Source organism: Peromyscus eremicus, chromosome 1, assembly GCF_949786415.1.
Source record: "Peromyscus eremicus chromosome 1, PerEre_H2_v1, whole genome shotgun sequence".
Lineage (NCBI taxonomy): Eukaryota > Metazoa > Chordata > Mammalia > Rodentia > Cricetidae > Peromyscus > Peromyscus eremicus.
In genome coordinates, this window is record NC_081416.1 from 49,653,678 (window position 1) to 49,776,857 (window position 123,180).

Consider the following 123,180-nt stretch of genomic DNA (forward strand, 5'->3'; position numbering starts at 1 on the left):
TTGTCCTCACTATCCATCTCTTCATGTCATCTGTATCATTTTCTTGTTTGTCACCCTGATATCTGCTCTGCAAAGGGAGGCACAATCTTCCACCACCCTCCTGCAAGAATGCATGCCGGGCGGTGGTGGCGCACGCCTTTAATCCCAGCACTCGGGAGGCAGAGCCAGGCGGATCTCTGTAAGTTCGAGGCCAGCCTGGGCTACCAAGTGAGTTCCAGGAAAGGCGCAAAACTACACAGAGAAACCCTGTCTCGAAAAAGAGCCAGATGATTTCTGTGGTTTACACATTTATCACCCCTCTGCTGAATCCCCTGATCTACAGCTCGAAAAACAGAGATTGAGAATGCTTTTGGGAAAGAAAGAAATTGCAAGATTCTTTTGCTTTTTTAAGATTTATTTATTTTTATTTGAAGTGTATAGGTAATTTGTCTGAGTGTATGTATGTGTACATCATGTGTGATTGGTGCTTGTAGAGGCCAGAGCTGGTAACAGTTCCTTTGGAACTGGAGTGACAGATCACTGTGAGCCATCATGTGGCAACTGGACCAGGTTCTCCGAAAGAGTAGTAAATGCTCTTAAGTGCTGAGTCACCTGTTTAACCTCAAATTGCAAGATTCTTGCTGCTCAGAACACAATGAGTCTTTCTGTATGGAGTCAATCAAGAGTTATTTTTACTCACGTGAACTGTACAGAAGGTGAGGATCTAAGTTTCAGGAACTGTTGGAAATTCTATTGCTATTCTTCATTGTTCTATGTTTCTTTTTTGCTTTAAAGCAAAAAAAATCATTCTTTTAAAGTGATCTGTTTGTGAGGTCAGCAGAAAGGATAACCAAGTGATATTATAGATAGCAAAGATCTTTCATTGCAGAATCTGATCTCAGGCAATCAGGGGATCCTTTGGTTCTTTTTTCCCCTATAAATGAGATCCTGTACTTGATTTTCCAAAAACTTATTTACATTTTTCCAAGACAGGACTCATAGATCTTAGACTGTCATCTAACTCTCCAGGTAGCTGAACACTTGGAACTTGGAACTGAGAACCTGAACTTCTGAACTTCCTTGGTGGAGTCCTGGGATTACAGACATGAGCCAGTTAATGTGATGCTGGGGATTGAACCCAGGGTTTAGGGCACACTAGGCAAGCATTCTACCAAAGGAAATATATATATATATATCCTCAGCCTTCATTTTTAAAGATGGATTAAAGTTAAAGTGGCCATTCTGCCATGTTCCAGTGCCACTAAGACTTCAGAATTCTCAAATGTTGCTGAGATACCATGAGGAATTGCATTGTATATTCTCTGATTACAGTGCAAATGAACATTTCTTAAGATCCTAGATAAGGTAACTTCCTTTATTTGACATGGAAAAATGAATTCCATGGCCAAGATCGGAAAATGACTAATTCACTTTTTTTTTCTAATTTAAAGCTTACAACACATACTTTAGAAGTTCCAGAAAGGAATTTCTTAGAATATTTGGTTATAAGAAAATTTTCTTTCTTTATCACATGTTATCTTAACACAAAATGTTTTTCTCAGATACTCAGAGAAAAGGTTATATGATAATAAACAAATGAGACTTGGAAAATGGCAGCATATAGAATGATACATTGGTTTGATTGGTTCCCAAGTTTCCTCTGAGAACTAAAAAGTTTGAAAAGAGAATGGCATGTACCAATAAGATGGCTGAACCAGTAAAGCGCTTGCAGAGCCAGCCTGATGATCTCAGTTAGATCCCCGAAACCCACAGTGGAAGGAGAGAACTGACTCCCAAAGTTGTCTTCTGATGTCTACATATGCACCATGGCATTTGTGTTTGCACACACACACACACACACACACACACACACACACTCACTCACACATACTGATAATAATGATAATAATAAGGCAAAAATAACAAAAATCCAATAATAAAATCAATTGTTTTTGTTGTGAAATTTGGTGCTCACTAGTCTTTTAACATATTTTATCAATTATTATTGTTATCATCTCTGTGTGTGTGACTTGTGTCTATAAAAGCAGGTAAGTATTCATGCCATGGTGTGCATGTGGAAGTCAAAGGACAACTTTTGGAAGTCCATATCTTTTTGCACCTTGTCAAGGCAGAATATCTTTTGCTTCTATTGCTCTGCACACTCCAGATTGCTTCTGGGTGATTTTCCTATCTCTGTCCCTCATCTCCCTGTAGGAGGGCTTGGATTTTAGATGCAAGTCACTGTGTTTATATTTTTGTAGCTTGCAGGCATCAAAGTCAGGTTGTTGGCTTCTAACCACTGAGCTATCCCATGGGCCTTCAGTGCTCACAAGTCTCTCTCTGTTCTTAGCAAGGAAACTGATCTTTGGACCACACAGCAGGTACTGGAGCATCTTGACTTATTCTTCCTAAATATGTGAGATGTGGGTTTTAATCAAGGTCTTAAGGATTGACAGAAATACAGGCTAGCCCCTATCAGGTTACAGAGACATAACAGCTACTTTGCATACTGTGTTCACTGTGGTTTGACGTTCATTTTGGGAAAAGAAGGTTGCAATGGTGGGGTGATCCAGAATCACACAGTGAACCAGTGGAGAATTTGAAGAGTACCCTGGGTGAAAATAGTACATTGGTCACTGTCACTTCGGAATTCCTTGGAGTCTGACTCTAGAAGATAGGCCAGAAGATGACTGAAGGGTGGTATTACCTGCCAAGGAATGAATGGATTTTTCTCCATGAAGCTTTTAAAAATGGGCATTTTCTTAGTACACATAACCTAAAACATTAAATTCAGCAAACATAACATGATAGAGCTGTAGGAAAAATAATAGAGAACTAGAGGGAGTAGGTGGAGGAGCACCAGATTCTGCCTTCTGTGTAATTCAGAGATGATTTGACCACCTTGCCTGTTTCTGTCACACATGGAGAATAAAAACAAGTCCATGACTAAGATATAGTCAAATCTAGTAACAATTAAACCAGTTTACAAGATCGTATCCCCAAGCAATTTCTATTTGTGCTCAAAGACCTACTGGGGCTGGTCCAGTAGAAAGCCAAGTCAGCCTCCTGGGGCTTGGTGGAATCAAACAGGGCAGGGAATTCTCCAGAAGTGAGATGAAGAGTGAGAACAGAGAAACAACCCAGAGTTCCAACTCCACAAATTCCCCAAATCCCATGTTCCTCCCTGGTGAAGGGGCAGTGGAGGAAGAGCTGGCATATGGAAATGTGTGCTGTCCTCAAAGGATGAAGGATTCTCAGAGGTTCAGCTCTGTGGTTGCCAAGCCATTAGGAGGACCACAGCTTGAGTTTCAGTCAGCTCTGGGTTGAGGATGTGGGGCCAGGTCCTCCAGGCAGAAGAAAGGAAGGAGACAGAGGAGACCTGTCTGAGCTGCTGTGTGTTCTAGACCCTGGGAGTGAGCCAATGAATGCTCCTGACCTTGGCATCTCCTGAGAGGGGTTTTCTGGTGTTGAACACAGATAAGTCCGAGTGTAGTTTAACCTCCTATAGCTAACAAGGGGTCTCCAGTTTTGTCACTGTGAATGTGGGGAGATTTTTTTTTTCACTCATCAGTGCCTTGGATGAAGACAAAACCCACAAGAGTAAGTCTTTTATTTTTATTCATTTCTTTGTATTTGTGGAATGCAGACAGGAATGATAATGACCAGCTATGCTTCTGGGCTTTGTTGGGTAGCAGCCATTATAGGAGCAAGCACAAAGTATTAAAGAGAAATAGCATCCTCAGATGCCTGCAGCTAGAAACAGTAAGATTTATTTCTTAATTTATCACAACTCAAATGTTTTAAAAATAGAATATTTGAAATAAAACCTCAAAAATAATTAAAATAAACTGTATACGATAAAACTAAAGAGAATAGAAATATCTAATTAATGACAACTTTGAGCTAAGCCAATGGTTCTCAATCTTCCTAATGCCGCGACTCTTTAATGCAGTTCCTCATGTTGTGGTGACCCCAACAATAAAATTATTTTCTTTGCTACTTTATAACTGTAATTTTGCTACTATTATGAATTGTAATGTAAATATCTGTGTTTTCCAATCATCTTAGGTGACCCCTGTGAAAGGGTCATTTGACCGACCCCCAAGAGGTTGCAACACACAGGTTGAGAATCTCTGGGCTGAGGACTGTTCAATAATTGAGTATACAGCTTATTTTGAGCATCCTAGCAGCTAACCCAAAAGGGAAAAGACAAATTACATAGCAATCATGGTTAAGTAGGATGTTATATGTATATCCATTCATATAAATATGCTGTAACTCCAGAAGTGTGATACATGCATGTAATCTCAGCAAGCAATAAGAAATTAAGAATCTTGAGTTCAAGACCAGCTTCAGTTACATGATTGGTATATGTCTTCCTCATTCTCCTTGTTCTTGTTCTTCCTCCCTCCCCTTACTTCCCCACTTGCTCTTTCTTCTTTTCTTCTTCTTCTTCTTCTTCTTCTTCTTCTTCTTCTTCTTCTTCTTCTTCTTCTTCTTCTTCTTCTTCTTCTTCTTTTGTGACAGGATCTCTAAATAACCTGATTGTCCTGGAGCTTGTTCTGTAAACCAGGTTGGCCTTAGAACTCACAGATATCCTCCTGCCTCTGCCTCCGAAGTGCTGTGATTAAATATATGCACCATCATACCCTGGAGTCAGTACATGTCTTAAAACACAATAATCTGGGTGTAGTACTTTGTCCCTGTAATACCAGCACTTGGGAGGCTGAGGATCTCCACAAAATTGAAGCGATCCTGGGATACATATTGAGTTACTGGCTAGTTTGTGCTTTATTTCCTGTCTAACACAAAACAAAGCAACAACAACCCAAACAAATAAACAAATAAAAGCCTCAACATGAAAACTATAACAAAAACAAGCCAAACCACTCTAATAAAAAAAAAAAGAAATATGTGTGTTGGTAGAGACATGTTTACAATAGAAACGAAGGCAAGCATCCCTTCTGTGACAGATGAAACTCACTGAGAATTTGAGTCTTAGGCAACTTAAATGGGAATTTAAGTCAATATTTTTATATTTAAAATACATAGAATAAAAAATAAAGAAAAGCAGGAAGAAATAGCAATGTCCCAATTCTCTCAAAAACACCATTGGGGCTGGGCGGCGGTGGCACACACCTTTAATCCCAGTGGTCAGGAGGTGGAGCCAGGTGGATCTCTGCATGTTTGAGGCCAGCCTGGCTACAGAGTGAGATCCAGGACAGGAACAAAACTACACAGAGAAACCCTGTCTCGAAAAACCAACCAACCAACCAACCAAACAAACAAACAAAAAACAAAAACAAACAAATAAAAAAACAAACCACCATTGAGAGTTTGTAGTTTGCTTTTAGAGTGGTAATGTGATGGATGCAGGCTAGGTAATGTAACTCATATAACTTTCTTTTCTCAGCCAGCATTATATAGTAAGGACTCCTTCTGCTTCTGAAGCATGAAGATTGTCATAGTGATATAATGGTTGGTAACACCCATGTCCAACAAAATGCCTGTGATGTTACCTTGTGTTAGTGCTTATTCTGTTTTGATTTTAAGAAAGAAGTCACTGGATCTCTTGGTTCATCAGTTAAAGGTGGTTACCACTCTTGCAGAGAAGCCAGGTTTGATTCCCAGCCAACACATGGTAGGTAACAATTGCCCACAATTCTAGTTCCAGAGGATCTAATGCCCTCTTCTAACCTCCATAGGCTTTGCTTGTGTGTGTGTGTGTGTGTGTGTGTGTGTGTATACATATATACATATGTATATATATATATATAATATGTATGCTCAGGCACAGACATACACATAATACACACCCACACCACACACACATATTACAAATATTACACACAGAAAGAAACCACACTGCATATGTATGCACCTGGCTTCATGCTTAGATTGCTTCGTTAGGGTATCTTCTTTAGCACAGAGTTTTCATTCAATGTGTTTAACACTTTAAAACACTTGTGGAGAATAGATCGTGGTTTTTTTTTTCCCCACAAAAGGAGCATCCTAATAGAATCGGGTGCTGAAATGAAGGTGATCTTTTTCATAGACATTGGACATCACTGCCCCTATACATCTCACTCAAAAAATATTTTTGTTCATTTATTTGCTTATTGTGTATGTGTACACATGTGAGTCTGCACCTTGTGGGAGTTGGTTTTCTCCTTCCACCATGTGGGACATGGGGATTAAACTCAGGTCATGAGTCTTGATGGCAAGTGCCTTTACCTGCAGAGTCCTCTCACTAGCTGTCATTCAGTAAGTCTTCAGTGTATGAATGGGCACGTGTTTATAGAGTACCAGACACTGGTTTCAGTTGTGGGCATGAGTAAAACTCGAAGTCAATTGCTGCCCTTAGGGATCTTAGAGCCATGGAGAAATGGGTACAAGTGAACACAGAAGTGAATATATCACCAAAGTTGAGACTCCTGTTACGTACAACAATTCCCTTTTTGGTCACTGACTGTCCCCTTTGTGTTTAACCATGAAGACCAAATGCCTGATGCAAACAGTGTGCTAGTTATCATCCTATATGTTGCCCAGAGTGGACGGGGAATGTGTTTTCCCACTGCTGCTCACAGGAACGACATTTCAGCACTCACAAAATAGCATGCTCTTGGAAAGTGTGGAGGAAGACTGGTCTGCCATTATGCCTGTCGTATTCTAACCCTGTCCAGAGGTAAGGCATCATCAGATGACAGACAGTACAGAGATGAAAGTCTTCAGAAAGAAAGAACAGCATTACTTGAAATGTAGGCATGGAGTCATACTATAAGAGGACTGGCTTGTTGAATGCTGAAATATAGTAAATACTTAAAGGAAAAGCTGCAATCAGTAGGAAAACTGTTTGCCCTATTCTCCATGATGGAAAGGAACAGTGGCCTTCCATGATTGGCACATGTGCAAAGGTCATGGCATGCCTTCAGACAGGAGTGCAGCAAATATAGGTAAAGACACGTTCTTCTGGAGATGCCCCTGACACTTTGCAGGTCTGCACTGTTAACCAGGGAACAAAGCACACAGTAGTATTTTTCTGTCTGCCATGGCAGGTTAGATGCTTTTGACCTGAGTGTCTGCATCTGGCCCTGTCCAAATGCCAGTGTTAAATTCTGTAATGTGGTGGTATTAGTTAGTGGGGCCTGAGGAGGAAGTAGGTTTAGATGAGGACATGGCATGAAAGCCCTGTGAAGGGATTAGTGCTCCTGTAGAGGAGGAAGTGGGTACAGTTTCTTCTCTGCTATGTGAGGCTACAGAAGAAGGAGGCAGCAACCTGCCATCCAGAACAAGGGCCCTCACTGTGACCCAACCTATGGCTACCTTGAACTTGGGATTCCTGGCCTTGAGGATTGTGAGCAATAGAAATCTATGGTCTAAGATACTTAGTCAATGATGTTTAAAAAATATCCTGAACTAAAACAAGGGTTGATTCATTAGAGAAAGAACAATGTCCTTGCTCACTTCTGCAGGAAATAGGGTAGTGATGTTGTGTGATTATATGCATATTTACTTGGTTGTTTATGTTTGTGTGTGTATTTCTGTAGGTCTAATTTATTAACTATGCAAACTTGCAGTGAAATTCATTTTTATTGTTACAGTCACTGGAAAAAAATTCAATAAATAAGAAAGCTTAAAATATAGGACCTTTGCCCCTTTAAGAATTCTTTAGTTGTGCATTACAATCTGCTGTAATTCTCTGAGTACAGGAATTAGTGTTGGGTTCATTTACAGAGGCAAGGGTAGAATTCAAGGAACCCATGGGAGATGATGATGCACTCAGGACCCATGATTATGGAAAGCTTTTTCTACCCTTGAGCCTCAAGTAACAGGGAAGAGAAACATGTCATTGAAACCTAGGCACACCCAGCCATGGCAGATAGCCTACTCACTCAGAGCTGTGGTCACAGAACCAAGGGGAAGAGGGAGACACGAGAGTGGCTTTACTGAGAAACGCCTCCTGTAGCTTACCTCTGCAAATCAGACTTCACCCCAACTGGGGCCAAGTTAACAGTATGCTTTCAGATCATTTAGAACTATGGACTCATTCTGCTCATATATTATATACTCAACCTGTTTAGAATTGACTGACCTTGAAAAACATGTAATCAACCTTAACTATGCTTTGGGCTCCCAGTGAATTAACATTTACAAGCTAAGATGAATGTGTTCTGTGTTTAGTATGGTGTTCCCCATTTCTCCTGTGTGACTCATTCATGCCCCTAACTCAGAACAATGTACACGTAAGATGTGGCAGTTTGACCTAAGTCCACCTACCACTGAAAATGCCTACTACAAAAATGTTGAAAGCAACATGTGGGCATAAGCTGACAACATCTGTTTATGGCTTTGTGTGCTAATCTGTGTCAGTCGGGTCAGAAAACAACAATTTCTTCTCTCATGAGACTCCTGTAAAGGATTAAGACTAGAGTTTCTCATTCCCTTTCCATTTGCTCTGCTGTTCAATAAACAGAGAGGAGGGATCAGAACTGCAGGACTGGTCAGGCTCACTCTTGCTTTAGGTGACGCTAAGAGTTAGACTGCGGTTCTGCAGCAGCAGCCCAGGGGAGGGTGTGGCAGCCTGTGTGCGGATGGGTGCTCTGTCTCTCTTTGTGCTCCTTTTCATTCTCCAGCCCATTCCTCTCTTTGATCCAATACACTAAGAAGCCAGAGTGTGAGAGACCCATCTGAGGCCGTCCTTAGAGACTTCTGCAGGGTATGGGAAGGTAGAGCATGGATCTGAGGCCACCTGGTGAGTAGCCAAAAAAGCCTTGCCTGAGTCATGTCCAGAGAAGTGAGAGGATGGGCCAGTGTCACTGCAACCAGAAGGGAGGAATTTCCAACAGATTTGGATGCAATATAGATGCCAAAGCTATCTGTTTGGTTGAGAAATTGGGAGGTCCTTGATGACTTTCAGTAGGATGGTCTCAAGGAGCAGAGAAATTTAATATAATAAGACTGTTTGAGATAAAGAATAGGAAATGGGCCGGTGGTGGTGGTAGTGCAGGCATGTAATCCCTGCATTCAGGTAGTAGAGGCAGGTGGATCTCTGTGAGTTTGAAGCCAGCCTGGTCTACAGAGTGAGTTCCAGGTCAGACAGGGCCTCACAGAGAAACCCTATCTCCAAAAACCAAAAACTAAAACCCAAAATCAAAACTAAAACCAAACTAAACCAACCAACCAACAAACCAACCAACCAAACAAACAAAAAGGAAACAGCATTTCATTTAGCCCAGGCTGGCCTTAAACTTACTTTGTAGCTGAACATGAGCTTAAATTCCTGACTCTCTTCTTTCTGCTTCCTAAATGCTGGGATTACAGGCATAGGCCATCATGCATAGCAAGAGGTGTTGAAGGATGATACAACATTGATATAGTTGATTTATATTGTGGGAAGTAATGTTGTCCTAGAATGGAAAACAGCACTAGATATTGGAGGCTGAGCAAATACCTTATGAAACAGGATCCCAGCCAGAACAAGAGGGACTGAGAATGTTATCTGTGCAGAAGAAAAGAAAGAGTAAAACCTAGGCATGTGAGAAAATGTGATGGCCTTAAGGGTCAGCAGAAATTGCTGTGTTTAGAGCTCAGAAGAATAATGACACCTTTTTCTTTATTTTTTCGTTTTTCGAGACAGAGTTTTTCTGTGTAGCTTTGCGCCTTTCCTGGGACTCACTTGGTAGCCCAGGCTGGCCTCAAACTCACAGAGATACGCCTTGGCTCTGCCTCCCGAGTGCTGGGATTAAAGGCGTGCGCCACCGCTGCTTTTTGTGGTTCCTTAAAAAGGTTACATATGACCAGGAGTGGTGACGCAGAGGCAGGTGGATCTCTGTGAGTTGGAGGCCAGCCTGGTCTACAGAGCGAGTTCCAGGACAGATAATACTACACAGAGAGAGCAGGGCAGTGGTGGCGCATGCCTTTAATCCCAGCACTTGGGAGGCAGAGGCAGGAGCATCTCTGTGAGTTTGAGGCCAGCCTGGACTACAGAGCGAGATCCAGGACAGGCGCAAAGCTTACACAGAGAAACCCTGTCTCGAAAAACCAAAAACCAAAAACCAACCAACCAACCAAACAAACAAACAAAAAAAAACCACGCAGAGAGTCCCTGTCTCAAGAAAAGAAAAAAGTTTACACATGATCTAGTAATTCCACTCCTACATGTCACTCTGAGAGAAATGAAAACACAAAACAAAAAAGAATGCTTACTGGTCTCTTATAATGTGTATATATACATGTGCACATATATTTATATATAATGTACTATATTTCTTTCCCTCATCCCATCAATAAAATCATATAGGGCCCAGTACTAAATAACAATTTCTTCCTTAGTTTATTGAGCGTAAGCCAAGACAGAAAAGATTCCTATATGTTAATTTATTTGTATCAAATTACAGAGTACCATCAGTAAGCACAAGGCTATGATTCGGACAACATAATGCAAATATTGGGGGAATCAGTTGTCCCAAGTCCATCATATGTCTGAAGCACACTGAAGAGCTTAATGCGGAATAATTTGGTGTGATAAACATTTCTATACCTTATTTGACCAGTTATCAGGTATGCATACATATATATGTATGTGTGTGCATACACACTTCCAAATTAAATATATTCATATAAAAAGCTCAAAAAAAGAATGACAAGTGTCCTCCAGGTGTGTTCTCTCTATCCTCAGGGGTGTCACCTGTGCCAGTAGCAGACCCAATGCACTAAGTACATGGAAGAAGGAAACCAGACTGGGATGGTCCTCTTCCACTTCCGCCCCTTCTCCAAACTCCCCGAGCTGCAGATGCTGATCTTTGTGGTCTTTCTCACAATGTACCTGGTCAGCATCGGAGGAAACATGTCCATCGTCCTCACCATCTGGATCAATCGGTGTCTCCACACCCCTATGTACTTCTTCCTGGCAAACCTGGCCAGCCTGGAGATCTTCTATTCTTCTACCATAGCTCCTCTGACTCTGGCCAGCGTCCTGTCCACAGAGAGAACTGTGGTCTCCCTGGCAGGCTGTGGTACCCAGATGTTCTTCTTCATCTTCCTGGGCAGTGCTGACTGTATTCTGCTGGCCATCATGGCCTATGACCGGTTTGTGGCCATCTGTCACCCTCTGCGCTACAGCCTCATCATGAGCTGGCACTTGTGTGTCCAGCTGGCCCTGGGGTCCCTGTTGCTGGGTTTCATCTTGGCCATGCAGTTGACTGTGCTCATCTTTCGACTGCCTTTCTGTAGCAGTAAGGAAATCAGCCTGTTCTACTGTGATGTCCTCCCTGTCATGAGACTGGCGTGTGCAGACACCCGTGTCCACGAGGCCACTCTGTTTGTGGTCAGTGTCATTGTCCTCACCATCCCTTTCCTCCTCATCACTCTGTCCTATGTCTTCATTGTAGATGCCATCCTGAAGATCCGCTCAGCTGAGGGAAGGCACAAAGCCTTCTCTACCTGTTCTTCCCACCTGACTGTGGTCCTCTTACAGTATGGATGTGGAAGTCTCATCTACTTATGTCCCAGCTCCAGTTACTCTCCTGAGCGGGGCCAAGTAGTATCTGTGGTTTACACATTCATCACCCCTGTGCTGAACCCCTTGATCTACAGCATGAGGAACAGAGAACTCAAGGATGCTTTGAGGAGAGTGATAATGAAGTTGCTTTTGGTCCAAACACATGAAACAGTCTAAATTATCCTTTACAACTTGCTGGGTAGAGATCCTGAGTTGAACAAATGCAGTATGAGGAAATGGGGGCTGATTTGCCATTGGTTGCTACATGTTTTATACTGTTAGTTTTATTTTAAAGGCTAGTTTCCTTTCCTCAGCCTCAGGTTAGTAATTTTGGAAAATGGAGAAGAAAATACTTCCAGTATTTAAATTCTGAATTAGTCATGAGAGTCAAGAAATACACTAAGAGAAAACAGTGGTCTCTCTCTCTCTTTCTCTGAAGCAGAGTTGGAATTTATTAAATATAGAGAGAAGAGCACACAGAGAAAGATTAAGGCACATCTGAAGGAGGGATGTGGGCTTTTCTTTCTTTCTTTTTTTTTTGGTTTCTCTGTGTAGCTTTGAGCCTTTCCTGGAACTCACTTGGTAGCCCAGGCTGGCCTCAAACTCACAGAGATCTGCCTGGCTCTGCCTCCCGAGTGCTGGGATTAAAGGCATGCACCACCACCGCTCGGCTGGATGTGGGCTTTTCTAAAGAGAGTTTCCAATGTGCTACTTACCATTTTAAATATTTATTTATTTGATGTGTATGGGTGTTTTGTTTGCATAAAAATTTGTGTACAACACATGCGCTTGGTGCCCTGGAGGCCTTGGGACTGGTGTTATAGACAGTTATGAGCTACCATGTGGATGCTGAGAATTGAATTTTGGTCCTCTGGAAGACCAGCTAATGCCCTTAACCGCTGAGCCATCTCTCCAGACCTTAAAAATATTTTAAATTATTTTTTAATAATTTTATACATGCCTATAGTGTATTTTGATCATATTCACTCACATTTCTCTCTTTTATTCTTCCACTCTCTTTGAACCCCTTCTTTCTAACAAATTGCTTTCCTTCTTTCACTATGTGCCTGTGTGTGAGCACGTGCAAGAGTGCAAGCTCATGCTATATTAATTTTACTTAATGTTGCCTGCAGGAATGTGGGAAACTTACCAGTGGCTACACTACTCAAGAAAAATGCCCGTCTCTGCCCTAGGAATCATAAGTGACAATAACTTCTTAGCTAGAAGTGGGGCCTCTTGAGACCTCCCTCTACATACTGGACTTCTGGCAGGTTTGATCTTGTGCAGGTAACCACAGCTCTCTGAGTTCATGAGAGCAGTAATCATGCCATGTCCAGTAGACAAGTGTTTCACAGCACTCCTCCTCATCCTGTCGTTTTTATGTTCTTTCTGCCCATTCTTCCAGGGTGTTCCCTGAGCAGTGGAGTTAAATAGAGATAGTAAAATAGACTTTTTAAAAATCATTTTATTTGGAGACTACATACACTCATCTCAATTCATCTCTAAAATCATGAATGCTGTTCTTTAAGTTAGTTTCTCCCTCTCTTTCTCTTTCTCTTTTTCCCCATCCCTCCCTCCAACCCCTGCCTCCTCCTCTTCTTTCTCCTCATCCTCTCCTGTTTATAACTTGCTGTATCTACACAATATGGAAAACCTTCTTTATTACTTGAACTTCTCTGGAGTTGGAGAGAGGAAATACTGATTCAAATTTGGAGCCACATAAAACAAATCTAATCCATAACGACAGACATAGAATGGACACTGTGAAGGAAAGGTCTCATTGTTATGATTCTTAGTAGGAGTTGTGTGACAAAATTTTACCAGAGGAGACACAACACACATGTCTACTCATCCCAGATAGAAAATCCACAACAGATGGAAATATGGATACCACCAAAGTCCAACTGGGTGAACCAATGGGTTTTATTGAGGTTACTTACAGGAATACTGGTGAAAGATTAATTACTGGAGGAGAAATGACTCCAAGATAGCTACATCACCAAAGCCCACCCCACCATGGGGTGGGAGCTTACAGAAGCTGGGAACCTGGAGCACACTGCACAACCTACAGGTAGCTCAATAGTTTGAGGAGTGTCCTTTCCAAGGGATTCCATTGTTCTAAACCTCTTCTGGGCAGCCTGCCTAGTTTTTGTTTCTTTTAGGCAGATGGTCTAGCCTCAGAGTCTTCTTTGCAGCTTGCCTTGTCTAAGCTTCTTTGTAGCTTAGCTTGTCTGAGAGTGACTGTCAGTAGTGTTCTTACTAGGGAAGAGAAGGGCCTAGTGAATCTGATCAGTTTCAGGAACTTCCTGAAACAAATTTTGAGTTATATACCTTTCTGCTTAAGGAGATTCCTGCAAGATGGAATGTTTCAATTCTGGGGAAAAAAAAACCTGTTACACAACAGTGGGATGATAATCGTTTTCCTGATTATCATTTCTCTCAAGGCAATGATATCAGAACATAGATGGATTAACATTTTTATAAGGGACGGAGTACATGTTAGTTTTACTATTCTCTAGTTATTTAATGATATACCTACTTAATGACATAAAAAACCTAGCAGTAAGCAACTACTTATTGTGCTCTATCTACTGTGTACTATGTATCCATTTGCTTTAAGTAGAAAGGAAGCAGAAAAGAGCCAGTAGGAAGTAGTTCCTGCGTTGAAGGAAAAATTCAATGAGATTTAACAACTAAACTGTAATTATATCAAGGGCTGACAGATAACAGTTTTATGAGGTAATGACCATGATGGGTAAAAATGATCAGGGTGCATGGGGAGTTGTTGGTGTTTGAACAGGAAGGATATTTCTGAAGGAGGGAACTGTGTTGTGGAATATTAGTGTAAGCTGTGTTACATTTGTTTATGCTGTGGAATATTTGTTTAATGATGCAAAGATATGCTGCATTCTTTTATGTTGCATTTGTTTAACTCTGTAAAGCTGTGTTACTTTGTCTGTCTAAAACACCTGATTGGTCTAATAAAGAACTGAATGGCCAGTAGCTGGGCAGGAATAGGCAGGGATAGCATATAGAGAGAATGAATAGAAGAAGAGGGAGGACAGAGAAAAGGAAGAGAGGAGGATGCCAGGGACCAGCCACCCAGTCACCCAGCCAGCTACCAAGTAAGAAGGAAAGAAAGATATGTAGAATAAAGAAAGGTAAAATCCCAGAGGCAAATGTAGTTAAAGGAAAATGGGATAATTTAAGTTAGAAAATCTGGCTAGAAACAAGTAAGTTCATAAGTAAGAATAAGTCTCTGTGTATTTATTTGCGAGCTGGGTGGCAGGCCCCCAAAGAGTAAAAAAACAAATAACTACAGAACTGTAAAGACACATGACCCAGAAATCCTCCCCGCTGGGTCTCTGCATTCTGAGTTTGAAACTATACAAAGCATGATGCATTTTTTATTGTATTGTTTGAAAGAGTTACACAGACCAGAAAGACAAAACTCATGATCAAAATTCATCTTCTATTTAACTGAAGATTTGTCTTCACTTTTGGAAAGATAATAACCAAAAAAGGATCTTTGGGTCCCTCAGAGACATTTGCTGGTCACATCTATTCCAGAATGTGGTCTGTGCTGTCTGTGAGACACTGCTCTGGATACTATGTGATTAGATGGAATAACTACAGCATGTTCCACTCCATGTCAAGAGTATGGTGCTCAAAGTCCTGCCAGCTGGTGATTGCAAGGGTATCAGTGCTTATAGCACACAGAGGTACAGTCATGATGATGTACAAAGGATGCATCTCGTCATCCTTTCCAACATTTTTTGTCCTTTGAGTCATGCTGGAAGTGTTTAGTCCTGTTGAGTTTCTTCTGAAAAATGCATCAGTAGCTGATATTGATATTGGATGCTGTTATTTCATAGTAGATTGCAATGTTTAGCTATTTCTCAATTCCAGATGTTCTTTAAAAGACAGTGCAGTTAGTTATCTTGGGTTAGTAGTTGGCCTCCCAAGGGCTTGTGTAAGGGGATTGATAATTTCCACCTAACTCATTTAGTTATAACTCATTTACCTTCAACAAAACCCATGAGATGTGTTTTTACTTCTGTGGACAGATAAGGAGATGGAAGCACCCGGCGATTAAATTAAGCCAAGATCATGAACAGCTAATACTAGAATTGAGGTTAGACATAGGCAGTTTGGTTCAGCATCAGTATTCAAACACCCAAGTGGGGAAGAGCCACACTGCATGGCTTACTTCATTAATTACTAAGTGTTCTGAGCCACTGTGAGTCCAACGAGTCTCACTGTGCTGCTCCTCAAAATGTATTCAAATATATTTCAAGAAACAGCCTTGTTTTCTGCAAGTCTGAAATGATAGAAGGCTTCTTGGTAAGAGAGTTCCTCTCTGTTGATGTTTTTTTTTTTAACCAGGATGTTTCACCTTTTCTTTATGTTTTACACATACAAGGATTGAGAGTTTGCATGAAAATTCAAAGCACACTGTGGTGTAAAGAATTTAACCTAAAAGTCATAGGCAAAATTCACAGTATATGAAGACTGGTATAAGGAAAGAAAACCCCAAACAACATAATACCAAATTTTGTAATAAAACATACTCGTTTAAATATAGTACACAATTTAGTTACATAAAGTTAACCACTGAAGACATATGGACTTGCAATTGCATTTAATTTAACAGTGTGGATCTAGGAGAGATTGTCTTCATACCTTAGTAAGACAGAGAAGGATCTTTAGTCTATGTTTATGTTAGTATCTAGCTATTCATTCTTCACATATTTATAGCAGAGCTACTTTATAATAGCCATGAAGGCTGAACAACACGCAGCTGGTATTCTGAAGCAGTTCATAATCTTGGCAGGAAGACAGTTGTGCAAGCAGTTGGGTATAAGATTAACATAGAGTAGGTGACCTCAAGAAGTTGGTGGACTAAGCAGTAGACCACTGGGATGTACTTCAGAAGACATTCCTGTTGAAGGAGGAGTAGGAATTGGACAGACATAACACAGAGAGGGACATATGAGGCAGAGGGCAAGAGACACGAAAGGATGAGTTAGGTTCAGAGATGATGTGGTTGTTTTGTTGATGGTGGAGCTGTGTGCCTTGGGGTGACAGAGTACAAGGCTGGGTAGGTCCAGCTAGGCAGGACCTTGACTGCTATTCTAAGAGTCTGGACTCTGTCTCCTTTGTAACAAGAGTCACTGATGAGTTTTAACAAGAAGCAAGACATAAATTCCATATTTTGAGAAGACTCATTTAATAAATTATGTGAACGTTTACTTTGTAGTTTTGTACTTTATATTTTTGGTCCTTTGCTCATGTCTGGGTATCACAAGACAAGGCTGATGCCTTCACAAGGCTTACAGAAGGTTTTGGAGGCAGACCAATGACTAGGTAATTATGTAACTGTAATGGGGATGTGTAGGGTATTAAGCGTATTAGAACATACTTACAGCAATCTTGGAAGATAAAATGCTTTTCCTCAAAGCAGCTCCTCTTAGGCCAAGAAAAGGAGTTGCTATCTATGTTGCATATGGAGGAGAGGAGAGCTGTAAGAAGGTGAATTTGCATAACCTTTCATTAATTTGGGATTTGAGTTATGTGCTTGGTAGCCACTGGACTGGCTTCTGGTCTTCATGCCCGTGTGCAGTTCCCTTGCCTTGAGTCTGTGTCAAGCCTCATTATCCAGTTCTAATAACAGAAACTAGCAAACATGACCAACTGTCACATCTGAGATTGTTAAAGAACCACATTGTCCTTGCTGCATGCTCTTCTTCCAGCTGAGTGCTCTCTGTCTCTGCCTCTCTCTTCCTTTCTCTCTCTCCTCCCCTCCCTGTCCCCATCTTGTTCTAGAAGTTAGCTGCCATGCTATGAGCTTTCCTATGGAGAGGACAACAGGGCAAGGGACAGAGGGACGCTTCCAGCTGTGACCAGAGAGGAACCCACCTCAGTAGCCCCAGAGAAACTAAATAGTGACAACAACCACATGAGACCTTGGAAGCAGATCCTTCCTCACGGAGGTTTGAGGTGGGATCACAGGGTCAGGCTGTGGCTGACACCTTAATTGTCATCTTATAGGAGACCTTGAGATTGAGGCAACCAGTTGAGCTACATACACCACCTATAAGATAACAAATGCTTGTGCTTCAAACTTTGTGTGTGTGTGTGTGTGTGTGTGTGTGTGTGTGTGTGTATTTACTTGAGGTGTGCAAGGCTGGGCTGGGGGCGGAAGAGAACGTAAAAGATCTTCCTCTTCAAGTTTGTGGCATGCTTCATTTGTTTTTCCTCCACACCACACCCGTGAGACACTGCCTCAAGCTATCCCAGTGCAGGCCCTGGCCATCAATATGAGGTAAGAGTCTGCCCACCTTTCTAGTGGGAGGTAAGCAGGTTCAGAGGGAGGAGAGAGGAGATCCTTCTGTCTTGGTTTGCTTGTTGTTAGAATTCCTAGCTACTCCCCCAGCCACATGACCACATGTGCACTGGCAAGATGCTTGGTTATCCCAGAGCCTTATGTCCTATGTAATCCGTGTGCTGCGTGATCATGTAATTTGCATGCAGCGTGATCACACAATCTACATATCATGCGTGGTGTAGCTATATAAACCCATATGCGCACGTGGGCCGGAGAACCTATAAAAGCGGGTTCCACTTATTCCTCCCTTCTCTTCCTGCACAGTCATTCCATAGGCCTATGCACATCTTTCCTATTTCCTTCTCTTAATAAACTCTTATAGTGGGTTTTGTTGTACCTCGTGGCTTTTCTCACACAGTAAACAGCGCCGCTTAATGAATAACATTGCACCGCTTAATAAATAACACTTGTAAAGGTGAAATGAATGTTGCAGGTTTATAAATAACTGAAACACAAATACTTGAGTTAATCCAACCCTTGTTTACTGGGAAAACAGCTGCATAGAGACTTAGTATGTGGAAAAGGAAGTGCCTTTGAGGGGGTATAAAAGTAACAAGTGGAGCCAGGAAGCTCCACTGATCTCCAAACCTCAGACCAGTCTTCCTCTCCTGCCATGGATGTTCCATCCTAGGTCCTTTTTCCCATAGTCATTTGTATTTTTTTCAGCTTTGTGTACATGACTAGCAGATAAAATTCCAATTTCTGCCTGTCCTGGAAGAACAAATATCATAAAATTAACAAGTTTAGATCCCTATCTGGTAGGAAGGTTAAAGAACTTTGCATTCTACAATAACTACCTTCTAATAGATGACAATAATAACAATAATTATAGTAATAATGCACTTCTGGATTTCAGTTGCAGTTATGTGGGCTCTTTATACTGTTTTTTAATGCTTAAAATGTTAACAAGGATGATAATAATAGACATGCTGAAGTGGATGGGGGTGGGGTGGGGTGTAGGTGGAGCCCACAAAGCCTCAACCCTACACAATGAACTACAGGCAACTAAGAAATACTAGAGAGTGGGAGAAATAGTCGGCCCTATGGAAGAGCACAATTGATTACCCAATACTACATTGTCAGCCCAAGTAACATTATATAGTGTTTTAGTTAGGGTTACTATTGCTGTGAAGAGACACTATGACCACAGCAACTCTTATAAATTTAATTGGGTGGCTTACAGTTCAGAGGTTCAGACCATTATCATCATAGTGGGACATGGCAGCATGCAGGCAGACATGGCGCTGGAGAAGGAGCTGAGAATTCTACATTTTTGATTCAAAGGCAATTGGAAGTGAACTGAGACACTGGACATGGCTTGAGCATATGTAAGACCTCAAAGCCCACCCCTACAGTGACACACTTCCTCCAATAAGACCATACCTACCTGCTCCAACAATGCCCCTGCTGGCCTCTTGAAGTCCCTTTTAGAGGAGAGATAAGGAGTTCACAGGGGTGAGAGAGTTGGCTGTTAAACATAGTTAGAAAGATACAATGAAGGGGAAGGAGTAAGGGTAAGGATATACATCATGTGAATGGGGTTGCGGGCAGTTTACATCAGATCTAAGAAACAGGAACTTACTCTTAGCTACAAATAGAAACCTTAATTTACAAGGACTTAACACAGGACAACCAAGAACTCATTACTTAACTACAAATAGAAACCTTAACCTGCACAGGACCAACAGAAACTTCTTAATTACAAACAGAAACTGTAACTTGCAAGGACTTAACATAGGACAAATGGATTTATTAACTATCTTAACTGCAAACAGAACCCTTAATCTGCAAGGTATATTGTTCCTGTTTTAGTCTCATAGTTATATTTAAGAGAACACACACACACACACACACACACACACACACACACACACACATGCAATAACAGCTAATAGAAAAAGAAGCCATGAATTTGAAAGATCAAGGAGGAGAATATGGGAGGATTTGGAGGGATTAAAGACTTTGGAGAGATTAAAGGTAAGGGGAAAATGATATATTAATCTCAAAAAGAAAAAAAAAAGGAGAGCTGTTAAGGCAGATCATACAGTCTTTTCTATTACAGCCACAGATTAACCAAAGATAATTTTGTTTTCTGCACCAAAACATCTTGTTAAACCAGGTGTGGTAGCTCATGCCTTTAATCCCAGCACTCAGGAGGCAGAGGCAGGTTCTTATTCACAAAAGAAAAGAAGGCATCTTGTTATATGCAATGAAATTTATTATCTAGCAAATATTATATAGGATTATTTGATATAAGAGACCCATGAAGAAAAACAATGAATAGTGACAGCCAGCTCTAAGCTGAGGCCACTGTGTTATTGCATGCCCAGAAATAAACTGCTCTAACCCAGTCATTAGAGACTTCCCCCAGAGTCTCAGACCTGTGTAATAACTTACACACAATTCACCTGTGATGGCTAATATGGTACCAGGCATTCCTTTTTTTTTTTTTTTTAATGAAAGATTTATTTATTTATTAGGTATACAGCATGTATGACTGCAGGCCAGAAGAGGGCACCAGATCTCATTACAGATGGTTGTGAGCCCCCATGTGGTTGCTGGGAATTGAACTCAGGACCTCTGGAAGAGCAGTCAGCGCTCTTAACCTCTGAGCCATCTCTCCAGCCCCCAGGCATTCCTTAAGGGCCTTTGACTTTGGTTCTGGAATGCCTGTGAGATCCTAGTGGCCCACAAGTGAGATAAGAATAGGAAAATGGTGTTGAAGCTGTGAGATATTTCATCACTTACTTTGGCTTTTGTAAACTTGCTTATCGCTGTAGGATTGGGAGGAAGTGGTCTTTTTACTACTATGTAACAGGAAAGAAAAACAACTGGGGGAAGTAAAACAATTATCTTGCAGACTGTGGACTCCATAGATAGTGGAATGCACACCTTTGATACCCTCCTTTATAGACCCTTCCTTCAGCCCCCTTCAGCACGGCATGCCATTTGACTCTTAACTATGCTGTCCTTCTGCTAGCAGTAAGAATAAGTTCATCAAATCTAAATTTGAATTGAGTCTAAGTCTTCAGTTTTTCCCAGTGGATGTGAAAGACACAGCAAATTACATTCTTTTTAAAAACTTTTTTTATTATTTAAAATTATGTGCATGTGTGTATACCTGTGTGTGGGAATTTTTATGTGAGTGTGGGCGTCCCCCAGAGGCCAGAGGCATCGGATCTCCTGGAGGTGGAGTTACAGCCAATCATAAGCCGCCTGATGGACTTGGGTTCTGGGGACCAAACTGGAGTCCTCTGCAAAGCAGCGTATGCTCTTAACTACTGAGCCATCTCCCAGGCTCCATATGCGATATCCTTGACTTTGGTAATTTTGAGAATTATTAATTGTTATCAGTCCTCTGATTTGATAGGAGAAAAAGTAAAGTGTGCGATGTCAGAGTGTGTCCCATGTTACATTGAGGAATGAAGAAAGAGACTTCCTGTTGGAGTAGTTTAGATCAAGAGCAACCCAAATTAGGATTCTCCATTTTTTTTCCTGTGTATTTTATGGTTTGTGCTCTGTGTTCTCTCTGTTGTGTGTCTCTCCCTGATGCCTATCTATAACAAAGGGCTTTTTTCTCTATTTATTGAACAGCACAAAAAGCTTGTTTTGGAAAAGGGATGAAAAATTCTTTTTAAAAAAGAACCCCCCGCCCCAAGACAGAGTTTCTTTGTATAGCCCTGACTGTCCTGGAACTCACTCTGTAGACCAGACTGGCCTTGAACTCACAGAGATCCACCTACCTCTGCTTCCCAAATACTGGTATTAAAGGTGTGCGCTGCCACCACCCTGCTAAAAAGGAAATCTTTAACAGAGCTTTACAGGGGAAGAAGCTACTTACTGACATCAACTGACCCAGAATAACACTCAAAACTGCATACCGATTTCATCAACCTATGACCATAGGTTCCTTCCAGCATTTATGGGATATTTATTTTTGAAGATTTCTCTCAACCTGTTGACTGCTATCAGCAAATAATTACCACAATGTACACATATCCACGTACATTATTCTAGGTCAGGGGCATGGAAGAGTACATAGGTTAAGACTAATGCTATAAATTTAGCTTATTTTGTAAAAGTTGATTGCATGATGTGTTGGTTTGAATGAGAATGGCTCCCATAGGCTCATACATTTGAATATTTGATCCCCAGTTAGTGGAACTGTCTGAGAAGGATTGAGAGGTGTGGACTTGTTGGAGGAGGTGTGTCACTTGGGGGTGGGCTCTGAAGTTTCAAAAGTCTATGCCAGGCCCAGTGTCTCTCTCTGCCTGCTGCCTGTGGATCAGGATGTAAAGCTCCTTGCTACTGCATCAACACAATGCCTGTCTGCTCCCTACCATGATGGCCATGGACTAACCCTCTAAAACTGTAAGTGGGCATCCAAATAAATGCTTTCTTTTATAAGAGTTGCCTTGGTCATAATGTTTCTTCATAGCAATAGAACAGTAACTAAGACACAGAAGAAATCCTAGGCATAGTAAGATTGGTTGGTTATATTGATTTTCTTTATTTCTTTGCTTTTTCTTTTTCTTTTTTTCTTTTTTTGGTTTTTTGAGACAGAGTTGCTCTGTGTGAGAGCTCTGGCTGTCCTGGAACTCACTTTGTAGACCAGGTTGGCTTTGAATTCACAGAGATCTGCCTGCCTTTGCCTCCTAAGTGCTGGGATTAAAGGCATACGCCACCACTGCCTGGTGATTTTTTTTTTTTCGAGACAGGGTTTCTCTGTGTAGCTTTGCGCCTCTCCTGGAATTCACTTGGTAGCCCAGGCTGGCCTCGAACTCACAGAGATCTGCCTGGCTCTGCCTCCCGAGTGCTGGGATTAAAGGCGTGCGCCACCAACGCCCGGCCTGGTGATTTTTTTTTTTAAAGGCGGGTTTTAAAACATAAACAGGCTGAGTACACAGTAGGATAACAATTTAGAGTATATAGTTTAAATGGCCTCAGGGCACATTATTAACTTGGTTGCAAGGTCCGGTAAAAGTTCAGTCTCTTTGAAGACAAAAGCTACTTTTAGAAAAAGATATCACCACATCAGAGGAACAAGAAGATTTGGTGGTTGCTGTTGGAATTCTTTCTGTATGTTGCAAATATGTGTTGCTCCCATTGCTTAATAAATAAAGCTGCATTGGCCTATGGCAGGGCAAAATGGAGCCAGGCGGGAAATCCAAGAGAGATAGAGAGAGAAGAAAGATAGAGTCGGAACAGAAGCTGTGGTTACCGCCATGAGAAGCAAGATGTAAGAGAACAGGTAATGCCACAAAGCCACGTGGCAAAACATAGATTAATAGAAATGGGTTGAGTTAAGTTATAAGAGCTGTCTAATAATGAGCCTGAGCCATTATTAGACATACAGTTTATAATTAATATAAGCCTCTGTGTGTTTACTTGGGACAAAGTGGCTGTGGGACTGTGTGGGACACAGGAAAACTTCTGTCTACAGGTGGTAAAGTCTATATTCAGGTCTTCTAGTTATATGTTCAACCATTGTCCTATTGCCTGATAGTGACATATCCTTCATGGAAAAATAAAGTACCGTGAGGGAAATATCAAGTCAATTAACAGTTTAGATGATGGCAAGGAGCAAGAAATAATTATGGAAGTTATAGGCAGGAAAATTTTCATTCTATATTAAGGAAACATTTTTTTTCTCATGTATAGCTTTTATTATGTTGAAGTATGTTCCATTTAGTCCTACAGTCTCTAGGACCTCTTTTTTATATTTAACATAATTTCTTTATTGAATATTTGGGAGTTTCACATCATGCACCCCAATTCTTCTCACCTCCTAGTCCCTCCATATCCTCTCCCCTCGCAGAGGCTCCCCAAACAAAAATAAAAAAAAAAATCAAAACAAGCAAACAAACAAAAATGAAAAGAAAAATAAAAAAAACCCCAAAACAAAAACAAAACAAAACAAGAACAGCAACAAAAACCCTTCTTTGCTCTTCCATCTTTCCCACCTCTTCAACACTTCTTCATTCGTCCTGGTGGCATTGGGAGTCACAGTGTGTCATACAGTATACCCTTTTGTCCAATCAGCTTTACTTGCAGATGTTCATTACAATGAGTCATTGGTCTGGTTCAAGGCCTCTGGTTTCTGGTACACTATCATCATTGGATCCTCACTGATACTCCTCTCCCATATTCCCTGACAGCTTTGAGTCATGGAGATACTGTGGTTCAGGTCCTAGGTGGGGTAGATGTGAGGGTGGGCCAACCCCATGCCCAACTGTGGGCCTCGGTGGTAGTTGAGCTGGTCAGTTCGGGCCACTGGGGCTGTTTCCCTTATATTAAGGGAAATTTTAATACATTTGTTATCATTGAAGTATGAAAGGTGGCTAAAACCACAAACCAGGAATAACAACAATACACCCCACAAAGCAAGATTATTGAGTATTCTATGACATGTATCATGTGGTCTTATTGAATGCACCTTTCTGGTTATCTGATGATATGATGGTCTCTGCTTACCTTTTTTGTCTTGTAGCTATTGTCAACCTCTGTCAGCTGGAGACAGTTGACAGTAACACAAGAGCTTATGTCCACAAAGACCAAGTGAAGCTTGCCTGTAAGAAACACCTCACCTTCCACCTCCCTAGTCTTGTACTCGGTAACCCACTCATGCCGGAATTCCTGCTGCTCATGTGTGTATCTGCTACTTAGAATATCAATTAATGAGTTAAATACAACTTGTGATGGGTGTTCATTTTATAATGATATGAGAGCTATGGTTTCTCCTTTTTCTTTTTTGGTTTTTTGAGACAAGTTTTTTCTGTGTAACCCTGTCTGCCTAGAACTCACTTTGTAGACCAGGCTGGCCTCGAACTCAGAGATCTGCCTGCCTCAGTCTCCCATTGCTGGGATGAAAGGCATGCACCACCACATCTGGCATATCCTATCTTTTATAGTAAGGGATGCCAGCTAATTCTTCTACTACTGAGACCAATTTTATCCTTTGAAACCAAAGAAGCCCAGTGCTTATTAAATCTTGATCTCCGCTCTTAGCAAGGAAGCTGATCTTTGGAGAACTTTAGTGACTGGAACATCTCATCTTAGGTGAGATTTGAGTTTTGATCAAGATCTCAAAGTGTGTGTGTGTAGCAGGCTTTTCTTTTGGGCCACCATCCAGCTCCCAAATCATGACACAAGACTTCTTATTAATTATGAATGCTCGGCCTAGCTTAGGCTCATTTCTTGCTAGCTCTTTTAACTTAAATTAATCCGTTTTCTTTACCTACCATCTACCTAGACCAATCAGGTACCTTAGGCAGGCAAGGTGAAACAAATGCAACACATCTTTAGATAACTAAACAAATGCAGCATAAACGAAAGTAACACACCTTTACACAGTTAAAGTAATACTCCACAGCATAAATAAATGTAACGCATCTTTATATAGTTAAAATAACATTCTACAGTGTGTGTGTGTGTGTGTGTGTGTGTGTGTGTGTGTGTGTGTGTGTGCATACTTGCCTACTATGCCCATTGTATTTTGCAGTTGAATTTGGGAAAAGATTATAATAGTGGGTGAATGTAGAGAAAACATCCTGGGAGAAAATGATGTGTTGGTCACTGTCACTTATGAATTCCTTGGAGCCTGTTCCTCAAAGATAGGCCAGAATGCGACAAGCACTTAAAAGTAACTTTTCTTAAAAGCACTGACTCCTCACTTTGGGCCCATGGGGTGACTGAAGCAGGATGAGAGCCAGGCATCTCTGCCTTCAGTTTGTGTTTGTCTGTCTCCTTTAATTTTACTAAGGCACAGAGATATTGTGTTCTTTAGCCTTTCTCTTGGGTCACAGAGGATTCCCAGAGCAGCAGAACCTCACTCACAGCACAGCATACCACCAGGGCAGGGGTCATTATCCTTGAAGGGAGGCCTCCATCCAGAGCAGAAGTGAGCATCTTGTAGAAACTAGATTGGTCTCTGCCAGCTTAAAAGTGACAAGGACTTCTTAGAGCAAACATTCTTGTAGAACCAGAAAGAGACAATGATCAACCAAACCACACCTTGAAAAGACTGCTTCTGTACACATAGTTTTCCTGTCCCAGCTCTTCCCCAATTTAAATGTAAACCGAATATCAGCAAGGACTTTGTGCCATTGGACTCCTTTGTTTCTCTCCCCAGTGGGGCCATACAGGATAAATGTCTTCTCTGCTTTGCCCTTTGTTGATCCCTTTCATTGGTGTATTGAGCTTGGCTTGTAGATGTGGCCTAAAACCAAGCTCTCCTTCTACATACTCCCGTAATAAGAAAACAACTCACTATAGGACCGTACTCCTGCTAAGGAGTGAGTAGATTTTTCTTTCTGAGACTATACAAAGATAGCTCTTTTCTTAGCTTCTATATGATCAAAGGCACATTAAATCGAGAAATTACAAAATGATAAGGGAATAGGAAAAAAGGGGAAGAAATAGGAGAGAGAGAGAGAGAGAGAGAGAGAGAGAGAGAGAGAGAGAGAGAGAGAGAGAGAACATTAAGAGAAGGAAAACGGGGAACCTAAAAATAGAAGAGAAGGGTTGAAATGTCTCTGTATGTTGTGTGGCTGGAATCGGTGAGGTAAATTATGCCTTCTGTGTCTCACACAGATGATTGTGATCTTCCCCAACTACCTTAAGAGTAAAGAATAAAAATTGAAACAATGATTAAAACATAGCCAAATAGTAGCAATTAAGTCAGTTTATGAGACCATATCCCCAAGCAATTTCTATTTGTGCTCAAAGACCTACTGGGGCTGGTCCAGTAGAAAGCCAAGTCAGCCTCCTGGGGCTTGGTGGAATCAAACAGGGCAGGGAATTCTCCAGAAGTGAGATGAAGAGTGAGAACAGAGAAACAACCCAGAGTTCCAACTCCACAAACTCCCCAAGTCCCATGTTCTTCCCTGGTGAAGGGGCAGTGGGGGAAGAGCTGGCATATGGAAATGTGTGCTGTCCTCAGAGGAAGGGGGATTCTCAGAGGTTCAGCTCTGTGGTTGCCAAGCCATTAGGAGGACCACAGCTTGGGTTTCAGTCAGCTCTGGGTTGAGGATGTGGGGCCAGGTCCTCCAGGCAGAAGAAAGGAAGGAGACAGAGGAGACCTGTCTGAGCTGTTGTGTGTTCTAGACCCTGGGAGTGAGCCAATGAATGCTCCTGACCTTGGCATCTCCTGAGAGGGGTTTTCTGGTGTTGAATCACAGGTAAGTTGGAGTGTAGTTTAATCTCCTACAGCTAACAAGGAGTCAGTTTTTCTTGGTACAGTTAATAACCTTCACAAACCTGTCTTTAGAGCAAACATCCTCCCTGCAAAGGACCAGAGGAGGGATCCATTTCCCTAGAAATGTGGTTAGCTCTTTCTGTTGGTAGTCAGAAATCTACTCTCCCTTGAGGAATGAATGCTTGGTTGCACAGCCCCAAAATATACTGCAATCCACACAGCTTCTAAGTTACACAGTCAAAATTGAACTTCTGGAGAAGGAGAGATTTGTGGGTGACAGTTTTGGAGACTGTACTGGTACTGTAAAGAGACACATCAGAGGATGACACATTACTAAGGCAATGTGAGAAGACACCCAGAGTTTACCAATCCAACCTTCAAGTGGTAGGGAATTGTACAGTCACAAAGGAAGCTTGGGATCACAAAAGAAGAGCGCCATTACCTACAGAAGAAGCCCACAGTATTTCACTTTTATTGTTTTCCAAAGTTATCAGAAGAGGAGTGAATGGAGACATGGAGCTTTCTCACTTATTCATCAATGCCTTGGATAAAAATCACAGCAGGCAAGAGTAAGTTTCTATTTTGATATTTCTTATACTTTGGATGCTCTTAAAAATAAATTAACTCATAATCAAACCTCAAGCTCAAAATAAAATGCATAAGATGGAAGTAAAAATAGAAATAGAAATGTTAATTTAATTTTAATTTGGGCCAAAGAGTGTTCAACAGCTGGATACCAAGCTTAGTTTCGGTTTCCCAGCAACTACCACAAAAAAGGAAACATAGTATTTATGGCCAAATTGGGTTACACACATATGTTTGTCTACTCCAGGAAATATGTGCACACCTGTAATACCAGCCCTTGAGAGGCAAGGTGTGGGAATCATGAGTTCAAAACCAGCATTGGCTATATAGTCAATGTTTGTCTCAAAGCAACACAACTCTGTGTGGTGGCTCATGCCTGTAATAACCACCACTTGGGAGGCTGAGGCAATATGTTCTCCATGAGATTGAGGTCAGCCTGGGCTACATAGGTAATTTCAGCTAGTCTGAGCTATATATTACAGAGTAAGAGCCTGACTCAAGAAAAAACAAAAAAACAAAAAACAAAAAAACCAAAAGACCCCAAACAAAAAACAAAAAAACAAAAGACCCCAAACAAACAAAAAATTTAAATATAATACAAAATAAAGCAACAAAACCCCCACCTAACAACAACAACAATAAAAATAAAAATTAAAAAATTAAAGGAGCTGGGTGGTGTTGGTGGTGGTGGTGGTGGCGGCGGCGGCGGCGGCGGCGGCGGTGGCACACGCCTTTGAATCCCAGCACTCGGGAGGCAGAGCCAGGCAGATCTCTGTGAGTCTGAGGCCAGCCTGGCCTACAGATCAAGATCCAGGACAGGTTCCAAAACTACACAGAGAAATCCTGTCTTGAAAAACCAAAAACCAAAAACCAAAAACCAAAAGGAACAAAAGGGGGGTGTGGTGTGTGTTAATGGAAGTCCTGGCACTCATCCTCTTAGTAAACGGTATTTATTTACAGACATGAAACTCACTGAGGGTTTGAGTCCTAGTCCTAGTCTACACTATGATCCTTTTCCTCTTTGCTCTTCTGATTTTTGAACTTTCTTGAATCGTGCTGAACATGAGTGAGGGATGCAGCTTCCTGGAGTTGAGATTCAGTGAGCAGACTTAGCTTTGGGGCACAAGTTCCCTGTAATTGCAGATGCTAGTGGGGAGAACTTGGCTACATATTGAGTCAAAAATTGGAAGTTTTCCCAGGATTTCAAAAGTCTGGAATGGTGAATTAAACTTTATGAGACTCTTTTAAGTATTAGTTTTTCTTTATATATATAATGTAACAGGTCATGGCATCCCCTAAATCCTCTTTAACATGGACCCCTAAACTTTATGTCCTCTTTTAAAAATATAACTCAGTGAATCCTGTTAGTGCAGCCCATATATTACGTGGGTATTGGGATAGCTACTGGAGCATGAGAAATCTACCAGTGGTCACACATTAAAAAACCAAAAACAAAACAAAAAACAAAACTCCTCCGGCAGCTGTCAACTGTCAGTACCTCCTCAGTAAGAGATAGATTGTGGCTGGGCGGTGGTGGTGCATGCCTTTAATCCCAGCACTCTGGAGGCAGAGGCAGGCGAATCTCTGAGTTTGTGGCCAGCCTGGTCTACAGTGAGTTCCAAGACAGCCAGGACTACACAGAGAAACACTGTTTCAAAAAAGCAAAAATCAAGCAAAACAACAACAAAACCGAGAGAGAGAGAGAGAGAGAGAGAGAGAGAGAGAGAGAGAGAGAGAGAGAGAGAGAGAGAGAGAGAGGGGTTGTGGAGGGGACCTTCCATATCTGTGCTAGGAGCTTGGCTGGATTGATCTTGTGTAGGCAGCCATAGCTGCTGTGAGTCAGAAGCCATGCCAAGTCCAGAAGTTCTCATTTCACAGCACTCCTGGGTTAAGTTTTTAAAATCACATTGGCTCTGTGTGTGTGTGTGTGTGTGTGTGTGTGTGTGTGTGTATGCATGTGTGTGTGTGTATGCATGTGTGTGTGTGTATGCATGTGTGTGTGTGTATGCATGTGTGTGTGTGTATGCATGTGTGTGTGTGTGCATGTGTGTGTGTATGCATGTGTGTGTGTGTGCATGTGTGTGTGTATGCATGTGTGTGTGTGTGTGTGTGTGTGTGTGTGTGTGTGCTATGTCATGAGTGTGGAGATGTGGAGACAGAGGACAGCTTGGGGCTTCGGTTGTCTCCCACCAGTGGGTACTGGGAATCAAATTTCTGTTCCAGCCCTGGTGGCTGCACAGTCATCTCACCAGCCTTCCTTTCTTTAGTGCAGAGTGTTGATTCAGGGCACACAGAACAGTCAAACTCTACTACAGAATTGCTGACTTTTCCAGCCAGAAATGGAGTCCTGCAAGGGCTTTTCAAACCAGAAAGGGAGTATTCAAGTGCCAAAATGAAGATTGTCTTTTTCATTGACCCTAAATCTAAAAAAATCTCTTACGTTCTGTCTCTGCCTCTGGCTCTCCCTCTCCTCCCAACCCCCATGTGTATGTGTGCATGTGTGCATGTGTGCATGTGTGTGTGTTACATGCTCATGAGTCTGCTGGTATACCAGTGTAGGTACCCTTGTGTGCCCATGATGAGGCCAGAGCAGCACATTTCGTGTTTTCCGTTATTACTACCTGCCTCAGTGCCTTGTGATAGGATCTCTCACCTAACTGAAAGCTTGCTGTTTTGGCTACACTGTTCGGCCAACAACCTCTTAAGTTAGCAGAGCAAGCCCTTTTACGTACTGAGCTATCTTCCCAAGACCCCACCCCATAAATCTCACTTGGGAAGTCTTCAATATATTGGTCATTGCATGATTTTAGAGTGCTAGGCACTGGTTTAGGCTCTAAGCATCACTGAGTGTCAAGCAAAGTCATTAAGGCTGTTAGGGAGCTTGGAGCCATAGAGGTGTGGCTGTAAACACATGAACCCAGAAGGAAATATGTCACTAAAGGGAAGAGAGAACGGTTATGGTCAATACCATTCTCTTTGTGTTTAATCACAGAGACCAGACGCCAGGTGTGGAAGGAAGGTCTGCTAGTTATCCTCAGTGCCCTGCACACACAGAGAAGTTGGGGAGTATGTACCCCAGTTCTGCTCACAGCTGAGGAATTTCAATACTTGGAAAACTCCTAGACAAAACCTACCCATCCATGTGCTATCTTGTATCCTTTTCTCTAAAAGCTAATTTAAGTATTCATACAAGCATATATTGTATGTTGAACATGTCACCCCACTTTCCACCTTCCCCTTCCTTACGATTTTCCCTCCCAACAGTCGCCTTTTCTCCCTAGACAGTTTTGCTTCTACTTTCCTGTCCTGTATTCCCATAATTTTATGTATCTCTATGGAGTCAAGTAACGACAATGGGAGAAAGCAGGGCATTTATCTTTCTGAGGCTGGCTTAATTACTTTAGTGTGTTTGACTTCTGTTGCACCTACTTTCCTGCAAGACGACAGAACTGCATTCCTTTTTGTGGCCAAAAATCTTGTGTTGTGTTTTCTTTACCTATTCTGCTGTTGTTGGGCACCTAGGTTGGTTCAATAACTTAGCTATTGTGAATGGTGCTACAGTAAACATTGATGTGCAATTATCGATACCATATGTTGGCTTGGAGTCCTTTAGATAAGTACCCAAAAGTGATGCAGCTAGTTCATATGGGAGGTTTAGGTTTGTGAAGAAGCACCGTTCAGATTTCCACAGTGGCTGCATTCATTTACATTCCCACCAGCAGTGTGTAAGGGTTCCCTTCATTTCAGATACCGAGAGCATTTGTTTTCCTGACAACTCGCATTGTGACTAGAGTGACATGGAATCCATGTAGTGTTGGTTTGCTTTTCTCTGATGACTAGTGTGGTTGAACATTAAAATTATTTCAAATTCATTTTTATGAATTGTCTGTGTTGTCTGTGTGTAGTATATAATATGTTCACATGCGTGTGGGTGTCTACAGGGGCAAGAAGAGGGTGTCAGATTGCATGGAGCTGGGGTTACAGATGCGTGGGTGCTGGAAGCCAAACTTAAGTCCTCTGCAAGAGCGGCAAGTGCTGTTAACTGCTGAGCCGTCTCCCACCTCCTGAACATTTTTTCACATGCTCATTTTATCTTTTCTAAATTGTTTCCTTCAATAGCCCATTTATTGATTGGGTTGTTTGATTTCCTATTGTTTAATTTTTTTTCCATTTTCTAACTGCCCTACCCAGGTATTGGCTGTTCCAAATGTTTCTGCAGCATTAGATGACAGCACAGAGCTAAAAGAGCAACATGGGCATGAAGTCATGTTTTAAAAGGTATGGTTATTCCAAAATATAGAAAAAAGCTGCAAGGGAAAGCTGCAATCAGTAGGAAAACTATGTAGTTGGAAGTTTTCCTATGTCCTGCCTAGTCCGCAGCCTCTCAGACCCAAGTAAACACACAGAGGCTTATATTAATTAAAACTGGTGTCACTGAGACCAGAAACAAGGAATTTCCAGAAAACGGGAGTAACCAATGCGTTTGAACGTAACATAGATGGACTCAAAACTGCCTATTTGATTCAGAAACTGGAAGGTCCTTGGTGACCTTCATTAAGATGGTCTCAAGGAGGAGAGGGATTAAATATAACCAGGCTGCTTAGCTGCTTGTAATAAAGAACAGATAATGTCTATTGTGGGAAAGAGACAGAGGATTTTTGTTTGCTCCACCTCTTTTTCTCCCCCTCCTTCCCATCTTTTTCTTTCACTTTGGAGACCCAGTCTCACAATCTAATACAGCCCAGGCTGGTCTCAGATCCTACTATGTGGCTAAGAATGACCTTGAACTCCTCTTCCTCCTGCCTCCACCTCCCAAGCAGTGGGGTTATAAACAAGTCTACCAAACCTGGCAAGACATCTTGAAGGGTAACACTGCTTTCAACTGCTTTATACCATGGGAGGTAAAGTTGCTGTAGAGTGGGGAACAGTGGTATAGATATTGGATTGAGCAAATTCCTCATGGAGGAAATTCCCAGAGGAAACAGCAAGGTCTGAGAAATTAGTTTGGCAGTAGATAAAGAGTCCATATACCAAGGTGTGTGATAATGTGTGATGCCCTCAAAGGTCAGCAGAGAATGTTATATATCTAAAGCTGATGAGAATGATACTAAGGGTCCTCCAGGTAGCTTTTTATGACACTGGAGGCTGGATCATCAGTTGTGGTGGCTTGAATGAGAATAGCCCCCATAGGCTCAAAGGCTCATATGTTTGAATACATGATCCTAGTTGGTGGATCTGTTTGGGAAGGATTGGAGGGAGTAGCTTTGTTGGAGGAGGTGAGTTATTGGGGGTGGGCTTGAGGTTTCAAAAGCCCACATCATTTCCAATTCTCTCTCTCTCTCTCTCTCTCTCTCTCTCTCTCTCTCTCTTTCTCCTTCACGCTTCGGTATCATATGTAAGCTCTCAGCTACTGCTGCAGTACCATGCCTGCCTGTTTGTTGCCATGCTCCCTTTCATTATGATCATGGAATCACCCTCTGAAACTGTATGCTAGTCCCCAATAAACTCTTTTTTTCTATAAACTGCCTTGGTCATGGTGTCTTATCACAGGAATAAAAAATTAACTAAGGTATTAGTGAAGGAGGTGGAATGGAACATTTGAAGACACCAGGGAATTATAAATTAATCTTAGAGGAACAAAACAGGAGTTGACTCAGAAGATAGAATTGTTGGAGTTGATAATACCACTCAATCTCTGGTGTCCCCAGCCACAGGATGTTGTGATGTTGTCATGTCTAGCCTATATTAGGGATGTTGGACGTTATAGAACATAACAGGATTACAGAAAGTCAAGGAGCTTAGGATGGCGTGAATTGGCAGAAGACTAAGAAGAGATATGATATCTTGATTGAATGGGACCAGGAGAAACTCAAAGGAGGCTTTTGGGGGGAAGCTGGAGGCATCAACGAGATCTTGAAGAGACAGAAAAAAAAAACTAGAGATAGAAGAAAACATTTTTGTTTTCAGGTTTTATTTATTTTTGTTCTCTATGTATATGTTTTCTGCATGTATGTCTGTGTACCAGACATACATGTACCACATGTGTACAATGCCCACAGAGGCCAGAAGAGGGTGTTGGATCCCCTGGGACTGGAGTTACAGACGGTTATTAGCTACCATGTTACATATGGTGTTTGAACCCAGATTCTGTGGAAGAGCAGTCAGTACTCTTGACAGCTTAACCATTGTTTCAGTCCCCCCAAAGAACAACAGTTTCAGTGATTATTGCTAATGTTTACAGAGATCTTACTAGGGCCCAGGCAGATTTATCCTCCTAATGTTTCTAAGAGTAGAGTCTCACTGTTCTTTTCATGGATGAACAAATTAAAGCAGAAAGCTCCCACAGATTGCATAAAGTCACGTGGCTGATTTGTGCATCCTAACACTATCACCTATACAATTTAACTCTGGAGACACTTTTGACTACTAGCAAAAGGATCATGAAAGTAGAAGGGTTTGTAGTTTGAGAGTGGTGTACTCTGGTTTAAGGTTTCTGTGCTGACTTGAAAAGTTATTGGTATGCTGAATTATTCCAACATTATTCTCAAAAGCCAAAAAAGGGAGAAATGGTGCATTGTTGATGAACTCATGAATGGATAAAAACAACCATGTAACATGTACGTACAATAGAATGTTATTCAGTCATGAAAGTAATGTAATTTAAAAGTCTGGGACAAGTTCACGCTTGTATACAATGTGTTGTGATCATATTCACCCCTATTATCATCTCTTATGTCCCTTTCACTTAAGATGGTCTCCTTTCTAACTTTTCTCCTACTTAATCCTCTCTTTCTCTCTGCAATGAGTTTAATTAGAGTTACTTTTATGAACACGAGTAGGGACTATTTACTGGAGCATAGGCAAATTGCTGGTGGCTATACCACTGAAGAAAATGACTCCAGCTCCCCTGGCAACCTGCCTACAGCTCTTAATGGAGGAGTGCACCTCACAAAGCTCCTTCCCATTCACAATGGGATGTTAAATGGCTTTATCTTGTGCAGGTAGCCGCAGCAGCTGTTAAGTTGGTGGTGCAGTAGTCATGTTACATCCAGAAGACAGCATTTCATAGCACTCCTCCTTATCCTCTGGCTCTTATGATCTTTACGCCCCCTTTTCTGTAATGTTCCTTGGGCCTCTAAAGTGGTCACAGAGATGTTTGGTTTAGGGTTGAGCACTCAACAGTCATTTGTTCTCAGCACTTTGACTAGTTATGAGTCTCTGCATTAGCTGTTTCCCTCTGCAAAAGAATTTTATTTTGAGCAAGGTTGAGAACAGAACTTGTCTATGGATAGAAATATAAATATTTATAACGCACTTTTACCGTATGCCCATTTAGGGAAACATCAGTAGTAAATTACACCCCCAGCCCCCACCTCCCACCTAAAGAGTCTTTGACCATCCCAACCACAGGCTTTTGACTTTCTGGAACTATGAACTCTAGCTAGTAGGGAGGAAGCTTTCAGTGAAGTTCCAGCTTGATTTCTCTGTGTCTTGCAACCAAAGGATGTGGTGTGTCTTCAGCAACAGGGTCTTCCTCTATCTCTTTCTGGTAGGCTACCAAGAACCTGTATTGTTTTGAGAGCTTCTGGAGCCTCTCTAACCAACAACTCATAGGGAGTTATTCCTCACCTGGTATTGTGATTTTCATTTAAATGTCTATGGCTTTGTGAAGCAGCACTAACTGCTCATAAAAGGTACGTCAGTTCAAACTTTTAAAAAAATGTATTTTGACATGGATAGCTCTTGAAAGATTATGTTTAATAAATTGAATAATTTCATGTGCATTGAGGTACCTAGAATAGGCAAATTCATAGAGACAATGAAAAGCAGAGGTACTAGGACTGTAGAGGACAATGGAGAGTTATTGTATAATCAGACTTTTGGGAGAAGGACAGGATAGACAGAGGTACAGTTATAAAATGAGAACGTACTTAATGTTCTATTCCAACAAAAGCTTTCAGTAGTCAACTGTTATTCTTTGATTAGAACAGTCATGGAAGTAAGCTGCTCAGTGTAAAAACAGTTGGATTTGAGGTGACAAGGGTGGGTGAGGGTGGGATTCTAGCATGTCACCCACCAGAAGCATCAGGTCCTTCCTAACATCTGTCTATCCTCAGGGGTGTCACCTGTGCCAGTAGCAGACCCAATGCACTAAGTACATGGAAGAAGGAAACCAGACTGGGATGGTCCTCTTCCACTTCCGCCCCTTCTCCAAACTCCCCGAGCTGCAGATGCTGATCTTTGTGGTCTTTCTCACAATGTACCTGGTCAGCATCGGAGGAAACATGTCCATCGTCCTCACCATCTGGATCAATCGGTGTCTCCACACCCCTATGTACTTCTTCCTGGCAAACCTGGCCAGCCTGGAGATCTTCTATTCTTCTACCATAGCTCCTCTGACTCTGGCCAGCGTCCTGTCCACAGAGAGAACTGTGGTCTCCCTGGCAGGCTGTGGTACCCAGATGTTCTTCTTCATCTTCCTGGGCAGTGCTGACTGTATTCTGCTGGCCATCATGGCCTATGACCGGTTTGTGGCCATCTGTCACCCTCTGCGCTACAGCCTCATCATGAGCTGGCACTTGTGTGTCCAGCTGGCCCTGGGGTCCCTGTTGCTGGGTTTCATCTTGGCCATGCAGTTGACTGTGCTCATCTTTCGACTGCCTTTCTGTAGCAGTAAGGAAATCAGCCTGTTCTACTGTGATGTCCTCCCTGTCATGAGACTGGCGTGTGCAGACACCCGTGTCCACGAGGCCACTCTGTTTGTGGTCAGTGTCATTGTCCTCACCATCCCTTTTCTCTTCATCACTCTGTCCTATGTCTTCATTGTAGATGCCATCCTGAAGATCCACTCAGCTGAGGGAAGGCACAAAGCCTTCTCTACCTGTTCCTCCCACCTGACTGTGGTCCTCCTGCAGTATGGATGCACAAGTCTCATCTACTTATGTCCCAGCTCCAGTTACTCTCCTGAGCGGGGCCAAGTAGTATCTGTGGTTTACACATTCATCACCCCTGTGCTGAACCCCTTGATCTACAGCATGAGGAACAGAGAACTCAAGGATGCTTTGAGGAAGGTGGTCATGAGGTTCCTCCTGCTTGAAAAACAATGAGTACTCTGAATGATCCTCTCCAACACTGGGGAGTAAAGATGCTGAGTTGACTGTTGATGAGATGAGGAGGTGGGGTTTGCAGGCTACAGGTTTGATACAGTTAGATTTCCCAATCACATTACTATTCAATAGTTGTATTTCTTTTCTCAGCTTCAGGTTAGTCATTATTCAACATAGGGATGAAGAATTCCTGCAAAATCTAAGTGTTGAGGGCTATGAAGATTAGCAGACATGAGTGAAACAACCTGTCACTTTTAAACTGAAACATAGAAGTGAACATAGTTGTCCTTTCCTAGCTGTCATATATAACATCTTCTCACCTTGCATGTTTCTCCAGATACAGGTCTTAGGTTGATGGCAGTTCTCAACACTGAACATGGGAAAGGTCAAAACTACCAGCAAGACAAGCATTAGGCCTGGAACATTCTGCTCTGACCTCTTTTGTTCCCATTGCATAAATACTGACTTTCTTTTTTTGAGTACTGTACTTACATCATTTCCATATATCCCTCTGTCCACTCCAACTCCTCCCATATCCTGCCTAACTCCCTCTCAAATTCATGAACTATTCTTTAAATACTGTTACATATATACATATATGTCAGTGGTTCTCAACCTATGGGTTGTTACCCTTTGTGGGTTGAACAACCCTTTCACAAGGCTTGTCTAAGAGCAGTGGAAAACACAGGTTCATAACAGTAGCAAAATTACAGTTATGAAGGAGCAACAAAAATAATTTTATGGTTGGAGATCATCACAACATGAGGAACTGTATTAAAGTGTCACAGCATTAGGAAGGCTGAGAACCACTAACATATCTATCTATCTATCTATCTATCTATCTATCTATCTATCTATCTATCTATCTACATATATAAAAACATTGTCCAATAAGTCCATTTAATTTTGCTCATATGTTTTATTATGTAGCCCTAGAGTAGGGATAGTAGAGGGAATGGGGATGTGTGTAATGGTGGGTTTGGCATAGAAAGCACATTTCTTCAGCAGAGAACTGGAAGGAAATAAGAATTGGAAATCTCCTCCTCAGGCCTTTGCTTCCTTATCTAGAAAACTACAAGACATGTGTTGCAAAACTCCAGTTCTTTGAAAGAGTTCTATAGGGCGGAAAAGTAAAATCATGACTAGGATTCACATCTTATAGAACTGAAAATTTGTATTCTTTGTTTGAAAGATAAGAACAAAAAGGATGCTGGTCATAGGGGTACATGCCTATAATTCCAGCACTGGGGAGGTAGAGGCAACAGAATCAAGAGTTAAAGGTCATCTTTAGTGATGTGTTTATCTAACTATTCTTTATCAATAAAAAATTGTGAGTCAGATATTGGGGTAAGAACCTGAATGATCGGAGGAGTGGCAGAGAAGCCATAATGACCTCCTATCTCTTCGGTTCCTCCATCCTCTCTCAGCCCAGCCTTACTACTTCTTGTCTCCTATCTGTCCTCAGTCCTCCAAAACCTCTGTGGTTAATTTTGGTCAGCTAGTGGCTAGCTCTGCCCTCTGACTCAAAGCCGAGTCAGAATGTGGTCAAAATACCACGCACCTTAGCTACATAGCAGGTTATGGTTGGCCTGGGTTACCTGACACCCTATTTCCAGAAAAAATAAATAAGTAAGATGTATCTTTGGTTCAGTCCCTTCCACTTTTGGCTCCATATCTTACTGCAATATGCTACTAGGTACACACTGTCTGTGGAAAATTAGGCTTCCAGACATTAGGTTGTTTAGGTGGAACAAATATTGTGTGGTCAGACAATCGTGAACAGCACCATACTGACCAAAGTCAAACCTGCTTACCACAGGATTGCTCACAGCCTGCAAATGCCAATGTGTTAGTTATGATATATATGAAGAATGTAACCTCCTTTTTTGCATGTATATATACATGTGCTTTGTGTGTATGTAAATGTGTGTTTTCATGTGTGCAGGAGCACATTTGTAGGTGTCTTAGCTACTATTCTGTTACTGTGAAGAGACACCATGACCAAGGTAACTCCTTTAAAAGAAAGCATTTAATTGGGGTCTTGCTTACAGTTTCAGAGGATTAGTCCATTATCATGGCAGGAAGCAGACAGGCATGGCTTTGGTGCAGTAACTGAGAGCTTTACATTTTGACCCATAGGTAGCAAGTGAGAGACAAACACTGGGCCTGGCTCTGGGATTTGAAACCTCAAAACCTCGTTTGCACACTCAGGGATACCATAAATACACTAAACTGGGAGCCATAATCTATATGCAAAGGGCCTGTAGGGTAAAAAGAAAAAAGATATAATAAAATAAAATAAAAATAAAAGTAAGATAGATAGATAGAGAGATGAGAGAGAGAGAGAGAGAGAGAGAGAGAGAGAGAGAGAGAGAGAGAGAGAGATGAGAGGAGGGGGAAAGCCTTGGCATGACATTGTAAGACAAGGAACTTTCAAAGACGCTATTGAGTTCATTTTCTGTGGCCATCTACTGCTGAGCATGCAGACTACCCTCAAGAGTAGTTTATTTCCCCAGCGAGACTCCTTTGGAGAAAATTAAACTTTCATTTGCAAGTTGTTTTGAAATAGGAAACTGGAAGGACACAAGAATTGGAAATCTTCTCCTCAGGATTTGCTGATCTGGAAAACTACAAGATATATATTGCAAAACTAAGAAAGAAATTAGGGCCAGGCGGTGGTGGCGCACGCCTTTAATCCCAGCACTCGGGAGGCAGAGCCAGGCGGATCTCTGTGAGTTCGAGGCCGGCCTGGGCTACCAAGTGAGTTCCAGGAAAGGCGGAAAGCTACACAGAGAAACCCTGTCTCGAAAAACCAAAAAAAAAAAAAAAAAAAAAAAAAAAAAAAAAAAAAAAAAAAAGAAAAAAGAAATTAGGGATCAACACTCAGTTCATATGTATACTATCATAGTATCTGTAAGTAAAGATAGTTGGACTTCTTCCTTTCCAACCACTGCCCATCTGGTGCAGACCCATGCAAGCCCTGTGCACATGCCTCAGTCTTTGCCTTTAGATTTTGAGGTCCAGGATGGTGATATTTCCAGCAGTTCTTTTATTATTCAGGATTGTTCTTGTAATCATGGACATTTTGTGTTTCCTTAATAAAGCTGAAAATTGTCCTTTCAAGATCTGTGAAGAATTGTGTTGGAATTTTGATGGGGATTGCATTGAATCTGTAAATTGTTTCTGGCAGGATGGCCATTTTTACTGTATTAACCCTACTGATCCGTGAGCACGGGAGATCTTTCCGTCTTCTGATATTTTCTTCAATGTCTTACAGTAGTGGTTCTCAACCTGTGGGTTATGACTCTTTGGGAATCAAAAAACCTTCACAGGGTCACCTAGGACCATTGGAAAACACAGATATTTATATTATGATCCACAACAGTAGCAAAATTACAGTTGTGAAGTATTAACAAATGTAATTTTATGGTTGGGATGTCACCACAACATGAGGAACTGTATTGAAGAGTTGCAGAATTAGGAATGTTGAGAACCACTGTCTTAAAGTTTATCATACAAGTCTTTCACTTGCTTGGTTAGAGTTACTCCAAGATATTTTATATTATTTGAGACTATTGTGTAAGGTGTTGTTTCCCTGGTTGCTTACTAAGTCCATTTGTCATTTATATATAGGAGGAATACTGATCTTTGTGAGTTAATTTTGTATCCAGCTACTTTTCTGAAAGTGTTTATTAGTTGCAGGAGTGTCCCTGTAGAATTTTTAGGGTCACTTAAGTATACTATCATATCATGTGCAAATAAAGATATTTTTGACTTCTTCCTTTCCAACTTATGTACCCTTGATCTCCTTCAGTTGTCTTATTGCTCTAGCTCAGACTTCAAGTACTATATTGAATAGGTATGAAGAGAGTGGACAGCCTTGCTTTGGTCCCGATTTTAGTGGGATTGATTTGAGTTTCTTTTCATTTAATCTGATGTTGGCTATGGGTTTGCTGTATATTGCCTTTATTATATTTGCTTATGTCCCTTATATCCCTAATCACTCCAATTCTTTTATCATGAAGGGGTGTTGGATTTTGTCAAAGGCCTTTTCTGCATCTAATGAGATGATCATGTGGTTTTTGACATTAGTTTGTTTACATGGTGGATTGTATTTATTGATTTTTGTATATTGAATCATCTCTGCATCTTGGAGATCAAGTCTACTTAATTATGGCGGATTACTTTTGGATGTGTTCTTGGATTCAGTTTGCAAGTATTTCATTGAGAAATTTTGCATCTATGCTCATAAGAGAAATTGGTCTGTAATTCTCTTTGTTATATCTTTATGGGTAACTGTGGCCTCATAAAACAAATTGGGCAATGTTTCTTCTGTTTCTGTTTTTAGAATAATTTGAGGGGTATTGGCATTAACTCTTCTTTGAAAGTGTTAGAATTCTACACTCAAACCATCTGGCCCTGGGCTTGTTTTTTGGTTTGGAGACTTTTAATTAATGCTTCTGTTTCATTAGGGGTTATAGGTCTGTTTAAATCATTGATCTGATCATGATTTAAGTTGGCATATGGTACCTACTGAGGAAATTATCTATTTCTTTTAGAATTTCCAATTTGGTGGAGTGCAGGTTTTTAAAGTATGTCCTTATGAGTCCCTAGATTTCCTCAGTGCCTGTTGTTATGTTTCCCTTTTCATTTCAAATGTTGTTAATTTGAACATTTTCTTTCTTCCTTTTATTTAATTTAGACAAGAGTTTGTCAATTTATTGATTTTTCTCAAAGAACTAATTCTTTGTTTCATTTATTCTCTGTATTTTTTGTTTATTTCTGTTGTATTGATTTCATTCCTGACTTTGATTATTTCTTGCCACCTACTCCTTTTGGGTGTATGTTCTGGAGTTTTCAGGTATGCTGCTAAGTAACTAGTTTGAGATTACTCCATTTTTTAAAATGCACTTAGTGCTACGTGTTGAAAAGATTACCTGAGTTCTAAGAACAGAATATTGCAAGGGTGATGGAATTGTCAGGGGGTCCAGTTGCAAAAACACCTCAGGTTTGATCTTCCCCCCTCTGCCATCCTCTCCTTTTTCTTGTGATAGAAGTCAGCTGCCATGCTGTGAGCTTTCTTATAAAACAAGGACAACATGGAAGAGGACAGAGGGACACCTCCAGACAAGACCAGCAAGAAACTGTTGTCCTCAGCTCAATAAGCACAAGAGAATCAAAATCCTCACACCAACCAATTTTTTATTATCTAGCAAATATATATCTATATTAAAAATTAATTAACTCTGTGTGTGTGTGTGTGTGTGTGTGTGTGTGTGTGTGTGTGTGTGTGTTTGTGCGTATGTGTGGTGTATTCATGCCACTGCTTGAGGGTGGAGGTCAGAGGATGACTTCGGGAGTCACTTTCCTGCTGTGGGATGGTCTGTAAGTCAAATTGCTCTGATTGGTCAATAAATAAAACACTGATTGGCCAGTGGCTAGGCAGGAAGTATAGGCGGGACTAACAGGAGAAAAGAAAGAACAGAAGGGAGAAGGAGTCACTGCCAGCCGCCGCCATAACAAACAGCATATGAAGATGCCGGTAAGCCATGAGCCACGTGGCAAGGTATAGATTTATGGAAATGAATTAATTTAAGCTATAAGAACAGTTAGCAAGAAGCCTGCCACAGCCATACAGTTTGTAAGCAATATAAGTCTCTGTGTTTACTTGGTTGGGTCTGAGTGGCTGTGCGACTGGCGGGTGACAGAGATTTGTCCTGACTGTGGGCAAGGCAGGAAAACTCTAGCTACATTTTTCCCCTTCCACCAACAGGGACGCTGGAGACTAAATTTAGATCATCAGGCTTGGTAGAAAGTGCCTTAACCTGATGAGTCACCTTGCTGGCCCTCTAGCAAATATACTGTGTAGGGATATGGGATCTTTTGAAAGAAGAGACCCATGAATAACAATAACAAACATGATATTTTGACTTTGTAAAGTTTGAGAATCACTAGTTTTGGTCATATTTGATTGATAGAAAAAAACTAAATTGTAATTACAGGTGATACACATTTTGTGGTAGAATCACTTTTTAAAAAAAAACATTTAATTGATTCTCTGTGGATTTCATATCATGCATCCCGATCCCATTCATCCTCCTGGCCCTTCACATCCACCCTCTACCCTTTGAACTTCCCCCCAAAATCAAATAAAATTTAAAAGAAAACTAAAAACCCCAAGCCAAAACCAAAACCAACCAACCAACCAACCAATAAATAAATAAATAAATAAAGATTTGGCATGAAAGGTGTAGTGTGACGCAGTGAGTCAGTCACACAGTATACCCTTTAGTGCATAGATCTTTACTTCCAAGTGTTCGTTACTTTGATTTGAGGCCTCTGGCTTCTTCTATACCCTTGATACTGGGCCCTCACTGGGACTCCTCTTGGATATCTTGTTGCGTTGTGTCATGAGGATCCTGCAGTTTTGGATCTGCAGGTCTGGCCCCTTCACATGCTCCAGCAGTTCATTGTTGAGGTGGATGTTGGGGTGGGCTAACTCATAGCCCTGGTTCTGTACCTGGGTGTTAGCTGGGCTGGTCAGCCTGCCAGCTTTCCCTCATTGTCACCACCAGGGTTGGCTCTCCAGCACTGCCCTGGCTAGCTCACCCACTGCAGCAAGGAGCGGGTCCAGTTTTCCTGATCTCATGCCTTTGGACCAGCTCACCTGCACCTATATGGCCAGGACCAGCTCTACTGTTTTGCCCAGGTGAGGTATAGGGCACGTTCTCCTGAGTGTTGCAGTTGGTGAGGTGCAGGGCCAGCTCTCCAGCCTACAGTCGATGGCAAGAGGAGGGTGGGGATGAGTGAGCAGGGAGGGCATCTTTCTCTCACTCCTGCTTTCCCACTCATGCCTATTGGGGGGGGGTTGGGTCAGATCTCTTGCTCTCACACCCTCAGAGCCTGGTCACCTGCACCCTGCCGACAGTGTCAGCTCTACTGTGTTGCCCAGGCAAAGTGCACGGCCTGCTCTCCAGAGTGCTGCAGCTGGTAAGGGGCAGGATCAGCTTTCCCACTCTCATGACCTCAGAGCCAGCTCTCCCACCCATCACAGGCAGTGAGGGGAAGGAGATGCAGGAGGGCATCTCTCCTTGCCCACTCCACCATATGGTAGATGAGGGGTGGGACCAGATCACCTGTGCCCCTCCCCCTAACATGGTCAGCACTGTTGTGCTGCCCAGGCAAAGTGCAAGGATCACTGTCCTGAGTGCTGCAGCCAGTGAGGAGCAGGGTCAGCTCTCCACTCTCGTGACCCCCAGGACCAGCTTCCTGCCTACAGTAGGTGGCAAGGGGTGAGGGGGAGTCATATTTTTTTAATTGAAAATTTTTTTCACACAATATATTTTGATCACGATTTCCCTCCCCCAACTCCTCTCCATCCTTCCTACCTCCCCACCTCCCCAACTCCATGCCATTTCTTTCTTTCTCTTTTTAGAAAACAACCAGGCAAACAACAAACAGACCAGAATTTTAAAAAAGGAAAAAAGAAAAAAACACAAGAAATATACACACACACACACCCGTAAAAACACAAAATTAGAAACCATAATATACAAGCAAAAGACCAGGAAGACAAAAATGTTTAAACAAAGCAATGAGACACAAAGTCTACAAAAAATACCATATATCATTGAGTGTGTTTTGTATTGGCAGTCTACTGCCAGACATGGGGCCTATCCATAAGTGTGGTTAATATACCCAGTGAATAGAGTCATTTAAATTCAGACCTCTTAGCTATGTGTCCAACAATTGTTCTGTTAGTTTATAACAATGGCCCCACCAATGAAAAACTATTATGTGAAGGAGAGACTGACTTTCTTGTGCTGGGGATGTAGCTCAGTTGATAGAATGCTTGCCTAGCATGCCTGAAGTCCTGGGTTTAAGCCACAGACTGGCATAAACAGGGATTAGTAGCATGTGTCTATAATCCTAGCACTGGGGAGTTGGGTGCAGAAGGATCAGAAATCTAAGGTCATGTTTGGTTACACAGAATGTTTGAGATCAAATGAGGTACATGAGTTCCTGTGTAAGGAAAAAAAAAGCAAGAGTAATGTATAAAGAAGCACACTGGCACTGGAAATCACGCTTGACAAATAAAGACAGCAATGATAAAATTGTGTGTGAGTGTAAAGGTGTGTGCAGGTTGGGAGACAACCTTGATCGTCATTCCTAAGGAGCTGTCCATGTTGCTTTTTGAGACAGGCTCTTTCACTGACCTGGAGCTCACCAAGTAGGTAAGTCTGGCTGGCCAGTGGACCCAAGGATCTGCCTGTCTCTACCACACAGTGACAGTATATGTCACTGTACTTGATTTAAAAAAAAAAAAAAGTGGTTCAGAGGATTGAACCCAAGTTCTTCTTACATTTGTGTAGCAAGCACTTTTCTCTTTCTTCCTTTCTTCCTTCCTTCCTTCCTTTCTTTCTTTCTTTCTTTCTTTCTTTCTTTCTTTCTTTCTTTCTTTCTTTCTTTCTTTCTTTCTTTCTTTCCCTTCCTTCCTTCCTTCCTTCCTTCCTTCCTTCCTTCCTTCCTTTCTTTCTTTACTGACTGAGAGATATTTCATAAGATCTGATTTTTTTTAAGTGTCTGGATACAGGCAAGAATAATGGTGGACATTATAGGGAAGAAAACGTTTGTTTTGTATGATAACTTTTTAACAGTACCATCCAGTCATTGAAGGTGCTACCTTGGGAGCATACAGAAAAATTGAGCAAATTAAAATGACCAATGACCGCCACCACCAACCAAAAGCTGTCCCATGCTATGTGTCCTATGGTGGCCTTGTCTAATGCACTCTTCTGACTATAGAATGGTCGGTGCTTTTCATCGTCTTACAGTTATTGTCCAACTGTGTAAATTAGAGACAATGGGTAGTAACGAAAGTGCTCCTCTCCATGGAGAGGAAAAGAACTTTGTCTGCAGGAGAAGCGCAGGCTCTCCCACCTCCCCAAAGCTAGTTTTGCACAGGCTCTCCTACCCTCGCCCCTAAGCCAGTTTTGCACTGAGTAACCTATTCATTACCAGCATTCCTGCTGTTTGTCTGTGGATCTGACAAACTCCTTACTGGTTGCTTTATTAGTAAGCTAAAAAATTGAAATATATTCATTTTATATTTTCATGAGAGTCACAATTTTACCCTGTTAAAATCAATTATGTTTTTAAAAATAATTTTTTGAGACTTTAAAAAAATGTTACTTGTATGAGTGTTTTTTGCCTACATCTATCTGTACACCACGTGTGCAGTGCCTGTAGAGGCCAGAAGAGGGCGTTGCATCCCGTAGAACTGGAGTTACAGGCTGTTGAGAGTCATGCGGATGCTGGGAATTGAATCCAGATCCTCCAGTCAGTGCTCTTAACCGCTGAGCCATCTCTGCAGTCTGAAAGCAATTACGTCTTAGCAGGAATCCTTGGTAAACTCTTCAAAATGAATCCTTATTCCTTCCTCACCGCTACACTTCTGCCCAGACTTCAGATGTCTACACTTTAAGAGTGTTTCAGTGTAATCCCTCTTACTGGAGAGGTTGAAACAGGAGAATGGCAAGTTCAAAGCTTGCCTGGCCAATTTAGGGAGATTCTGTTTGAAAGTAAAACAAAAGAGCCAGTGCTAGAGAATGAGCTCAGAGGTGGAATGTTTAGCAAGTGTACGCCAGCCTTAGGGTTTACGACCACCAGGGGGCGTGGAGGTCTTCGCAGTCCGCGTGTGGCACTGTGGCTGGAGGTGAGAAAAGGGATCAGAGCTGAGAACCACAGGGCTGGCTCATACAGCCCAAGCCCTGCCTTGCTTGACGACCTTTATGGCAGCGGAGGAAGTCAGTAGGAGAGAGTGCACATCGCAGTGGGCAAAGTCCGGTTGGAATTAAGAAAATATCTAGGACCTTTAAAACGGAACGCAAAGCGCAAGATCCTTTCCAAACTTGAGACCTAAGTCTTCGCTGGCTCCATTTGTTGACCACCACCCCGCTTGAAATGCCATTTGTTACCCACAACCAAATAGGGAGGACACGGGGGTAGGGGCACGGTTGAAGAGGGAAGGACAGTGAGAGGAACCACATTTTTCCAAAAATTCTTCAAATGCCGAGGCTCTTTAACAGCTAGGGGATGTGTGGGGCTTAACTTTTCCAAGCCAAACGTCTTTATCCTACAACCCTGCCCTGTAGTTACAAGTCAGTGGCTTCTTTCCTCACACAGGCTTCGCAGCAAACTGCTAAGTGGTTTCTGATTTATGGCTACGGAAACGGAATCCTCTAGAGGAACAGGATTTTCCTAACAGTTATTCCAATTGGAATAGGAAAAAAAGTGACCAATCGCCTACACGTCTCCGAGAGGCACCGTGGCCACCAGCTGCATAACCCCCCAAATTCCTCGCCGCAGCCGAATCCACTGCGTCTCTTCTCCAGTTATGTTCTCTGGAACAGGTCTCTAAGAACCGCGTAGTTCTGTACGTCGTAGATTCCTTCTTTGAGGCGGAATATCTCTTGGGCATCATCAGAACATTACCCCCAACCCCCAATCAAAGGGAGCAGGAACCAGCTTGTCTTTAACAGGACGAGTCCGCGGAGGGCAGTACGGAAAATATGGAGTCGAAGCCAGGCAGATCTCTTTTTCTCTGCCCTGCGGGGCTGGGGACCCCCGAAGGCTTCTGCTTCTTGGGATGCCGGGACGCACCGGGTGGCGCTGGAGCGCGTGCGCGGGCCCTTTAAGCAGGAGCGCGGGGCGCGGCCCAGGTACGGGGCGGGTCGAGGGGCGGGCGGGCGCTGAGCCGGCGCTCGTCCGGGAGCCGGATTTGGAGCGCGGCGCCGGCGGGGGCCGGAGGGGGCGGCGCGGCGGACCTCGGTGGCCTCGGACGCTCCTCCTCGTGAGCGGCCGCCGCCCGCCTCCGCCTGCGCTAGCAGCTCCCTCGCCCCGGCCGGCACCCGCTGCCGCTGCAGGCAGCTCACCTGGGACGCGCTCACCTGGGACGCGGTGCTCGCCGCCGCCGCCCGCACTTGGGCCAGGATGAAGGACCGGCTGGAGCAGCTGAAGGCCGTGAGTGTGCAGAACCTGGGGATCTGGCGGGCCGGGGGCTGCCGGGATCAGCCGCCGGGAGGAGTGGTGTGGGAGAGGGGCTTCCCTTAGCTCCCCTAACCCAGGCCGCCCCGGTGCTCTGCGAGCTAGGCCTCACTCCTTAAGCCCCCGCCTCATCCCGCTGAGCTCTGTACCCTCCCCTGCAGGGTCATGTGCTTGGTGATTCATCACCTAGCAGCGATTTCCCTGAACGCCCGCCCGTAACCCTCTCATCCCTGTTCCCCCCACAAGCTGGACGGGGTTCCTCAGAGCTGGACCCACCCCGGTACTTGAAATCAGTGGAGCTTATGGTGAGGTCAGGAGACTCAACCTCACCAGCTGCCTTCTGCCGCCTGGCATTATGCCCCAAATCGGCTTCCTCTTCTCTTCCTTATTTCCCTCCTGGGGCGCCGGCAGGGCTTCCCCATCCCCGGAGTTCCGGGTGACCTCTGGAGCTGTGAGCTTGTCAGGTGCTGGGATGGGCTCTCCTCCTACCATCCGGTGGTCTCTATTTTTCCTTGCATCCCCCGAGACAGCTGTGGTCGTGTCTGCCGCACAGAAGATGAAAAGCTTAGGTCACTTACTCTTTTGAGCCCATTTCCTTGTCTGTCAAGTGAGAATCACCCTCCCTTATAGGTCTGTTATGAAGACGGAATGACATAATGCGACTTGATATAGGGAAGTGCTGAAGTATGAAACTTTGAGATATAGATTCGTTTAATAAGTCATTAAGTACGTTCTACGGGGCAAGGCTAGTGTGAAACTTTGGGGACCCACCCAGTGGTGATACAGGCTGCCCCTTAATGGAATATAAAGCCCAGCCTTGGATACTCACAGGCGAATCCATCTACCTGCCAGCCTAGACGTGCATCAGTTTAGGGCTCAGTCAAGACCTAGTGAAGGTCTCACTGAATCCTCCCAGGTGATTACTGAGCTCCTTAGAGTTGGGAAGTATTAGCGCTGAGGCTTTGTCCTGCCTGGCCCCCGCTGCTTACTGGTTACCCTTTAAACTCCAAGCTTAAGTTTTGTTATCTGTAAAATGAGTAGCTGTGCAAGCTAAAAGCAAGTGAGCCTGTAGAAGAGCCCTGTGTATGGCACATAGGACTTAATACATAGTAAGTGTTATGCTCATAACTTTTTTTAAAAAATAGAAATGTTGGTGGCCAGTGGTTGGTATTGTAATTGTTTTACTTTCTCCTCCCTTACTAGGGTGAGATCTTCCCAATGCGTTCACATGCTCTGGGTACTGGGCTGCAGTGTAGGCTTAGGAGAAGCCAGAGAAGGAAGGGGCAGTTGCTTACTTAGTGGGAGTGAGCCTCTGCCCCCAATTTGCTCTTTTACATTTGAGCCTCAGGGCATCCTGTTAACTAAAGTGCAAAATTTACTTGTCTCTGTTTTAGAGGTGGGGAAGCTGGAGCTCACTCTGGGGGTAGGGAGGATGCCCCCTCTCAAAGAGCTCAAAGCTGAACAGCAGTCAGAGGCAGCTCCCTTCCTTTAGTTAGGGAATCTGCTTCTGGACTAAGGTACTCCCTGGCTCTTTTCAACAGGGTAGTCTTAAGGGAGCTTTGAGTTCCAAGAATCGGGCATTTTCCAGGGAACGGGAGCAAACCCCTGTGCCTTTGAGTCCTTCAGGGTCAACCTCTGTAAAACAGGGCTAATGACTAATGATGCGTTTCTTCCCTTCACTCTTTGGAATGTAGTGAAAGTGATGCTATGTGGTGGTGCTGTTATTATGGTAGTGTTCTGAAACCACAGGGAGGCTGCTGTCCTGTTTTGGAGGCCTGCCATGCACAGAGGACTGGGCTGAGGTTCAAAGACTTCTCTAATTGAGGCCCTGACACCGAACAGCTGGGATCCTTTTGCAGCTTCACCCTGTGCTGCTGCCACCCTTCTGCTGCTTCTTGATTGTGTTTATTTACTCATCAGCAATTTCATACACGTATACGACGTATCTTGATCACATTGGACCCAAATCCTCCCTCCTCTATTCTCCAATAACTTCCAATAATACTCCCCCTTTTGTACCTTCATGTCTTCTTTTTTCTTTTATTTTCTTCTTAAAATTTTTTTTTATAAAGCCGACTGAGTCCAGTAAAGGGTTGCCTGCATGCAAATGAGTATGGGGCCATCTACCAGAGCCTGGGCAGCCTACCAGGTCCAGAAGGAAGAAAAGAGATTCCCGCTTTCCTACAAGCCATCAGCTGCCAATAGCTCCTCCCCTGGTGGTGGAGCCTCATGAACCCACCCCCGTTGGTAGGTGATGGAATGTTGACTGACTAGATTTTGTGCGGGCCATCACAACTTCTGTCTATGGGTTCCTGAGTGCTACAGTCCTGTCATGTCCAGAAGACAGCATCTCATCGCAGTTCTCTCCAGCCTGGCTCTTACATCTTTTCTGCTTCCCCTTCCACTCTATCCCATGAGTCTGGATGGTGGTGATATGAAATGTCCCAGCTAGGGCTGAGTGCCCAGCTGTCACTCACTCCCAGCATCGACTAGTTAGGAGTCTCTGCATTGACTGCTGCCCACTGCACCAAGGAGCATCTCTGATCAAGATTGGGAGCAGCACTAATCTATGGGCATAAACACAAATATTTAGAAGGCGCTCTGACGGCGTGGTCATTATCAAAGCGTCAAAAGGAGGTACTCTCACCTCTGAGCTTCTCGATGCTTCCTTTGTAAAACAAAAATTGGTTGGTCTCAGAAGATGCTTCTGCCCTTATTAATGGTTTCCGTGAAGAATGTTAAACTTTCTGTGCATTATCAACCATTTTGTGGTGTATCATCCCTTTCTTCCTGCCCCTTATCCCAGGAACCTCCTTTTTGGCAACAAGATAGGGCCTGGTCTCTCTCTGATTCCTGTTATCTACAAAAAACATTTGCTAACCTGAATGCAATACATTTCCCATTGAGCAGCCTGTGCAATGTCTTTCTAAACCCCAGGGGGGAGAGGGTGACAGCTGCCTTCAGAAAGCGGGGGCTGTGTCATGTGCTTGAGACTAGTTTGGCCGTGAGTAGATAGGAGGGAAAGATGTGGGGTTGATGGGTAGAAATCAGAAATCTTTAAGAAAGTAAGTTAAAAAAAACCAAAAATAAAAACCAACTAAACAAAAAAACCAAAACGTAATTAGCAGCCAGGTGTGGTGGCGCATGCCTTTAATCCCAGCACTCGGGAGGCAGAGGTAGGAGGATCTCTGTGAGTTTGAGGCCAACCTGATCTACAAAGTGAGTTCCAGGGCAGCCAGGGCTGTTACACAGAGAAGCCCTGTCTCAGAAAAAAAAGAAATGCAATTGGTTGCTTAAGAATTGGGCAGGCCAGCTGAACAGGTACTGAGTCCTCTAGCATGAGAGGCAAGCAGGAAGACTGTTGAGGTGTTGAGTGCTGTAGGACTTTGAGCGTCTCTTGAGGGAGGGAAGAAGTGTGAGATTGAAGACCTCCATGAACCCCGAGAGTGTGTGGTTTTGTGAAATGCTTTTTGTCTTACTGTTCTGGAGTCCCCAAGGATTGAGGCACCAGAGTCACACCTGTCAAGGTGATCACCAGTCTTTCCCCCAGGGGCACTGGACAGGTGAAAAGAGATAATCTGTGACAATCAGTGATGGTTATCTACTATAGTACATGTGAGCTGTCCATAATTAGCTCCCTGGGAGCAATGTCCTCCCTAAACCTAAGCGTCTAAGGCTGTAGTCACGGGACCTGGCTTACCTTATCTCCCGACTGCTCCTCCTCAGGGGCTCCCATCAGCGTTTTCTTGTTGATCTAGAAGTTTGCTGGGAACGTGCCGTGACTACACTCAGCCCTTCTGTTCTTCTCACGCGCTTTTTACTAGCTGAACTTTGAATCTGCTGGACAATTCCTGGCCCAGAAACCTCTTGTGTGCTCCTGTTTATATTCAGTAAACATTTACTAAGTGCCTATTGTGTGCCAGGCCCTACAGTCGATGCTGGGATGTAGTATCGAGCAACATTTGTTTCTGGCACTTAGGAAGTTCACAGTTGGGTAGAGAGAACAGAGGACTAGACGGTGTGATGTGTAATTCTTGTGACAGAAGCAACAGTAGGAAGACCCTGCTGACTGGCCTCTGGGAGACAGGAGATGAGTCTGGGGGTGCTATTCCCAGCAGTAGTTTTTCAATAGAGGCCCCTCTTCAAATCTAATGTAGTCTCTTCAAATAGAATTTATTTGGAAGAAGGTGTGGATCCTAGATTTTCTCTGTCTTTGGTGAGTGCTTCATATATAAAGCATTAAGAACATAAAAACATGCATGCCAACACCAAAAGAGGTGTGTGGTATGGTGTGTGTGTGTGTGTGTGTGTGTGTGTGTGTGTGTGTGTGTGTGTGTGTGTGTATGTATGTGTGTTTACAGTATATCCTGGCCAGCATAATCAGGACTTTCAGCATCGTATTTAGCTTGTATCCTGCTGCATAAGAGGTTTGGCAGAATTATTGTACAAAGTCTTTAACCTTAAAGAGTAATTGGTCAAGGAGGGAAAACAAATGATGTATTTCATGGAAGAGAAACAAAGTAAAACCTCATAATGAAAACTGAGTAGCCAGTGATGTTTAGAATCAAGGTCAAGACTTTGGCTTCCCCCTAGAGACCTACAAACAAAACTAAATGACTTGGATATATGGGACCATTTAAGACCAGAACTATTAGGGGACAGTAATGAATCAGCCACTCTACAGCATAGGCTTAACCTTTCACTCTGCCTGTCTTGGTCTTGCTGCTACCTAAAGGCCTGCCCATGTCCTTCCCCACCAGAAGTTCCGGATCTCTGTGGGAGCAGAGTTCCTTAGGGTAATGTGCGGTAATCCTGTCAGAAATAAGGGGCTATACTTCTGCTTTAAAGTTGAGTTTAGTCAGTAGGTGAGTGTTTGCCTATCCCTGCTCTGTGCCTTGGATCATAATAAATCTTAGCATACCAACTTGCCTTTCGTTGAGATTCTGTCTTTCTTTAGTAATAGGATTTCTGACCAGTCTGGATTCCCTCCTCACCTCCTCCCTGTACCAGGGAGGATTCATTTCCTGCAAGGGCTGTTTTTCTGTGAGTAGACAGGAGCAGAGATGAGAGTGATAGGGATTGAGTAGGGATTATAGACCCATCAGCTGGAGGCCAGAGAGAAAATGCTTGGATGAGAGAAGGGGATTAATTTTATTTTTATTCCTGTGAGCTTGGGGGGAGGTTAGGGGACTGGCAGGAGCGTGTCCATACTGTCCTCTCTCCCTCCCAGTGCTTCCTCCCTACCGCTGTTATTCCTGCCCTGCTCCCCAGCTTCATTCTTTACAGGATTCGTTCGTTCGTTCGTTCGTTCGTTCGTTCGTTTGTTCGTCCCTAACTGCAGCCCAGAGTACTCTGTCCAGTCCAGCCACTTGCATTAATTAGCTCTATGTTGTTTTGAAACTAAGTAGGTTAGTGTTTTTTAAAATACTTATTACCACGGAGTAGGTTTGAAACCACCGTCCACTAACTTCATTGTCTTTTTTTTTTTTTTTTTAAAGACAAGGTCTTACAATATAGTCCTGTCTGTCCTGGAACTCACTGTGTAGACCAAGCTGGTCTTGAACTCAAAGAGACCTGCCTGCCTTTGCCTTCTAACAGCTGGTATTAAAGTTGTGAGCCACTGTGCCCAGCTTCACTAGTTTCTTCATGAATTACTCTTTGTATTCTGTATCTTCTGTTTAAGACTTGTTGTCCTGTGAACTACAGCAAGCATCACTTATTGAGCGGATTATTATTGGGCAGGGTTTTGGTTTGATGCCCGGCACGCCTTCTCTCCAGTCCTCTCAATTCTATAAGGTGAGGTGGTGATGTATGCCATTTCTCCTTTCCAGGTGAAGGATGTGAGGCTTAGATTTGATTGAGATCCACCCTCAGCTGGGAAGTGGTGGGATCAAGAATGAGCACGTTTGTTTTGCCTCTTTGAATTATTTTCCACACTGTATCAGACCACCTCCCACTGCACTGTGTACCCTCTCCCCCACAAGCAATAGGAGATGGTAAAAGGCCCCTGGGGCCCCAGTCCCCAGCATTCTGCATGGTAGTCACATGTTAAACCTTCTCTGCCTGCTTGGCTCTTATACATCCCTTACACATTTTAAATATTATTCATTTCTTCTTATTTAATGGATAAACAATACATTCATTATTATGATTGACATTTCTTGCTCTACTCCCTGTGGTTGGTGAAACTTTACCTGGTTGGAGTAGAACATTGACTCAGGGAATCCATGACTTTGCTAATGAAGCCAAAAGTCACTGGTTCATCCCCAGGGTAGATGAATTCCAAGGCTCTTCCCTTTACCAAAACTCCAGGTCAGGATGTCATGGAGGCTGTATTTGATCAGAAAGACAATGACGGATATGTGGATACCTAAGTGAAAACGTAGCTACCTCATTTTTCCCCTGGTAAAATCCCTCTCATCCCCTAAGGCTAGTCTCTGGTGTTATCACATGGGAAAGCTTCCCAGGTTAAGTACATAACTGTGCCTTCCCTGACTCCCACAGATTCTTTATTTTGTTGATACAAACATAGCCATATGTTGTGAGTATTGCAGTTTCAGGAGCTTCCAGTCCTGTCAGGTCTGGGCCCTGGAAGAAAGCAGACCACACACACATCATTTATTTCTTTCCCAGTTGAAGTGTAAAAAGCTGAATACTAAACCATTCAGTAAGTTACGCTGTTGATGGATTTACCTCCACGCAGGTTTTGTAGTCCCAGATAAACCTTGTCTTTAGCCTCCTCTGTGTATGGCCCCACTTCAGTTTTCTCCCACCACTGTCTTTCCTGTTAGGTCACCCTGCTTTGTGGCCTTTGGCTGTTTCTATGGCAACATTTCCCAGTGTGTGTGTTTGGAGACAGAGTGAAGTTCAGCTCCCACCTAAAGAGATTAGTAGAGCGTGTACTGTCTGGGTATGCCAGCTGTCTGGGTTAGTGCAGCTTGGTATGGCATGAGGTTTGTTTAGCTCTTTAAATAATTTCTTTTTTAGAAAATACTTTCAGATTTATCAAAGATAGTACAGAGAGATCCTTTCTTCTCATCCAGTTTCACCATTGTTAACATCTCATTTTTCAATGTACATTCATCAAAGAGAGAAAGTGATACTGGTACCAGATTCCTCACTGAACACCAGGCTTTATCTGGGTGTTTTTGTTATCCCACTAAAATCCCTTTTCTGTTCTAGGATTTAAGCCAGGACACCACATTGTGTCTACTTCTCATGCTTCCTTAGCTTCCTCTGTCTCCAGACAGTTTCTTCGTCTTTCCTGGTTTTTCATGACTTTGTTGGCATGGCATCCGCTTTGCAGTGCTTTGGAAATGCATGTCCCTGGGCCAGGGCTACATGTTGCAGCTGGAGTGGGGATGGGGCTAGGGAATCTCTCCAAGGTGGTTGAGAACAGGCTCCCCTAGCTCAGGCACACACTGTTGGCAGGGTAGCTGGCTGGCATCTTTCGCCACTAGTACCTGGAAAATCGGTGCAGGGATTAAATGCCGCGATAAATAGAAAGTGCATACCTTGGAAATGCCTTCTTCTCCAGTGTTCAGTCAGTGCTACCTGCTGTAGCTGTGATTTGAGTATTGTAGAAGGATCATGCTGGGAAAGAGGTTAGGGATAGGCTGAAAGGAAGGATCCAGCAGAGAGCCGAGGAGGGAATAAGACATTGTCAGCTCTTTGCTCCTCTCTGTATCCTTGAAAGATATTCAGGGGCCAGGACTGGAGGGAGAGGAGGAGGAGAAAGTCAGGGATAGGAGACTGGGACAGGGGCTGAAAGCTAAAGGGAAGCTCAGCTCAGAAGGAGGAAGAAGAAAGTATTTTGTGAGTTTTTTCTCCTGGCTTCAAGGATGAGAGTGAATGCAGGGGGTGGTGTTCTCACTCAGACTGGTCTTGCTGGAAATTTCCTCTGAGTAAATCCACTCAGTTTTCACAGGGTTTTCAAAATGTTGCTCTGCATACAGTCTCCTATAAGTTTCTGTCTCTGAAAGGCTTTCTATGTTCGGGTGAGGTTGGGCACCCTGTCTTCTGTGTATAGTTTCTCGTTACGATTGCTGTCCCCTTCCTCATAGTATTGGAGTCACCTATTTGCCCAGCTGTCTCCCAATTTAGCTGGAGAGAACTTGGAGCCAGGGATGCTGAGTTTGCCCTGTGAGTCTCCAACACTTGGACTATTGGCAAACGTTAGATGTTCTTCCTGTTGGATGAATGCAGGAACACATAAGCCCTTAGGGGAGAAGGAGAGTATTTTGGGTGTGGTGGTTGGTTATGAAACTTGGAGATCCTCCTCCAAGGTAACGTAGTAGTAAAGCTTAGATCATATCAAAGAGAAGTCCAGAATGACCATTGTTCCGTATTAGCCTTTCTAACTACTTGCAGCTGTAACATCTACCCATAAGGCCTCCCTTCACCTCCTTCCTCCTTCTCTCATGAGAATGTTCACTGTTCTACTCTGGATCTAGCTTAGGTCTTGAGACCCAAAACCAGGTAGGCAGTAACTCAGCAAGTGGGGATGGGATTTCAGTGTTTGTTTTCACAAGCTGAATGGAAGGTATTTTGAAACATATATAGAAGATGAAGAAATATTGACCCTATACTAAGACATAAGAAAACGTTCAATTCCACAAGATATGAGTCAGTGATAGTCTTAGAATAATGATACAGTAACAGTTTCCCAGTTTTCCCATGTTGGAATTTCCATAAGTTCTTTCAAAATAACACAATAAAAACCAAAATAGAAAGGACAAAGTATTGAATGAATGAAAATAAGAACAGTGAATTTGTGAGAGTGTGGCTGGAGCACAAATCAGAGGTTTTTTTTTTTTTTTTTTTTAAATCATATAGCAGAAAGACGAAAGGCTTAAATGAAATAAATTCTGATTGTGTGAGTTTCCCTCCTCATCCGTCGTCTCTGAGAACTGGCATTGGAGTCACATGCAATGTGTGCCCCGTGTTGCTCTAAATGTTTTGTATGTAATGGCTGCTTTGATCCTCACAAGAATATTGTGAGTGGAGTGTCCTGGTCATGTTACACTGAGGAAACTGAGGCAGAGGGAAGTAACCTGTTCAGGAGGGTAGCTCATAGCTGTGAAGGGCCATGCTGGGTCTTCACCACGGAAGTCAGACGTACCTGTGTGTCTCCATATTCATGAACAGAGGTAGGAATACATGCAGGATATCTCTTTCATTTGAGGGTATAGGTTCATCCAGCTTAGACTTATGGATGTTGTAGCATCCTCTAAAATAAATGAAGATGTGTCACTGAGACTGTAGAGAGGCACTTTCAGGCATTACAGCGGGTACAGGCTGAGGCTCCCATAGCTCTGCTAGCATAGAGTCCTGTTTAGCCATTTAATGGCTAAATTGCTTTGGATGAATTAATTAACCTAATTAGCAGTTACCACATCTGTAAGTGAGGAAAGTAATATTGTCCCTCAGAGGGTTGATGTGTGACTTAAATAACATTTGAAGTCATGGAAGTGCCTGTGACAATAGACATACATATTATCTGCTGTCATGGTTGTGACAAAGTAGGAGGCGTCCTCGGGGACTTTGGCTCTTGACATCTGGCTTGCTGGTCTTGACCTAATCTGATAATGACTTTATTCCTCAGTGTCACCTCCTTTCAGGTAGGGCCAATGTTTTGCCTTCAATTGCTCAGCTAGAACAAGATGCTGAAAGGAAAAGCAGGAGGCTTACCTAGGGTGTCATTATCTGCCGATTTCCTCTTTATTCATATGATAAGAGTGTTGCAGAAGATGAAATTCAGTGAAAAGAGGAAGTGTTCTCTCAGGGACGGTTTTGCTGATAAAGAACATTGTCCTTGGGAGAACTGGGCATTGGAAAAGGCTCATCTGACTTTTCATTGGAGGAACAGAGAGCACTGGATACCCACTGAGAGCCCACATACTCACTTAGAATTTCTGGCTCCTTAAATCAAAGAAAAGGGACAGGGTATAGGTGGAGTTTTCCTGTCCTAACTGCCTGTTCCCAAATAACTGGTAGCTGCTTCCCAAATAACTGACACGGAGACTTAATATAAATTATAAATATTCGGCCAATAGCTCAGGCTTTTTACTGAGTTAGAGTAAGGCTAACTCTTACATTTGAATTAACCCACATTTCTTATCTATGCTTTGCCAGATGGGTTGGTACCTTTCTCAGTGTGACATGTCCATCTCTCTTCTTTGGTCTCCTTGCAATTCTCCTGACTCTGCCCTTCTTCATCCCAGCATCCTCAGTTTGATTGTCCCACCTATAATTCCTGCCTGGCTACCGGCCAATCAGCTTTTTATTAAATCTTCACAGTGTACAAAAGGATTATTCCACAGCAATAGAGTACTCAGATTGGACCACTGTATGCATGTGTGTGTCTATGTGTCTGGGGCCCCGTGAATAGTGAGTGGTATCTGTCTTTGGGAGTCCACAGACCCTGGTCCTAGAGGAGACAACCTTAGAGGAGTGGCCAGCTGGGGTAAGAAAAAGAAGATGTAATCGTCCCTCTGAATCAAACGGGTCAGGAGAAAACTGAGTTTATAATGAAGAGTCTGTGTCTGGAGTAAAGAACTATTTCAATCAGGGGAAAAGACAGAAAGATCTGTGTTCTTCTGTGCTGGTCAGGAGGGCTCCTTCCCACAAGCCACAGTCCTTTACTAGCCCTCTAAGGGGGATATGGTGACCAGATGTCTCCTCTCCTCTATTGATTCATCTCCCTTCCTCCTTCTTAGCTGCTGTCTACTTTAGTGGTTTTCTGCCTCCCTCCCTCCCTTACTCTCTCCCAAGTCCCAGTGAAGGAAAAGCTCGGACACACCGAAGAGGGAGGTGGGGCCCTGGAGCCTACCTTCTGGGCTCCCCTTCCTTGACTATGCTGGGTGGTTTCTGAGGCACATTTGAGGTATCCTGGGGGTTCCCCCCAGACCACAGTGGAGAGCCCAGCTTCTTACTTGGTGAGAAAAACCAATGTTTAACAAAGACATGTATTGTGGCCAAGGCCTATAGCTCCAAAGTACAGGGTACTTTCTGCATGCCTGGGCTGCCAATTTCATGTTCCAAGCTGCTGCTGGCGGTAGCCTTTGAGCAGGGAGCACTGGAGTAAGAAAGGTTTAGGGCAGAGGCCCAATGCCCAAGCTGTGGCTTCTGCAACCAGTAGCTGTAAGACCTTGACTAACTTAACTTCAGACCTCCAGTTTCTTAGCTACAGCATGTAGATGGGATTTGTTGACATGATGTGCAAAAAATAGGGTGTTATGGCCAAGTACCTAGTAGTGGCTATAGGGGGCAATGTATATTTATTTATTATATGAGCTGATGAAGAGCCACCTGTGGTCAGACAGACAGGATGGTAGAGAAGGCCTCTGAGGAAAAGGCAATCCCAAGAATTACAGGTTAAGTTGCTTGAGGTTGCATTCTGGGCTCCTCAACACTCGCTAGTCTGTGCAGAAGGAGTCAGCCTTTACCGTTGTCTTTGACATTTGGAGTACATTGTAGTCTTGAGAAGGAGCTAAAGCCTTGGGTAGCTTGCTGTTGCCTGAGTCGTTGGTGGAATCTTTCATCTCCTCACAGGAGAGGCATCAGGAGGAAGTGGGTGGCCGGGCTGTGGTTCTCCTGCACATTTTTTTTCCCTCCCTGTGGCTGAACTTTCAGCTACTGTAACATCCTCATTACCACATGTCTTGATTCTTTGATGTTGATGCTGATATTCTCTTGGTTAAGCTCAGTCATGTGAGCTGAGGATAAAGGGCAGAGTGTGTTTTCCTTGCCCCCACCCCAGCGGGGGACAGACTCTGAGGAACCTGGATCTACCACAGCCACCTGTATCAGAAGGAAAGGAGCCCCGCCCGCTTCCTGGGATACTTTGTAGAGAAGCCAGAGGGTGATTCTGGGCCCAGTGATGTCAGGTGACACATGACCATGGCCTTGTCCTTGCGTTTTCTGATGTGGGTTAAATTTTGTTGTTACTTTATGTATTGAGAAGCTATACATGGGAAGAACTCAGCCTGAGAAGATGGACATCCAGAATCCAGAGTAATTTCATTAGGGTCAGGCACCCTTAAGGTTGCATTCAGCTCCCAAAGTCCTATTTTACCTTAAAGACCCTTAGACTCACAATAAGGCTGGTGAGAAGTAGTGTTCATTTACAGTGCTTCATTGAGCTCATATATATGTATCTTAGTTAGGGTTTCTATTGCTGTGAAGAGACACCGTGACCACAGCAACTCTTATAAAGGAAAACATTTAATTGGGGTGGCTTACAGTTTCAGAGATTTAGTCCATTATCATCATGGCGGGATGTGGCTGCATGCAGGCAGACATGGTGCTGAGAGTCCTACATCTTGATCTGCAGGCAGCCGAAGCCACTGCCACACTGAGCAGTATATATGAGACCTCAAAGCCTGCTTGCACAGTGACACACTTCCTCCAACAAGGCCACACCTACTCCAACAAGGCCATACCTCCTAATAGTGCCGTTCCCTATGGGCCAAGCATTCAAACACATGAGTCTATGGGGACCATACCTATTCAAACCACCACCACACACACACACACACACACACACACACACACACACACACACACACACACGGGCTACATGAAGGACCATGGTACCAGTAGAAAGCCCAGGAACAGAAGTAAGCATGACATGTTGGATCAGGTTGGTGGGGACAGAAAGTGCTTGGTGCTGATCAGGGAGACTGACTCTAAGACAGGAATAGTCATCTTTTAAAGGGTTTTAAAGAACAGGCCTTTGATTTTGTCCTGGAGGTGATACTTCATATATTGGGAGTTGGGGAGGTAATTGGATTGGAAAAGAGATCAAGTGGTTGGGGAAACTTGCAATGGTACAGAGCCTGCTACTCAAGCAAGGCCCTGTGACATATTTTCTGCTTTATAGATGAAGAAGTGGAGGCCCAGAGATGTTAAGCCGTGTATTTGGGTTCAGTGACTGGTGTATGTTGTCCCAGCAGATCTGTCTTACAGATGCAGCCTTTAGGAATGGGGAGGGATGGTCTCCTTCTCCTCACAGGTTCTGTTTTTCTATGCCTTCATCTAATGCCAGGTGATGGGGAAATTGACACCTGGCAGGTGCTTGTGATGGGGGAGCTCGGTATTGTGCTAAAAGATCTCCATATGTGATTTTTTCAATTCTCATACAAGTAATAAAGTGTGTGGTGTTAGTACCAACAATGGTTTAAAAAAAAATTAGGGAGGTGTGGTGCTTGAGTGTGGGTTCATAGCTAGAATGGTAACAGGTGTTGGACTGAGTTTGTAGGTTACCAAGGGCTATTTTTTCTTTTCCTAGTCCACTCTCTCACTAAAGGTGGACCAGGCCACTTGTCTCAAGCCTGCTCAAAGCCAAGAGCCATTCTGGGCATTTGGCCGCCCTTGTATACTATCTAGTCTTAGAAACTCATATTATGATAACCACTAAGTGTCCGTTTCTCATATTCCAGTCCACAGTTGTTCCCAGCTTCTGGAAACTTCCCTTGATCCATTCATGAGGTAGCTTCTTCTTACGTCATTAGCATGTGTGACAGTTTGGACACTGAATTGACATCATGTGATTGTATCTGTGTGTATATGTGTATCAGATACATACTTGAGGTCTTTTCCCAAGTGGAGCTGATAGACCACCTCTTAGGAAAGAACATTCTCAGGGCTGGAGAGATGGCTCAGCAGTTAAGATCATGTGTTGTTCTTACAGAGGATCCTTGTTCCGTTCTGAGCACCCTTATAGTGGCTCACAGCTATCTGTAATTCCAATACCAGTAGATACAACATTGTCTACTATTGTCCATGGGCACTGTATACAGGTGTTAAACAGGCATGCATGCAGACAAAGCACCCATACACATGAATAGATTAATAAACAAATCCTTTAAAAAAGGATGCTCTTGATAAAAGCTTACTAACTTCCTAGAGGAAGAATGGCTTTGTATTTTCTAGGAAATAGTGCAGGTGTGTCTTCCTTGGAGACAAGATCCTGTGGAGGCCTCTGAGAGGCTTGGATGTTGAGGGATGTTGAGTAATAGAACATTTGGTCTCAAACATTGGAAACTGATGTGTGAATTGAGGTTGCAGGCTAGTGTGAATGCATTCAGCTAGAAGTAATTCAATTTCTGTTAAATACTTGGGAAACATGAAATAAATTATTGACAAATGTCCTAGTCACTGTTCTATTGCTGTGAAGAGACATCATGACCAAGTCAACTCTTATAAAATAAAGCATTTTATTGGACCTTGCTTACAGTTTCAGAGGTCAGTCCATTATCATCATGGCAGGGAGTGTGGTGGCATGCAGGCAGACATGGTGCTGGAGAAGTAACTGAGAGTTCTACGTCCTGATCTGTAGGCAGAGAGAGAGAGAGAGAGAGAGAGAGAGAGAGAGAGAGAGAGAGAGACAGAGAGAGAGACAGAGAGAGAGAGACAGAGAGAGAGAGACAGAGACAGAGAGAGACAGAGAGGCAGAGAGAGGGGAAGACAGACAGAGACAGACAGACAGACGCACAGAGAGAGAGAGAGAGAGAGAGAGAGAGAGAGAGAGAGAGAGAGAAAGAGAGAGAGAAAGAGAAAGAGAGAGGAGACTGGGCCTGGCATAGGCCTTTGAAACCCCAAAGCCTACCTCCAGTGACACATTTCCTCCAACTAGGCCACACCCAATCCTTCTAATCCTTTCAAACAGTGCCACTCCCCGGTGTCTAAGCATTCAAATACATGAGCCTCTGGGGGCTATTCTGATTCAAACCACTACAACAGTTATGGTGTTGTACTTTAACTGCAGATGATAAGGTTGATTTTGGCTAAATGAGCAAAAGAACTGTTGAGCAAACTGAAAGAATACAAGGGGAGATCTGTAGAATCTGCCTGCAGCCAATGGAGGTGGGACTCAGGAGAGGAGGGTGCCGCCACTGGTTCACTAGGTTTCATTCCTTTCAGGCTCTTCTCACAACACAGATTCCTTAGGGAGCTTGAGTGATCCCATGGCCTTCCCAAAATCAGGTGGGAAGGGTAAAAGAGCATTCCATGGAATGTACCCTGGGCTGGCAGACAGACACACCGATGAATGTGTTCTAACAGATACACATGGTAACCCAGATCCAGGAGTTTATGGTCACTGGGTACAGATTGATAACAGTAGGCCATGGTGGTTGCTATGGAAGGTCTTTACAGAGTGGTGAGAGCTTAAGGGAGGTTTTGAATTTTGCATGGGAGAGACAGGCATCAGGCTGTCTGAAGGGAAGTCTAAGGATGAAAAAGATTTTGGTAGTTGGACAGATGTGGTTTTTGGTTAGAATCCTTGTGTGGCAGCATGGAAAGAAAGATGTTACATATAAAGGAATGATGTGGCCAGAAATGTAAGGAATCTCAAGAGGCTGATCTCAAGAATGCATTGAGGGACAAGTGTGGGTGTGACTGGATTTTAAAGGCCCTTGTGGGTTCTTTTGGGCCAAGGGATTTTGGTCCCAGGAGGTGAGCTATCATTATATGACCTTAAGTGTCAGGAGGATATAATTAGTTGAGTTTTTTAGGAGATAGTTGTGGAATGAGTAGGAGGACCCTCAGATTCATCATCTCTCTTGAATATAGATAGCTATGAAGTTTGGGATGCTGACTGTCCCAGACTATACAGAAAATGAGATTTCCCAGGTGGTCGCAGATTTCTATGGGAATGTTGTGGATTTGTGGGGGTGGTAACAGGTGATGTGGGGCCTGGCTGTTTTCATTGCTTGTGGAGTTTTGAGCCGTTGAGGGTAAGCCGTTGAAGGGTGTGAAGCAAGTGTAGTGGTTCCCTGCCCCCCTCCACTCTCAACAGCCAGTGTGAGAGTGTGCTTAGAAGTCAGCAGTGCCCTGGATAGCGCTTGTCTGGGAGAGAGCAATCCGGAAGAGTGTAGAAACAGCTCAGGTTTTTGTTGCTGGATGGGAATGGAGTCACTTCCTCTAGACAGCCATTTTGTAATTCTGAGGAGGAAGGAGAATGAGTTTGAGAAGGTTTGCACTCCCTGAGGTTGCTCAGGGGCTGGGGAAGAACTTCCTTTTCCTTATAAACATGAGCTCTTGGATAGGGAACAGCATGGTTTTCTTTGCAATAGGTGGTTTCTAAACACAGGAAGATCTTTGCTCCAGCTGTGAGGATCAGCAGCTCATGCTTTGAAGCAGCGTATTGGAACTTGTGTGAACAGCATGAGTAGGTTAGAATCTGCCTGTTACTAAACCTTACTTAGTTTTAGGTTCCTCAACTAAAGCGAATTACAGAAATGCCACCACCAGTAGCAACAAGATTGGACTGGGTGTGGAGTTCAGTGACAGCACTTTCCTAATGCTTGTGAAGGCCTCGGTTTTGATCCCCAGTATAAAACAAAGCAAAACCAGACAAAGGAACCACAACCAAGGCCCCAGTGTTGAGTATACAGTGTACTCAATCCTGTGCACCTATGTTTATGTTCATTATCTCATTTCTTTCTTTTTTCTTTCTTTCTTTTTTTTTTTTTTTGAGACAGGTTTCTCTTTGTATCCCTGACTATAGTGGAACTTGCTTTGTAGACCAGGCTGGCCTCAAATTCACAGATCTGCCTGCCTCTGCCTCCCCAGCACTGCATTTAAAGGTACCAATGCCCAGGGTATCTCATTTATTTCTTAACTAAGTCTATAAATGTTATTAGTTTTGACAGTTAAGGAACCCCAGGCCCAACAAGCTGAATAGTAACTTGCTTGTCTCTTGTACAAAGTCAGGAAGTGATAGAGCTTGGATTTAATTACAGACAACTCCAGAGTGTGTGTGTGTGTGTGTGTGTGTGTGTGTGTGTGTGTGTGTGTGTGTATGTATGTAGGCATCTATCTGTCTATCTATCTATCTATCTATCTATCTATCTATCTATCTATCTATCTATCTATGTTTAAATACAACTCCATCAATGATAGTGGCTGTTTATCATGTTTTTTATTCTCACTCTGGCATGTTCTGGTCTCTTGCAGAAGCAGCTGACCCAGGAAGATGACACTGACGAGGTTGAGATTGCTATCGACAATACAGCCTTCATGGATGAGTTCTTTTCTGAGGTGGGCAGCCTTCCTGTGTTTTTTTCTGAATATACATGAGGAAATGCAGCTTCCTCAGTAAGAATAAAGAAACCTCAGATCTTTCAATGCTGGCAAAGGAACAGATGGGCAGGCAGAATTGTTCCAGGGAGATTCTGTTTTCACTTCTTGGGAGTATCTAGACTTTACATCTTATTAAGGAAGTCAGCAGTAAGAGGCTGAAGAGATGGCTCAGTGGTTAAGAGCACATGCTGTGCTGCTAGAGAATTGGTTCTCAACCTGTGGATCCCAAACCCAGGCTGAATGACCCTTTCACAGGGGTCGTCTAAGACCAATGGAAAGCACAGAGATTTACATTATGATTCATAAGAGTAGCAAAATCATAAAGTAACAAAGAAAATAATTTTATGGTTGGGGGTTACCACAACACAAGGAACTATATTAAAAGGTCACAGCATTAGGAAGATTATGAACCACTGTTCTTGAGGAACCAGGTTTGATTCCCAGCACCCACATGATGACTCATACCATCTGTAATTCCAATGCCAGGGATCTGATGCCTCCTTTTTGCCCGTGTGGGCACCAAGCATACACATTGTACACATATACATGCAGATAAAATGCTCATGCACATCAAATAAATAAATAGATAAAATGATTTTTAAAAGGTCAGCAGAGGATAATTACATGTAATGGGAGATAGATTTGAAAAGTCTAAGTACATAACAACATTTTAATGATGTCTTTTCTTATTTAAAAGTATATAATTTAAATACATTGCCAACCTTGGGGTCACAGCTGGGAGTGAAAACAAAATTAATACTTCTTTAGGCCTTTGATTTATATTGGTCAACTTTGCTGTTTCTTATATTTTTCCTAATTGTCTTAATTTTACTGGTGACAGAGAAAACAAGATGCTATTATCCCGTGTTTGTAAAGTCATAAGTGCCTACAGATTCATGTATACTTTGAGCAGGAAGGCCTTACAGGGTGGAGTTACAGTAATATGGAGTGGTAGAAGTATCAAGAACAGAAATTCTGACTTTGCTGAGTATACTTAGGTTCAGATGTCAGTCTACTTCTGAGCGGCTATTGATTTTGTGAATGTTCCTTAACCTGCTGAGCCTTGTTTTCCTTATCTGTGAATTGGGATCAGTTATATAATGATTTTCCATAGGGTTGTATTGGTTGGGTCCAATTGTGCTCATAAAATATCCGGAATATTGCCAGGCATGTGTACACTCAGTGAATAGTACTTTAACACCTCCTCCTCCCCAGTCTTACTGTCCCTGAGTTTCTGTATCTACTGTTTTCTGTATTTATTTTTGCATTCTCCAGGAAAGAAACAAAAGACATCATTTTCTTTCTGAGGGGAAATTCAGGGGGCTTCCCACCATCTGGATTGTGGGTGTGGAGAAGTGGTCCTCCAGAGTTTCCCTGAATGGAGTGGAACAGAGCTTGGCAGTTCATGCCTGCTCATCTGCTAGATTAAGAACTAGGTTGAAGAGCTAACTTGAGTGTGTGTTTACTGCCTGGAAAGCTGGCTATAAGCCTCCACAGCTCCAAACCCTGCTTGTGGGTGGGTGTGACCTGTCAGTCAAGGACTCACAGTGGGGTCAAACAACACTTCTCTTGTTCTACTTGAGATCAGTGGAAGACTGCTCTTATTCAGTGGTGGGGGTGGACTTGAGTTGATGTCAGAAGACATTGTCTCTAGTCACTACAGTCTTGCCCTGGAGCCTCACATGTGTTAAAGAATATCTTCTCTAGTACCTGTGTCCTCCCTCTTCTCCTGAACCACAGGAGGCAGTATTCCTTGCAAGGCAGGGGATGGTGGGATTTGGTCCATGAGTAAAGACTAGAATCTGTTTCCCTAGTTAGTAGTGGGTCATGGTCAACTTCTGTTGGAAGGAACACAAGAGAGTAAACACTTCACAGAGAGATAAGATCACCAGGACTGCCATAGAATCTAGCATGATACGTCCTCTGGAGATGATCACATTGCTATGCCAACACAGCCAGGGACTGTTACTAAATGACAGGGCTGGAGTTGGGTGTGGCTGTTTGGTCAATAGGAATGCTCATTCTGGCTGGAGTGTGAGATGTCATAAACCTCTGTGATCAAGTATTTGAGGAATTTCCTTTTTTTGTTTTTTTGGTCAGAAGTATATTTGTTTAAAGATACTGCTTTTTTTTTTTAAAAAAAAAAAATTTAAATTACATTTATTTAGTGTATGTGTGTGTACATGTGCCTCAGCATATGTGTAGGTCAGAGGATGATTTGACTTCAGGAAGTTGGTTCTCTCTGGCCATGTGGGTCTGAGGGATCTAACTTGGGTGATGGAAAGTGTCTTTACTCACTGAGCCATCTTGCTGGCCCTCTCTCAGAAGATAATGCACATTATCTTCCTAAAGGCTCCAAGAAGTCCCATAGTGAAGAACCTGGCTTTGCTAGGCTCTCTCAGTGTTTAGCTCTTCACAGACCTGACATGGAACTTTTATTTGCAAGGTTGAGTAGCTACACATTGGAAAATGTACCATTAGAGCTTTCTTTTGGGGAGTCTACCTTGGTTTGGGCTGCTGTCACAAAGTACATAGTTTGGATGGCCTGTAGATAATAGAAACTTACTTGCTGTGGTTCTTGAGCCTAAAAATTTGTGTTCAGGGTACTAGCAATATTGGATTATGTTAGGGTCCTCCTTCTAGATTGCAGAGTACTTCAGCTTCCTGTGGCTTCACAAAGTGGAAAGAGAGCAAAGACAGCTAATCCCATTCACAAGGGATCCATCTTCATGACCTAGTAACCTACAAAAGCCCACATTTAAATACCTTTACATTAAGAAGCAATGTATGAATTTGTGGAGGCACAACATTCAGTTCATTATAGGTGTACTTAAAAAATGAGATTATTTTGCTGGGGGTATAAAGCATATTTTTCTCTCAGGTGTGTATGTATACATGTACACATTTGTGCACCTCAGGAATATCCACCTCTTTTGAGAAATTGCTTTCATTGGCATAGATCTCACCAGTTAAGCTAAACTGGCTGGCCAGGGATCTATCTGTCTCTGCCTTCCCAGTGCTAGGATTACAGACATGCTTCTATACCTTGGGTTTTTATATGAGTTCTTGGGAATTGAATTGAGCTTCTTAAGTTTACAAGACAAACACTTTGCCAACTGAACCATTTCCCACAGCTGTTGTATGATATTTTGTTTGTGTTCTGACAAATAAAGCTTGTCTGGAGATCAGAGTACAGAGGTAGCTACGAGTTAATCATAGAGGTCAGGCAGTGGTGGCACACACCTTTAATCCCAGCACTTAGCAGGAGGAAGCAGGAAGATCAGGAGTTCAGGGCCACCCTGGGCTACACAGGATTGAACCAGTCTAAAAGAGAAACAGAGCCTGGAGATGGTGGCTCACATCTTTGATCCCAGCACTTGGGAGGCTCACACCTTTAATCCCAGCATTAGGGAGGTGGAGACAGGAATATAAGGCAGGTGGAGACAGGATCTTGGGCCCATTCAGTCTGAGGATTCGTAGAAGTAAGAACTCTCTGGTGGCTGGCTGCTCTGTTTCTCTGATCTTTCAACTTTCACCCTAGATATCTGATTCTGTGTTTTTATTTAATAAGACTTTAGGCTCACATATCACACAGACTCAAGCATGCTTATTTCTTTAAGTAACTTGTATTCATACATTCATTAAACAGACATTTACAGAGTGACCCTTCACGTTTGGCATCATGAACTCTTTCAAGTAGTTTGAGATGACAAACACAGCCCCAGCATTTGAAGCATCTGAATCATGCTTATAGAACAGGCCAAGTTCTCTGGAGCCTGGCTGGAGAGCAGATTTGGGAAGGGGGTGTGTGAATTGAGCAGTAGGAGCTACAGAGGGACTAACCTTGAAGCATAGGGATTTGCTGTTTGGGCTTGAGTTTTGTTAGAGCCTAAGACCTTTCAAAGTGATTATAATTTGGAAATCTAGGCATTAGGTCAAAACCAGCAGGTTAAGAACTTTTTAACTCTTTTGGTAGGGTATTTGTATGAGAGGGAAGTAGGCAAGCTGGTAGATTCTGATTTCTAGGATCTTCCAATAGCGAGGCAGAAAGCCTTGGCTGGTCATTTGGCAATTTGCTTTTGGCCTGTCTCTCCCATTTCCTTTCCTGCACTTTGCCCTTTCTTTCTGGGAACTACATTAAAATGTATATATTATGCAGAGTAGCAGATTGATAGGACATTTATGTATATCTGCTCTGTTGGAAGCCACTTTTCTTACTATGCCCTTACTTTCTACCGTGGTCCCTCGTCTAAGTTCCTAGTAGTGCCTCACCCACTTTCATGTCGTGTGTGTGTGTGTGTGTGTGTGTGTGTGTGTGTGTGTGTGTAAATTCTGTATAAAAAAACATACTTAGTTGACTGAGACTGCTGTAACATGTTTTTTTTTTCCACTAACCTCTAGTTAGCATGATAACCTCTAGTTCCATCAATTTTTCTACAAATGATAGTATTTTATTCTTTGTGGCTCAATAATATTCTGATATGTACATACTTTTAAAATCCATTTATCAGTTGATAGGCTGATTCTCTTTCTTGGTAATTGTGAATATTGCCGCAGTAAACATGGGTGTGAGTTAGCTCTACTGCAGGCTGACATCATTTCCTTCAGGTGTATTTGTAGGGGTGGTGTAGCAGGATCATATACAAGCCCTGCTTTTAGCTTTTTGAGGAACCTCCATACTGGTTTCCATAGAGGCTGTACTAATTACATCACACCAACAGTGTATTTCTTGATCTACCATGTTTGTTCTTTTTATGATTGACATTCTAATTGGGGAAGATTAGTGTTTCAATTAGTTGATTTGAGAATATTGTCTTAGAAAACTTGTTTTTATTGGTCAGTCCAACTCTGAGTTCATACTTTTCATTCATAAAAAGAAGCTGAAAAACTAATATAAGTCATGATAAAACCCTTTAGGGATTGTGAGGCAGAGGCTAATTCTTAAGCAGAATAAGCAAAACGTTTTGCTGTGCCTTTCAACTCATCCAGCAGCAGTCTGCCAAGCCTTTCTCTGTTTTCTGTTGTCTAATTAGATTCCACTGGAGAATTAAGTCCAGGGGAAGAGGCCACTGATGCCTTCAAAATAACTACCACCTGCTGTGGGTTAGTGGTTAAAGCGCTTGCCACATAAGTGTGAAGGCCACAGCTCAAATCCCCAGAACCCATGTAAACGCCAAGTAGGCATGATAGCCACCTGTAATTCCAGCCTCAGAAGACAGAGACAGGGGATCCCTAGATTAAGCAGCCATGTCCATGAATGCTGGGTTTCATTGAGTGACCCTGCCTCAATGAATAAGGTATAATAGGGATTAAGGATGATTCCCAGCATATACCTCAGGCCTCCACACATGTTCACACATGTGCATTTGCACCCATATGTGCTCACACACTTACAAACATATATACACACATAACACACATGTATGCATGGAAATGGAAAAAGACAAAAACAACTTCTGCCTTTCAGTTAGATGATTGTGATTAATATTATGTAGTCATTCTAATTGGCAGTACCTACGATCAAGAGCAAGTGACTTGATGTCCTTAGGTTTTTGTGAGTGGTTACTGAGGACATTAGGATTGCTGTAGGATTAATGAAACATACTTTTAAAGGGACAGCGTAGTGCCTGGCATATAATAAACGAGCGGTTGTTATTACAGTTTGTATTTATTGTTATCATCTAACATTCATTATGTACTTGATGTGGTGTAAGCTTGTTTGAGGTCATAAAAGTGCTAAGAGGTGGAGCTGAACCCTGAACTTGTTCTGTTTGATACTATTTTTTTTTTTATTATATGATCTGGAGTCTCATATTGCTGACAGATCATTGGTAAATAGTTTATAAACCAATAGATAGCAAAAAGGCACTAGGGATGCTTTAGCCTCAAATTTAGTGGTGATTTGAAAAACCCACTTTTGGTTTGGCTTATTCCACCAGTAATGCTTCTGTATAAAAAGCTGTATAAAAAGCTCCTGATAGGGAGTTGTGGTCAGACAGAGAAGTAAGGTACAACATGATCCCTGTGAAATGCATTCTGAAACCAATCTGTTTTTCTTTCTTCTGTGTGTGTGTGTGTGTGTATGTGTGTGTGTGTGTGTGTGTGTGTGTGTGTGTGTGGTGTATACATATGAGTGTGCAGATGTGTGTACCCATGAACATGTGTGTATAATTCAGAGAAGGACATGAGTGGTGTTATCCTCTGTCACTCTCTGCTTACTGTCTAGAGACAGGGTCTCTTACTGAACCAATCTTATAGAATATGAGTTGGACGTACATCAACCTGATGTAGGGTGAATGCACAGGACTTAACAGAGAAGGAGCCTAGGAGACAGGGTCTGTCTGGTATCTAACAGATGCCTGTGTTCAAGCTTCATTTTCCTCGTGTTTGAAGACTGGTTTGGAGCCTCTGTCTCTGAACCTCGGTTCTTTTGTATGAAAGGAGATAGTGATGGTGACCTCACAGAAGTGCTGCAAAGGGCCTAGCATCATCCAAATCTGTGATAATATGGGTAATGTTAAGCACAGGCACAAATAGTTCCTGAAGCTTTTAAGATTAAGACTTATCGGTTCCTACATAGCTTCTTTCCACCCAGTGATTTGTCTGATGATCTGGTGAGTTCGCAAGAGGAAATCACATGTAGCTTTCACCAAGAAATACCCAGAAATTCATTGTTCAGGAAGAGGAACACTTCCAAGAGAAAACTGACACAAAGCTCAAGGAGAGAGAGAGAGAGAGGGAGAGGGAGAGGGAGAGGGAGAGGGAGAGGGAGAGGGAGAAGGAGGGAGAGGGAGGGAGAGGGAGGGAGAGGGAGGGAGAGGGAGGGAGGGAGGGAGAGAGAGAGAGAGAGAGAGAGAGAGAGAGAGAGAGAGAGAGAGAGAGAGAGAGAGAACGTGAGCTCCTGTGGTTGACCAGTTGCTCACCCTGAAGTTCTAAGGGGTTTTTGATTGTTTGGTGAACTGATTAAAGGGCTGTTTAATTAGAGCCCTGAAATGCTTCCACATGGTGAGATTGATGAGGACAGAGGGAAGAGAACAGTTGTAGTTAGTCAGGTAGGGGTGGGGTTTGCTCCTGGACTTGAACATCCAGAAGACAAGCAGAAGATGGGATGACCTGGTCCTAACTCTCAGTCCCCACATGCCTGTAGTGACTCTGAACTTGGGGCACACTACAAACTTAACAACTTTCCATATTCTGTCTCTCTCTACCATTGACCAAAGTTTGGACCAGGATTCTCCCTCGTTGATCAGACTAGCTTCAGGAGCTAGTGTTGGGGAGAGAGAAAGGGGAAGGGCTGGAGTGGGTGGTCTAGAGACCACTGATGTTCTCTATAACATGTGTGACCATACCTGAATAATAATGCTAATACATTTTTAAATGTTATTTTGTGAACTATTAAAATGCTACATAAATATTTGAGTAGTTATGCATATGTTTATACTCTGATATGATCACATTAATATTTTATTTTATTTATAGAGGAAAAAATCCCTTGAGTGGCAAAAATACTGATGAGAGGGTTAGAAAGCTCAAGCTTGATCTTTGCTATTTTCTGGAGCACTGCAATTAGGTTTTTAAAAATAGGTATCTATCCATTGGAGAAAGGGGCACTGGATTCGAAGTCACCTATGCATCGAATGAATCTGCATTCCAGATGTTGAGAGTATTGTATTATGAATAAGATGTATTATGTCAGTGACAGACAAGGTTCTTGTCGGTTAATTGTTGCAGTGCTGATGTCCTCTTCACTTTGGGATGAGGCAGACAGGGACAGTGGGTGCTGAGGTTTCTCTGTATCTGCTACCCCCACTGTACATCTGCTTCAGGGACCATGGTGCCCAGGCAGCTGGTGCCTGTGGACAGAGCTGAGGTGTTGCTCGGTGTCCTTTGATGGTGTTCAATCACAAAACAAAATGTTATTGGAAATCCTTTATTTCATGCGCTCATGCAGTCAGGAACTTTAAAGTGTGCAGAAATGGTCCAAGGCTGTAACTTTGTGATCAGCTGCTGGGGTTAGTCTGGAATAGCTGGTTCACTAGAACGTGTCCAGAAGCCTGGCTGTCTTCTGAGATGGCCTTGCCAAAAGTCTCTTTCTTTCCTCCATCCCCTGTCTTCTTCATCTGCCTCTCGGCTCTCTCTTAGTCTTTTCTCTAGTTTTCATTCTCTACATTTGCTCTGTTCTCTTTGAGTATTTTCCTTATTCCTACCCCATGCTCATTCTCTCCTTTTCTCACTTTGGGGGCCAAGGATCATCCGCTTACTGTTTGCACTTGTATCTCCTGGTTATTCTCCATGGGTTCCCTGACCTTGACTCTGATCTGAACCTTACCATTCAAGGTGAGTGATTATTTCCCTCTCAGGAAGGAGGAGTGTGGATTGGAATGACACTTCTTTATAGACTAATTTCCTTGACAGTGGAGATGGCACTCCCTGGGTAGCTGAGCTTTTTTTTCACGCTCTTCCACAAACACAGAAGGTGGACAATTTGTAGCAGGAAGCTCTGCTAAGCATTCCTTTCAGGCGTGGACTATTTTCCCTCTGTTGTCTTTCTGATTATAGATTGAGGAAACCCGGCTCAACATTGACAAGATCTCAGAGAGTGTGGAGGAAGCAAAGAAGCTCTACAGTGTCATTCTCTCTGCACCGATTCCAGAGCCAAGTGAGTGTTGACTGAGTTGAGTCACTCTGTACTGACCCTTTGCATTGGGGCGGAGACAGGCTTGTTTCCCTCCCTTCTGGGAACAGCAAAGGAGCGTATACATTCCCTTGTGTTAATGTGCATACCGTATCACCTCTCTTCTGTCTCTGGGCTTTCACTTCCAGCCTCCACCAGCTCTTCTCTTCATAGTCCCACTTGAACCATTCAAACTCCTCTACTTCCCAGCTCATACCTCTCATGACTAGCAATGCCTGTTACAGCTCCTCACATACCCCAAGCTCCACCCCAGCTTTGTGCCTTGGTTTACATTCTTTCTTCTGACTGAAGTGCATTTTCCAGCCCCCTTCCAGAGTCCTTCCTGGTCAAGTTCATTTTTATTTGTTCTTTTCCTTATGAGGTGTTCTGGAATGGTTCAAGTTCATGAAGTCCCTTTCTTGTCTCTTACTTGTATTTGTTACTGCTGCTGAGGCAAACGTTAGTTCCCCTAAGTGTTTTATATTTGGAGAATACAGTTTAGCACTGTATTTTATGTTCCTAAGGAAAGCAAACAGTCTGCCCTGTTACCTACTTTACCTTCCTGAGTGGCTCTCCAGTTTCTGGGCATATGAGAATTGTCTCCTCATGTTCCTAACTTCCTCTCCACCCTTTCTCCTGCCCCATCCTGCTGATACTTTACTCATGCTAACCTCTGGCTATTCCTCAAGTGTTCCTTGTTCCCTCATGTTCTTTATATATTATTCTTTCTCCTTGGGATTCCTGCTCTTAGTATCCTTGGCTGCTTAGCTAACCTATAGTCTTTTTAACTAGCTAGCTAGCTAACTAACTAACGAAAGAATGAACGAACAAACGAACTAACTAACCACCTAACTGTTTTACCATTTTGCTAACCTGTAGTATTTTTTGTTGAGACTCAGTTCTATTACCTCTGCCTTTAGGGGCTCTTCCAGATCCCTTGAGGCTATGCTAGGGGTTTTCCATAACCATCCCATGCACACCTTGCTCAGAACTTCAACCATACCTTGTGCTACAAAGCAAGACTTCAGATGTACTCCCTATTCATCCCCTGCCAGGTTTAGCCCCTTCAAGGCTGAATCTCCATCTTTTCTCTGATCCCTGAGTTTCTCACTCAGTTTCAAGAGTGGGGGAACTGAATGATGGCACTGGAATAAAGGTTATAACTGTTGTTGATTTTGTTCCATAAACCATGAGTGTGGTGCTCCACCCATCAGGTGGGACAGCCCTGGGCATGTAGTAGGTATATCATAAATACTTGCCTCATTTAAGTTAATGGGCTTTGGTTGAAATTTCTTTTCCCCAGAACTTCCATAGACTCCTCTCCGCTCTCCTGAGATTGAGCGCACGCACGTGGTAAACAAGTTGATTCCTCTAAAAGCGTGACTTGGATTGGGGAGGCTATTTAAATAAAGCAGATCCTGGGCTCTAACCCTGGGGTATTTGGTTCTTTGAGTCTGAGATGGGGTGCCTGGAAAATGCCTTTTAATTTAGTTAATAATTTTATTTTGGATGCGAGGGATTAAATCTAGGGCTTGGTGCATGCTAAGCATGTGATCCACCACTGTGCCATTCCCTTAGTCTGAAAACACTTTAGAAAGAAAAACCAACCAACCAACAAAGTCCACCAACACTATTTCTCTGTGGCTGTAGTGATCGATTCTGGAAAGCACATTGGGATGAACACTGCAGTGGCAGCGAGTGTCCGAGAAGGCTTCTGCCTCCTCGTCTGTTGATTGTTGTGACTCACGGGCAGTTCGTCCTCTTTTCTAACTGAGCCTACCTTTCATGTTTACCCAGAAACCAAAGACGACCTTGAACAGCTCACGACTGAGATCAAGAAAAGGGCCAACAACGTCCGGAACAAGCTGAAGAGTAAGAAGGGGACACAGGAAAAAGCCAGTCCCCACCACAGCAGATGCAGCTTCTCAGGGCTCGCTTCTCAGCTGCCAGTCATCTCAATGGGGGTGACATCATCTGTCCCATTTTTACTGGAGGCTCGGGCACCGTCCCTGGACTGACCTACTGCGTCCTTAGACACTTATTGCCTCTTGAATTCTCACTGCAGTTGAAAATAACCAGAACTGAAGTTAGAAAGTGGGAGTTAAGATGTGCTTTCCAAGCTGCTGTGGTGGCGCATGCCTTTGATCCCGGCATTTGGGAGGCAGAGGCAGGTGGATCTTTGTGAGTTCGAGGCCAGCCTGGTCTATAGAGTTCCTAGACAGCCAGAGCTACACAGAGAAATCCTGTCTTGAAAACCAAAACAAACAAACACCCCAGGCCAACAAAAACAGCTTAGCTTAGTCCTTTTGTTCTCTCTCACTGTTCCCCAGCACCCATGTACATTTGAGAGGTAACTGCAGAGGCCTACGTACAGGGTTTGTCATTCAGCCAGCGGACACTCCTTCTGTGTATCTTCTCATTCCTGCCTCCTCCCCTGGTTTTGGAGCACAGCTCAGTGAAGCCACTATCATAGGCCCAATCCTCCTGGGGATCCCAGATGCTTGCTTAGTTCCACAGCTGTCATCCATGTTCCCATTCAAAGTACTGGTTGAGGATGTGTTATTGGTCAGAGAGGAAATCAGTATTATTTCTTCCCTCCCCTGTAAATTACAACAGTTTTTTCAATGGGTATGGAGAGGAAGACAGCTTCCGAAAATGTGATTGTTCCTGTGCTAAGCAGTTCATTTGATTTTTGCATTGGTATTTTAAGGAGGTTCAGGTTGAGCATCCTTAATCCAAAATTTCCAAATATTCCAAAATTTGAAACTTCTTGAGCATTCACTACACTGTAAGTAGAAAATTTCACACTTAGCCTTACAAGTACACTAGAAATATATCTCCAAGCTCTAAGATATGTATGAAACACAAATGAATCCTTTGTGCCATCCCCAATGTTATAAATATGTAAATATTCCAGGTTTTGATAAAATCTGGAACACCCCTGGTTCTAAGCCTTTCACATCAGGGTGCTCAGCTTGTATTGCTACCTTTTCCCTTTTGTAAACAAGAGGGCAGATAGTGAAAGAGGTTTCATGGTTTCCCCGTGTCACATTGCTAGTCCATAGCAGGGTAAGGGTTTGAATCTCAGTCCCTTGGTGACCTGAACTGAACTGCCAACTGTGTTGCTGAGACGCGGCGATAGCACAGGCTGATGAGAGCAAGCGTGTAGCTCGTGGGAGGAGACGTTAACCTTTTGCAGCTGCACCTCCCTGTTGTCCACCTTCATGGTCTCTGTGTGTGAGGATGGGGAAGGAATCTGCATGAATAGGATGCTTTGTGGAAGGAAGGACAGGTGTGTTGCTGGAATAACTCTCTCCCTCTAGGTATGGAGAAGCATATTGAAGAAGATGAGGTCCGGTCATCAGCAGACCTTAGGATCCGAAAGTCCCAGGTAACTTTGTTTCTGGTTTAACAATCATTTTTGCCATTCTTTTAATTATTTTTTTCCTGCTATTGTGCATTAAAAAAAAAAAAAAAAGATATGATTCTATTGTATTGGGATTCAGTTTGAGGAACTGAGAAAATGGAGCCAACCAGGTTGAAGCAGTGGTCAGGGCCCATTGGTCCCTTTTGGCCTTCTCTCACACACAAAAGAAGGCACTTAAAAGTACTTCCCTTCAACACCCCCCATGTCTTCTAAAGATGGTTAGTTAGTAGTTGTCCAGTTTGGAGTCGGACATTTTGGAGTCATCAAAAAATGGTCCTTGTCCTATGAGAACTGTCACAAAGCATAACTCCAACACTCGGGAGGCTGAGGCAAGAGGCCTGCCAAGACTTCAAGGCTGCCCTGCCTGAGCTAGAGTGTGAGAACATTAAAAACCAAACCAAAACAGGAAAAAGAGGGAGGAACCTGATCCAATGCTTAAGTGGTAATTATTATACAGCATATAGAATGTATATATATGTATATATACATATATATATTATACAGCAGGAGAACAATGTAAGAGGATATCATTGAATACATGGTCATCTCATCACTGAAGGTCTCATGGAGAACTGGGTAGCTAGTGAAGGCTGGGCCTTGGGGAAGCAAGAGTGCCAGTGTAGACAGGCTCAGGAGGCAGAGCTTCCCTTTTTTGAGAGGAAGTAAGAAATAGGATCAGGGATGAGTATGTTTGTGTATGTGCGTGTTGGCAGCAGGAGAGGAGTGTTGTGGGTGGCGGTGGCAGAGGGTTGAGTTTAGGATAGATGTAAGGGGAATAACCTGTCTTGAGAAAAGAGTTTGTTGTTGGGTAGCAGGTGCTGAATTTCCAGCAGATAGTGTAGTGTCAAAGGTCTTTACTAGTTGAGGGAATTTGGATCTAATCCAGTAGCTGACAGTCATTTGTTTGAGGTCACACACCATGCTAGGGGAATGTGATAGTGTTTTGGATATTCGTGGGGGAAGAGGCAAGGGGCTGGGAGGCCCCTAGTTAGGCTTTTGTAATGGTTCAGTCTGAATTTACATGGAAGTAGTGCATTTGGGGAAAAAAAAGATATCAGTAGGGCTTGATGCTGTGAGGTGGGTAAGGAATTAAAATTATTATGTAGGTCTGTTGAGAGAAAATGTCTATTTGTAAGCAAGAAAAGTTGAGGTTGTCAGTTGGGGTAAGAACTGCACAATCTTTGGCAAGCATTGCTTGTGGGATGGGTGGCTGACAACTTTAGCCAGGGCTATGGTGGAAAATTGCTACTGGGCTCTCAGGTTCTCGGTGATTCTCTCCTTTTGACTAAACATTGTGATGTGAGTTCAGTAAAGGAGGAAACGGGTAGTGGGGATGGCACATTGGAAGTGGCAGTGGGCTCCTCCTGTAGCACCAAACTAGGAGAGCAAAACTGGGTTTTGCATTTTGTCTTTTGGTTTCCGGCCCAGGCAGCTGCAGACTAGGCTGTGCTGGGGTGGGACAGAGCTTGACACCGTCTCCTGGGGTCTGCTCATTTAACGTTGTTTCCGCAGCATTCCGTCCTCTCCCGGAAGTTTGTGGAGGTGATGACAAAGTACAACGAGGCTCAGGTGGACTTCCGGGAACGCAGCAAAGGGCGCATCCAGCGGCAGCTTGAAATTAGTATGTGTTTGAAGATGGGCCAGTGTCTGTCCCTACCCCTTCCTGCCCTGTGGTTGTCCATCCCAAATCCTGGGAGAAGCAACAATGACCCTGCTGCTTGGGCCGTCTGCATTCTATTTGGTGTTCAAATACAGGACAGATGATCTGGGATTGGTATGTCTGTAATGTGGTATCCTAGATTGAAAAGTGTTATATTTGTTGAGCCAAGGAATTTTATTCTTATGGGATCCAACACTTACCATACTTGCCGGGGACACCCACTAAATAGTCGCTCTCTAGAGAACTCATTGCATCGTTTTGCTGTTAAATGGGAAAGTGCATTTATGACACAAAGGTGTAGTGCTAGTTGCTGTGAAGAGTTAAAAAATTAATAAAGTTACATTGTTTAGGAATTTAGTGATATGGGAGGGTAGGCCTTTCAAGGAAAATGGCTTCAGGTGGGAGAAGCTGTGTGAACAAAGATGTTATCAAGAAAAAGCAGATGTGTTTGTCTAGGAGTGGCAAGTTGTCCGGGATTGGAAGGAGGGCATGTTTGAAGCTGCCATGTAGGTTGAGGAAGGGCTGCCCACAAATTGTGCACTGTCATGAGGGCCTGGGGCTCTGTGGTATGGTGGTTGGGGCTAATAAGCAGTCTGAGCTGAGAAGTAATGGAGTATGTGCTTGGGGGTGGGGATTGACTGCTGATAATGTTAAAGGTGGATTGAATTGGGAGAGAAATCAGAAGAGTCAGTGGGTTGTTGGAAACAGTGTTGGTTTGGGAGGATATTTTAAATGGAGTTATGCTTTGATCTGATATTTGATGTTGTATTTCTTTTCTCACAAAGCTGGCAAGAAGACAACAGATGAGGAGCTGGAAGAGATGTTGGAGAGTGGTAACCCTACCATCTTCACTTCTGGAGTGAGTGACGGAGGCACCATGGACAGGGAGGGTCATGGGGAGCTTCACTGCAGTTGTGGCTATGCAGAGGAGGGAGCTTACGGGGGAGGGGGTGGGGTGTGAGGGCTATGCAGGGGCAGTCTGTTACTAGCATGGCTGATGGCCTGTCTGTATGGGGCCTTTTGTAGATCATCGACTCGCAGATTTCTAAGCAAGCCCTCAGTGAGATTGAGGGTCGGCACAAGGATATCGTGAGGCTGGAGAGCAGCATCAAGGAGCTCCATGACATGTTTATGGACATCGCCATGCTGGTGGAGAATCAGGTAGCTAGCAGGGAGAAAGGCACACATTTCCTTGAGAACATTTTGGAGGTCCAGTGGGGCAAGGAATGGGTATTTTTCACCATGGAGCAACAAAATTCTAGAGTCTGAGGCAGAGGTGTGCATTCTTACTTATCAAGTGTTGGCATTTGAGCCATCTCAATCTTGTTATTTCTGCGTGTTATTTCGGTTTCACAGTGATTCTAGTTAATAATGAAGTTTCCTATGTCATGACAAGGACCTAGTTCACCCAGCATCTTTTTTTTTTTTTTCTTCTCCTTCTTTCCCACCCCACTTTAAAAGTAAATACCTGGGTTCTTGGGCTGGAGCATGTGTAGTTCAGTTGACAGGGTGCCTGCCTACCATTAATAGGCTTTGGGTCCAAGCCATCTTCTGGCCCAGATCCACATAAAGCAGGCATAGTGGTGTATACTTATAATCTCAGCACTTGGGAGATGGAGGCAGAGGATTAGCAGCTAAAGGTTATCTTCTAACACAGAGCAAGTCTGAGGGGGCTGCCAGGGCTAAAAAAAAAGTAAGCCCTCAGTGAGATTGAGGGTCGGCACAAGGATATCGTGAAGCCTTGGCAGTCAGCCTATTTATGTGAATTATTTTATTGAATTTTTTCCCTCCAATTCACCATAGAACTTAAAAGCAAGCTAATTTTTCCAGTTTTGTTTTGTTTTTATATTTCTGTTTTTCTGAGCATGTTGGCACTTTTTTTTTTTTTTTTTTTTTGCTAAGAATCAACAGTAGGGATGAATGAAGAATTAGTAAAGGAATATTTATAAAAGCACTTATGGTACTTGGCAGTTCATCCCAAGGTATGCCTGCTCAGGGGTGGAATTCGGTATTGCTTGCATATGCTCTTCATTTCTGTCAGATAGTTTGTCCCCGGTTCTTGGGATAGAGTTAGATATCAAGCAGGGCCACAGGGTTGTACAGCCTTCACCAGGAACCTCCAGCTGTTCAGCCACCTGGACAGAATTGGAAACTTGCTTAGGAGGTGGACCACTGAGCCTCATTGAAGCCTGGGCAGTGGCCGACTAGTTTTCACGTTAGTTCTCTGCCCTTAGTTTGGTACTTTTCTCCTATTCCTCTTTCTGGCCTTTGAGACCCTTTCTCAATCCCTCCACTCCTACTTCTCTTTTTTCCCACCACATTGCCTTGCCGAGGATCTGGTTTGAGTTTCAAGTGATGGTAAGTGCCTTGCTTTGTTTATTTGAGAGCCCTGTGGTGATAGGATAGGGTTGAGAAAGGTCTGGGCGGAGGGTGAGGGGAGTTCTCTACTTCAGATTCTCAGGAAGTAACTGGAGTGACCAAACTTTCTTGATAGGAAGTAAAAGCTGGGAAATAGTTGGTAATCTTATTAGAAGACTAGAGTCTGGAGGAGAAGATGGGTAAACCCAGCACCTACTGCTTAAGGAGCTTGGGGATTTCTCTTGAAGAGCATAAGTACTTTCTACTGTTGCCAACCTGATACTTATGAATACCTTTTATGTGCCAGGTGATATTTACAGTAGTGAGTAGACTCATTTAGGCTGAATGAACTTGGTTTGGGCCTGAATGGCTAACAGGGGGCCAGCATCCTGGTGATACTCTAAAAATTGGAGACTTTCTTATTTTGGTTCATCCCTATATGTGTAAAAGATAAGAAAATTAAAGGAAAATGTGGAGAGGGAATCTTTGTGTATATTTACACATAGTTACTAAGCATCTAGAAAACCTGCTTCAAGGTGTTTAGCACAGTGCTGATCTGAAGGAAGTAATCCAGGATTTGTAGAATGAGTGACCACTGTCAAGGACTGGGGAACTCTAGGTCATCACATAGGAAATGGGCAAGTTTGCTCCACAGAAGGCTGTGCGCTAAGGTTTCTGTATGTGTCTTGGCATGGAAGACTGTTGAGTCCCTTCACCATGTTAGCTGGGGCTGTTGTAGGTGAGTTAACAAGTGTGACTTGTGTCTCCTTTTCAGGGTGAGATGTTAGATAACATAGAGTTGAATGTCATGCACACCGTGGACCATGTGGAGAAGGCACGGGATGAAACTAAAAAAGCCATGAAGTATCAGGGTCAAGCTCGGAAGGTGAGGTTTTCCTTCTGTCTTCAGACAAGAGAGTCCATTTTGTTTGCTACTGCGCTTTCTCTCTCCCCTCCTTCTGTCTGTTTCTGTTGCCACCACATCTTGCATCTGGGGAAAGGGAGCCATGATTGACCGTATTGAGAACAACATGGACCAGTCAGTGGGCTTTGTGGAGCGGGCTGTGGCAGATACCAAAAAGGCTGTCAAGTATCAGAGCGAAGCCCGGAGGGTGAGCGCCTCAGTCTCTGCTTGTTGTACCTTATCTTCCTGTCTTTTGTCACCTTTATATCTCTGTCCTTGAGCCCATGTCTTTCCTCTCTGTCCTAGCCTCTTCCAAACCCCTACCTTAGTCTTTCCTAGAGACTTCCTTCTTCCTGGGTACCTTGCATGGATCTGGCTCTCACATGCTTTTGGCCCAAGAACCAACACTTGAGCACCCCTGTAGACTGGAGACATGGCCTGGGTCTTGTCATTAATCTCCTGAATGTAGTTGATGAACCCTTAACCCATTACACAGATCTTTGGTAATGTCTTCCACCAGGCTTGGGCTCCCCATTCTTTTTCTCTTATGTGAACCTAGCACAGATGCTAATTGTTATGTAAAAGTTACCATTTGTTCATGGAAGCATCTCCTTTCTCTAGAGGAAGCAATTTGAGGGTCAGAGGGTAAGTAGCTGGCTTCAGGCCACTCAGCAGCCCAGGAGGTGGGCCTGGCATTCACAGCCTACTCATACTCTTTCCACTGTATCTTTGTGTCTGCCTGCCCTCCTGGCTCTATGCTCAAGAACTTCAAAGCTTCTGTCCTCATTGACGGTGTACGTCCAGCGATGGCAGCTTCTACCTTTCACTCTTCTTTGTTCCTCGTGGGCTCTGATGTTTTTATTCTTAGCTCTTTCTCTTCCAACTGCTCTTTCTATTGCTTGTGCAACTATTCAGGGAGCCAGCAATTCAGTTTTCCTCCGAATCTGTGCTCACTCGCAGTTTGGACACCTATTCAGTATATGTGTTCTGAAGTGTATACTGGACTTTAAGAGGGCAGGCAGATGAATACAAGTTGGTAACTAGGACTATGTCAGAGATATCTTTGTGCTCGCTGTTGAAAAGACAAATGTACATGTTTTATGGATTGGCCAAGTGCTGCTTGGAGACCTCATAATACAGATTGCCGTGAGTGTACATATGCAAGCTGAGAGCTGTAGGTGCTCCACATTTCTACTTGCTGGCTAGGCATAAAGGAATTTAAGAAATGTAAAATATACATGAGAACATTTTTATGTGGACATGCATTTTTATTTGGATTGAGATTTTTTTTTTCTTGGTAAAAGAGATGAGAAGGGCTGAATGTTAGATGAGTTGCTTCTTTCTTAACTTTTTTTGTAATGATTTTTATTTTTCTTTCTTATTCCTTTCTCCAGAAATTGATAATTATCATTGTGGTAGTAGTTGTGTTGCTGGGCATTTTAGCGTTGATTATTGGACTGTCCGTTGGGCTGAAGTAAGAGTGGCCTAAGGGGCTGCTGCACTGAAATGTAAGTAGATGAACAGTTTTGGGGGCTCTGGACTGGCTCCTCCTGAGGATTAGACTGGGATTTCATAAAGCTACTCTTTTCTAATGACTGTCACAATGTGCTTTAAAATTGTTGGTAGCCATGATTTTTTTCATTTCTTTCAAATTCCACTCTTGGGTTCTGGCTGCAGGGTATTATTGGTCATGTCTTCTCTGTTTGTAGCCTGAAGATTCTGTCCTACTTTATCTTGTTTCTTGGCACACTTGAGCATCTCATTTGATGTCCGTACCCAGGGAACATGGGTAGATGTTGGGTATCATCTGGGAGCTATCTTCTAAATTCTTAGTAGCTTTCCTGGATGCTAGGTTTAGCTTTCCTTGTCCTTTTTCAACATAACTGACGCTTTATGCTGCGGCTTCAGGCCGTTAAGAGTTATGTTTGTGGCTGAATGGTTGGCTCTTGAATGAGGTACTTGTAACATTTTTAAGTGTTGACTCATGGCAGAGAGTCTGCTAAGCACCTTATATATGTAACAGAATCCTCACAACATTCTTATGAGGCAGGTAGTATTATTTTAGAAGTAGAAAATTTCAAGTCTTAGAGAAAGGTCAAACTCACACAGCTAATAGTGGACCTAGGAGAGTGCTACATCTTAGTTTCTCTTTATAAAATAAGGTAGTGTTTATCATTGTCTATAAAGTCCAGAGAATTCTAGGCTATCAACCAACATTTATTAAGATATAGCTGGCCAGTAAATTAGGCTTGACATTGGTGAACATGATAAAGATGACCTAGTAGTCCTTGGGACTTAAGAACTTTTTTTTCTGAATAAAACAGAGCATATATCATTTTTAAAATCTTGTAAGATATAGACAAGTGAAGTTACATTGTAATATTATTTCTCTAAACACATGGCAGGCTCACACACTCTCAGTTTTGTATAGTTCAGTATGTTTTAACTATATAATGCTTTTTACCCAGTTAGAAAATCCTAAAGATCATTCTTTGTCACTAAAATCTTGTTGTAAATCTAATTCTCAATGAGGACATTTAGCATTTCCTCAGTGCTGAAGTTTATATTATTTTGCTATCATTAAATGTGATGAGCTTTATATTTTTCTTTTCTCTTTACTGTAAATTCAGAAATTAGATTACTGAGGTAACAAGCACGAACCTCCCTGAGAGGTGATGCAGACTTCGATGTTGACACAGGGCTGATCCTTCATTTACTTTGTCCCACCTCAGTGTATCACTGCATCTCTCCCCTTTCCATGTGACTGGAGGATCTGGAAGTCAGATTAGTAAATCTTAAGTGTTCAACTTTACATTGAGAGATAACTGCGATGAGGCAATCAAGCTTCATAGGTTCTTTTGATCCCTTGTCTTTTTCCTGACATCGTTACAGTCCTTGATGACCTCTCTTTATAAAGTTTTAGTTTTTGCTCAGTCTTGACTATCTCAATGCAAAATATGGTGAAATAATAAAAAAGGTGTAATAGTTATTATCTTTCCATATCCTCAGATGAAAGATGCCTTGCAAATTCATGATGCCTCTTAACCCTCATTCCTAATTCCAAGAATTCAGAATATAGAAGACTCATTTTTGAGGAGGTTAACACTATTACTTTTCGCTGACTAACCAGACTGCACAGCATTAAGTTGCTCTGAAGTTACGTGGCTTACTGCATGTTGTTCAGTATTCCCTAGTAAAGGCAAGGTTGATTGGCACCTAGGTCTAGGCTTACCGGTCTCCCATGCCAACCCATGACCAAGGACAATCTGTGTTTACATTCTGCAGTTGCATGCCAGCTGCAGGGCTAAGACATCATCCATGCCTCTAACTTACAGAGAGCCACTGGAGAAACTTGCCCACTCTTACATCACTTCTAAGATGAAGCAGCCATAGTATAACACCTGAGATTTTCTGTAGTCTTTTGATTGTGCCTGTCTGCTTCCTATGTGAAGGGAGGGCTCCTGGAGAGGATCTGGATATAGGATGCTTCTGAAACTTGAATTCAAGAGAAGAGCTGTCACGTGCCAGGCAGAGAACAGGTGTTTTCAACTAGTGATTGTGCATCCTCATGTCCTTCCACAGCTAATAGATTGTGGCACAAAGGCTTATATAAGTCGCCTAAATATTTTTGGTACTACTGTTAAATAACTGAAACACTTTTAAAATTAGTGTGCACAGTAATGGGTTCGTTATGTCATGTATGTATTTTTTGTTGACCTGCCTACCCACCTCCTGCTGGATCTCCAACCCCAGTAGCTCTCTGTTCACCTTTCATGTCACATGTATTCTATTGTCAGTCTCCTCCACACCCCACTACCACCATCATGGTCCCCTGTACCTAGAGCAGTGGTTCTCAACCTGTGGGTTGCAACCCCCAAAAGGCCATTAGAAAACAGAGATATTTACATTATCATTCATAACTGTAGCAAAATTTACAGTTATGAAGTAGCAATGAAAATCATTTTGGGGTTGAGGGTCACCATAACATGAGGAACTCTATTAAGGGTTGCAGCATTAGGAACGTTGAGAAACACTGACCTAGAGGTTTTATTAGTTCTTTTACAATGCAGATCTTTTGTTTCACATGTCCAGCCTTAAGTTTGTTTCTGGGCTATTTCAATTTAGTGTTGACTTCTGCATGCTCTTTTTTTGTAGGCGTTTCTGATCTTTAATCTCCACATTTGGGGTTTGTGGTGAATTCCTCATGCCTTAGCATTGTCCTGTATACTAATCAGTGCCCCCTCCTTCTCCTTGCCTCTCTTAGAACCCGATTTCACTCCAGCTTGGCCTGACCACTCTTGTCTCCAGATGCGAACGGAGTTCTAATGGCCTTCCTGAGAACGAGGGGCACCTGTTCCTTTATTTCCTTGTAGCCACCCTCAGACCCGGCTCACCAATCTGCCCCTGGAAGACTCTAGCCTACCTGGTGCAGCCCTGAGTTCTCCTCAAAACCACCTCCCACCCTAGCAGCCGATGTACCCTCCCTCCTGGACTGTGTGAAGCAACCCAGCTTTCCCTTCCTTCTGGTGTGTCTCTTACACCTTGCGCCTTGTAAAGTCCCTGTGAGACCAGCCTGAGGCGCTGCATTTCTACCTCATGGAATATTCTCCTGGAATATACTTTGCAGGGGAGTAACCAACAAAATAGAGGAGTTCGTCTAAGTCTGGCAGGAGTGTGGCTTGGATTAGAGCCCCTGGCTGGCAGGATGCCAGGCCTTAGTTTGTTGTCCTGTGTCCTGAGAACATGAGGGACTGACAGATGCCGTTTTGAGCTTATGACTTATTTGAAATCCACCCTTTAATTAAGCTCTAAGTTCAGTTTGTGGGCCACTTTGGTTTTTCTCTGTATTCACTCTTGTTTACTCAGAGGGACCAGGGTGACAGTCCTCTGAAGCTACCATTGGCAAAGACTGAAGTTATGGAATATGCTTTCATGTGTGAGTCTTGGACACTGGCTAGTCACTGTTAGAGATTTGCTATTTGTGAAGCCATTACTCGGAGGCCAAGCAGAACCTAGGATTTATAACCGGGCCAGGGACAAGGTGCTAGCTATAGTCTCAGGCTCTGGAAGTATCCAGAGTGTACTTTTATAATGGTATGTGAGAGATATGTACATAATTGTCTGCCTCTCAGGAAGCAGGAAAACTAGAAGATACTCTGAGCTCAAAAAAAAAAAAAAAAAAAAGTGGCAAGGTAAACAACAGAGCCTGGTGAGAATCAGGTAAGGGATATATGTTTACCTCAAGTGAACCATTGTAAAAATGTGATTTTCCCCCTTGTCATCATGGAGCTTGTTTTCTGGATGGCTGCTGAGATGGGAATCAAATGAGACCTTTGGAGTAAGGACTGAGATGATTCCCACTGAAGTTTTCTGCAGAGTAGATAGTGTAATATTAATCCCAGCTGCTGCCTACAAGAGGGTGGTCCAGAGAGCCCCCCCCCCCCCCCAACTATCTGATGTTCTCCGTACTATTCACGTGATGTCCCTCTCTGGCGGGAGGCTTGGGAGGCTATAGAGCAGCTCTTCCTGCTCTGTTGTCTCCCATAATTCTTACCATGGAGGCAACAGCCTAGAAATCCTTATTTAGTGATTGCAAACCAGTGGTAAGCCTCAGACCTTTGGTGGTCCCTGCCAGTATCCCTGACTTTGGGTATTGAAGCCCCAACTTTAATGCTTTGTGGGACAGGGTGAACATTCTAATCCAGGCACTGCCCATGAGCTTCCTTTGTAAAGGCTTTCTCTCCAGTCATCCAGCACTCAGGACAGAGCCACAGGGATGCCCTTCTTCCTTCCTATGGCTGTGACGTCTGACAGGACATGCGCTCCAGCTAGGAGGGGTGACATTCCTCAGTGCAGGCCTTCTCTCTCCTCTGACGATGATTCAGGGGATGAAAGTTTGAAATAAATACCACATGTGAAGGGCTTTTGTTGTTTATATTTTTTTTTAATGTAAACTTGATTATTTTATTGCTAATTTAAAAATAAATGACTTTATATTGATTGCAAAACAGCTCTGGGTCCATCTCCCTGGAAAACACTTTGGTGATTTGGTGCCACCATGTGGTGACTTTTGGTGCCCCTGAAAAAAACTGTCACTCAACTTGCTCTAGTAGGCAGTAGGGGATCTGATGGGATGATAGCCAGAAGGCAGAAAGGGCAACACACAGATCCCTGTGGATCTGATTTCAAGTCTAACCTGGAAACATTTCTGTGAACAAGCCAGATCCATCCATTTTCCTTCTGGTGTTTCCTGTCCCCTCCTTCCCTCTTCCGTATCTAGCTGTACCTGTCTCCTTGTCGTCAGAATGTGTATCTGCACAGTGATGCCATTTCTCATGTAATTCTCTCTCCTTATGATGAGCAGAAGAAGATCATGATCATGATCTGCTGTATTATCCTTGCCATCATCTTGGCTTCTACCATTGGGGGCATATTTGCCTGAAAAGGTGAGCTGTCTGGGGAGGGCCAGGGCTGCTGTCACTCACCTGACTACTTGTATTCTGCTTGCTTTCACTATATGCAAACCAGACTGCCTAATAAGGGGTGGGGACTGGGTGCAGGACTAGGTCACTGTTAGAGAAAACCAAGGAAAGGGATGTTTTGGAGAGAAGTAGGTGAAGAATAATTGGTAGTAGGTAGTCAGTGAGGGAGATGGGGAGACAAGGTAGAATCTGCCCCATGATTGAGTCTGGTGGGACAGTGCTTCTGAACAGTAAGGGATATTCATTCCTCTTGTAAAATCTGAGCCTCTGTATCTGGAAATGGTAAGAGGAGTAAGAATTAACTTTTGCATTGAACTTGCCTTAAACCCCTCCCCCCCACTTCCAAGGATAGGACAAGCTAGTACAGTTTTGAGAGTACTTTCTCACACCTTCAAAGGAGAGGTGGTATCCTGGCTATGAAGACCATGCTGTGTAATACATGATTTTTCTTTCCATTTTCTGTTACCTCCTCCTGCCCTCACAGATGGAATCTCCAATCTTCACCTCTCTGGTGCCATCACTTCTCCTCTTCAGAGTCCTCAACAGCTATGCCTCTTTCCATTAGGAAACTTACAACACAGGGCACCAATCAAAGGCTTATTAAATGTCACACAGAGGGAACAAATTAACGAAAATGCAGAATTGAAGGGGGCTGGATGAAGGAACAGGGAGCACAGCAGTACACAGCTGGTTTAGATGGTCCTTAAAGGGCAGGCCTGCGTGGTAGAGAAGCATAATGGGTCCCTGTTGGGGTACAACACAGCCTGAATGCCAGGACAGTGGTGGAGAGGCAGGTATTGTAACATGCCCAACTCGCAGGGTCTTAAATTGAACTCTGTGAGCCTGTCTCAGATCATGGTACTCACTACTTCTACCCTCGAGGCTCCTTCGGCCTCACCCTTAACCAACCAGATGTCCGCTTCCTTCTTCAGGGTCCAAGAATAGTTTTAAAGCATAGACTGTTTAAGGATCGGCACCATGCCTAGCTTAAACACTGCCATGTCCCTGTTGCTTAGCAGTGCCTGCCACTGTCACATATGTGCTTACTTGCAGTCAAGCTTTGATTCCATTCATGGATGAGTCCTTAGGCTGGGTTTTTAAACTCTTTTAAGATATGATTGGGAACATGGTTTATTACTATCAGTGGCTTATGCAAAAATACTATAACCCCCTCATTACCATATCATACACGTTAAAGTGTTTTTTTTGGGGGGGTGTTGGTAAGTAGAAGTTGAGTTTCTGTTGGTGGTATAGATTTCTATCAATAGAGATGGTTGGTTTCAGGATGGAGGTTCATTACCTAAATTTCTTCCTCCGACAAGGAAGAAGTTTATACTATGATTCAGCTCCCAATAGTTAATCAAACTGGCACACTTTGTGATCTGTAACAATGGGAGATGTAAGGGAGAAAAGTGTGGTCAGGCTCCTGACCACACCAGATCTGTTAGCAGAGACTGCTAGTCAGTGACAGGTGCAAGAAACTGGTTCAAGCACATCCCCAATCCAAGGTCATTGTGTTTTGATTTAAAATATCATTTACTTAAGAGATTATTACATTGAAGACACTCATTAAGATAAATTAAAAAACTGGGACTAAATATCCTTTTGAAAGTAAGTGAAATATTTCTGTTTTTTGTTAGAGATCTTATTTTTTAAGAAACAGGATGAAGAAACAATGTTTTATCAGTGTGCTGTTTTCTACTCACTTTCAAAAGCAAGTGGTTTAATACTGCTATCAATTTGTGTTTCGGTTTGAATAGGGGATACTGGCTAGCTCAGAAAAACAGATTAATCTTGTTACGTACAAATGGAGCTGGAACCATGGAGTTTTGGATCACATGGGACCCTCATTTATCCAGCGGTAACTTGTGTGCTCGACATACATAAGATCCTGAAGGGACAGAGAGCCAAAATGCCCTCCCTTAGATAGTTTCAGACCTAGGAAGCACCAAAGGTTTCAACTTTTGTTATCAGTTCTTTTGCTAAATGGTATACTCCTTGTCATATTCCATGTTCCCCCTTCTGAGACTGACAGAAGATGGGCAGCTGGGTATTAATAAATATCTGTTGAACCTACTAATCCAGGTACTGTCATTTTTATCCTTATTATTCCAAAAAATGCATTTGTAGTGTGCAAAATGTCATAAACTAGGCAGTGTACACACTTACATTTCCAGCTGTGAGATGAAAAGCAAGTTTCGGCCCTGGAGACATGTATGGTACAATGCAGGAAGAGTTCCTACCAGTTTTTTTTGTTTTTTTGTCCCTCCCCCCCCCCCCCCCCCCCCCAGGATCTTGCTTGTAGCCATGGCTGGCTTGAACTCAATTGAGATCTGCCTGCCTTTGCTTCCTGAGTGCTGGGATCAATGACATGCTCCACCACAGCTATGCCAAATCATTCTTAATCTCTTAAGCAATTGAAACTGACCAATGAGAAGTTGTATCTTGAGGTTACACTCAAACTTTAATTAGAAACAGTCAGATAACACAGCTTTCCAGAAGTCACTTACTCATGTGCTTAGTTATGATCCAAGAACCACCGAAGATCCTAAGGACAATCAAGATGCAGATCACAGTCTCAAGAGTTGGTGTGCACATTTCCTGTGCTTTCACTACACACGCTTAGGCAGGTAGAATTTGCCCCAGTATCGCCCTCTCTGCGTCAAGTCATACGGGCTCAGGTACTTCCGCATGCCAAGCATATTGGCGGTGGCTATGCGCTCAAAGGTCCAGGGATTCTGGTTGTTCTCCTCTCTTTCTTTCTGATCTTGGCGCATCTTTTCTAGAGTCTCACGGCTCACAGCCTTTGCTGGAAAGGGCAACTTGTGGGCAACTAGGTTCAGGAAACCCTGGACCTCTTTAAACTCACAGCGTCCGCCCATCTCGACTATGAGGCAGCCAGTCTTCACAGGTGTCACATAGTGATCAATGGCACCCTTACCTCCCCCCATGCGCTGCCCAACACCTTTGCGAGTGATGGGCTTGAAAGGGGCTGGTACTCGCCATATGGCAAACATGTTCTTGGCATCCATAGAGCGGTTGATTGTCAGACGCATCATTTCAAAATGGCCCCAGTGGAGATAACCACCTCCCAGTGCCTAAAAATGAATAGAAAAATTAGAACACACAGGGATTTAGAAATCTTTTATGGAGTCTATTATGCCTCCTCTTTTATAGTAACTGGTGATGGGTTCACAATACGCCCCCACAGTTGGGTATGTTTGCGCATGCCCTGTGGACTTAGACACTTCCGCCTAGCCAGTTCCAGGTCAAAAATAGCCATTTCTGGGTCAAGGCGTCTCGCGACTAGGACCCCGTGACTTTGCGTGGTTGCGTAAGAGCGTGCAACACAACCATGTGATCCGCGCATGCGTGGAGTAGTTACATTGACCTGTGTACATGTGCACCGCCCAGCCTTTATAAGCCGGCACCATATTCCCGGCTCCCTCTTCCCACACCCGTGTCTCTCCTCAGGCCTGAGCACTCATCTGTCCCTTTCATCTTAATAAAACTCTTGTTAGTGGATTCTGTCGTGTTTCGTGACATTTCCTTGCAGAGTAAGAGCGCCACTAAATAACTAACAACTGGCTTTAATGATACACATGAAAATAAATATGTAAGTTCTTACGTAAAGCTGAGGATAGAATCCTAACAACTAGTCAAGAGAGGAGAGTCCCAGACAGAGAAACACTGATGTCAATGCCCCGACATAGCAAAGGGCTTGGTGAGTTTGAGCAGAAGCCAGTGTTTGCTAGGGTTCAGGAGGAATGCAGAATGCAGCTTCTGAGAGGTATGCAGCAGTGCTCATGCAGGCCAGGGAAAAAGACTTCACAGATATCACTCTGGCTGCCTCATGGAGCAGAAATGCTAGTGCACATCCGTTTGTGTGGCTACTGACATTAATCTTTATGGAAACCACTCAACAAATACGGAAGCAGCTGCTTTAATCCTCAACCAGGAATATTCCACTTTTACCAACGGCTTACAAAGACCTCGTTCTAACTGGGCAAACGAAGCAGCACCTTTGTTGCCCGCTTTCACAGTAGCCTTCCTCACCTTCTCTGTAGTTTTAACCCATCTGAAATAGTTAAGTGGAGATCCTGGTGAAAACAATTTGTAATTTTAAACTAAACACTTTTTGGAATAGCAAAATAAAAATCTAATATCATCTTGTTCTACACAGTTTCACCCAGATATGAATCGTCTTTCTGGTCAGCATATACCTATATGTACCTGCCTGTGGGGTTCTTAGTGGCCATTAGGTTATCAGATCCACTGCAACAGTATCACAGGGCTTGTACACAGAATTCAGTGCTATCCACACTCTCAAGCATCCAGTACAGGACTACTGTGTTTTCAATCCTACAACCTCCATCTATTTAAAGAGTAATTGGACTGTGGCATCTAGGTGTGGCAGTTCTGATAATGTGGAAGGAAGAGACTAGAATCAAAGAGTAGAAAACTTTGTTAATTTCTTTTATCACTCACCAAAATCGCAAAATTGCCTTCTGTGAATTCAGTGGCTTCAGCTGAAGGTCCTCGTATGTCCTTCAGATTTTTAGGTTCTCTTCTTACTTTTGGCACAAGTGGGGCCCTTTCAACAAATTTAAGCTTGGACCTTTCAGGGATGGAGACATCTAGCAGGAACCAAAACAACCAAGAATAAGTGAAGCTACACTTCTCAGAGGATCTACTTTCTTCCTATGAAGAATCACACCAATTAAGTGGAAGTGTTAGGTCACTGAATAGTAATTGCAAAGCTTATTCTCCTGTAGATGTTTCCAGTGAGACTGGGATCTCTCAGCTATAACAATGCTTTCTGCAAATGTTTTTAAACCAAATTCACATACTAACTTCCTGCTCTATGTTCAGCACCTATAACAGACACTGTTCTATATTATTTCATCCCACTTTTAAAGCAGCTTTGGTATTCTGAGACAGCCTTCATGGGGGTCAGATGGTGATCACTGTGTAACCTCAATCCTGTAAGAAGTCCTGGATTGAGTGTGTGCATCACCACACTTGGTGGGTGACCTTTATACTATTTAGGGCTTTTTTTTTTTAAAGTTTGAACTTTTGAAAACTATATATACTAAATGGACAAGGAGGTGGTATTACAAAGTGAAGTATTAGAAATTGAAAACAAGGGGCCTGTGAGATGTTTCAACTGGTAAACAGCACCTGCTTTTAAGCCTGCCTAGCTGAGTTGCATCCTTGGGGCCCACATGGTGGAAGGAGAACACTGACTCCCATAAGTTGTCTTCTGACCTCTAGAGATGTGCCAGGGCATGTGTGCACCCACACACATAGGTGCATACAAAATAAATAAAAAGTAATAAAAAACAAATAAAAAAGAAATTGAAAACAAGAACACATAATTTTCACCTAGATCAAGAAACAGATAACTGGGTAGGTGGTATTCTAATCTCCATTTTAAAGAGGAATTAGGGCATAGAGACATTTTATAATTAATTCAGTTAAAACATCAAAACAGAAGCATGTTCTTAAAAAAAAAAAAAAAAAAAAAAGTCGGGCCAGGTGGTAGTGGCACAAGCCTTTAATCCCAGCACTTGGGAGGCAAAGACAGGCGGATCTACAGAGCTACTTCCAGGACAGCCAAGGCTACACAAACCTTGTCTCAAAACAAACAAATAAATAAATGGAAAAAGAAAAAGTTACTGCCCCTCTTAATGCTAATGGGGGTACAAAATATTATACAAAAACATTAAGTTTTTCAGCTGTGCTGTATTTTTCTTGAGAAACTTACAACCTAGGAATTCTCTGATCAGTATTTTAACATCTTTACCCTCTCTTTATTTGGCAACTTTGGAAAAACAATTGTGATTCATAAAAAAATTAATATGAAAAAAAGCATGGCTCCATGACAGAAATAAACAAACCAAGAAGCCTCAAAGATTCATCATATTATCAGTGGAATTATAAAATTGACATGCCAAGTTATAAAAACCACCCTCACCTCCAACTTCTATGGGCAACTACTGAGAAACTTGGTAATGCTTTCTTTCATCTACAAGCTAGTATGCACTTCCAAGAGCACACGGTACTTTATTTCTTAATTTTATGAGCATTTTGCCATACAGTACATTTGCTGTACTGATGTGCAGCAGAGCGTGTTGGATCCCCTGGAACTGGAATTATAGATGGTTGTGAACCATCATGTGCATTCTGAGAATTGAACCTGGGTCCTCTGCAAGAGCAACACGTGCTATTAACTGCTGAGCCATTGTTCCAGACCACACAGTAGTTTAGCAATTATGTGCAGAAGGCCCTCAGATGTCCAGGCTGTTTGCATTTTTGGAGAAAATAGTACACTAAAGAGTAAAGTTAGATTTACAGGGTTGCAGCTGACCTGGTTACTATTGCTACGTGTCTGCATTATGTACTGTCATTTAGAGAGAAGATCAGTCTGATTAATGACCAGTTAGCTCTGACTGAGTAGATCATGGGGGCCACATATCAGTGATAGGATCCCGGGGAACTAACCCAACAGGTATTTGCTCCGCATAGGTGAGGAACTTTCATGGTTTCTTTTGTTCTTTGCCACTAGTTCTTAGAACACTGCTTGTCAGCACTTCATTACCTATATTTGTAGAATCACTCAATGAAGACAGGAAGCACCAAGAACACCTTTGATGTCTTTTACCATCCGCTGGGTTTCATCAGAGAAAAAAGTGGAAATGACAGGCGCTCACCTTCAAAAGTTGGCACTGGGAGGAGGGTTTTCAGACCAGCACTGGTGGTGGGAAGGGCTGCCCAAGAATCTACAAAGACAAATTAAATTACTATTGGTACACTCTGGATCATTTCTGACGGAGGTGACAACCAGTGTGGGGCGCGAGTTCCACTAAATGGGCTCCCGAGGGAGCTAGCAGGGACTCGGAGCACCGCTCCCGCACATGACTGGGACCCAGGGATCCTCAGAGCGGACGGAGGTGGCGGCAGGAAAGAGCAGGACTCATCAGAGTAAGCATATACTTTGGAATGTGGGGAGGAAGAACAGGGGAATGCCTTTTAAAAAGACCAAACAGGTCTTCTGACCTGAAAAGTGCACCCGCAGGAGCGGCGCGGGGGCGCGCGTCAGCAGCCTCCACATGGCCACGCGCGAGCGGCCGGGTCAGGATTCTCTCGGCGACAACAGCAGATTCCCCTGTAAAATCCAGAGTCCAGTCGGCCGGAAGCCACCCAGAAGCGGAAGTGACGTTGCTACACTCCATTCCTTAGAGTGTCCTGACGGAAGCGGAGGAAACTTGAGCCCTACTCTTGGTTCCGGAGCAGGTGTCTGCGGGTGGAAGGTTTGGCACGCCAAGCCACGCCCAGCGTTCCGTGTTTCTCTCTGGGTCTCCGGTTTCTCCTGCATAGTGACCGCTCAGGTTTTTCTCCTTGGTTTAGAAAGCTGGGAAAGCCTGAGGTTTGATAGGCAAGTGGTTCCCTTAACTTTCCCTGCATTATATCCCTTCTCTAGAGGACGTTAGAAAGATGACATTGATTTGTCATTGGCTTCTTTACTGGGCGTTTGCAGAGTTTTGTCCTGATAAATCCATGAGAAGGGCTGTAGCTGGAGTTTTCAAGATAAAAGCCCAGGCTTGGACAGTCCCAACAGGCTAGGTTCGATCGCTTGTCCCAATATGTCAATTAAAGAGAAGTAATGGCGAAAACATATTATTCATTTAAGGTGCCTTCATTTGAAATAACAGATGAAGGGGTCCAGTGACCATCCAACACTGTCTTCATGGCTCTGACATGGGCTTTAAGTTTCTTTTCTTTTCCTTCCTTCCTTCCTTCCTTCCTTCCTTCCTTCCTTCCTTCCTTCCTTCCTTCCTTCCCTCCCTCCCTCCTTCCCTCCTTCCTTCCTTCTTCCTTCCCTCCCTCCCTCTCTCCCTTCTTCCTTTCCCCTCTCTCTTCTTCTTTTCTTTCCTGTATACTCCTGGCTGTCCTAGACCTCACTATGGAGACTAGGCTGGCCTCAAACTCACAGAGATCTCCTGCTCCAACTTCCCCATGTTCCACCATGCCCATAGCTTTTAGTTTAAATAGAGGGCGAATTGGGGTACAAGATAGGGGGTCGAGTAAAAAGTATACATAATTGAGTAGCCTTGGTCAAGGTGTCTGGGTGATCATTGCCTCAGTTCCGGTTTGGCACAGTAGTCATCTCAAGCTGGCATGGTTTTAACAGGATCAGTCTGTTTCTATGAGATCAATTATGTTTCAGGATGTAGCCTTTGTCTTCTCAGAAGAGGGACAGCATTCTGTCTTCAAGTTCTTCTCTTCAAGAAATCCAAGAGAAGGAGCTGCAGGTGTGTCTGGGTAGATAAGGACCTGGGTTCAGTTCTCAGCAACCACACTGTGGCTCACAACAGTCTATAACTCTAGTTCCAAGGGATCAGACATCCTCTTCTGGCTTCCTTGGGGGAATTAGACATGCATGTAGTGTGCGCCGTGTGTGTGCACCACACACACACACACACACACACACACACACACACACACACACACGGTACAATCAAAATAAAATAATAATAAAAGGTAACCCAAAAGGGAAAGTTAAAGACAGTGACTTATCTCTGGGTCTTTAGCCAGAATAAAGACACAAAGTGAAGGTAGAGATGTCAGTATTTCATCCTGTTTTTATTTACCTCGTGAGCCCTAGAGATAAGCTAATGTTTTTTAGTAATGTTTGCTTCAAAATCATTGTAACCATTTTGCAAAGGATTTTTCTCAGCATTACAATGAAAAATTTGAGCACAGTCTCTGTGACTTCAGAGACCTTAGTGAATGGATCACACCATAAATTAATAACGAAGGGAAAAGAAATAATATATAATCATCTTTTTGAAAATGTTGGGCACATTATTATTTTTTTTATGAGACTGGAGCTTTGTAATCATTAGAACAAGAGGATTTGTATCCAAGCTTTTAGGAGACAGATGGTATTAGAAATGAGACATGTCTGTTGTGCTTAAGTCATGTTAAATATGTGTGGCCTTAAGAATTAATTTCACATTTTGCCAGGTAGTGGTGGTGCATGCCTTTAATCCCAGCACTCAGGAGGCAGAGGCAGGTGGATCTCTGTGAGTTCGAGGCCAGCTTCGGCTACAGAGTGAGTTCCAGGAAAGGCGTAAAGCTACACAGAGAAACCCTGTTTCCAGAAAACAAAAACAAAAACAAACAAAAAAAAGAAGTAATTTCACAAAGAGTAAACACAATCTATAATACTTGTAACATATGCTGGGAAAATTGCTTACAAATCTACACACCTATACAATGCATCTACTTCCAAAGTGTTAATGGACATTACTAAGCCACCCTAAGGACATAATTTTAATTTGTTTACTTTTGTAAAGACCATATTCCCCCTCTTGCCCTGGCAAACAGCCACAGTTTGTAGGATGAGAGAGGAGTCAGGACTTCAACATTTTTAAAAAGAGACGTAATTCAGCCTACAACAGGTGCCACCCATTCCGGGAAGGTAAGCAAAGGTGCCCGATCAGAGGCGAACAAAAAAATCTTACTTGATTGGGAAGAATCTAAAACAAGGAAACAGAGGTCCTCTTCTTCCTGTCTTATTTCCTTTGTTATCTCTCTGCTTAAAATAGTACTGAGCTGAGAGGCAGTTTTCCCCCCTAAATTTAATTCAGTGTAGTATTGTGTGGTATTGAGCATTTAGGTTTTGAAATTATGTTCTCTGTAACTAGGAGGGACAATTTTACAAGACATGTGCATGCCTGTGCAGGTGTCCACATAGGCCAGAAGAGGGAGCTGTAGTTCCAGGTGCTTGTAAGCTGCCCATAGATGTGGCACCAGAACTAAGTTCCCCGAAAGAGCAGCCATTGCTCTCGACTGCTGAGGCAGCTCTTGACCCACTAGCAGTTGCCATTTTTAAGTGTGAGAATAAAGAGGAACCGCAACAGCAGCAACCAACAACAAAATATCAGCCCCACACTGTCTGGATAAAGCTAGTGACCAAAAGCTGGGTGAAGCTGATGTCTGATGGCATGCATCCCCCAGCTTAGTGAATTGTAAGCACACGGTGGTGAGAAGCTAGTTCTCATTTCTTCATTGATGAGTGATATCAAGCTCTCCCTCATGCTTTTGATTTCAGCGTTTGGGATTTGCTTGTATGTAGTTTGTAGTTTGTTTTTCAAATGCATGATTTCACTTTTCCCATATCAATTCAAAACTGCTTATTCTGTCTCTCATAGGTGGATCCTTGATGTTTATTTGTGTGTGTGTGTGTGTGTGTGTGTGTGTGTGTGTGTGTGTGTGTGTGTGAAAACTAGAAAGGGGACCAATGAGGGGGGCAAGTCTTAAGGGAGAATTGGGGAGCAGGAAAAGAGAAGGGAAAAAAAGGGAACAGAATACATGTGGCATGAAAACGGAAGGAGGACAAGAGGGAAAAGGAAGGGCACCAGCAGGTGATGGGGCAGGGGCTAGGCATGAGGGAGGGGAGAGGATCAACAAAAATGAAATAGGAACAGCCCATACTATGTATACTAATTTAAAAAGGACATGGTTACTTCAAAAGTTTTTGTTATGTATTGGTTTTCCTAACTACCGCCTACTTGTATAGATTGAAATCATGTTCTCCATTCTGTAGACTTCCCATTTCTGTCTCTGCTCTGGAAGAGACAGAAGGTTTCATCTATCTGGTTCCGGTTCCTTAAGAAGGTGGTGTACTTGACCATGTGCTTGTACTTTGCACAGGTCACTCACACATCTAATCAAAGGCACATAGAATTATGTACACTTCTTACTCAGGGAAAACATTCTTTCTGTCTTCCCGGCAGCATTACAAAAGTATATGTAGCTGACTGCGCCTCCGAAGATTAGGCTTTGCCATTTGTGGCCATTAGAGGGCACCAATGTGCTTTTCTAGTCACACCCAAGTCAAGTGTATTCTTGAGCATGAGTTTGTGACCTGCTGTGACAGTTACATTTGAATTCATTCTTTGTGTGTGTGTGTGTGTGTTTGTTTTATTCCAGCTATTTAGCTATTTGTTTTATTCCAGGTTGTGTAAGTATCTTTTTTTTTTTTTTTTTTTTTTTTTTTTTTTGAGACAGGGTTTCTCTGTGTAGTTTTGGTACCTGTCCTGGATCTTGCTCTGTAGACTAGGCTGGCCTCGAACTCACAGAGATCTGCCTGGCTCTGCCTCCCAAGTACTGGGATTAAAGGTGTGCGCCACTGCCGCCTGGCTGTGTAAGTATCTTATTACTAACAATGTACGTTTCTCTTTAAGAAACCTTTAGGTTGTCTCTCCTTTCTTTTGTTTTCTTTCTCTGTGTAAATCCCAGTCTGGCTTAATTCTGGATTCTGCACCCTCCTATGTGCAGGGATTACAGGCCAGTACCACCATGCCTGCTAAAATGACAGTTCTTTAACTTTTTCTAAACTAAGGACAGGCCAGGTTCCTCATTTTACCAATGAGGAAACTGGTGTTTTTAGTTGGATACTTGCCCAGGTCAGTCACTGTGCTTATTACACTCATGTACGGAATGGTGGCTCAGAGTCTTTTGCTTCTCTATCCAGATTTCTTCTCACACAGTATTTTCAGACTATTATTTTATTTTTGTGTATGTATGGTGTATGTGGGTGTGCATGTGTGTGTGAGTGTTCATGTGTGTGGGTGTGCCTGTCCATGTGTGCACACATAGAGGCCAGAGACCAACATCAGGTGTTCCTAGTGTGTGATCCATCTTGGTCTGTAAGACAAGGTCTCTAACTGTAACTGGATTCCGCTGTTTTGGTTAGACTCATGGCCAAGTATGCTCCAGGCACTTGCTTATCACTACCTCCCCAGTGCTGGGGTTAGGGATGGTCACATGATTCCATGCCTAACTATTTTAGGTGGGTGCTGGGCATCTAGATTCAGTTCTTCATGATTGTACAGCACCCACTTTACCCATGAATCTGCCTCTTGATCCCCAGGAACATTTTTAGTTTTTAAATTTGTTTTATGTGTATGGGTGTTTTGTGTGTCTGTATGTGCATGTATGTCTGTGCACCATGTGCATGCAGTGTCCATGGAGGCTGGAAGAGGGTGTTAGATTGCCTGGAACTGGAGTTACAGAGAGTTGTGAGCTGCCATGTGGGTGCTGGGAATTGAAGGGCAGCCAAGTGCTGTTAACTGCCAAGCCATCTCTCCCACCCCTTCCCCAACCATGAAACATTTTAAGACATGAATTTATCCAGAAAAAATATTGGAGATATAAATTATGACATCATTTACTGAGCTACAAACCATTGTGGAATTACACATGGAATAATTTTGTTCATTTCATACAAATGTGTTTGTATATGTTGTGGGAGACTATGGGAGTCCAGCTCCTACCTTTTCCCATCTATTCTAGGGTTCTTAGGAGAAGAAGAGAGGGACAAGAAAATATCAGCTAGAAAGAGACCTAGCTGAAGAGAAGAAATACAGAAACACAGGATAGCTTCAGGAGGGCCTGGATCAATACCCAACGACCTTGAAGGTTTATTCAAAAGGCTTTTTATAATATGCCAAGGGGAGAGGCAAAAGACCTCTCCCTTGCAAGATCAAAGCACACTGTAAATCCTGCCCCGGCGTCCTATCAGCCAGCAGCTTCCCTTGGGTTTCACCCGCCTCTGCAGTGGTGCTCTTGGGGATGCTGCCTGGCCTTTGCAGGGCTTCCCCCGCTCACCACTGCACCACTGCTCACAGTAGTCAGGCCTACCTTGGTATCCCCAAACGCACACATGCAGACTCAAAAGCACCTGTTCTCTGGCCCTTCTGGTGTGCGCCCCGAGGATATCTTTCTCTGGAGGCTTTGTCTCTCACACAGCTGCCACAGCACCCTGTGCTCTCACTCACCAGCTGCCCGTGCAGCTCTGCTCCAGTCGCTGGGGTCCAAAGTCTCTGCTACACTCTCCAAGCTGCAGCCAGCTACCTGCCATTCGCCTCTCATGCAGAGTCTCTGCTGGGCTTGTCAAGGCTGAGTGTGGCCTCAAGCTATGCCAGTCAAGCTTTCACAAGCACCCTAACTGACCTCCTCTCCTCACTGTGGCTTTTTCACAGCAGGAAACTCACAGACACTTGATGCTTGAGCTGTCTCTTGGGCATCTGCTGCGATGACGCCTGGAGGGTCTCAGCTGCTGATACTAGGTACCCGCTCACGCTGCTGCTTTCTGAAGCTGGCAGTCTCTGAAGCGGCTTTTCCTTCTTGGACTGCCAGGTTCGCAGCATCTGCTCAGTCCTGGATGCTGCTTTCTGTGTCCCGGGTCCCGTCTGTATTCTGGGGGAAAACTACTCTAAGTTTCACCGTATCCCTGTACTTAAAGCCTGTTCTACCCTAATATATCTAAGCCTACATTTCTCGAACTAAACTTCAGAAAACTTCTATGACTTACTTTTACTACCATTTTTAGACCTAATTTAGTAGAGATTGAGAGAGAGAGAGAAACAGAGACATAGAGAGAGAAAGAGAGACACAGATACTTGTTGCAGCCTAACTTTAACTACTTGCTGCATCTTAACTTGAACTACTCTGCTTTATATTTAAAATTTTACTCCTGAAGAATACAATACCACCGCCTCAACTTAATTCATTACTAGGCATCACTTCCCTCCCCCTGCTCCCATGGTGCCCACTCTCATATACTTTTGTACCTAAGCCTCACATTCTGGAACCATCTGTGGGAGACTGTGGGAGTCCAGTTCCTACCTTTCCCACCTTTTCTATCATTCTTAGGAGGAGGAGAGAGGGATAAGAAAATATCTGATAGCCAGAGAGATAGAGATTGTTTAATCCAGAAGATTGCATCGATCTTCCCAAATCACTGGGGCTTTACTTCTCCCTTGTCATAGGTGTAAATGACACCTGACAGTCTGTTTTGAGAAGACAGAAATTTTATTTCATAAGTCACAATGGAGAGAAAGAACCACACATTGGCTCTTTTTTTGTTTGTTTGTTTTTTAAATCAGGAACGGAGTAACATTGTTAAAATCTACTTTTCTTGGCACAGATTTGTAATGAAATGAAAAACACAACTCATCCTTTGGTCACATTCAGCAGAAGATCCTCCTCAGTATCGAGTGAAGTTGGCTGTGATGTGCTCATAGGTGGAGGGAATATAATAATCGACCCCTGGAAAGAGGCAAAGGATAACAAATGTCCATGGTGCATGTAAACTTCCCATTCCAAAACATCAGCCCATTAAGCTTCTTAGATCGCCATGGGGAGAAGTGGGCAGAAATATGAATTTGGGATGTTTAAGGATTTCTTTTAAAATACTTTTATTATTGCTACTTATTTGTGTGTATGTGTGTAGGTGCATGCATGGGAAGGTCAGAGTTGATACTCTCTTTCCATCATGTGGGTCCCAGGAATCAAACTCAGGTCACCAAGACTGGTGTCAAATGACTTTACCAGCTCTTGCTAGCCCTGTTTAGGGATTTCTTTCTTTCTTTTAAAAAGATTTATTTGTGTGTGTGTGTGTGTGTGTGTGTGTGTGTGTGTGTGTGTGTGTGTGTGTGTGTACCACATGTGTGAAGGTGCTGGTGGAAGCCAGAAGAGGAACTGTGATTACAGGCTTTTGTGAGTCATTTGATGTGGGTGCTGGGTCCTCTGCAAGAGCAGTAGGTGCTTTTAACTGTGAAGCCATCTCTCCAGTTCCTAGGACGGGTGGGTGGCTCCCGTCTCTCCCTCCCTCCCTCCCTACTTCTCTCCCTCCCTCCCTCTCCCTCCTCCTCCTCTTCTTTTTGGTAAAGATACTTTACTTTCCTCTTGTGTTTGCTTTTTTATTTTGCTTTATAAATATTTATGAATTTCTCTTTTCAGCCTTTAGATTGCCATTTTATGGATCTTGTCTTTGGGGGTAATCCCTTAAGATGTGCCAGTCTCTTTTCTCCCATGTAGAAAATTTTGTTAAATATTTTCCCTGAAATGCTGTTTTCTTTAATATTAGAAGATGTATCTGGCACATGGGAATCATATAATAAACAACTCAAATTAAAGTATTCAAGGGAGAATCTCACTTATTTTTGGAAGATTTTGTAAGAAATAGGAGGGGCAGTAGGCTGAGGATCTTTCAGGACAATAATGATAGATGATATTGATATCTTTTATCTTTTAGGTGTTCAGGCAGCAGGAAATATGATAGTTTCATGCCCAAATGTTTTTGAATCTGCTATCTTTACTTTTACTGTCCTTGCTCCCAGAGAAGGGAAGTAATTGGCAGACGAGGAATAATTGCTTTAAAATTTCAGAATGATTTCTTGAGATCAAGGTGGGTGGGAGAAATGACAATAATAACAGTGTTTTGAACACATAATCTGCAAAAGATATTGTAGTTAATATTTGTAATCAATTTTTCTAATCCTTACAACAACCCAAGGAGTGGTATTTTCATTTTATAGCTATAGAGACTGATTCCTTATTTGTCTAATGTAGATTTTGATTATGAGAAGAACTTTCTACAAAGCCTGTTGCTGCAGCTCATGAATTCTGACGGGCCAGTTTTTCCTAACTGTATGGTAGATGCCAAGCAAAACATCTCTCCCATGGTGAAACTGGAGGATGGAGCCTTCAGGATACAGCACTGGCCACCTGTGACTCTGTTTGGTTTACAGTCCTCTTCATGGTAACAATCAATGTCAAGTCAACATGAGGCTTAGACAAAAGCATGCCTCAATGCTCTTTAAGTGGGAAGATGTTTCAGCATTTATGCAAAACTTTCAGAAGAATTAAGGTTTTGCTGGAATCTGCGTTTCACTCTAGCTATATTTACCACATAAATGCCATCACAACATTCCTTCTTTGAGAGACTAAACAGATGGTGAGGGCTGAATTTCTGATGAAGCTATGTTAGAAAGCTCACTTGTCCTAGAGTTTGGGAACCTGGACTTGGTTGTCTGTTCTGTTAAATTCTAGGATCGTGTTTCATACAGGTCACTTTGACATCTCATGGTGATGTGATATTATGAAAATCTCTTGCATTCTAAGAGACTGGAATTTTTGCTGGACCTCACTGGTAGGGTTAATAATATAACTCGAGGTCACTTAATATTTAAGACTGTTACCTTACTGAGTACTCAGCCTCTTTGCTTAACCTGCCTTTCTGAGAACAGTATAAGAATCAACATACTTGCCTTGAATTTCCCATGTAATCAGCTTTCACAACCTAAGATAACGGATAGCTGTAATATTAAGTTCTTAAGTTATGTACTCTTCCATGCCTTTTACCCAGAACAATGCATGTGTGTCATTTGCTGAAAGCAGCAAATACAGAAGTTGAAAGCAACTTCCTAAAATCTACCATAAAGTTTGAAAGCATCAATTTATGGAAATTGGTTTGTAAACACTGATGTTTGTATTACTGTCAAAGATTTCTGTAAAGTACCCCATTCCTTCCCCATGCAATGCTCTCTGTGTTGTTCAATAAACACAGATCAAAGCCCTTTGTGAGGGACAGACACACAGACACACACAGACAGAGACACATCATGACAGATGCACACAGCACACACAGGCCAGGCAGACTGACAAGACAGTCTTCTTCAGGCAAGCACAGATTCAGACTCATGCAACAGAAAGACAGAGGATGGAAGACACAGGTGTAATGAAGTAGAGAATTCAAATCTGGACTTGCTCTTGGTAAAGTGGCCCCAAGGGGGATGTGTTTTATTTATTTCCTTAATGCTATGCTGATGCACTATTGGTTATTTGGAGTTCATCACCAATGTATATAATTCATATCACATCTCATGGATTTAGTTACCTTCCTGTAAAAAGAGTCACTAATAATTGCAGAGTATTTATGTAATGACTACATATGACACTCAGTTCCTATGTATATCCTTATCATAAGCACGTACAGCATCACATTTATCAAGTACATTAATTAAAGAATTCATAAATGTAGCCTTCCAACTGGAAGAAAAACATATTCCTTTGCTTTCCTTACCTTCATCTAAAGGCGTTTTGCCACTAAGGAACTCCCAGTATGTCTTGTGATTAACATTTCCAGCAATATTGTTGATAGAAGTAACAAAATGGCCCCAAGATGTCATTTTGGTTTCAAATCTAAGAATAAAATGTAAATAGTTACCACCTCAGTTGAAGTCAGGCAACAGGAGGCAAGATGGAGGACAGATGTTCAAATGCTTTAAAGAGCAGATACAAATAATGTTCAAAAGAGAAATGCAAACGAGTAATGAGTATAGAATCATGCCATTTAAAATGGAATTTCAATTAATAGATAAAGGGGTCTTTCTTTATATTTTCACTTGAGTAGGTTTATAAGTATTGCCATATTTAGATATTCATGTTTTATGGATATATTATTTAAAACAAACAATTTAGTTTGCACAGTATGCGTTTGCCAGATTCCATGGGTTAATTTCTGTTTGGTATGGTGAAGACTCCAGACTAATGAGTCCCTTCATGTATGTACAATAAAACATTTCTACTCTTACATACATCTCCATGGCTCAGTTAGTGCCCAAGTTTCTCCCCTATAGAATATTACATGGCAATAACAGCAGTAGCCATCATAGAGGATACTGTGCATGAGGATTGTTTGGGGATGTGTTCTATTATTGATCAACTTTAGCGATGTCCAAATTCTCAGAGTATTGACTTCAAAGAAGCATGGCATCTGGTGCCTTTGGCCTCCGTAGGTACCTGCACTCACATGTGCATATGCATTCCTTACATAACTAAACATAAAATACATTTAAAAAAATAAAGGACTCAAATTTTAGAGAAATGTATGCTAGCCCGTGAATATGAAGAATCACAACTGTTTGTACTATGCATAGAAAAATCTATCAGATTATTTTCTTTCTTTCTTTTTTTAATTAAAATTTGTTCATTCATTTTACACACCAATTGAAGATTCCCTTCTTCCCTCCTCCCATCCCCCCAGCATTCCCCTCCCAACCCACTCCTCACTCCCCCCACAAGAAGGCAAGGCCTCTCATGGGGAGGCACATCCACCAGAGGCAAGTCTAAGCCCTTCCCCTGCCTCAAGGCTGCACGAGGTGTCCCATCAGAGGTAGTGGGCTCCAAAAAGCCTGCTCATGCACCAGGGATGGATTCTTCTATCAGATTATTAAATAACTGATTATTTTGTGATTGTGGAGGCAATTTATTCTTTGTGTTTTTCTCTCTCTAAGTTTCTATTACGTATCATGCGCCATTTTTATATTTACGGACAGAAGAAAAATGAGGCAATATTAAATGCTAAACTTGTAGAGTATATCCAGAGAGTTTGGGCCTCAAGTGTCCTTTTTTGTTTTACGTGAATTAGCATGGTCCCTTGATACTAAATTGTGACCTTCCTATCTTAGTCTATTGCTTCCTCTTTTTGCAAATGGTTGACATTTCCCAACATTTAATTCTCCCCCCCAATCCATTTCCATATTTTACTCTTTCCTAACTGGATAGTGGGTAGAAACACGAATTTCAAAGACAATCAAATACATGCTTACCTCTGAACTCTATTAGTTACATGTTATGTGATTTTATTGAGATAGGGGGAGGGAAGGATAGAGAGAGGGAGAGATGAAGACAGGGAAAGAGGGAGGGAGGGAGAGAGAGAGAGAGAGAGAGAGAGAGAGAGAGAGAGAGAGAGAGAGAGAGAGAGACTGAGACTATGGGGGTTTGGAGTATGGCTTGGGGGATGGCGACATCACTTGCACCACTCACTTGAACATGGAGTTTTTGCGCTGTGCTTCTTCTAGGACAGCAAGTAGTACAGATCCATTCCTCACACTAACCTCGATAGTCTCATTGAAGAGCAGATCAACCCCCTTCAGCTGGTTGTTTATGGTGTATATGATGGTAATGTTGGACACTGAGGTGGGGACGGGGGTAGGATAGTCAGCTGGAGTTGGTAGCACTTCATGATCTGTGAGGAACAAAAAGGCAAAGTTTATTAAAGATTTTGGTGTTTGAGTGATGGATGCAAAAGTTAATGTTATTGGGAACTTATCCCAGAAAAGATTTCAAGAAAATAGTAACCTTTAGGTTATTTACACAGATACTTGGACAACTATTCCAGAATCCTGGCAAGGACTCCATGTTAGACTTGTGCTGTCACTGGGCAGCAGCATAGGGATTCAGGCTAAGGTGTTTCACATGATGGCAGTGGGTTTGCTTCAGTTTGGCTCCTGTAGATTCGGCACTGAAGTCTATGAGGAGCTTATAGTTTCCTCCTGTCATATGAATTGAGTGGATGCAAGCAGAAGTTTTTGATAAGAAAAAAAAAGAATTGAATGAGTTGATTTCAGACATTTTCTGGAGTGACAAAAGTTTTAGGAGGCTCTTTATGGGCAATCTGAATTTTAAATATTTCAGTTTTTTTTTTCTTTTTGGTTTTTCGAGACAGGGTTTCTCTGTATAGCTTTGCACCTTTCCTGGAACTTACTCTGTAGCCCAGGCTGGCCTCAAACTCAGAGATCCACCTGCCTCTGCCTGGGATTAAGGCGTGCGCCACCACTGCCCGGCAATATTTCAATATTGTGTTTGATTGGATACAAAAATGCTACAAAGTAACATGTTCTGTTTCTACCTCATCCTGTTGGTGTTCTGTGAGTGTCAGGCTGTCATTATTAGATTCTTAAGGCTTGGGTGAATTTCATTTGTGCCTTTTCAGCCCTCCAAATAAAATCACCAATTGGTTATTAGTCTCCTCCTCTCCTTCTTCCTTCTCCTCTTCTTTTTGCCTTTGTGATGTAGATGATGTTGATTCCTATTTAACACTGATTTCATTACTGTAAAGTCTGGAGTTTCATCTGCATGTCTGTCTTCTGACTTTGTAAAGAGCAGATGAGACATGTGTGATGTTTGGCAGTACATTTGTCAAATGAATGAAGCTCCCTGTGGTGACTACGGGCCGAGTACCTCCTTAAAGTAGGTGTTCGTATAAGGAGCTGAATTCTTAAGCTAGGCCCTTTGGCTATGGGCTAGTACACATGCTTGGGGATTGGAGATCGTAGCTCTACCTATCTGGGATGAATTGACAAAACAATCTAATATTCCACTCAACATCAAGCCATATGCCGTTGTACTTTAAGTAGCAACTTTATGACATAAAAGGAGAAGTCACTGAAAAGTTCTTACCAGGACCACAATTTACTTGGGGCACATCTAGGTAAGTCTTGCCTTTCAAGGAAGGGAGAATTTGTGCAATGGACATGGGGTTTTGGAATTTCCCCTGCTTAATCTTATTGAGTATTGTATCCATAGTCTTCTGGCAGTCCCATTTCTTGATAGGTTGCTCAGGTGTCACAGACAGAGCCTAGGAGAGAAGGGGCAGGTATAGGCAAGCAGAGAGAAAGAGAGGAAAGATTAGGTATGGCAGGAAGTTGGCTCTCAGGAGGGATGAACTTTATTGTTAATCATTATGATCTTCCAGAATCCAAACTGAAGCAGGCCTTGCCCTCTATGGCCTCCTCAGGTATTAGGCATGTATATGATGCATAGACATACAGGTAGGAAAAACACTCCATACACATAAGATAAAATAAAACAATTAAAGAAACAAACACTGACAAATGATTTTAAAAAATAGCCACTGAACAATTATTTAGTCAATGACTAGAGTCAGGAAATACAGCCAAGATTGGTGTGTATGTGAATAGTTTTTAAATGTGGAACAAGAGTAACAAAGCAAACCACAGAAGGAACTGTAGTCTAGGGCAGCTGGACTGGCACATGCAGTAGACTGTTTTTGATTTGTGTTGTCATGCACACCTTTTGGTGGACTTCTCCCAAAGCCCATGTCTACATCAGGACTCTCAGTCAGTTTCCACAACCCTAGCCTTGGGATGGAATCTTTTTCAGCATTGCACTGGAGTCCTTGGGAACAGTGACTGGTAGATTCCTACACCAATCAGCCCTTCCCTGTTCACTAATACTGAAAGAGAAAAATCATTTCTCTTGCTTCTATATTTCAGTTGGGACTTTATGAGGAAGCACCAAGCTGTCATTGACCATCTTAAATTCCATACAACAGGAGAGAATGAATGAAACCAAGGATGACAGACAACTAAAAGTGGTCTTTGATGTCATCATTTGATCTTTTTGTTATGGTTTTTCTTGAAACCACTTCATTTAGCCTTGGACACAGCCAGGAATGTGAAATATTAAGTTGGTATTTTTAAAATTGGGCTTTTGGAAGTGGAAAAATGTATTTGGATTACTATACCAAGTGATGCACTTATGCTTGTCTAGTTTTCTTTCTTTGGGGCAAATTAGAAAGTATAAATCCTACTTGTCTTTGGAGGGGGTATCATTTGAGAGTCCAGTGTGCAAGTGTGGAAAAGCATTTTGCAAGGCATGATGTGGAAACTCATTGCATCCTCCCTTCCTTTACAGTTACGCTAACTAGAGCCACCAAGTATGGTAGTGAGCTTTGTTGGCTAATGACACATTTGCATGAAGCTGGAAGAGAAAATGGGAGAAGGTGGAGGGGAGTCAGAGATAGTTGTTTCAGCTAGGGAGAGCAGTTGTGGCACTTGGACATTTGTGACAGGTATGATCATCCTGTTAACTTTGGCAAATGAAGACCATAACTCCCTGTTGAGGCCACTTTATAAGGCAGTTTGGTCTAAGAGGCACCAGGTAGATAGTTCTCAGCAGGCAGGTAGGGAGGAGTTATGTTTCTTAAGTGACAAGAAATCTACATGGTGAGTGGTATCTGGATATGGATGAGGTCTTACCCTTTGATAGGAAAAGCTTTTATTCTCAGGTGTAATCTACCAGAGTGTACTAGAAAGTGATGAAATCCCAAATAGAAGTTCTAAGCCAAATCAGCAAAGTAAACAGTTCTGCATCTGGCACTAAAGCAATCAAACTTGTTAGACAAGGTTAAGCACATGACCCGACCCTGCCAAACCCAGTCTTAACCTTATTCCTTTAGGCTGTCTGCTTTCCATAGGAATTTCTAGACATGAGTTCTGGGGATGCTTTTGTACGGGTCAGCTGTGGGAAAAATGTTTTGCTTCATGACAAAATTCCAATGACCATGACAATAAATGCTGACTTTGCTCTTAGTCACTTCCACATATGGTATTTTGGGCTGGTGATTTGTCTTCACTCTCATGTTTGACACTGACTATTATGTGTGCTGTTTGGACTCTTTCCTTATTTTTAGTGTGTAGAGAGAACCAACACCACTCCCCACTCCCCCCCAGGAGACCATTTCCTTCTAATAGTAACCAAGAGCTACACAAAGGTTAAGGCTGACATCATAATTCCAGCCCTCTCCCTTTCCTGGTGTTTTTGAGGCTGAGAGTTCATGGTGCATTTTTTTTCTCTTAATTTCCTAAGGTATTTAGACCATTAATATTTCAGTATGGGATAGAGGATTTGACCAATTGTCACTATAATTTCTGGTTCTGGTTGTTAATATCTCCCCACCATTATGGATACATCTGCTCTATGGATACATCTGCTTTCCATGGATGACTCCTGTTCTAGTGAACAGCAGCTGGAAGATGGTGATGGATTTGGGGCTGTCAAGGATCATCTTTCCTAATTTAAGCCTGGAGATATGTGAGGGAGGCATAGAATGGACTACAGACTCAGATTCTCAGATTCGGCTTTACTATTTACTTGGTTATATTTATGTATGTGTTTGTGTGTGTGTGTGTGTGTGTGTGTGTGTGTGTGTGTGTATGTGTTCGAGTCATCTTTAGATTACTTACATTAATCATTTTAAATACAAACCAATTTTCTTTGTGGCTAAAGATAAGAGGGAAAGAAGAAACTCTTTCTTGGTAAGTTTGAAGCAGAAGATCCGCCTTCATATTAGTATGTATGCATCAAACTTTCAATAGTGTATGACTGTTACTAGTAAACTGGTTATTATTGATAATAAACCCTCAAAATTCTTGATTGATTTGTTCCATTTTTTCCAAGAAAGGAGAATGAATTCTTTTAAGTTTGTCCTTACATTTTATCTATGAGCTAGCATATATCTGCATTTTGCTAGTGGAGAAACTGAGACAAAGTAGTTCAGGAATTGACCCCAAATCACATTAGTTGGAGTTTTCCAGGTATGTTAGTAGACACAAAGTCCCTTGGTGCTACAGTTCAGGGTTATTATTCTGGCCTAAATTAGGAGCATATAGGTTAAGTTTACCTGCATGGCAAGGCCGGTGCTGTAGATGTTTCCGATGATGCCATCAGCTTTGATCCTCAAGCTGATATTATCCACAAGAACCTTCAGTGCCTCACCAAACAGGTCTCTGTAATTTTCCTGAGAACCTACAGGAATTCTGTTGTACATGCAAGTCAGGGCCAAGGTTGCTACTGCTCCTGTGTCTGGAAGGCAGAGGGGAGACAGACCCCCACCACAATCACCACCACAGCCAATGTTCATCAGGTGCTTATTGTGATCTAGTGACAGGACCTCCTTTAGTTCTTGGGATCACTGGTGGAACAGAACCTATGAGTATCTTCATTTAAGAGATGAGGAAGTGGGAGTTCAGAGCAGTAAAGGAACTGCCCAAGGCCACACAGCCAGGAAGCAGCAGGGCCAGGCTTTAAAATAAATGCACACCACTGGACAGCTGCAGATTTTGAAACTTTAAATAGTGTAAATGGCAGTGTGTTCAATCCCACTTCTCTCATGTCAACGTTGATCTTTTGAGATGTCAGCAGTTCTGGAAGGCCCAGCTGTCACACCTCAGTGAAGGCATCTTGGTCTTCCCAGCACAGGAGCCTGAGTCTCTTCAGCATTTGTGGTTTATGCCTGTTTTACTCTGTCAGCATTCTGTGTCATGTGTGTGGTTCCTGGGTTCTGTGCATGCTTGGGCAGTGGGAACTTTACATCCACCATAGCACCCAGCACAGAGAGACTTTTCATTATTTGCATATGGTAAACATGTGTGGACCATATGAGCAAGTTCTGACAAGACTTACTGAACTGCCAGAGATGCCCCAACCATGTGTGAGGTTCCAGGTGGGGAGGGATACCAGCCTGTTCTTGATCCCTGGGAAGGGCCCTAGACTGTATCTGCCTGCTTGTCTTGATAGTAAAAAGAAAAAGCTTGCTGTTGAGGCCTGTGGAAGTGAGTGAAAGCCTGAGATGATATTGCTTAGAGAGAGGCAGAGGGTCATGACAGGGAGTCCATGCCAGGGGCCCCAACAGAGGAAAGATCATTACACACAGAAAGTTTAAGAAGGAAATAGCGTCACAGTGGAAAAGGATTCCATTCATAAGCAGCCCAATGTGGGTAACACAAAGGGATAAGAAGGTCCCTGTGTTGGCTTCAGAAAACAGCTGTTTGTAGAAAGGACATTTGGATGGAAAAAGGAGAAACATCTTGAAATATACAGAATATGGGAGAATTGGTATACATTAAGGAGTGCAGGGTAGGTGTGATGTAAGACATCTATCTCCATTTTATTTGAAAATTACTTGTAACTTGTGTGACATGTTTGTTGTCCCAGTGGAGGTCTGTCCTTAACTCACAAGTCCAACAAACATTTGTTCAATGTTTTTCATCTACCCCCACCTGCATGGCTCCCAGCTCTACCTCCATGGAAGGTTTTTCTCCTTTGCTTCTCCCTCCACCACTACCTCTCGTCTACTGTGATTCTGATACTCTCACCTCGGTCAGTGTCTGATGGCATCAACTTACCCACACTGAAGGGAGAAGACGCCCTCATCAGGGTCTTAGCAAAGCGCACTGCAATGGGTAAGGTTGCCTCTGAGTTCTTCTGGCACAGTGCGAGGATCGCCAGACTGGGCCCATAGAAGGCTGAGGCTTCAGCACTGGGGCCTCAGAAGACAATAGAGAACCATCCTTAGATTAACACTCACCACACTGGAGACGTTTTGAGTAGCATAGACCAGAGCTTTTAAATAGAAATCACTAGAAAACCTGTCACCACAAAAAGAGACAATATTGGCAAAGGATGACATCAGTGTTTCTCAGAATTAGAATGCCATCTGGCATCTGAAGAGAAGAGGGATGTTGCTGACCCTGGGAGGATGGTGGCTGCCCAGTCTGGTCCTGGGCAGTTGGCTTCTCTAGCTCATTTTGGCTGAGAACTGAGTGTCTCACTGGTGGGACTATCAGAGTATAGGCGGCCTTGTTTCTCTTCTCTGACTTTTCACTCTTCTCACTTCCATATTTTCCTTTCAAGGTTAAAAACAATCTCAGGAAGGACCCTGCCCCCCACTCTTCCCTCCCTCTCCACAAGGTCTTACTTGGAGACACCCAGTTTTCCATTTTATTTTGCAGAATGGATACTTTATTTCCAGGGTCTCTGCATGAGGAGGTGAGCGCCATAATGGTGAGGGCGAGCTGCCCGCTTGTCAGGTCTATGGAAAAGAGAACAAAATTATGACGGCAGGCATTCTCAGGCAAAGCGCCACCAAGGGCTAGATTGAGAGTTGCACTTGTTTTTTTTTAAACTATGCATTTATTTTTATGATTTTTATTACTCTGTGTGTGTGTGTGTGTGTGTGTGTGTGTGTGTGTGTGTGTGTGTCTGTGCAAGCCAAAACACAGATGTGTGTGGAGGTCAAAAGGCATTTTTGTGGAGTCAGTTATTCCTCTTAACGTTATGTGAATTCTGGGGATCAAGCTCAGATGGGGAAGCCTGTGTAACAAGCACCTTGACCCATGGAGCCACCTCAGTAGCCCATCTTTCAGCTGCTGCTCACTACCTCCTTTTAATATTTGAGACACTCTGTATCCCTGGCTGGCCCAGAACTCACTCCTGCTGAGTGCTGGGGTTATAGGTGTATGTCACCATACGCAGCATCTACCAGCCTTATATTCAAAACCTCAAATCTAGGATTTGGATTTTTCAGTAGTGCACTCACATCATTTTAAAATCTCTTTTTTTCCAAAGAAAGAAATATGGAAGTAAGTCTTTGAAGAAACATAGAATGTAGTGTTGTGTGTGTGACTCAGTGACTGCACAGTGAAGCTAATTATTTCTTATGTTTAATATATGCTAAGAAAAAATCCATGCTGTCTGTTTAGAAAAGGAAGGAGAAAACCCCTGAAAGTCAGTGGAGAAAGTCAGAGAAAGTCAGAGGCAGAAAGTTAACTTTGTCATGCACCTATTGTTATTGTTTGTGTCCTTAGAGAGCAAGGTGAGTAAGTGGCATCCAGTGACTGTTCAGAAGCAGCAAATTTGGAAGCAGAAGTGCCTGCTTTCTTCCCTGAGTCTGGAGCTCCCTGTGCATCCCTCCCCTCTTCCCTGACTATTCCGATGTCACATATGTTTAGCTGCAGATGTTCTTCTGCTGTGTAGGGAAAGGTGAGTGAATTGGGGTGGGCGATGACAGAGACCTGGGGTCCGGGGTAGCCTGTATGTGGAAGATTCAGGCTTTGGGGAGGGGCTCCAGTGTCTAACCTGCACTGTCTGTGGCCATGAGCCTGTCAGTCAGGAGCTTCTGGGCCTCCAGATTGTAGGCACCGGCCAGGTTCATGGCAATCAGGATGCTGGGATTTGTGAAGTCTGACTTTGTCACCGACTTCTCCATGAGCACTTGTAGGCCATTGACCCAGGGCTGCTGTTCTGGGGGGACAGCTGAGAAAAGGAAAGCCACTTGCAACCCCCCACCACTCATCCCTCACTGCCCCCATCCCTCATCCCTTTCCCAGAAGTGTCATTCCTGTGTCTTCTAGGCCTTTTAGCAGAAGGCTTGAGAGATTTGAGGAGACAGAAGAGAAATGCAGAAAATATCAGCATTTTTCTTTAGAGGCTCATTAGTCCTTACATCTTCTCCAACAACCTCTATCTTTAAAGTGATTTTTTTTCATGTGCTAACTTTGAGCAGTACATCTCAGAAGTATTTAACATGATTTCTAATCATTTCCTATTAGTCACTGATTTCTTTAGCATTCATTTCCCTCTACTCTTTCATGAAGAATATTGATGATTTGAGGCATAATCTGCTTATCAGATATTCATGCCTCCCATGTAGTCTTAGTTACCACTAAGTATCTATCTTGTTCCAGCAGCCAGCATTTCTGCAATCATAATTCATGCTTTCTCCATCAAAAGTGTATGGACTTGAGTCTCCAAGAATTATTCTGTGAAGTCATGAAAGATGACTATGTCTCCATCCTTGACTTATGCCTACCTCTTCAGAACTCCTGTAGTAATTGCTGTTCCACCCCTCTCTCAACAGTAGAACTGTGCCTGAGATCTCTGCCTCTCTGGAGGGAGACTGCTTCTTTGCCATTGGAATAATCACCATACTCACAGCAAGAGCTCTGGGTGCTGGTTCCTGCCACAGCCCAGAGAACATTTAGAAGGTAGAAGGTAATCCAAGCCATGCCACGCTGTCTTGTGCTGTCCACGTCTCCCTTTCCACGAACACCAGTATTTGCTAATGAGGTGTGCCTCTACCTTCTCTTGTTTCACTTATTTTTGTAGAACAATCTGCTCCAGACCCAGCCACTTTTAAATACCTATGCTGACCCCTCCTACCTTGATATGTCTCATTTCTATTTGCCCATCTCAGTTTACTTACTGTATAGGCCCTCCATGGTATGTGAAGGCGACTTCTAAGCAACAGAATGATGTGAGAACCTGAGGGCCGGGTAATGCAGCAAAATAATGAGTATATCTTGACAAATTCCCAAGTAATTACTGGTAGGATATTTGGCCAACATGTGAGTATAGACAGGACTCCTCCTAGGCTAATAGCCTACTGATGCTTTTCTGCAATGATTTCATGAATGTTTAGGTTGATAGGTACTAGCTCATTTCATTTTGCAGGACACCCTTTTTTTTTTTTGGCTCTTTGGTGGAAATCTACTTCAGGTAGATATGCTGACTATACACACTAGAGTCAACCTGGACCTGGGTTACAGTCAAGATTCCTTTAAGTTGTTTGATTTTTAGATAAGGAGTGGATTTCAATTTCATGGACGTTGTTTTGTGTAATTTTGTTTCTCCTACCCAGGGATAAAAGTGGACTCTGCTACCTGTAGCTTTCTCATAGAACACTTATTATTTTTAAAATATTTAACTAATTTGTGCATATATGTGTGAGTATTACACATATGTAGGTATGTATATCTGTATGTACATACATGTTTTTGTGTGTGTACACAAAGGTCAGGAGAGGATATCAGATGTCATTCTCCATCACTTTCCAATTTTTTCCTTTGAGACGGGGTTGTTTTTTTCAACCTTGGGTTTGGGTTTTCTTGGCAAGGCTGAAAGCTAGCCAGTCCCAGTGGTCCTTCTTTCCCTCTTCCCTGAGGGCATTTGTCAGGACACATCTTGTTATGTGCATACTGGGATGTGAACTCAGGTACGGATGATTTTGGACCCAGTGTTCTTAACCCCATGCCATCTCTACAACTCCAGTATTGTTTTTAAATGTCTTAGTTAGGGTTTCTGTTCCTGTGAAGAGACACCATGACCATGGCCACCCTTATAAAGGAAAACATTTAATTGCGTGCCTTACAGTTCAGAGGTTCAGTCCATTATCATCATAGTGGTACATGGTTGCATGCCAGCAGACATGGTGCTGGAGAGGTAGCGGAGAGTTCTACATTTTGACCAGGCAACAGGAAGTGGTCTGAGACACTGGCATGGCCTGAGAGTATATGAGACCTCAAAAGCCCCATAGGAAGAGATCATCATGCTCCAGTGTGGAATGAAGTGAGTCTATTAACACTCTCAAGGCTGTACAAGATGTGGGACTCCTTTGTAATCACATGCCTAACCACTTCTGTTGCCTATTCTGTTGCAGACACAGGTCAGTGCATACTTGAATGTAGTTAAAAAGAAAGTTCAAGATGCCTATTGAGAGAGAAGAAAATAGAATAATCCTCAGAGATGGAGTGGAATTCACAGGATGAAAAGGATGACAGAGTCGGGGGAATGGTTCTACAGTCCAAGTCAGTGGAGAAGACACAGTCTCCTGAGATCTCTGAACACTGTATTATTACTCATATTTTCAATTTCTTCTTGTAATTTGACTTTTAACTGGTCAATTAGGTGATGTTTAGTACACACACACACACACACACACACACACACACACACACACACACACACGTATATATGGTACAAAATTAGTCTTACATGTTCCCAGAGCCAGTATAATCCAAGCAACCTGTCCCAAGCTTAAAGACATCCCTGAAAAGGAAAGCATTCAGGTTTTACAGGGTCGCTGCTTCTCATTTTATTTATTTTTGCCTCCTGTCTTCTTTGAGACTCATTTTGCCTGTCACTTCTTTCTCTACCTTTACCGGTCTTTCATTGTTCTCATTATCCTCCAGGGGGGCTTTTTGTGAATGAACTGTATCATGAAAGGTAGCTAATAGTCTTTTCATGATGCCATGGGATCTTTTGAGAATCATGTAGTACTTAGAAAAATGAAAAAAAAGAAAATAAATAAATGATAAAAATGTAGGATTTTTCTCTTTATGATAAGCAATAGCAATAAGTGAATTTTATGATCTGCCCTTTAGAACATCAAAATTTTCAGTGTTTCATGCTTAGAATATCATTATAAGGAGATAAGTGTGGATTCATTTTTCTCTCATATTAACGAGGCACCAGAGGCTCATTATTAATATGACTGGCCCAAGGCTAACCTGGTCAAATCTTTTGCTCCCTGCTTACTTCTCTACTGTAAGCTTTCTTAGCTATATTCTATATCTCTGTGTGGTTGACTCCAGCTAGCTTATACAGTGTTAATGTGTAAGAGAGAGTCCACATCTTTTGTTTTCTGTCATGGTCTCCTTTTCTTTTTATATTATTATTTTTATTCAGTGTATAAAATAGTAAGTTTCATTATGGTATCTTCATATATGCATATCACTGTTCTATGATCATATTCATCCCCACCTTTGTGGTCTTTTTAATGGAAATTGTTTTTTAGGATGCCAAACCTGTTTTATATGTCATAGGAAACATAGATCTATCTATCTATCTATCTATCTATCTATCTATCTATCTATCTATCTATCTATCTATCATTATTTATTTACTATTTATTTGTGTGTGTAGGTGCACATGCATGGTGTGCATGTAGAAGTCAGAGGACAGGTTGTAGGAGTCTGTTGTCTCTCTCTACCATGTGGGTTCCCAGGATCAAACTCAGGTCTTCAGGTTTAATGGTAAGATTTTATCTTTCTGAGCCATCTCACCAGTCCTTGTAGAGATTTTTTTTCTTGCCAGAATCATCATTTATTTATTTTCAGGGCTATATAGTCATAAACTTCTTTTTCTTTTAATATTTTTGTCCATGTTTTCTTTTTGTTTAAATTTACATTTTTTTTATTTTTTGAGAATTTTGTATGTGAGTCATATTTATACCCTTTCCACCCCTCCCTCTCCCCACTCCAAGTCCTCCTGTGTCCCCTTTCCACTCCCTCAAATTCAAAAATCATAGCCTCCTTTTTTACATCCTATGTAACATATATTGCTACATATATGTGTATGTAACCTACTGAGTCCATTTAATGTTGCTCCTAAGTACTGTGTTTAGGTCTGATTGCACTTGGGTAGGTAATCCAGCAGGGGCATCATCCCTAGGGGAAACTGATTTTCCCTTGAAGCACCCACAGATTGCCTGTAATTTTTCATCTAGGGTTGAGATTTTATGGATGAATATTTCCCTGGTGTGTCTAGAAGACATTGTCTTGAAATGGGCATGGGATGTATATTTAGAGTCATTTTCTCCTCATCCTCAGCTACATATAACTGGGATAATTATAACAGGGGTTCTTTGGATACATGCTTTTCTTGGTTAGTTGGAGAAAATCTTTTCAGATAGGCAATTTACTTAAATATTGCAAAGAATACAACTACTTGTTGGGAGCATGATGGTCCTTGTGGCCACAGATCTCCAGGAAAACCAGGAATGTTAAGCACACATGATAGTAATTCCAATGGAAGAGACATATAACCTGTTTTTCCAGAAGGCTGTGATTAACAGCCTGGTGATCTGTGTTATTGGTTGAGCCAGACCATATCAAGCTCCTACAACCAGGACTGGAGGTTGGCTAGTAATCTAAATGATCCCTGTATAGCCAGGGGCTCCCCCAAGCTCCCACAACTAGGACTTGAGATATCTAATAGTCTAAATGACCCTTGCTTGTGATAGGATCTGTCACTGGCCTAGAGCTTGCCAAAAAGGATGAACTGTCTGACCAGGGAGCCTTAGTGATTCTCTTGTCTCTACCTCCCTAGCATTGGGATTACAAACACATGCCAGTATGCCTGTTTTTTTTCTGTGTGTGTGTGTGTGTGTGTGTGTGTGTGTGTGTGTGTGTAGAATTTGGTGATCTTACTTAGAAGCACTTTACCAAAAGAGCTAAGCCCTACTCCAATTAGTATTTCTTAAATTTCTGACAAAACTGTGTACTCTCAGGAGCCAACACTCAGATACTCAGATGGAGAGATGAGCAGTCTCTTTCTCTCTCTCTCTCTCTCTCTCTCTCTCTCTCTCTCTCTCTCTCTCTCTCTCTCTCTCTCTCTCTCAATCTTGACCTTTCTACATTTCTATATTTTTTATAGAAATATATAATGTGTCTTATAATACAAAGAAAAAATGACTCATATTCCCCTTTAGTTCCCAAAATAAGTTGATGTGTTCTTAGATGAAAAGTTACATAACATTTGCTTTGAAGAGTTTGGAAAACACCACAAAATACCGACCAATCACCATTCCATAGAGTATTATTTTCTCAGCACTGAACCTCCACAAAATGTCCCATTATAGAAAAGTAGTCCTCAATTACTGCCTGATTTCAATTACTGCTTGACACTGCATGATGCTTGGTTTGAACATTACTAAGAAGGGAAAATGTGGCTGGCAGTCTCCAATCAGAACATTGCTGTTTCAATGAACATTGTTCATCTCATAATGGATTCAACCCCCTCTACCCCAGCTGACTGCATACCTCCTAGGACATTTGAACATGACTAGGGGACAAAACACACTAGATTGTTAGCCCTGCTTTGGTCAGAACAATGACCTTGACCTGTAAAGTAGATCAATGGCCATGGTGACATCTGCCAAATGCAGGCATCTGGGCGCTCCAACTTCAGGGGCCTTGGCGATAATTTCTTTATAGGATGGTCTTTATTGGAAGCTGTCTATTTTCTATGCCATGGCTCCATTCATACCTTATCCCAGTGAAGACCATGACTCAGCACCTCTTCTGGAGCAGGTGCAATATGGGACCCAAAGCCTAAGGGAGCCCAGGGTAGGCAGGGAGTGACAAAGCCCTGAAACTTAGCAGCAGCAGCAGCAGCAGCAACAGCAGCAGCAGACCAGCCCTCTGCCTCATTTCTTGCCCCTGCTAAGCCAGATGAGGCTCTTTTCTGCATCTTATGGTGTGAAGTTGAAGGGAAAAGGAGAAGCAGCTTTAAATATGTGTGCTCTACAAGGAGAAGAGAGCCTCCATCATTGTCTGAAAAAAAAGTATGTTTTTTTTTACTATATAATTTCAAGAGAATAACTTAAAAACTATGGGTTGAATTGGGGGAAAATAGATTATATACCAAAATCAAAAGATAACTTTCTATGATGTTGAAAAGTTTCTGTGACCCAGGAAGTTTCTATCATTGGAAACAACAGCATCAGCATCAACAACAAAATTGTCTCTTGGTACCATGCTGTGGCATAGGGGACCAGAACACAGGAAGAACAGTAAGGCTACTTAACACAGATTCCATGGTCCTTCCTAATGCAATATGCACTGTAGAACTTTTTTTTTAACTCTCTTGTGGAGTCCAAACACATAAGAACCAACACAGGGTCTTAGTTCATGTTCCTGGAGCACCCTGCTCTTAGCTATCGAGACACCATCTCACTTGAGTAATCTTATCCTAAAGTGTATTTATGACACATATTAATACTTGGCTTGGAATAAGAGAAATCAAGAGGAGCCCCACTAAGGGCAGTTGATGCAATGGTCTCATCTCTTCATCAGGGATACTGAAGGCTAGCCTAGCTCAGCAATGGTGATGGATTGGCTTGGGCGATGGGTAACAAGAGCTTCTTCAGGTTGCCCCAGCCTCTGTGACTGAAGTATATATTGAGCAATATCAAGTGGTATGGTCAAGAATACCTGTCCAAATAATGCAATGAATCAGGAAGAAATGAAAGATCTAAGTGTGAGGAATGAGAAAATAATTTTTCTTTGCTTCTTGGTGTAGACTGAGGATTTTGTTTTAGTTTGTGCCTCTCTATTAGCATTGTATCTCTTGGTGGTTAATTCTCTGTTAACTTGACTGGCCACAGGTGCCTAGGGGAAATGCTACTTCTTGATGTGCCTGTGAGGGTGTTTCCAGATGAGATTAGAATTTTAATCAATGGATTAAGTAGATTTCCTTTTCAGATATAATGTTATGGAATTCAGCGTGTGTGTGTGTGTGTGTGTGTGTGTGTGTGTGTGTGTGTGTGTGTGTGATGAGTAGAATAAGAACACTTTCTGGTGGGTTTTTTTTTTTTTTTTGTAAGTTTGCTTAAATTGGGGCATCTTTTCTCACCCTTGCAGCTCTTTGGACAGGAATTCACACTAGTGTATTCTCTGGCTCTCAGGCCTTTTGATCTGGATTGAATGATGTTATGGGCTATCCTATGTCAGGGAATATTATTTTAAAGTGTGTTGCATTTTTTATTACTGCTTTTGTTAACAATTTAAAGATGTGTTGCATTCCTTTTTTTTTTTTTTTTTTTTTTTGGTTTTTCGAGACAGGGTTTCTCTGTGTAGCTTTGCGCCTTTCCTGGAACTCACTTGGTAGCCCAGGCTGGCCTCGAACTCACAGAGATCCGCCTGGCTCTGCCTCCCGAGTGCTGGGATTAAAGGCGTGCACCACCACCGCCCGGCGTGTTGCATTCTTTTATGTTGCATTTGTTTAACTCTGTGAAGCTGTGTGACTGTGCCTGTCTAAAACATCTGATGTTCTAATAAAGAATTGAATGGCCAATAGCAAGGCAGGAGAAAGGATAGGAGGGGCTGCCAGGCAGAGAGAATATGTAGAAGGAGAAATCTGGGAGAGGAAAGAAGAGAGAGTAAGAGAAAAGGAAGATGACCCAGGGGCCAGCAACAGAGTAAGAAAGAAAGGTATACAGAAATAGAGAAAGGTAAAAGCCTAGAGGCAAAAGACAGATGAGTTAATTTAAATTATGGAAAGCTGGCAAAAAACAAGAAATAAGGCCAGGCATTTATAATTGAGAATAAACCTCCATGTGTGATTTATTTAGGAGCTGGGTGGTGGGTCCCCCAAAAAGTAAAAGAGCAAAAACAAACAACAATCCTAGGTCTCCAACTTGCAGACAATAGGCTATCAGATTCTTTAGTTTCTATAATTGCATATATTGGTGTCTTACAATACCTGTTCCTTACTTTTATGGTTTATGGTTCAGTTTCTCTGGAAAACCCAGACAATATAACTTTTTTTTTAAAAAAACATAGCGCCGGGCGGTGGTGGCGCACGCCTTTAATCCCAGCACTCGGGAGGCAGAGCCAGGCGGATCTTTGTGAGTTCGAGGCCAGCCTGGTCTCCAAAGCGAGTTCCAGGAAAGGCGCAAAGCTACACAGAGAAACCCTGTCTCGAAAAAAAAAAAAAAAAAAAACCAAAAAAAAAAAAACTAAAAAAAAAAAAAAAACATAGCATTTTGTCTTATCCAACCATAAAATAGATTCAGGAAATATATATTCAACCCAAAATATCCCAGGAGAATCACATAGCCATGGCAAATAAGTGGTGAATTCAGAGACTACTGGATTCACAAGATGCTAAGAAGTGATGGATTAATATCTACCCCCAAATGAGACATCAATATCATCCT

At 42.7% G+C, this 123,180-nt stretch overlaps 5 protein-coding genes across 5 annotated transcripts; 3 read left to right on the forward strand and 2 right to left on the reverse strand.

Moving 5' to 3' along the window:
- The first annotated feature begins 10,699 nt into the window (after positions 1–10,699).
- LOC131897345 (olfactory receptor 10V1-like) lies at positions 10,700–11,656 on the forward strand. The gene has a single exon (XM_059248219.1). The coding sequence runs from the start codon at positions 10,700–10,702 to the stop codon at positions 11,654–11,656; it is 957 nt and encodes a 318-aa protein (XP_059104202.1).
- A 24,151-nt stretch (positions 11,657–35,807) lies between these two features.
- LOC131897352 (olfactory receptor 10V1-like) lies at positions 35,808–36,755 on the forward strand. The gene has a single exon (XM_059248234.1). It carries the CDS (start codon positions 35,808–35,810, stop codon positions 36,753–36,755), a length of 948 nt encoding a protein of 315 aa, XP_059104217.1.
- A 10,915-nt stretch (positions 36,756–47,670) lies between these two features.
- Positions 47,671–86,539, forward strand: Stx3 (syntaxin 3). Its single transcript, XM_059260386.1, has 11 exons — positions 47,671–47,777; positions 64,764–64,847; positions 73,449–73,548; positions 75,361–75,435; positions 76,887–76,954; positions 78,503–78,611; positions 79,436–79,509; positions 79,677–79,811; positions 81,784–81,894; positions 83,307–83,420; positions 86,177–86,539. Exons 1-10 carry the CDS (start codon positions 47,748–47,750, stop codon positions 83,388–83,390), a joined length of 870 nt encoding a protein of 289 aa, XP_059116369.1. The 5' UTR covers positions 47,671–47,747; the 3' UTR covers positions 83,391–83,420; positions 86,177–86,539.
- Positions 86,540–90,825: 4,286 nt separating this feature from the next.
- Positions 90,826–95,593, reverse strand: Mrpl16 (mitochondrial ribosomal protein L16). Its single transcript, XM_059248247.1, has 4 exons — positions 95,454–95,593; positions 95,108–95,176; positions 92,883–93,031; positions 90,826–91,492 (listed from the first exon to the last, which is right to left on the reverse strand). The coding sequence occupies exons 1-4, from the start codon at positions 95,506–95,508 to the stop codon at positions 91,007–91,009; spliced, it is 759 nt and encodes a 252-aa protein (XP_059104230.1). The 5' UTR covers positions 95,509–95,593; the 3' UTR covers positions 90,826–91,006.
- Positions 95,594–102,456: 6,863 nt separating this feature from the next.
- Cblif (cobalamin binding intrinsic factor) lies at positions 102,457–115,687 on the reverse strand. The gene is made up of 9 exons (XM_059248258.1): positions 115,615–115,687; positions 114,759–114,935; positions 113,599–113,712; positions 113,027–113,167; positions 111,523–111,704; positions 108,498–108,675; positions 107,082–107,283; positions 105,337–105,455; positions 102,457–102,518 (listed from the first exon to the last, which is right to left on the reverse strand). Exons 1-9 carry the CDS (start codon positions 115,685–115,687, stop codon positions 102,457–102,459), a joined length of 1,248 nt encoding a protein of 415 aa, XP_059104241.1.
- Between the last annotated feature and the right edge of the window lie 7,493 nt (positions 115,688–123,180).

Bases quoted from the DNA above. Each gene is read 5' to 3' on its own strand.
- LOC131897345 (XM_059248219.1), top strand. From the start codon at position 10,700: ATGGAAGAAGGAAACCAGACTGGGATGGTCCTCTTCCACTTCCGCCCC.
- LOC131897352 (XM_059248234.1), top strand. From the start codon at position 35,808: ATGGAAGAAGGAAACCAGACTGGGATGGTCCTCTTCCACTTCCGCCCC.
- Stx3 (XM_059260386.1), top strand. From the start codon at position 47,748: ATGAAGGACCGGCTGGAGCAGCTGAAGGCC. The intron at 76,955-78,502 runs GTAACTTTGTTT...TTGTTTCCGCAG, and splicing joins TTAGGATCCGAAAGTCCCAG to CATTCCGTCCTCTCCCGGAA. The intron at 79,812-81,783 runs GTAGCTAGCAGG...TCTCCTTTTCAG, and splicing joins CCATGCTGGTGGAGAATCAG to GGTGAGATGTTAGATAACAT.
- Mrpl16 (XM_059248247.1), bottom strand. From the start codon at position 95,508: ATGTGGAGGCTGCTGACGCGCGCCCCCGCGCCGCTCCTGCGGGTGCAC. The intron at 93,032-95,107 runs GTGAGCGCCTGT...GGTTCCTGCTAG, and splicing joins CCCAGTGCCAACTTTTGAAG to ATGTCTCCATCCCTGAAAGG. The intron at 91,493-92,882 runs GTGAGTGATAAA...ATTCATTTTTAG, and splicing joins AAGGCAATTTTGCGATTTTG to GCACTGGGAGGTGGTTATCT.
- Cblif (XM_059248258.1), bottom strand. From the start codon at position 115,687: ATGGCTTGGATTACCTTCTACCTTCTAAATGTTCTCTGGGCTGTGGCA. The intron at 114,936-115,614 runs GTGAGTATGGTG...TCCTTTTCTCAG, and splicing joins CAGCACCCAGAGCTCTTGCT to CTGTCCCCCCAGAACAGCAG. The intron at 113,168-113,598 runs GTAAGACCTTGT...TTGTCTTCTGAG, and splicing joins GGAAAACTGGGTGTCTCCAA to GCCCCAGTGCTGAAGCCTCA.